The following is a 144179-nucleotide window of genomic DNA, read 5'->3' on the forward strand; positions in this document are numbered from 1 at the left end:
CTCTCCATACATGTCAAATGTGCAGGATTTGCAAGCTTGTCCTTTAGGGCAAACCTGGATGAAAAGCCTCCCCCCTCTCAGTGGCCTGGTAAACTCAGACCAGCGTCTGTTTTCTCTCAGGCTGTGCCAGCAGTAACCTGAAGGGACGGGGAAGCCCGTGATTGGGCAGGCACCCTGTGGCTCCGGGAACCTCCGGTCTCTCTATCACCCCCAGCAACCTGGAGGAAGAGTCTGGGGCAAGGCCGAGGTTGTGGAGGACGCTGATCTGGGCGGGCGGAGATTAGAGAGGCTGACTCGGAGCGTTCTCTTTCTCACCCCTCGTGTCCTTCGTCCTCAGCTCTCGCGGCGTCCCCTCTGAGACACGTCCACCACTCTCATTTCAAAGGGTTCCTTCTCGTCCCTCTCGACCTCTGCTTTTTCCTGTCTCTCCTTCATCTTGCGTCTTTCCATTGAAATTACTGGCGTGTTGTCTTAGACCGGCTGTGTGGCACTGCGCCGTTGTTCCAGAAGACACCTGCATGATAGGCAGATTAAGATACGTCCTACGCCATGTCTCCCGGTCCCGCTTTGATGCTTTTGTCCTCAAGTGAGGAGGAGAAACAAAGACCTCCGCTCTGCTGAGAATGCCTCTAATCCAGTCTGTTTTATCTCCTTCCTGTGTTTCACTCCAGATTGAAAGTTGACCCATGTCCCATTCACAATGTAGTGCACAGTAAAAAAAGACCCATGGGATTTACAATCCATGACGTCCCCCTAAGGGGCTAAGAGCACCCCCCCCCCCCACCAAAAAAAAAAAAAAAGTTGAAATGGATTCAGAGCTACTAGCTGGCCTAGTCAGCTCATAAAAGCATGGACTCTGCCCAGCCTGTTGGTGGTCCATTTCTCTCTCCCTCTCTCTCTCTCTCTCTCTCTCTCTCTCTCTCTCTCTCTCTCTCTCTCTCTCTCTCTCCCTCTCTTGACCTGACTCCCACTGCAGGGCTAAGGGCCTTTTTTTTGATTGCGTGTTTTTTTTCACCATCTCAGACATCAAAAGAGTGCACCAGGCAGGTACAGAGGTTTCCTTTTAACTTCATGCTGCCCTGTGACTACAGCAGCCATAAAACTGAAGCCGTTGAAACAAGAGAATGATTGGTGGTGTATCCAGTGTGACTGCTGGGAGATGTAGTTCCCTGTCACGCAACAAGTTATCTAATGGTAGAAATTCTTCATTGTATCTGTGCTGATGTTGTTGGGCTGAATTAAATTAGCATACAAGGACCTAATCAATATTTCATGGGATGTGTGCAGATGATTATAGTGGAGCACAAGTGAGTAATTCATCTCTATTTTGATCCAGTTCATGTTACTTTTATGTAAATGAGACTTAAACTATATGGTAAAGGAAATGAGACCAACAAGTGAATGGTAAAGTAGTCTCTATATTATGTTCAGCGGTTGATAGAAACAATGCAGGGTAGACATTTTGTGTGGTAACATGTGGGGACAAAGTCTGCCAGTGTAGCATTTTTAACACACCCCTACTGAAGCATTCTGAAGCATGTGCGTAGCATACAGATATTCTTGCATGTGTGTTGAGCAGCCCTGCAGTCAAATGTGTTGAGGTTAAGGTGAAGTGTGTAGGGACATTTCTGTGCAGGGCAAGGAAGCCTTAACTTAGCTGACTGCTGTGACAACCCAACTGTGGGCCAGTGTCCAATCAGGTTCCGTGTACAGGCCCAAACGATGCATTGATCCCAGTGCTCAGAGCAGGATCCAGTCAACTCTGATCTCTGCATGCATTGCCCTGGCACAGGGAGAGAAGAGAGAACAGAAATTTTGCTTTGGTCTTAGGAAAGGTCTTCTGGGAAAAAGAAAGAAAGAAAGAAAGAAAGAAAGAAAGAAAGAAAGAAAGAAAGAAAGAAAGAAAGAAAGAAAGAAAGAAAGAAAGAAAAGCAATAGATGACGTTGCTATAGTTCACTCTTTCTGAAAGCAGCCTAGATGAATGGATGAATGAATGACAATGAATGAATGGATGATGATGGATGACAGTGAATGAATGGAAAGATATCTAAAGGTACCACCCTCAGATGAAGTTGTAATTAACTTGTCTTTTGTTTTTATATTTCAAATTTTCTTACAATTTAAGTTGTTTTGGGTTTTATTCTGTTTCTTTGATGCTTGTTTTCTTTTTTTTAATTATTATTTTGGTTCCAACTATATTAACATTTTAACCCGAGAGGCCACTATTGACCACGTTTCGGGGGTTTCTATTGCCACCTAGCGGACCTCTACCCCTGCGCGTAAAGCTGAATTACAGCTGATAGTCACCTATACCCAAACATCACACCTCCAAAAGGAAGACATACGGAACACGCAGATATGGCACTATAACACACAAAATTAAAACTCAAACTATTTAACTACCTAACAGAGCTGACCAAATTGATTTACAAAACTACTATAAATTAATGTTTTACTTGGCACTTGCGGTACTGGCATAGTGTACAGAAGGCGTGAAACTCATCTTTGATAATTCTTGGAAAGAAAATGATTTAATGAAATACAAGGTATTTGCTTTAACATATATGTGATCCAGTGACAAGCTAGAATAATAAATGGACCAATGGAACGCAACAGTTCACCTCAGAATCCGAAATCCGGACGTACGGCAAACCAAGACCTCTTTCTGCAGGCTGTTTAGGCAAAAGGTTACAATTGCAGTGACAAAAGAACGTATACTTTAGACTCGTCTTTTTAGAGGATCTTGTATAATATAATTATTCTATCCAATCCATCATAATAAACCACTTGTAAGTTACTAGAACATTTACATTTTAACGAGTAAGATAATATCAACTTTGCGTCGGTGGATAGCGGTCATTTAAGCAGCGTAAACGTCATTATTCATCTGAAAATGGACAATAATTAGCGGGTCGCACAGACTCAATGAAATGGCTCCTTAATGAAGGAGCGATGCGCTGAGCCCTGGATATTATCAGAGAGAAAAATTAAGTGGAGTTAATGGTGTCGGCTGATTGGCTTCCGATGTACAGACTATATTATAAGCATTTATTGTTTTAGATTCCAAGTTACGGCGTGTGCGCTCTCATTCCTACTTTTGATTTAGGCCTTTTCTCTCATTTTTAGCGTTGCTTTAATCAAACGGAATGCAGACAACAATAAGTTCACCTGAATATTAAAACCTAATAGAAGTCTTCTTCTTCTTCTTATACGGCTGCTGCTGGTATTGGTGCTAATATAGCGCTGTTGTATGTGTAATGTAATTATCTGCTTTATACTTATTTTAAAGACTAATTAACGTAGAACGTAAAATAATCTAACATAAGTATCATAACCCTGCTGAAGTTTTCAGCTAAAAACGATAAGATTGTCAAGATTGCCAAATGTATTGCAACAAAACAATGTTTCTACCAGAAACCGCTATAGGTCATATTTGTTTTTGTTCACTGACACTACCTTCAATCCGCTGTTGTTATGTTACCAGGACTTGTGCAATGTAAAGTGAAAAAACGTTTGCAAGGTAAATTTGATTTGTGGGAAATTCTTAAGTTATAAAAAAATTACGTTAGCATCGTATTTTTTCCCACCAAATGTCATTTGATCTGAAATCAAATAGATTACAGCTAGACACTGGTCCGACTGTGTTCGTTTCTGCTAATGGAGTGCAGGCAGTTCTAATAGATCATGCACGTGGTTACAATGACATTGTCCCCACTGTGGCCATCAATAGGCTATTGAGCAGATATACTTTATAAAAGCTAGGATTCAAAAGAAACAGCATTGTTAACAGTCGGTTATCACTATTATATTCTGTACAGAGACCAGATTGGGTTAGCTGTGCTTTTCTTTGGTAAAGTTTTGTCCTGTATGCTAGACTGAAAACGGTTTGAGCTCAAAGGACACATAGTTACAGTATTTCTGACAGAAAAAATAACATTTTCCACCAGTGTGGTTGTTGACTGAGTAATCTATCATTGTCCTTGTTTGAAAAATAAATTGAACTAATATTAACGTAATATGGGCCTAGAGTGTAATATTCATGTCTCGTTCTGTGCGACTCGACCCCTTATTTCAAATGACCTCACAGTCCGTCATAGACAAAGGCGCAGAGCACCCCGTTACTGACCCCGTTTCATCCTGGATGAAACCAAAGAGGTAACGTTTGCAAAGCAGCACGTGAGACTACAGCAGAACCTGTTCTTTTTCATTGCGTTACACGTTTTGGCTATGGTATAAGGACTTTTATCTTATAACACTATAGTATAAGGACTTTTATCTTATAACACTATGGTATAAGGACTTTTATCTTGAGCCAACGACGACAAGAGTGATAGATAAACAGTCGGGGTCCTTCACTTCAGAAATGGGTTGAGCACAGACGCTTGAGGTTCATATTGGATGACCCTTGATGACTTTTAACTATATAAGCACCACACACACACACACATACACACACACATGTGTGTGTGGTACTTATATAGTTAAAAGTCATCAAGGGTCATATATGTATACACATATATATACATATATATATATGTATGTGTGTGTGTGTGTGTGTGTGTGTGTGTGTGTGTGTGTGTGTGTGTGTGTGTGTGTGTGTGCGCGTGTGTGTGTGTGTGTGTGTGTGTGTGTGTGTGTGTGTGCGTGTGTGTGGCTAAAGAAGAAGACCTGTAATGAAAATAATTTATAATTGAGAGTGGAAACGTAGCTTTCTAATTTTCGGGTGTCGAGTGCTTGTAGATGACGAATTTTCCATCGAAATAATTTACAGTACTTACAAAAGATAATATTTGGTTTGGATTTGTAGATTACAGCAATTACGATAAAAAATGAATGAACATTTTTGCAATGAAATGAAACAGAATTTGTTTCTTATATTCCTCTGAAAGCAATGTGTATTTTATTAAATTAAGCGCTCATTCCAGCGTTTTACTGACTTGCACTTTTTAACTATGTAATAATGTGTGAAAATAAGGAGGGTCTACGTCCATTATAAGAGAACAAATCACTGCTCGCCTTTCTCAGATAAGGGAAAATCACTTCGTAATGACATAATTAATCATGGTCCTTTTATGTATTTTAAGAGCAAGTCTCCTCTCTCTCACCTGCCCAAACAGCTACAAAATCATCCCCGACATTCTGTCTATAAATGCCATGACAAACATAATCTTGTATAACTGCAAAACCTAAAGGGTTTAGTTTTTTATGGCGCGACGACTTTTCCCTTTTGGTATAGCCTACTTACTGGAACAGTTTTTAAAGCTTTTAAATATGGTTAATAGTGTAACAGTCCTATAAACATATACGTTAAATAAATACGCAAAATATAAAAAAAATAATTTTTTATAGTCCTAAGGAAAAAATCTCTGAGTAAAAAAGGGATCTGCACAGACGTTTAAAAAATTACAACTGCACAGAAGAGTTCCAATGGCGAGGCGCGTGCCAGTCAGGCTAGAACTGGGCGAAAGAAGGAGAGGACGATCGTGTGTTTCTCACGCCGCGCTTCAGTCAGAGATCAAATAGTTTGACACTGACTCCGTGTGCGTTGCTTAAGAGCTAGACTCTGACTGAGTCGCTGGCAACAGACCGGGGGACTGTTATGACCTGGTAATTATGTCCCTTGGACAGATGCATTGTCCAGGCTCAGTGCTGGAGCCACTGGATATTATTGTAGCCAGAGGGCCGGAGAAATGGAGACCTTCCTCCGCATAGAGGGCAACCCCGGCTCCCGCGACAGAGAGCGCTTGTGCGGCAGGGTTTTCCGAGTTCATCCGCATTGTTGATAAACAGACTCGCCTTTCTAAGATGCGACGTCAACGTCTTCAAAGGCAGTAAAGACCTCCACGCCCCGGTTGTGCTTTGGACTCGCTCGATAGCTGTTGATAGCTTTGCGGGTATTTACCCATTAAAACACACAGGAGGATATTTCATTGTCCCCAAGCAAAGGAAAGGCTATGCGTTATAAGGCCAACAACAAAAACATTCATCATCCGAAATCTTGACCTTGATCGTCCTGGAACGTTTCATTACATGTATTAATAGTGAATCCATCATATGAGTTTCCTTTGGAAATCTTTTTCGGAGTTCCTTTGATTTCGGAACCGTTTCCTGCAAAAAAGACTTTCGTAGATCTTTATGCTTTCCAGCTCAGAAGGATTCAGACCCTCTGCACTTACATACGCTAGTCGTTTAAAGAAAAACGAGGAGGAGGAGCAGGAGAGAAGAAAATAAGAACATTTGAGAAAACTAGTTGCTTGATCTCAAATTAATACTCTAACCCGATGCAGTAGAAACCTAAAATAATAATTGGTAATATATACGTAATAATACTAAATGTACCACATGGAACCTTCATTGGGACTGATTAAACATATCAGCAGTGATTTAGGGCTATCGTGTTATTAATTGCAGACTGAGCACTGAATCGAAGACATTGTGTTTAGACAATAGCACGTATGAGCGTTGCCTGCAAATACTCATAACACCTATTAGTAACCTAGTAATGAGGTCAAAAGGGCGCCCTTTAATAGGGTTTAGGGAAGTCTTGTTAATAGACGTCCTGACACCCTAAAGAGTGTAGAGATAGCTGAAAATATTCCTAGCTGCTGGACCAGTTTTAAAGAAAAACGTTTAGATTACTTTTTCATTAGAAGATGGTGATGTTCGAGAAGACAATTTTGCAACAGTTCTTTCTAATAATTCATTACACATACACTAACTTGCAAGTGTCCGGTACCATCAGGTTCCCTGGCAAGCAAAGGGAATTATGAGCGGTCCAAAGAGATTCAGTATTGTGTACGCATTCAGCGTCTCTCTACCGTTCACTTCACAAACTGCCTTTTCGCCTGGCGCAGACAGCGCTGTAGGCTCGCCCGAGAAAACCAGCAAAGGGATGTAGGCCGCAGAGTTGTCTGCATGTATATTTTGGCTCACCAGCGCGCTCCCATATTACGCCTCTTCAACGCTTCTCGGTATACTGACATAAAAGACTGTGAATGGAATGTGATATACAAACTCACTGTTACGGCCGGCATGTAGACTGCACAGAGCGGTGGTCGCGGGAATATTGCTCTTTTGAAGAGTGACCTGAAATTAATGACTTTCCTCCACACATGCGCAGTACGGATATTTAAGCGTTAGATGCCCCTCATCTGGTCTTCCCCAGACAGGTTCCCACAGCTGGCACACACCTGGCTTGAGCTGTGAGATACACAGAGGACACGTATAAGAGCAGGTCGTTCATAACGCGGACATCTATCTGCTCGCGGGCTTTCAGTGGGCTAACCTGGCTGAGGAAGCACGCGCACGCTGTTGTTTAAGGAGTGACCCCATGATGTGTGCTCGTAAATAACTCAACCTTTGATTTTCATCTTCGTTTCCGCATCCTCTTCTTTGATTCGACATTTCCCCAGAGACATATTTCTACCGAATAAGACACGGTCAATTTGTACCTTAAAAACAGAAAAGTAGTGCGCCTGGCAACCTGAACAAAATGTTTCATTCTATCTTCAACAGAAGAAGTTAAAATATTCTCAACAGATGAAAAAAGAAAAAGAGTGACCTGGGTTGGCACAGAGCCATATGTGCCAATAGACTGTTGTGGCCTCCTTCATTTTATGCGCATCTAAAACTTATAATTTTAAAATTTGTTAATAACTAACGAATTACTGTCACTATTACGAGTGTAATAGTGACAGTAATTATGACATGCAATTCGAGGTAGAGTGTTAAGAATTAAGAAAGTCCTTATTATTAGGGTGTGTTGTGAAACGATTTTCTCATATTGATAGCTTTGTAGTCCTACTGGAAGCAGGTCTGATTTCGACCTGTGAAATACAGCTACAAGAAATTGTAAGGTGCACAAAAAACCCTGAAGGATCATATGGTTTACTTAATCCCGTGTTGAATTTGGATAAGATGACTAACCAATGTCTAAGTTTTCGAAATATAAATATATTTATTTCATGTTCTAAAAAAGTCCCAGACGAGACTGCAGGGAAATTAATTCACTGAACTTTTATAACGATGATGTATCACTAAGGAAGCGAGGGAACCAAAATAATCATTCACTCGTCGAATTCTTGATTTTTTTCTGGATGGATATTGCGCCCTTCAGGCGGTGGTTTTTGGGGGAGCACAGGAAATAATTACACAAACAGGGGCACTCCGGCGCTCTACCCGCAGAGTCTGCGTTATGCCCGGATTATGGAAAAGGACACCTGGGGAGAGAGGCAGCCTAAACAGCCCTGCAGCTAGGGCACCCTGTCGTCATACAACCACTTACCAACGCGGCTCGGCTTTAACCTGCATTTCAGTTCAGATTTCCGGGCAGCAGAGCCGCGGAATCATAACTTAAATATTAATATTTTCTGAATTTTCTTTTTCTAACTTAGTGTTCTGGGACAATGCGGCACAGATATTCTTTAGTCGCGCGCAAAGACCTGCGCTTATCCAATAAGCATTTGAAATCAAATTTAGTTATTCACAACATTTTGAGACGAAATCCAGTGTATCTTAAATTACGTCACAAAACCTGAACAAAGAACACACACACACACACACACACACACACACACACACACACACACACACACACACACACACACACACACACACACACACACACACACATGCTGCGGCTTTTGGTCTCCATGCAGTCTGCCTTGTCGTTGCCACATCTACGTCTATGGACATCAAAGGCAGGGCAATATTAAACTTAACCCATTTTCCACCATAAACGTTAATATTATTAATAAAGACTAAACCATATTCAGCAAATGATTTTATTATTAAAGGGATTACATCAGGGGCGCAGATGGAAATTCTGAAGTGAGGGGGACCAAGATGTACAATATATACGTTTATGCTTGTAGATCAGGGATAATCAACTAACCCCCGTCCCCAGTGCCATCTGCGCCCCTGGATTAAATACATAATTGTATGTAACGGATAGCAACTACGGTTTCTTTCTTTCTTTTCATTTCTGACATGCATGCGTCTTTCTTTAGAAATAAACTATTAGACCAAATTAATTCATGTTGATTTTATCGTTTATTTCATGGACTGTTGGTTCGATCCAAATGTAATCAAATCTGCATGGCAGGTAGTGTGTGTGGTCGTGGTATTGCAATGCTATGGTCATTGGTATTGCACTGGTATGGTAGTGGTATTGCACTGGTATGGTAGTGGTATTGCACTGGTATAGTAGTAGTATTGCACTGGTATAGTAGTGGTATTGCACTGGTATAGTAGTGGTATTGCACTGGTATAGTAGTAGTATTGCACTGGTATAGTAGTGGTATTGCACTGGTATAGTAGTAGTATTGCACTGGTATGGTAGTGGTATTGCACTGGTATAGTAGTAGTATTGCACTGGTATAGTAGTAGTATTGCACTGGTATGGTAGTGGTATTGCACTGGTATAGTAGTAGTATTGCACTGGTATAGTAGTGGTATTGCACTGGTATAGTAGTGGTATTGCACTGGTATAGTAGTAGTATTGCACTGGTATAGTAGTGGTATTGCACTGGTATAGTAGTAGTATTGCACTGGTATAGTAGTGGTATTGCACTGGTATAGTAGTGGTATTGCACTGGTATAGTAGTAGTATTGCACTGGTATGGTAGTGGCATGTGAAGTGTCATCGGGCTTCATTTAGATACTTACGTCATCTGTTCTGAGTGTTATCGTTGCCTGTTTGTGCTGTGTAAATATAAATAAGGAAAGGTAATTATGAAATGTCATGGTTGCGCTGTTTCACATTAACCTCAACATAAAAAAGTGATCAGTATAATGTTGTTATTGCGTTTGATATTGACGATGATGATCATGGTGATGATAATGAAGATGATAATGATCATATTGACGACGATGAAAAAAAGTTCATCATTTTGTACTCATTGGGAAGGCTGTCTGAATTGTTTTGCGGCGGTGTCATGGCAACTAGAGGCGATTTCAGGCGTCGGAGAGGCTCTGTCGGTCAAGCGGTTATTTTGACGAAATGCAGTGATACTGCGCATAAGGGCTTCATCAATCATGCCAAATTATGGCCAAAACTTTGCTTTTAATGCAATGTCACCTCATATAAACAACCTCTAAGCGACAAACCTTTGATAAATACTCACACGGAACAGATAAATAAGAGGTAGAATTACCCTTTAACCAATAAACTTTTAGAAATTAACATACATCGATAATATCTGTTATGAGTCTTTACTCTCTGGTCTTTTAATATGATGTATGCATTGAAACATAGCTTATAAGTATACGAAGTTATAATAATATAAAGGCTATCTTTAAAATTAATATTACATTTTTAATGGTGAATATGATGAACTGAACGGTTACTTAAAATAGAACTCAGAAGCCAATGATTTTTAATCAACAGACTGGGCATTTACCCTTGTAAGATAAAATGACATTTGATATTAAAGGAACAATTTTTCATTCAGGCTACAATAAAATAATCAGAGCCTGGGCAGAAGAAACGCGCGCCAGAAACGCAGGCACGGAGAAGCGGGGTTAATGTGCGCGTTCTGGCCCACGTTCTCTCGCTTCTCGAGGCTCTTTGCCCTTCGCGCGCGCTGTTCTGCGGTCCCACGTGCTCTCCGCTCTGTCTCGGTGTAGTGCAGTATGACGAAGGCCATTTCTCCTACTGACAGGTTTTTGGTGTCCGATGCTGTCAATGAAAATAATTAATAAAAACCTGGAATAGCCTACCTATTACTATAATAGGGATATTATTTTTCATAAAGTTAACATCACATCTGTAATACTCCACTGCAGATTATAAAACATCTTATGATTTATTTCCTTTGATTAAATTCTTAATCCCCCAGTGTCATGCTTTCGTATATAATTGCAAGGGCGAGGCCCTCGTAACAGAATCCTGGTGTGGAGTTTTACTAAAATGACATGGGCCTAAATATGACAACCGTCTTCTTTTTCCATAAAAATATAATATATGGTGAAACACGGGGTTATTTATTATTACAAAGGTTAGTTATTTTCCTGCTAAGTTTCACGAAGAGTTCTCATGAAGCGCTGACGTTTTGTAAAACAATAGCAATGACATATGGCAACGTCACCCAAAAAGACTTTACAATAAAGTATAAAGTAAATAACGTGTTGCGGGGCAACGGACAGCTCACGCTACCGCTGCTCCGTCACACCGTTAGTTTCTTTCAACATTAAGGCTACTAACTCCACTGATTAGTCTGCATAGTAGCCATGGCATACAGAAAAGCAAAGAAACACGGAAGAAATTCAGATTTTTCTTTTCTCCAATATTTAACCTTGTTTAATTTTCGTTGTTGCATACCACATAAATAATCTCACCTAAAGGGAAAAGGAAGCGAGCACGAAAACAACCATAGCACAAAATAGTGCTACATATATTCCCACTAAAATGTCATATATATATATATATATATATATATATATATATATATATATATATATATATATATATATATATATATATATATATATATATACACAGTTGCAATCAGAAATATTCAACCCCTGTTGACGAATTAAACCTTGACAATCATTGGACCTTCCAGCAAGACAATGATCCCAAGCACACCTCCAAGTCAAACAAAGCTTGGTTGAGAAAAAGATCCTGGGATGTCATGGAGTGGCCTTCTCAGTCCCCAGATCTAAATCCGATTGAAAATCTTTGGTGGGATTTAAAGAAGGCAGTTGCAGCACGGAAGCCATCAAATATCACTGAACTAGAGGCTTTTGCACGTGAAGAATGGGCCAAGATTCCAATTGAGAGGTGTAAGAAGCTTGTTAGTACTTACCAAAAACGTTTGTTGGAAGTTATAAACGCTAAAGGATGCTCCACAAAGTTGAAGCAGGGGGTTGAATAATAGTGTACAGTTACATTTTTCACTTCAAAGTTAAGTTCTGTTGTCAAAATAACTCAAATATGTATTAATAAATACTGTTTGTTGTCATTGTCTTTCATCCACATCTCTATTTAAATAATGTCTTTGGAGGTGAGGGAGTTGAAAATTATATATATATATATATATATATATATATATATATATATATATATATATATATATATATATATATATATATATATATATTCATTAATATTGTTTGGCAGAATAGAAAGATATTGTCAGTGATCTGTAATTCCCATGATCAATAAAATCCATTATCAATCACTGATCAGTAATGTCCATTATCAATGAATTATCAATTGCATCAGTGATCAGTAATGTCCATGATCAATAATATCAGTGATCAAAAGTCGCAGTGATCAGAATGATCATTTGGTCTAGGCATTAAGAACACTTGGAATGTGGTATATCATTATCTTTGTCTCTGCCCATACATCTTACACAGTATGATCATTTTATTCCTGTACTATTAATTAAGAATACTCCTTCTAATGTGAACATGTAAAGTAGTTTATTTGTTGGTTAAATGCAAGCACATATGATCGTTATTATCTGTCATAGTCTATGGACGTACCCTAAGGTGATAGCAACCAAACATGTCCTGTTTGGGTTTGGCTGCATCTTCAACCTGAGCAGTATGTGAAGAGGGTTTTGTCTTGTAAACACTCAGCAATTCCTGAAGGAGGTGCTGTGCTTTGATCTTTCGGGAACAGAATGGTCTTTAAAAAACACACACTCACCATCACTGATGGACAGCAAAAAGCTTAAACGCTTTTAAAGATTTTATTTTTTTTATACAATCTAGAAGTATTTGTCTCCAGTGTTGCCATTCAGAAACTTGTCTTAATTGTCTCGTGTTCCTGCAAATGTCATAATATTAAATACTTTGATTAAACCTTCTAGTTAAATGTTATAAATCTGGGGTAACATTGAAATAAACCCATTGATTCAAGAAACTCAACCACCAGTTTTGATGGACTACTAATGTTTTCTGTTATTCCTTCCAGAATCATAGGTCTGAAAGCAAATCAAGCCAATTGTAAATGCATAACAAGGTCAATATCAATCTTTGTCCTGAAGAGTTTCTGTTTGGAGATTTTCTCAGAACAGCAGCAGAGAATGGTACAGGGTAAGTGGTAAACATGAGAGAGAGAGAGAGAGAGAGAGAGAGAGAGAGAGAGAGAGAGAGAGAGAGCAAGAGAGAGAGCGAGAGAGCGAGAGAGAGAGCGATCTGTTTCACTCTATTACACTGTTACTGATATCTAATGGTACTGGTACTGCTATGAGAATAATATAAGGACACATGTCGACTAAATGAAAGTCCTGAGACTCAAAAACTTCAGTATTGCAGCACTCGTTTGCAAATGGCTGCATGCTTACACCATAGTGACCTGGCAAAAAGAGAACTCAGCCTATCAAACGAAGAGGACAAAACCCCCCAGCAAATCTTAGCTAAAATATTTAAAAATAAAATTATATGTATATAAATCTCTATACTTAAATATATACATAATGTGCAAATAAAACTATTTATATTAATTTGAACTATATGCAGAGTTTATGGATGTTATCCTTATGATTGAGTGTTTGTCAGTTGACTCACTTCAGCATCATTATTGGCACTATGGTGGAAATGCAGGCACCCTAAACCCCCAACTAGACTGAAATACACAGCAAGGGTAGAGAGGGGGAAAATACATCCTTCAGATATGCCTAAACCACAAACCAAGGTGTTAAAATTAACATATTGATAACAAAATAATATTATTAACAAAAACGGGAATAAAAAAAATCCTCAGATTAAAGTGCTATTTTGATTAACAAAAAAAATGATGACAAAAAAATCCAACAGTAAAATAAAAGTATTCTGATGTCGTCGTCATCATACTACAGGTAGACGCAGAGGAAGACGGTGGTCAAGGGTCACTGTCCACACACACACACATCTACATTTTAGTTATGCAGGCAGGTACACGGAGACAGGTGGGCACCCAGGTGTGTGAGGATGGGGATCAGTACACGATGAGTGGGTGGTGGTGTCAGACTACAGCCTAAACACTGACAAATTAAAGTAGGGCACAGCTGCTATGTACCAGCCAGTCTTAGAAATAAATGGGAAAATAACCTTTGGTTGATCATAGTTTCTGTTGGTTTCTGACACACTTAGGAGGTTTACACAGAAACATAAATGGTTCCAACAATATCCAAGATTTAACACACAACTCCAACCCTTAAATCTCTAAACATCGCTCTACACTACAGTTACTTTATAATAATCCCAATAAGCACAGTAATAATTTGGGCTATTTGTTTGACAATAAGCGGCTTACAGATTTAAGCTAAGACTGTTTCAAATAGTGTTAAATGAGTGTTTCTTCATTGTTATAAGAGCAAAGCTCACTTCTGCCAAAGCACCTTCATTTCCAGGCCTGCACACAGCAGTTTAATAGCTGTTCTGGAATCAGCCAACATTAGGAAGATGGAGGAACTAGCCATGAATATGCTCCCACAGACTACTGCTCCATATACACACAGCCAGAAGGTTAACATTCATGTAATAACATGTATTAATACGTTATAATACGTTTTATGCTTGGATTGGATACGTATTATTGAAGCCCAACTTGTAGTGCTACAACAGGTGTACCTGGTGACCTCACACCACAGCACACCTCCCAGTGCTCTTTAGCTACAAGGCTCTGCATGGGGACGCTGTCTGTTGTCCATTACGTGCGTCGCTACGTCTGTCAGTTTGCCTTAGGCTGCTTTGGGCAACCTGTGTTGTGTTGGTGGTGGTTGTTGTTTGTTGTTGTTTCCATGGCTGCTTCCAATAGTTGTGTGACACTCTCCTACTGAGAGATGCTGCAACGCAGGTCGAATTGGGCACCTCTGTGAGCGATGACGACCTTCCGTCTTCTGATACTTGTTTTAGCCATAGAGCAGAAGGTGTATCAGTGCTGTGACCGACTGCATCTTCTGTACATGGCCTGTGTGTGCGTGTGTGTTTGGGGGGGGTGAGGAGAAATAGACTAGGCAGCTACATGGCCAATCAAATAGATGTTGTCATAGAGGTGACCCACAAAGTCCTCGCTGATGTTCTGGGCAGCCCTGCGGGTGTTCCGGATGAACTCTCTCTTGGACATCTTGTTCTTCACATGCGGACTGCTGAGGTCGATAGACAGCAGGATGAGGGAGTAGCACAGAACGTACACTGCATCTGCAACACACACGTGGACACGCACACACACACACACACACACTCATTTGATTTTCACTATATGCATTTTGCAACAAAACATTGTTAACAAAACATTCCTGAATATATACTCTTTGGTACTTTATTACAAAAGAATAAACAAGAAAGCCAACAAGTCCCTCTTCGTGCCCCGAGATGAGGCAGCAGGGGGCGCCACTAGCTAGCAGCTCCCTCCACTCACCGGGAGTCAGGCCCACCTCCCGGACCAGCGCGGGGTTACAGGCACAGAAGCGGTGGGAGAACTTGGTGATGAGTGTCTCCAGGTACTCGCCCCGCTCCTCCGGGGCATGGATGTGTCTGAAGAAATCCCTTAGTGCATTGGGCAGGAACTGGTTACTGAAGTTGTGTAGTGTGACTAGCTCATCCAGCACATCACGCCTAACCAAAGAGCAGGAACAAAGATCAGCACTCTAGCCTTAAAGCTGTTGGAATTGATTTTTGAAGTTCTTGCTACTTTCAACCTGACACGAAAAGTTTTCCCTGGAGGAGTTTACAAAGCCAATGTCTCTCTGAGCTTCTTCTTCATTACACCACCATAGGTACACTCAAGTCTTCAAGCACTGGGCTACTTACCATGCGCAGGTTTAGACAGTCCAACACAGTGGGGCAGGTTGAACTCCCTACCCCAGACACCCTGGAGCTCCCTACCCCAGACACTCCGGAACTCCCTACCCCAGACACTCCGGAACTCCCTACCCCAGACACTCCGGAACTCCCTACCCCAGACACTCCGGAACTCCCTACCCCAGACACTCCGGAACTCCCTACCCCAGACACTCCGGAACTCCCTACCCCAGACACTCCGGAACTCCCTACCCCAGACACTCCGGAACTCCCTACCCCAGACTCTCCGGAACTCCCTACCCCAGACACCCTGGAACTCCCTACCCCAGACACCCTGGAACTCCCTACCCCAGACACCCTGGAACTCCTTACCCCAGACACCCCGGAACTCCTTACCCCAGACTCTCCGGAACTCCCTACCCCAGACACGCTGGAACTCCTTACCCCAGACACGCTGGAACTCCCTACCACAGACACCCTGGAACTCCTTACCCCAGACACGCTGGAACTCCCTACCACAGACACGCTGGAACTCCTTACCCCAGACACGCTGGAACTCCCTACCACAGACACGCTGGAACTCCCTACCACAGACACGCTGGAACTCCCTACCACAGACACGCTGGAACTCCTTACCCCAGACACGCTGGAACTCCCTACCACAGACACGCTGGAACTCCCTACCCCTACCCCAGGCACTTTATAATTGTTCTTCCAGCATTTCTAAGTGAAACTCAAAACCTTACTGTTCATTCAATACTTTCAGTGTTCCCTTTTCTGTTTAATAGGCTATTGTGTAATCTGTACTATAAAGCAACTCTGGGTTTAAGAAATATATAAACACAGTTATCAACATCATTATCAAGACCAACATGGTTGCACAACTGTCACAGTGACAATACACTCATGCTGCTATAAAATATTGTAAAACTGAAAGTGAGTTTAACAAACCGTTCATCAAGGTAAATCCGCAGCATTTTCCAGTTCAGTGTTCTGGTGTAAAATATGAACTTGGCAATTTCCTTCGGGTGGTCCATCAGAATGCCTTTGGATATGAGGTAAGTGATGCCCTGCAGAAAAAGCCCCATGACCAAGGGAAAGAGGGAGAGGAAGAAGGAACAATGAAAAGAAAGGGAGAGAAAGAGAAACACAGAGCAAGGCAGAGGCAGAGGGATATATATATATATATATATATATATATATATATATATATATATATATATATATATATATATATATATAGAGAGAGAGAGAGAGAGAGAGAGAGAGAGAGAGAGAGAGAGAGAGAGAGAGAGAGAGAGAGAGCGAGCAACAGACAAAAAGAAAAAAGACAGTGAGTGAAAACCAAATGAGTGTGTGACAGAATCTTTTCCCATGATCTGTCCTTGAAGTGGTATAGTAAAAGTATAATGTACTTAAAGACACTGTAAAATAAAATTCCTTTACGATTAACTGCTTGCTAGCTAGGCAGCAATGCTAATCAACATTTTAAAGCAGCACAGAAGAAGTACTGAAGCTAATGATTGAAAGACACTAGATTCTCTGTTTACCTCCTGAGGGTTAGCGTTGAATGTCAGACTTCCTTCATCTAGTTGCATGTAAAGCCTCCTGTAGGAGAAGCCAAGTGGAAGCCTTCTGTTGTATATGGAACAGTGACCCCAAGTGGACTTGCATAGCCTGAGGGCACAGAGCAACGTCACGGAGACACCAGGCAGTAGAGCAAGAAGAACTGCAGCACAGTGCTGAGAAGAAATACACTGCATTTATACTTTTGCCATCCGTTATTATTAGACACATTAGTTGGCTGAACTATTAATAACACGGGATCAGGCGCGTGAGCTCTCCACTAACCCCTGCCATAGACATTCATCGTTGCCCAGGTCTTGCCACACGCAGGAGGCTAGACACAGGTCGGTGGCGTTCAGGTAGGACAGGATGGTGATGCCCAGCTCAGGAGGCAGCATCTCCAGGTCGATGAAGCCCTGCTCCTCTTTGCCCTTGCGGACACGCAGCAGGTGACCCAGGTCGGTGCCGGGCACCTGGCACTGCGGCGTGCGGCGCAAATGCAGGTCGGCCGGCAGATGCCCCCCGGGTCTACGGCGACGTTCTCGCTGCAGGTAGCACTGCTCGCTGTAGTCGTGCTGCAGCTGTTGGTTCCTTGCTACCCTCCACAAGCTCTGACCCATCTGCACACCTGCACACCCACAGCATCCAGGATGGGTTAGGACCTCCCACAACAGCATTAGAGCGAACATAGGAGGGGCGACTGCTTCTGCAGTCATTATTAGACACAAGACTTATTTTGGTTAATCTATTGTTGATATTATTTGTTCGCACACACTTGCTACACGCAAGAGATCGCTCGGGACCACCGGCTCTACACTAAACTATGCAGACTGCCCGCCACCAGGAGCCATCTGGCCCAAACATGGTGCCAAGCTAAACACAGCTGTACTACAAACCGATGACCAGACACCAAAACTCAAGCTGTTGAATGTGTTAAGAAAACAGAGAGTAAGAGAGAGATTGGTGTGATCATTGGTTTCACAAAATCACAAACAAAAAAGTCTCTATTAACGAAGCTCTGTGCCAAATGAATCTCTCTTGACCATTTGAATGACCTGCATCGGCTACGAGAGGTCAAACAGTGGGGTGGGGGGTGGTGGGGGATTGTGTATGTGGACTGCATGACCCCATCATGAGCCACTACACGGCTGCAGCTACTGCTATTGAAGCAGCCTATGAAACAGAACACTCAGTGAAACACTCCTAATCTGCTCGTGGTTTTTACTGGCCTGAAGCAATTACTTCAGCATTTTACCAGAGCATATGAGCAAATGACTCTCCCTCTTTCCACACAGACAAGGTTAAATTGCCCTCCTATTCTGCCTTCTGCCACAGCACTCATAAAGTGAAATGAGGAATAATATAGCTGTATAACACAGCTGCATAAGTTAATGTTTCCATTACGACCCATCTAAAGCCTTCACTCTAGAGACAGTTCAGCATTACTGTGAAAGCACTGGATCCACCTATTCATGTCAGGGTGGAGCTGCTATATTGCCTTCTCATTCCAGGGGTGGGTAGGCCACATGACATATGAGCACAGTTTTATCTATCAGTGTAGTGACACTTACACCACCCCCCCTTCTCTAACATGAGCTATCTGAAGTCCTCTGAGGGTTTCCCTGTCTGAAACCCAAAGTCTGAGAGCCATTTCTTGACTAATGGCTTTCTGAATTGTCCCTTGCTGGCAGCAAATGTGCTGCTGTGTTGGATCCACCCCTGTGGTGGAATTTCTAAATTTTTATGTGTGTGTGTGTGTGTGTGTGTGTGTGTGTACTCATTCAGTCCTGATGCTGTGAAATGCTATTTAACAGGCTCAACAACATTCTCTCACCTACAAAACAAAAACAACAACAAAGAACCCCCCCCCTCCAAAAAATAAACAGGCTGGTAAATTCTAACTGCCTTTTATAAATCATTACAGAAAAAAATGTTCAGGAAGGCCAAAGAACACAGATGCTTAGAGGCAAGTGAACTCGTAAACTGGTCTTAACAGGTAATAAAATACAACAAAACGCTGTAGATTTCTTTAGTTGTAAAATAAGCTCACAATGCACAGTGGTGACATTTCTCAAATACCCAATAAAGAGCACTTGTACATTTTTGTTTATATTCATTAAATCCAATTACTATTTTTACAATTTGAATTATTGTAAAAAATGACTAAATATTAAAAGTTAATTAATATTTCACATATCATTGGTAGCCAGTCAGTATTTTTTTTATTCTATTGTTCATGCTGAACACAAAAATAAACAGACACTTCAGTTTATGCGTGTCAAAGCTGGTTTGTCAGTCACTGTATTCAGAGCTCGGCCACGTGAATTCCGCTCCAACCACTTGGCATTGTTTTAGAAAACTGTCCCTACGTCGTGCTGAACCCTCTAGTCGTGGCTTTAAAGCCAGCTTTAAAGGGTTTGAGACTACGCTGACTCTACTGCAGTTCGACACCATATTGTGTTTACTGTAAATACCGAGTAAGCATGATGGAGCTACTCTACCAGCGTAGTTTGTGTTGTAGTGGTACACCACAACAACGCACCCCGACGTTCCCTCATTTAAATACCAGCTCACTCATTGGCTGGCTGGCTGCATATTTTTAGCGGACTACTTTGTTTAAATTTGCATAGCAACCTATTAGCACAGCCGCTCTACAAAGACAGATAATCATTAGATTATGATTTTAACACTATAACAGCTATATCTAAGATCACGTTATTAGATGTGGTTAAAAAGACAACACCGAGTTTGAGGGTAAACACAGACAGAAACATTTTGTTCAGTTGACGGTCTCATAGCAATAGGCAGTAATCATGTTACTCATGTTAGATTGACGCACAGGTCCCGCCTTGCTCATGAACGGTTGGTTAACACCGCGTATCCAACACATGGGTAAGAACTACTATTGGCTTTTACAGCCGACGCTTGAAACCCCGTTGTGGTTGAACAGAGCGATAGTTGAAGGCAGTACCACCCACCTGTGTTTTTGTGGAATAATTCTACCGCCGCCGCGACGAGACAATTGTCTTGGTCTACGACAACTTCCTAGGCGAAATATCCCTCACACTTTGCAGTCAAACCAATGACCATTTCCACAGGAATGCCAACTGCACAGCTCCAAAGACAGCAGCTCGGGGCAGAGAGTGTGTATGATGGCCCTGCCCCAGCGTTAATGTGCCGTTTCACTCGTCCGCTCTCACACTGCCCTCCTTCTCCTGCTGGGCACGTTCTGTTGTCCTGTTTGACGTTTCTTGTTTGTGGTGGAAGTGACGCGGCTCATTCTGAGTAGATTCATCGTAGAAGTGCGAACAGCACGTTCGCTTTTTTATTTTGTGTCAATATTTTTACAATTAAAATATGTCGGCTAGAATGTAGAAAATGAAAATAACAAATGATTACTTACGTATGACACCAGATTTTTTAAATAATGCATTGTTGATCCTGCATCGTTGTATTTCATTTTATGTTCAGTGAATGTGTCGATGTGTTTGTACAGCAAATACTGCATAGAAACCAATCACAATAAACGGTCGTTTTACCGGTAAAAACAAAGAAAACATTACGTTTAATTAAGTTATCTAATTCCAAATAATTATCTTATTTGCCTTTAGTCCATGTCTAAAGATACGTTGCTATCGCACTCTCAATCACAAATATCAGGAAATGAAATTCTAACTGTTTAGTTATTTATGTAGCTGCGTTAGCTACCTCAGGTAAACCACCTCCATTGTGCTAGCTCGCCAGGCTAGGCAGCTAACTAGTTACATGTGTGGTGCTTCGTTTGTATGTAGCGGTAGCTACATGTATCGTTAGCTACATAGCATCGTTAGCTACATATCGTTAGCTACATAGCATCGTTAGCTACATAGCGTTAGCTACATAGCGCAATACAGCAGTATTTTAGCTTTGCGCACAGGTATCGGCGATGCCCAATACATGAGCTTGCGATGTTAGTTTCGCGGATGTAAAAAAAAAATGCAGCTTTCCAGTTATGTAATTAAATAGTTAATATAAATATTCAGATATCGGATAATCTGAATGAAAGTCAATTTGTGAGGATACTTTATTTTATTAACTGCTTTTATGACTGCCAGGGGATATAGATGGCAACAGGTGATTTGAAGGGCTGCCTCAGGAAGCTGCAGGCATCTCTTCGCTCTTTGAAGTACCCAAGCGAAGTTGACTATCAAAGGTAGGAATGGACGGAGTTGTGTTTCCCAAATACAAAAGTGTTGCATTTATTGAAAGGTTGTAAAGCACATCTCTGTGTTGTTAGGTAATATAAGCTAGCGAGACTCATCCGTTCATAGTAGTTGGTGCGTGGCGTGTCGTCGGGCGGCCTAGCGCACCATGACTTTACTTCAGCTGTGTTCAGTACTTAATATTAAACTCCTCCTTTATCTGCTTAAAATGCTCTTATTACACATTGTGCTCTGATAATATATTTACATGACGACCACAACATCTACATCAAAGCTACATTCTTGTATAAATACCGGATATTATTAAATTAGTATAGGAAGCAATTATTTTGTACATCTGTCTCATCAGAACATTTTGTAGTTATAGTAGGTAAACTGATAATAACATTTCGGGTTTTTGATGCAAACAAGGAAATCGAATTTCCTCTTTCAAATTGCCTTTCACCTCAAATTAGGAAGTGGGGCCCTACCAAGCGCTCGGAATCGATGTGCGCTATGTTACCGTCCTGGGACTGGTATGCAGGCACATGATTCCACCTGTTCCTAGAGGTTGCAATGGCCATTAAAAAACATAACAAACACATAAACTACTCTAAGGAAGTGAGAGATCATGTAAAACATAAGCTTCCTTCACTCTGTTTCTGTAAGATGAATACATTTCATGCTCTACAAATCCTGGGATAATTCAAAACTGTTATAGTACAAGTAGTGCTGAGGCTAGATGCATGCCCCCCCCCCCCCCCCCTCTAAAAAAAAAAAAAAAAGATAGATGAAAAGTTTAAGAAAGTTCTGTTATGTTTAATGATGGAACATCATTGCTCGCTCAAATAGAGCGAAGACAAATAACTGTTATATTTCTGTTAATTTCGTGGAACATTTATCATTTGGAACGTTTTTTTTTTTTTTTATTGCGCGAACATTTGCTCTCAGATGTTCACTGCCCGAGGCCCTTGGATCTTCTGGATGTATTCCAGTGTTCTGCACCCTGCTGTCAGTGACCATACTGTACGATGCACAGTTGTACAGAAGAAGTACATTCTGGTGTCTTTCCTTCCAATGAGAACCTTGCCAAATGATCCCATGCAAAGCACATGGCACAGCTGGGACTCTAGGCTCCATTCAGTCATCAATCCAAGCTGTTCTCAGCAGGGAACCACTCTTTGAGGCATAGTTCTTTAAAATACAACGAGAAGCATAAGCACCATGACAGTGAAGGAAAAGTTGTTACATATTAATGTAATTTGATTTATGAAGGACATGTTGAATATTCATGAACTTTGTATTTCAGATCAGAAGATGTGTTTTCAGTTGTTTGATTGAAGTGTCTGCTTGCGTGCCCCTTGCGTTTGTGTACAGTTAAGGGGCATGTAAGGCTGAGGTCTGGAGTTATATTATAAGGCTGTAATGGCATGTATTATAAGGCTGTAATGGTGCATATTTAAGGATGCAATACGCACTCCAAACAAGCAGGTGATGTCCGGGTATAACTTTGCCATTTATTCCTTCTGGAAGTCTCCTCAGTTACATGTGCTCTATGTGTTGCTGGATTATGAGGTCCTACACAGTGAGCACCTTGGATTTCTCTGCTGTTGGTGCTGGTGTGACAAAGGTGTGTTCAGTCTCAGGTACAGCCTCTGTGTTTCTTCTCATGACTTTGGAGACAATGACTGTTGATTGTCCGTTATTCTGCAGTGCTCTCGTGTCTTCCTGTGTTCTTCGGAGGGTATCCGGTGTAATGCAAGCTATTTCCTGCTGGTTTTGCTTTGCCTAGTTTCTCTGCCCTGCCAAAACCCCAATGTTGAATTAACACTTACACGCGTTACATGAGCTCTAATGGCGTCTTTTCATTTCGTGGTCAATCCTCACTTCACTGAGTTTTACTGAGTTTTAGCTTATACCTTTGACCTCAAAAACCAGACTCGACAAATTGACTGCAACCAAAATTTCACACGTTATTTTATGGGACCAAATGGTAAATTCAAGCAGTTGCCAACACCTGGCATCTGTTTGTCCTAATACTTTTGCGTTTCTTTAAGAGAAGAAACACAAGATACATTTTTTACAACTTGGTTATAAAGCATTCTGTACAGTCTATATGTCTAATCCAACTTTGATCTGGAATACAAATTTCATGAATATATAAGAAGAAATATAATAAGTTTTACTAAACTGCCCCTGTACACCTTACATAAAAAAAAATTCGTATATAGTCAGCCACTTTTTTGTTTTATTTTTATTTTTTGGCTTGATGCCTAAACATTTTGCGTAGCATAAACAGTCAGTTGGAGCCTATGTTTCATGTCCTCTGTTTTGGCTTAGCACTGTCGGGAGTGGAGGATTTGTCTGGTGCCCCCACAGTTTAAACACTAGATGTTACATTAAGCAGCACCGTGGCGGAGCAGCAAAGTCAAAGCTGTACATCAGAGGCTCGCAGATGCGTTTTGAAGTGCGATGCATCAAACGTCGTTTCCTCCTGGGAATACATTTGGCTCAAATCCGCAGAGGATGATCCAGAAAGATGACTTAATTTGTCTCCTGCGGGACGAGCGCAAGATGACTAACAGATAATTTATGGGTTTTCTCCCCTGTGACCCCATGCATATTATGTTTAACAAGCTTGATCAGGTTGGTGTTGTTTGTGTTTATTTTTTTTCACACAGGCTGTCTAAAGGGGACCCGGTGTGCTGCTTGCCCATTGTGAGCTATGCCTTCACCTGCTTCTCACCAGCTCTGGCTGAACTTCTGGTGCAGTCTGGCATTGAGCTCACAGGAAAGAATGACCTGAGCTTCACTGAGTCCGTTTATAAGGTGGGAACGTTTTTCAGCACGTCATCTGAGTGGAGCTCATAATGTTTGTTTTTGGTGTAACATCACAATAGTTCAGGTTTCTAATAGTGTAAGAGTGTATTTGTGGAAGTGCAGTTGACTGTGGGATGAGTGCCCTCCCAGAGGAGTCATCTGGCTAAATCAATTCAGGATGCATGTCCTTAGAGTCAGTCCACTGAATCTATCTGCTGGTAATTTTCCGTTTTATTGGAGATCAGCAACAGGTCTCCCTTTTATCAGCATACATGTTGTCTGTTCTTTTCTCTTATTGTCTGCTTGGATCCTTTATGCTCTTGTCTTTATTGGTTTTCATGCCATGAGGCCCCATGTGTAGCCTGATGATCTCTTGGGGAAGTGAATACCAGTGCTCGGTTCCCCACTGCAGGGAGTCTCTCATACCCATCACCATATGCTGAAGCATTCAGATGGGTAAAATGGTTCCAGTTGCTCTCGTAGGCTTGTGCAGAAGGGGGGAATTCTGCTTAATTTTTGGAGCTTTCTTAAGACTAGGCCAGGTCCAAGACCAGGCCTTATTCCCTGCCTCTGTCATTTGTGTGATTATGGTGTGGGTTTCACTGAATGTGGAACAGCTTTTAAGAATTGCCATCTGTATCTGCATGTGCTTTTCCTTCAGGACCATGAGATTCTTTCCCATTTCAATTACATAAATTTTTTTTCCCAGTAGTTTTTCAGAACATTTTACCCTTCACTTAATATAGCATCTGTTGCTGCTATGAGCTATACTCTCAGAAGCTGACTGGAAACTAGTCTGCTAAGTGGCTGTGTGATTTTAAATGTGCTGTCTGCTGACTTCATGGCCTTGTCTGTGCGTTAGGAAAATTTCACTGCTGTTTGGATATTAGGAGGCTGTCCCAGAGATCCGCCCGACACACTGTATCCGAGGTCCCCAGAGATCAGCATGATGCAGTGTATCCGTGACCCCCAGAGATCAGCATGCTTCACTGTATCAAGATCCCCAGAGATCAGCATGATGCAGTGTATCCGTGACCCCCAGAGATCAGCATGATTCAGTGTATCCGTGACCCCCAGAGATCAGCATGATTCAGTGTATCCGTGACCCCCAGAGATCAGCATGATTCAGTGTATCCGTGACCCCCAGAGATCAGCATGATTCAGTGTATCCGTGACCCCCAGAGATCAGCATGATTCAGTGTATCCGTGACCCCCAGAGATCAGCATGATTCAGTGTATCCGTGACCCCCAGAGATCAGCATGATTCAGTGTATCCGTGACCCCCAGAGATCAGCATGATTCAGTGTATCCGTGACCCCCAGAGATCAGCATGATTCAGTGTATCCGTGACCCCCAGAGATCAGCATGATTCAGTGTATCCGTGACCCCCAGAGATCAGCATGATTCAGTGTATCCGTGACCCCCAGAGATCAGCATGATTCAGTGTATCCGTGACCCCCAGAGATCAGCATGATTCAGTGTATCCGTGACCCCCAGAGATCAGCATGATTCAGTGTATCCGTGACCCCCAGAGATCAGCATGATTCAGTGTATCCGTGACCCCCAGAGATCAGCATGATTCAGTGTATCCGTGACCCCCAGAGATCAGCATGATTCAGTGTATCCGTGACCCCCAGAGATCAGCATGATTCAGTGTATCCGTGACCCCCAGAGATCAGCATGATGCAGTGTATCCGTGACCCCCAGAGATCAGCATGATTCAGTGTATCCGTGACCCCCAGAGATCAGCATGATTCAGTGTATCCCCAGCGTTCTGTTCTGCTTGCTGCTACTCTGTACCACGTCTACATGCCAAAGAGCTGTGTCTTCTGGCACTTTATCCTGCTTATTCTCCCTCCAGGTGACTTCCCTGTGACTGTAGTTTTCTAGCATATTGTAGTTTTCTAGCGATTGTAGTTGCCATGGACCACAGGAAATAGTGGCATGTCTGGAGAGCAGCCAAGGGAGAGATGGCACTTGCAGTGAATGACACTGTATAGAGGACATTCAGCAGCACTGTCACCCCGTCACCTCATCTCACACAGCTTCCATTTCTCCGTTGGCAGATTGTTTCTGTTAAAAGTCCTTTCCTGTGATTTTCCGATGTTCCCCACATTTTCTCTTTTCTTGGCAGGGTGGGCCTCTGGGCTGTATATTGACATCTCTCCAAATGAGTTTTTTGAAGAACATCTTGCAAACATATGTAGAAGGGTATTAGAAAAAAAATTATAATTTAAGTGCTGTTTTCAGATTCTTTCAAATGGGATCATCTTCTGTATCTTATTATGATTCTGTCAAGTGGGATATCATCTTCTGTTTGTTAATGCAAAGGAATACATTAACAACCAGGAACCGTATGGACGTGAATACTATGATGGGATTATATTGATATATACAGTGACTGCCACATACATTGCTTTATTTGAATACCCATCAACTAAACTTTCGTGTCATGTGATTAAAAGTTGATATGTATTATTTGGCCAAAAAGTTTTTACATAATTATTTATCAAGTGAAGGACGAGATTCATATGCTAGCCATGCAAAAACTTTTGTAATTTGTTAAAAGGATCTTTCCATGTTGCAGCCTTCTGGGATCTCAGTATTGTGAAGCAAGTTACAGTAGTGACTGAATAACAAGATTACAGATGTTGTGTGACTGTAATGGGAATGTGTGTGTACGTGATCAGGTCCTACGTGATATCTTCAGCTACAAACCTCTACTCAGCAAGCAGCAGTTCCTGCAATTTGGGTTTGCGGAGCGAAAGATCAGCCTCCTCTGTGACATCATCAACCTCGTCCTGGACAAGCACAACCAGCTCACCAAAGTCACCAAGGTGTGTGGCCTTGGTTTCAAATGTGTGTGTGTGTGTGTGTGTGTGTGTGTGTGTGTGTGTGAATCAATGCATTTACAATAATTTGTAATGAATACATTTTAACTTTGCAGCATGTGAGGCATACAAAAAGAATATTGGTGTCCCGCAGTGACTCTAAAACGTCAGAAAGCCCAACTTCATCCAACACACACAGGACTCCTGCACAGAGACTGGTGTCCCGCAGTGACTCTAAAACGTCAGAAAGCCCAACTTCATCCAACACACACAGAACTCCTGCACAGAGACTGGTGTCCCGCAGTGACTCTAAAACGTCAGAAAGCCCAACTTCACCCGACACACACAGGACTCATGTAAGTCTATTTGAAATCGTCATGATCTATTTTTCAGGACATCAACTATCACAGCAAAATCCCCAGTAGCAAGATTAATAACGTTAATAAACTTGTTAACAGTGACATATAATAGACATAACACACTGTAGAATTTGGTTTAGTTTGTTGTTTGTTGTTTGTGGTCTTCACTGGTTTGTGGTGCTTCGAGCAGGTTGTTCTGAACAGGCCCCTGGTGGAGAGGCACTTGGGCAGCAGTTCACCAGTGAGGACCAGCTTTTCTTCAAACGCGTTTCCCCAGGAGAAACTGGTCGAGGAAGATGTGGAGGAAGGTGGAGAGCCTTCATCAGCGGACAGCCCCCACCTTCCTGCTCACACTGTGAGAGGCTGCCAGACTTTTATGCGTTTACTCACACGTCTGTTCATTTAGGCAGGCATATGCAGAAATTCAATCAGCAATGATTCAGTCTCAGTGATTCAGTCAGTCACTCGGTGATTCAGTCAGTCAGTCACTTGGTGATTCAGTCACTTTGACTTGTTCGTTTGTTCATTCATTTGCTCACTTTCTGCGGGTTCGGCACTTGATCTCTGTGAACACCGTCAACACACTACATGCTTTCAGCCTGTGCTAAAGGAATAAAATATACAATCACACACACGCGCGTACCTGCTTTGACCTGTATGCGGGTCCTCACAGGGGTGTGTGTCGGAGTGCACCCTGCAGGCCGTGGAGAGCGCCCTGCGGGAGTGTGTGTCCAGGATGCTCCAGCTGGACGCCAGACTGCAGGCGGTGGAGAAGAGCATGGCTGGGAAGGTCGTCATAGAGCGCGCTCAGTGGGAGAACCTGGAGAGTCGCGTGCTGCTCCTGGAGACCAGTCTGGCGCTGGCCTCTCCACAGGTACTGTACAGCGTCTACACGCCGTGCCCAGACCGGGTGCTCACTCACAGCAGGGTCACACTGGCCTTTTCCTGGGAAACTAACCACATGCTGTTAATGATACGGCCCAGGCTATTAAAGACCTCAGATTACATTAGAGATGTGTGTATTGGATTCAGGATGTCTGCGAGGACGTCTGCATAGCTGCCTGATCGTAATGGGAGGTAAAAGGTCATTGGGTGTGGTCCTTTCACCAGAATTAAACAGTGACTCAAATAATGGTTCATGAGATGTGTGTTGTAGTCATTACATAAAGGAAAATAGTTTAGGGCAATTGAGCCCTCATTACAGAGTGCTGGTGGCTGGGTTGTACTTGTGGCTGTGATTCAGAGATGAGGGCTGGGTGGGTTTCTGACTTTTTTTGTCTATTTGCAGAGTCCTGTAAACGCTGGTGGAATCGTAAGCCTGCCAGCCTCTGGAGAGAAGAGCCACCTCACAGAGGAGACCGGCGATGTCTGCTCACAATGGCCACATGAACTCTGTGGGTACTGGGCATGTTTTCAAGTAGTTAACGGTCCCTCCTGTGAGCTGGGACGGTGGTGATTGTCCAGGCTTTGTGTCTTGTTTGAAGACGTGTTTGTAGTAGCACCTGACCGTGTGTGTTGACTTGTATATTGAAATGCTTCGGGCAATTAGAAAGACCATAGTCAGGTGAATCTGTGCTTTGCTGCTTCTCAGTAGTCCCGACATCGGTCAGAGGGAGCAGTCCCGTGTTGGGACGGTCGGTGTCGGGGACCGGCGGTGCCGACCACACCCCTACAGCCCTTCCCTCCGCATCTCCAGAGGTGCGTTTCCATCCATCCATTCATTGTTTTAATCATCCATCCATTATGTGTTTATGTTCTCAAGGTCTTCTTAATGTCGGTGGCCCGATGTTACCTCTCACAGCTTGCTGTGTGTGGTTTGAGTATTCTGACATTTTGAAGCATCACTGAAGGCTCCTGTACAAACATATGTTTTACTGCCCGTTGGAATTGACATTGATCATATCTCTCCTCCCTTTTTAGGAGACTATTAAAGAAAGACTGGAACGAATAGCCAATATGTAAGTAGAAGTCTGAATGTTACACCTCGGTTTCTTGCTTTATTTATTTTATACCTGAGTGAAGGAGCAAGCTGAAGGACCTTAAGTTTATATAATTGCATATTTGTGTGTGTGTGTGTGTGTGTGTGTGTGTGTGTGTGTGTGTGTGTGACTTCTAGGATGAAAGACACATCTCGCCTTTTGAAGACTAGCTGTTAGATTCAGGTGAATCTTAAGAGGGAGGTGACCTCCCTAAATGGTCAGAAGGTTCCGTTACTCCTCAAAACCTGTGCTTTTGTAACGGGTCTTTATGGATTTGACAAAAGGTCTGTTTTAGAAAATGTTCTTCAGTAACTAATATTTATATTATAGTTCCAGCCTCTTTATGAGCCTGCTGGTTTTGGTTTGACCTCATGGTGATGCTGACCCTGTCTGTCTTCATGCTTTTCTGTATTTTCGTTAAGATGTACTCTGCTTGAAATGTATGCATTGTCCAGTAGAGGTCACTGTAACCTTGATCAAAACCTAGATTATGCGTGCTTTTGCTGCCCTCTGTGGTCCTTGTTGTGTTACCACAAATTAAAATAGAGGCTAAATAATTTTGTACTCACTTTATATGTGTGATTTCCTGAAGTTGTAAATAAACTAAAACAATGTGAGCAATAACGGTGTGATGCCCTTTTCTGTTTTACATTCAGTTTCCAGATGTTTGTGGATGTATTAATTCAAAGCATTCAAACAAGGGAGGAACAGAGAGGATAGATTCTGATTGAGTGACAAGTCTGTTTTTATGAAGGTATGCAAGATTGGGTCTTTGTTAATAATTGGTGTGTGTGTGTGTGTGTGTGTGTGTGTGTGCGTGTGTGTGTGTGTGTGTGCTTGTGCATTCCACACCCCCTCCACCACCAGCTGAGCATTCAATTATGCCTCCTGGTGAATTATCCATCATTTTTTATTAAACCCTCTCAGAGCAGACTTGTCTGTTTTCTTCAGGCATATGTTGGAGGTAATCAGACGCTCCGCATGTGGGAGGTAATCAGACACTCAGCATGTCTGAGTAAGCAGCTCAGTGTTGCTCTCTCCCTGTAGACCCCCTTTGCTCAATGTGTGGAATACTAAACACGGCTCTTTAAATTACTGACAAATGATTTGGTAAGATTTGCACAAGGAAGTCAGGAACCAGACTTTCTCTCTTCTGGGAGCTGCATAGGTCTCGAGCTGCACAGGTCGTGTGTGTTTAGATGATTGGCCTGTAGATTAGTTGATCTGGCAAACAGATGTAGTTGGCCATAAGTATTTATTCACCATAACTAAAGATCAACAGGATTTTATTCAGACATTTAATGGTCTGCATTTTGGAAATAGAATGTGCATATTTGTAAATACGTACATGAACCAAGACATAATTGATTGCAATATGCTAACTGACCTCAACTTGAGATCTAATAGTGTATGAAAAGTCATTCTGTTTGGATAAATTTAGGAGGCCCCACTAGCCAAACATGATTAAGTACGAAATCCACAACCTTTCCAATACAGTGCTCAGCTCCCCTAATTTATCAGCTATGAGTGCATGTAAAAATGCACTGGAAGCCTCCTTCCATGTACTGTAGTTGAGATCAGTTTGTGATCTTCTAATTTCTTGGACTCTGTTGCACACCTGTTGTTTGGATAGCCTAGAATGGCGAATTTAGTGCTGGATAAACTTGATCCGGATAAAATCCCAGCTTATTCCAGCAGATGTTTCTATACAGAGCCCTGTGTAGTAAAAACGACTTCAGACTCGACACCCAACCTTGATGGGAGACTACATCCCCCAGCTGACATGAACCTGGCCCCGCCCTAACCCCTACATGCTGACCAATGAGCAGCCCTGGTCACAGTACAGCAGGCCAGTGCCTGAGATAATTAAAGCCTTTGTTGGCTCTAGCCCTTCCACTGGGTTTCCAGGGCTTCTGCCTATGTACAGATGTTGCTCTCTGCTGAAGTGTGCCAGCAAGTCCAGGAACAGAGAACAAGGGACACGCTGCAGGCGGATGTGCAGCAGAAGTGCCTGGTGTGTGTGTGTGTGTGTGTGTGTGTGTGTGTAGATGCAGGGTGTGTAAACTACAACTAAGATATGGGCTTTTACTGAAGAAAGCAAGGGTTCAAAGGAATGCAGCTATAGTTCCACTGGTGAAGAACATTAGCATCCTCCATTAACGTGATCAGTGTGCACGTCGCTCTGGAGAAGAGTGCCCGTGAAGTGCCTGACCCATCCTGGTCCCAGGATAGAGGCAGAGACCCTGCTGGATCATTTAAACTCATTCTACTGGCCAGTTCTCACTCTGGTTTTGCTGTTGGAGTATTTACATCTTGACCTTTCTTTCTGTGACACAGTCACAGAATATTTAAAAATGCAATACATAAGATAAATGTGTGTGTCCGTTCTACAGGGCTGTCTCACTCCCCGTGTCTACCTCTTTTCTCCCTCAGAGCAGGCTGTCTCACCCACACCACACTCCTATGTAGCATAACATATGATGTAATTTCACCAGGCCTCAGTGGTACCTCCCAGGGGGAACACAGGGTATTAAGTGCCCTATTAGACTACTCATAATGATTGCAATCATAATCATGTGCGTAAAAAATGGATGAGAAAACAGAGAGATCCTTCAGCTGGTGTGAACATGTCGTTGGCTGTTGCTGATTAGCCTGGCTCTGGTGCTCCTCAACATCGCTGTAATATGGGGCTCCATTCATCACGGCCCTTCAGAACGGAGAACCGTTCTCCTGGGGGGAGGGGGCTGGACTGAGCAGTAGCTTCACCATCGGACACTGATTTTGCTTCCTTAACTCCAGTTTATCGTACACTGATCTTAGGTCCAGGTGTTGGAATTGATATGAGATGAGAGCTGGCATTTCAAGCATGCATTTAGAGAGACTGTGTGTGTGTGTGCTCATGTGTGTGTATTTGCATGTGTGTGCTTGTGTGTGTGTGTGTGTGTGTGTGTGTGCTTACGTGTGTGTGCATGCATGTCTAGTCAAGCATGCCAGACCCACTTCTACATTAGGAGGTCATTTTCACCCCTAATTACCCATATCTCATGCAAGCCACTGAACTCCTTTCCTTCCTGATTGGTTGGTCTCTGCCATGCCTGAATGACACCACACTAATTGGACTCATCATTCAAGTTAATGAGGGCCTCTTGGAAGGGCCAGAGGAGTAGTAGAAACCAAAAGGAGCAGAATGAGCTTCAAAAGTGACTGATGCTTTTCACCAAAATCACAACACAAATGCTTATGCTTTGGTCAGTTATTTACATCGGTGCTTATAGACCAATGCGTGTGCATGTGGTCAACTTCAAATAGCCTCACGCTTTAAAGCATGTGAATGGTTGCACTGTCCTCTGCACAAACTTTGTTTAAAGTAACATGTAAGTTATGAGCACGTGATTTTGAATGATGCATGTGCATCTCTGTATTCTTGCGGCCTTCTGGCTACTTGTGCACTGCCTCAGAGCCCAAACCCTTCAAAATTAGCCAACTTCATCTTGCTGCATTGTTTTGTTCTGAAGTGAATTTCCTCTTGGTTTCTTGATTGGAACTGTGCACCCCTCCCTCCGCTTATTTTCTTTGCCAATCAAAGTCCGGCGTATTATTACTGGAGTTTGGCCAGGAGCTCAGTGCCTGCCAGTCAGAGTGTTCTGGACCTCACGGGAGTCCCTACAATAACATCTTATCACAGGGAAGGAGAGCACGGGGCTCGGGCCCACTGAGAACTGGACTTATAAAACAAACAGGCAGGATTACGTCGGGCATGGGGACGGGGGAGGGGCTTCACACACACACCCCCCGCCCACATCACAGCCCATCGACAAAGTGTGCTGTGTTCATCCTCCTTGGCGAGCCTCGGACAGAAAGTTCTGAATTAATAAGTGTGTGACCACTTTACTGATGTGAGCGCTTTAATAATGGAATAGTGTTGAAGGGAAGCAGAAGAGTAATGAAAATGTGTGTGTGAGTGTGTGAGAGCGAGAAACCAGCAGGATGACACAAGTGTGTGTGTGTGTGTTTATAAATTACCTTCCAACAATGTCTCTTTTCTTCTTTTTCTTTTCTTTATTTTGCAGCCAGTGGTGATGATCTTGAGTCATAAGATGTTTTCTGCGAAACTGCTGTTATGCACGAGACATTACTGAGTACATTATGTACAATGAAACGTGAGTCAATGTCTGACGTGTGAGTTGCGTTTGCTCCTCCAGTTTAAAGTTCATGTTCTAGAACGTGTACACACACATAATTGTGTACACACACACGTACTGTTGATCTGAATTTAATGAATGCATTTCCACCTTATTTGTTATAGGGATTTTTAAATGACCAACACGTATTTACACAAAGTCAAACCAATCAACCAAAAAAAAAGCAGTAATCAGGTCCTAGATTAGAGCTGTGGTTGGTTGAACCTCCATGCCATACTAGATGTAAAATGCCGTTCATAAACGATCACAATATCGTTGTTTGTTTTTTTAATGTTTGATTTGATGTTTGGAGCAGATTTTTTGGTCAGATTTTGTTCAGATCAGATTACTATGCATGTGTTGTAATTAAGAGGCTGTTTTTGGGTCAGTTCTCCATGCCTTCTCTATGTATTTATCATTGAACATGTCCATTAGTGTGGGGTTAGTTTTCGGTACTTTGCAAAGTGCTCATGTCAGATAAAGCATCTTCACATGAGAGAAATTACTCCTCATTTCCTCCTACATAACATAACATTACATACCTTTTCCTTCTCAAAACTTAAAGAAGTGCATTCCCAAAATGGACATGCATCCTAGTTAACTAGAAATGACCTTGTTTACCTCTTGGTTCTTGATTTGATGCACAAATCTTGTCTGATGAGAAGCTTGGTGTTATTGATTTAGACCTGGTGTCAAAGTAGTTTTCATTCAAAACAGAGGCGTAATCTTGAAGTCGTTTTGCCACTCCTCCTCCTGTAGGTGGAGGAATTTCCCCCAAATGTAAACTTTTGGCATGATTCACACTTACAATAGTGCAAAACTCATTCAGCTCACATGACAATAAGTGAACCATAGAGTGTGGCAGTTTCATGCAGCCAAGGGAAACCAATTATGACAGTGGTATGAGTAGATGATCATTCAGACACGTCATTAAAAACATCACGAGGTTCTACAGGATCACCATATAACAATTTCCCATCTTCCATGAATTCAATAATTAACTCCATTAAATACACACACGTCGATTTAATGTGTTATGTACACAATATATTGTGAATTGTAGTTTTAAATAATGTTAAAACCGGCTCCACCTATTCCCATAAATGCTCCTTGCTGTAACTGATTTCTTGAACGAAAGTACCATTAGTGAAAGTAAAACAAGGAAATGCTAATATTTTTGTTGTGTTTAACTGTTTAGGGGCAGGTTATGTAAGACCACCCCACGAGCCTTTCTCTTCACTTCCATGCTGAGTTCTTGGAACTCTTGGATAAGTTCAGAGCATAGAACAAGACAGGAAATCTTATGAAGGAAGTCTTTTACTAGAATTATTCCTTCCTGAAGGAATTCACATAACCACAGGAGAGCATCAGGAGGAAGGACACTGACTGTTTTCATTTCTATTTAACTCCTAGTCCACAGATCTCAATCTTGTCCGATGAGGCACCAGCACTCTTGCATGGTGGGCGTACGTGTGAGGAACTACACGGACTTCAGAAGATAGCAGCTCTAGTGAAAACACATCTTTAGAGCAAGGCATATAATAGTCATTCAGTCATTCATCAGAGTATACATGTTTTTATCATCTCTTAGTACCGTGCCCCCTCCCTGAATAGCCTCGGGGCCTCTTTCCCCTCCTCCACATACACACACAAACACACTCACATTCATTTTCTCTAAGTAGGTTATAGTCGAAGAATGCGTCAGTTTCCTCCGAGGCAGTGAACCAGAGACTTTTGGCAGAGCATTTGGGGCCCGACGTCATAGCGCGTTGCGTGTGGCACTTTTCACGAGTAAGCGATGACGACGTGACGTGAACACTGAGAGAGCACGTCACCTCGCTGTGCCTCAGGCCAGGCCGGAGACGGCTCTGAGCCTCCTTACATTTACATAATCACCGCCCTCCTGCTTTTATTAAGGCTTTCATCCCAAAACGTCCCACCCTGCCTGTTATGTTACCCTCGTATTACCCGCTTTCACACTGACAGAGGAATGCATTCCACAGCCCTGTGTTCTTCTGTCTGAAGTGTTACAGAGTGGAAACCTGTAGCGCAGGGCTGTCTTGCAGCTGCAGGGCTGTAGTCTTCAAACAAGCCCCGCCCCCCCACGTCCTGTCCTACCACATACCTGTCAGAACCGGGCCTGGCAAGGCCGCTTTTCCGGCAAATGAACACACAAAAAAATAATCAGCTTTTGTTGAAGTGCCTCCTTATATCTTTACAAAAGACCTTTAGCAACAGCTCTAAGTTGAAAATAATTTTCATAGATGTACAGTACAGATTACTGACCTGGTAAGACTTTTATTATTATTTTTTTTTACAAAGCAATTGTTTTCAAATGACATGCCAATGAACTAATGTACTGAATGAATTAGCTGACTGTGACTAAAAGTGTGTCATTCATACTGGGTGAATGTTTAAAAGTTGTGCAGATCTAGTGCTGCAGCATATTTACGACTGTACATCACATTCAGCCCAATTATAAGGTCTTTAACTCCAAATAAGCTACATGCGTGTTTAGTGTGGCTGAACATGTAAACAAAGGAGCAGACTAACAAAGTCATGGGATCCATGTGTAGGTGTTTATGGGTAGGCGTGTGTGGGAGCGTTTGTCTTTATTTTATTTTTTTGACAAAAGTTCACCAAGAACCTTAGCAACTGCTCTAAATGTCATAATTTTAAGATGCACAATGTAAATGAGTGCATGTGTTAGTTGATATTGTACATTTTAACCCATTTTAAGTCACTGAACGAATATTTGTATAAATTAGGCAAGTGGGACATGAGAGAGAGAGAGAGAGAGAGAGAGTGAGAGAGAGAGAGAGAGAAAATGAGAATGAACAAGATCCTGTTTGACCACAGCTCAGACACTCCCGCACCTTCAGCCTGAAATCTTCTACATTGAGTCGCGTTCTACGGTTCCATTAGCTGTAGGCGAGCTGCTGTAGGCTGCGTGTGCCACCTCCGCCCGCGTGTCCACCTGGGGCGCGTTCGTGTGCCCTGAAGCTTTGCCTCAGATCCGCCTCTCTGGGAACAGGGTTAGACCCATATATAGACATATTTCTGCCTGCCTGGTGGTGATATGGTAGCTTACAGGGCTGAGTGTCAGAGAAGATGATGTAGGAAAAGATGGTGTCACCACTGTGACTCCTAACACTCAAGCATTTCATTCTCCTACTTCCTACTTCTCTATCTATTTACATTTTCAATATTACTTATTCTGACAATATTACTTATTCTTAGTTTATTTCTATGACATAGTACTGACATTTAGCGTATTAATATGACATCGAATTTTTTTGTAGTTTTAAAAGAATCACCAGCTGTGCTGAACATTCTCATTTTGAAGTTATAAAAATATTTATTTGAGCAGTTCAGATGGTCCAAACATTTCTTTTTACTCATTACATAGTTTGATTGAGGTTAGATATGATTCCGGAGGCTTTAATGCCATGAGCTGAATGAGGCTATGTGCGTGTTTGGCACCAGTGAGATGTAAACCAGTGATTCTGAACTGTTCTTTGGCATTGTGAATAGCTGAGCTGATGAAATTACAATCCAAAGATTTACTACTGAGGTAAGAACATATAGCATTAATTAAAGTCAATAAATAAATGAGAACTAACAAAAAAAAGACAATCATGAAAACAGTTTCATACTTTTACATATTTTATACAAGTGATTATTAAATGGTATTACATAAAAACTAAATAAAACAAACAGTTCTACATTAAAAAGTTGCTAGAAGAAGACCAGTATATCTTTTTTTCTTTTGTGTTGTCTTAAAACCTGGAATGGTGAACATTTGAATCTTAGGCAGACCATCCACACATCCTTCCTGTATGAATGCATGAGCAGGAAACTTCTCACAGAGTAAGATTTTCAGTTACTTTAGGCATACAAACTTAACCACAAGCCCAGTGTGGAAATGGAAGAGGCCGTTTCTGTTTGGCCATCCTGATCTGCTCTGTGTGATGTCTGATCTCTCTCCTGAAGCCTTGGGAATGTCTGAGTCGTTATAGGACTGTTGGGTTTGTGACTCAAGACACTGTATAGAAGGGTTTAATCAGACCTTGAGTACACTGTGAGCGTCAGTGCTAGTGTTGGGTCGAGAGTTGCTGAGGTGGAACAGGATTGGAGGAGATTCAGGCAGAGAGAGGCTCGTACGTGTGGAAATGGATCCCTTTAGAGCAGGTGATCTTCATCACAGCTCCATTCAGGCTTTCGTCTGTTATAATGCGCATCATGCCCTCGGCGATCAGAGAAGGCCTAAACACACACACGCATGCACACATTCATTCATTCACTTAAGAGAATACACAGCACGTAGCACTATTCAATCTCAACTTTTCATCCGTCTTATCAGATTTCAAGAGCTGTCCAGAACTAATGTGGCCCTGTGTACACTTTACAATCAGGCAAAAGTCTGGCTTGGAGCTTATCTTTACTGGACTCTTGCTAAAACAATTGTTGAGGACACACAAACCTGAACTTAGCCAAGTACACTTGTTTAAGCAACACCAGTGTAACATACAGAATACAGTATGCAATATAGACATAAAGTATATTGTATGCAACATAGACTTAGAATGCATAGTATGCAATAAAGAAAAATGTATTAAATGCAAAAGTTTTGAAATTATTGTCCTACTTTACTGAATTGTTATTTTTGGTTTCAGACAGAGAACCACAGCAGACAGTCAGAAAAAAAGTGGAAGAAGTCAAACCGGTACTGCATCAGCCAGCGCTGCAATAGTGGTCAACCAAAGACTATCGGATCATATGTACTGGTGTGGGTGCACTCACGCTATGTAGGGTTACTGTTGGACAGTTCAGTCTGTTTCTACCGAAGCTGTTAGGCCAGCATCATACATCTATAACCATATCAATAACCATAACTCTGAGGGCTGAAGGGGACTTAGGGAGTCAGGCAGCATCGGCTGAACCAGTCCAGTACAGTTGAGTCCTGTTCAGTACAGTCCAGTGGTTCTCATGCCTGCAGTGTGTGCTTCTATAAGCCACACCCTAAACTGTCTTTACAACTTAAATGCTATCACTATTATCAGTGCTCTCATAAATAAATAAACTGTCCTTCTGACTTTCCTGCACTCTGTAATAAGCAATATGGTCCAGATGTATTAACCAATCAGGAAATGTTTCTACAAGGAGGTAGTCTTCTGGCCTGCCAAGTATTTTTCCCATGCATGTAGGGAATTGAAGGCTAGCCCCAGTGTTTGGAGTCTAGAGCTTTGTTCTGTGCGTAGGTGGGATTGTAAGAAGGTGGGACTGTTCTTTGGTGGCTGAGGAACAGTTGTAACATTCATTTCAACTGTAATAATAAGCCATGAGTTGAATCAGGTGTGGAACAAGCTGCTCTGGTGAAGAGGGGAAGTCCAGGGGTGCCATGTGAAAGAGGAGCTACTTTAGACAAGTGCGTATTGATTAATCTGCCAAGACTCTGATGGTATGGGTGTCTGCATAGAACTTCGAGCTACCTCTATCTCGCTCTGCGGTACCACATGTCCACATCAATTCTAAATTCCAGGGATGATTGTAAAAACAGAAGTGCAGATGACATTTGACCCAGAAGCCCTCCTTTGGTCCATCTGGCAATGGACACAGATTACCCATTTGGTCTAGGACACTGTAGGCTCCGTGTAATTATGGCAAGGCAAGATTACGTACATAGCACATATCATGCATGAGGCAATTCAAAGTGCTTTACAAATAAACATATAAAAGACAATTAATTATAATTGAAACAGAAACATTTCAAACATTTTAAAAGTTTGTTCCTTAGGATGCCTATAGAAGGTTACGAATAAAATCTGCAGAGCCCTGTTCTAGAAATGCCCTATAAAATAAGACTTTCAAAATAGGTCAACTGCATGCACAGAAAATAACCTTAATGTGGACACAACTGCCCTGGTACATTCATTTAGCCAGGTTACTGTTAAGAGCAAGAAATCAAGTCCTTGATCTGCAATAAAATCATGTTTATAAGAAATCTGTTACTGAGAAAAGATGAATAACCTGTGTGTGTGGTTTTATGATATGTGACTCTACATAATGTAGACTAGAGGAATTTACTGTTATTGGTGCACACGCTATGCTTTCTCTATTGTCGTCACAGGAATGATAAAGATTTTGGACACACAGGTTCCAGGCATGTTCTTGCAACAGATATGGGTGTGGTCATCACTATAGCAGTAACTATCTGCAGCAGTGTTATTAGGACTGGGAGAATATGTTGTGCCATCTTCTAGTTGAACAGTTGAGGATGGGTGGCATTTCTGCTGATTAGATTAAATTACTGATTTTGATGGAAACACTCCATTGTCATCATTGCTGATGAACACTGGACAGAGTCTTCAGCCGCACATTGTCCACTCATTTTGCAACAGTTATAGACCCTAGCAGCAAGGGCCCTACAGATTCATAGGCTCTTGCACCATTAGAAGCACTGCAGTTATTAGAACTGGGTGAGCATGATCGACTTTCTGCCCTTTGACCAGTGAGGATGGGTGGAGGTTCTCTTGATGGCATGTTGGGCAAGCAAAGGAGGGCCTGGCTCGTTCTAGGGCGAGGTCTGGTGGTAGGAGGTGGAGGTGAGGAAGTAGAATCAGGTAGAGCGTGATAGATGCTGACCTGGGGCCTGGTTCATATGGAGAGGGACAGTCTAACTTCTCCAGGTTCTCTGGATAGTTCAGGTGAAGGGACAAGGGAGTTGGAAAACAAAAACAGCATACAGCACTCATCTGAATCCTCCGTCTGCAGCAGCTGATGCTATCTGTCATGGATCCAATCTAGTGCCTGAGGCTCTATCAATGTTTGTGGGGGAGTGTTGTGGCTTTGGTGTGATGCTGATTTCTTTCATGATTGTAGGAGGTGATAACCCCCCCACCCCTGTGCAAGGGCACAAATGAATGAATTCCTGCATTTTTAGGAATGTAATGAAGTAATCAGGTTTGTTATGCAAGGAGTAGTGTCAGAAAATCTATATTTCAAAAAAAAAATTGTGGCGAGAGAAAGAAGCATGTGAAGAGTGAAGTAAGGTCTGACAGGAACGCTGTGGAGGCGTGTCCTACAGACGCAGGTGCAGAGACATTGTCTCTGAGGACAGACGAAAAGAACCAGGAAGCAGACAAGCGTGTGCAGGGCAGGGTGATGCACTCAATGCCCGGAGCTGCCTGACTCTCCAGAGAGCTTGTAAAAAGGGAACGATATGTGCGGAAGGACATGCATGCTAATATCTGCTGTCCTGGCTTGGAGTGAAATGTTGTGTGTCCTATACAAATGAAATAAAGTTGTAAAAGTCAAGTGTTCTGCATAGGAAAACAAATGGCTGTCAACGCTCTTGGGTTTCTGTGGCTGAAGGTACCAGGCAGCGACCTGCGTTTGAAGCAGCCTGTCCCACACACGAGTGGCTTCGCTGGGCTCCGCTGGCAGGCGTCCTCACAGACCTCCATGTTTACACCAACACTGGCTGCACACTCAGGTTCTTGCATGTCTGGGAACTGCTAATCAGCTGTTGCGTCTGCATCATTCATGGTCATGTCATGAACCTCAACGTTTAATTACGGTGGCAGTTGCAGGTGATGTAAAGCCTTTAGTATATGTTTCAGTGGCTTATGTGTTATTGCAAATGCCTTGTAATAAATCACCATTAGTAGATGTTGTAACTGAGGTTGTTCAGATGAGACAAAGTTCAGTTATGAGCTGACAGTACACAGGAAGGCAAGGAGCCTGTCTTTCAGGAAGAAACGAACCCCACGCAGAGCTCAACAGCCAGGTGCTTACGTAAGAACTTACTTCAGAACACCGAACTTGTCCATCCTCTGCTTGAACTCATCTTTGAACTTGACGAACTTGCCCATGTTCTCCTCGTGCTCGACGGTGCGGAGCAGCTGGGTGTCCACGAAAGCCGGGCACAAGGTGTTGATCCTCACGCCGTAGTGTCCTTGCTCGGACGCGTCCTGCCGAGAGAGAGAAACGAGTCTAAACAAGGTCGGAGCAAATAACATACACACCACAAAGAATGTGTCAACACGCAGACGCAGACGCATCACACAGGCGGGGTGAGGGTGATGTTATCGGTGAGCGGCTGCAGTCACAGATACACTGTCTCCCTCTCTCACCTTTAGCATGTGAACTCCATTTGAGGTGAATTCACAGATTTAGGTAAATTAAGCTGTTGCCTTCACTTAAAGCATGCTGGTAGTTTGAAACATCTGAACCCACTAGGAAGACCTTTTTTATTTAGCAAATCTAATACAACATTTTCCTGCATTGGTATTTATTATTCAAGAACACACTGGTTAAAACTGAATCATCAATGTCATTAATTGTCAGGGTTTTATGAGAGGCCAGTTAGACCTGATCAATTAGGTTTATCAAAAACCAGTTAGTTTGAGCCTTGACACATCGTCATGGCTACATGCATTAATTTAAAAAAGTGCCTCTGTTGAAAAATATTTTCCAGCTGTTTGTAGCTGTCAGAGAAGCTTTGCTTAAGGTTGAATTCTTCTCCTGAGTGTTGAACTGTCTCACTGCCAAAAATCTCTTAATGGGCTCAGCTTGCTACACGGTATGCTGTCTGGCATATAATGTCTGCAGTATAGTGTCTATATAACATCTGTTGTATAGTGTCTGCTGTGTAATACGTGCAGTATAGTGTCTGTATAACGTCTGATGTATGCCATCTGTATGTCTGGTGCCTTCTGTATGATGTCTGTATTCCTTGCTGTTCTGGTGTCTATTGTGTGCTGTCTGTGTGCCTGCTGTCTGGTGTCTTCTGTGTGGTGTCTGCTGTCTGGATGTTGCCTGTTTCAGAGCTACTGGCCAGAGCCGGTAGGTGAAGGTGAAATCGGGCACTCACAGCCAAGGCTCTGGAGAAGCCGATCACACCGTGCTTGGTGGCTGTGTACACAGGCTGGTGGGGAGAATGCAGGAATGCTGATGTAAAAAACAAAACAAACACAAAGATGAATTACTTCCAGGGCACACTAAAGGCCTTGGGCTACAGCGCGCAAATGCACAATACAGGATGCACGGCTTAAATATGACACAAGTTGCAGTTGCCTGTTAAAAGCTACTAAAGAATTTACTGTATGGTTTTATACAGAGTTTACTACAGTGGTTACTACAGTGTTTACTACATGGGTTACTACAGGTCCTCTTTGGCTTAAGAGAGCAGGGTTTTCAGCTTTGCAGGGGCTGCAGTGAAACACCAGCTCTGACTCCCAGCGCCTCCGTCATGGAAAATCCAAACCTGCCAAGTCTGAAGATTTCTGCTCTTCCCTTTAATTCAGCATGAAATCCCTGTTGGCTGCAGTGTTCAAACCAAGTGAACACAATGGGGCTATAGATCATTACTCAAAGCACTCCACTTTACAGCCCAGGACTTTTATGGATAAATATAAATGCATTGACCAGCATTGTTTAGATATTCTCCTGTTTCTACGCTAGACTGTAATGGCCTTACGTTTGATCAATGCATGGTGTTTCTCCTATCGTTGAACTGTAGTGCTCCAGTTACAAACCTTGAGGCTTTGACATGATAAACAACTTTACAACCTTTTCTAATCCTGAAATTACTACTGGAGACATGCAAGATCTGTGTTTACAGTTACAGAGCTCCCTGTGTGATGTGTGTGAGGGAGCCTAAATCAAATGTTTACGAGACTATGGGGACTAATCCTCATGCACACAATAGGATCCTGTGTCTTGCGTGTTTCTTTCCTTCTGAGGTGCTTCAGGCTCAGTAAGCTGCAGGTTATGGGTTAATGTCAGGGCTTGAGGTTGTTATAAAGAGTAAACCAAACAATGAGGAAATCCCTCGGGACGTGTGCGGGACATGTGTGGGACGTGTGAGGGACGTGTGCGGGATGGTGTGCGGCATCGAGAGCAGGGTAAATGTTGGATGGCTTGCAGGGACTGTATGTGGGGTAGTGCACTGTGTGTGAGATTGCATGTGGGCCGTGTATTGGGCACACAAAACTGCTCTTCAATACTTATGACTGCTTAACTCTCCAAATGTGTCAAATGTCAGAATGTGCAGAGAGCAATGTGTATGCGCGCATGTGTGTACACATAAAAGCCTTTATGAAAACCAAAACCGGATTTCCTCACAGCCTGTGCTAGGGACAACACTGTTTCTCTCTCAGACCATTTGAAGGACCTTTCTGCCCGCGCCTGTTTGAACTTGCCTGAAGCATGTTTAGAGGGAATGTTTCGCTTCGTCTCGTTTGAAAATCCAAAAGACGTGAAGCTGAGGTTAACACCCTGGTGTACTGAGTCGCGGGGCTGTGTTTACAGCCTCTGAAAGACTGTACACAAAAGTCCAAAATGCAGAAGCAGAGTACCGTGGGCCTCCAGGAAAAGCCACAAGCCCACATGACAGACAACACTTCTTCTTTTAGTTCAGAATGTAACTTATAGCACAGAACAACATGGCCAGTAGTTAGGTCACAACATGCCAAAGATAGTGAACAGATAAAAAAAACTGGAGACAACTGAGCTGGACCTGATTTAAGTAAACTGTAGCTACAAGTCTTCAACAATTGCTTCAGTGATGTTTATCTGTGGTTTGAGAGGCCAGCAGCTGTCCTATAAAATAAAAAAATGCTGAAAAATAGCTATGTCCGAATAACAGCTGTGTTTAAATGAAAGGATCCAAAGACCTAGAGAAGCATTTCTGTCAAGCTCAGTGTGTAAGAAGACAAACAGCAATATTTAAAAGCCATATTTCTCATTTACTGATGACAATTACAATTAAACTTACTATATCATCTATCACCACCACCACCACCACACACACTTCCCATTAACCATTAGTCTGTGCTGTATAGAGTATGTTTTTCTGTGGCCATTGGCACAAGAGCATCAGAGTGTAACCCCTCATGTTGCACAGGGACAACAGAAATCCCTGATTTACAACCTCTGCTTCATTTTGTCGCGACCTTCAGGGAACCCAACATTGGGAGGTGTGTCTATAGTTCATACACATTGAATTTGCGTTGTTATTTTCTGGAGGCACCAAATATCGAGCTACAATACCAGTGCTGCATGTGAGTGAACCTCACAATCGGGTGGCTAGATCCACAGAGCAACAGACGCCACTTCTGTTTGAGACTGAACAGACAGTTCCAGAACAGAAAATGCTGACACATACCGTTCAAACACTGAAAGTACAAATCACCTGCCTCCACCTGGAAAAGCCGAAATTGCCCATCGCATCCTTTGCGCTCTCCACCTTGCACAGGTATTTGCTTTGGGGACAAAACAGCAGAGAGCGCACCCCTCCTGAACATGAGGACCACAGCGCCCCCTGTGTGCAGGAGGATTAGAGCCTCTGTGTTACGTCTGTGCCACAGGCCACGTCTCCACTGGGACTGGGAACCATGCTTCACCTGCTGAGGTATCACCAAGCTAAGCCTGCATCTCAGAGATGGTAACGTTCGCTAATCTCCAGAACAACAGTCTGATTTAAAGGGTATCACTCTGCTGTCTTCAGCTCTCTTGAAGCAAATCAGCAGAGACAAATAACAGGCATAAAGAAAAATCTTGTTTCACCAGAAATCTTTGTATATTTACCCTGATGGCCTGCTGCTAATAGACTTTGGTCTGCTGTTAGCATGGTAGTGTCTGACTATGCTCTCGTGTCAAAACACATAATCTCCGGAGTGTTAAACATGTCTAGAACAGCCAATTGATTTCACAATCAGCACAGTAATAAGTGCACCCTGTTTAAAACTGAATAGTGTATATCAGGACAAAAAGTGTTTTCTCTATCAGTGATGGATTATTGACAAATACAGAAAGAATTTTTTTTTTTGGGGTGGGACAATCTTTTTCATTTTTCTTTCAGAACTGCAGTGGTCACAAATAAACACTGACAGCAAGCACACAGTCAAATTACTCAAATTACCCATATTATTAGGTGTCGTATGTGATTACAGTGATTACCTGCCATTGATGACACGTTGATGATAACACCTCCTTCCTTTCCATACTCTTTACTCATGTGGTCCAGTGCTAAATATGTGCCCTTTATAACAGACGTCTGTAATAGACACGTATAATTAAACACAGCATATATATATATATATATATATATATATATATATATATATATATATATATATATATATATATATATATATATATATATATATATAAGCATCACATCCCATTTGGTATCTTATTCAAAATGAACTGTAACATATCATGGATTGTAAAAATATGGCCTGTAGAGTCCTTGGTCACTGAGGCTCGTAACATATTTCTACACCTGTCATTCATCTTGTTCTCCAGCTCAGATGGCAACATCCAGGCTCGTGTGAACCACACAGGTGCTGCACACTTGCATCCACGCCTTCCTGCCATTGTGCCACATCTTTGCAGGCTTACTTGTACTGTCACGCAGTTCTGTGCTTGTGTGTCCATTTACAGTGTTGTGCAGTTCCCCAAATGCGCCGTAATGTTCCATCTTCAACCATAGAGCCCACTCTGGTAGAGCCCACTCTCGTAGAGCACTCTCTCATAGAGCACTCTCATAGAGCACTCTCATAGAGCTCTCTCGTAGAGCACTCTCTCGTTGTTTGCCCTGCTCTGCGGTGCACAGACAGCCCTGCCTAGCACTACAGCACTGTGGGGTTGGTGTATCTCAGCCATGAAACCTGAGCCAGACTAAGTGTGAGGAGGGTTTTGGTATGTGACAGTAACTGATTTATAATCTTAAATGCTAAGCAATGGCTTTTGCACCCTGCAGCAGTAAGTGATCCAGGCTTGGCTATGTAAACAGTGAATCAGGATGAATGCGGTCGGCACTCACAGGGGAGCCGGGCCCCTCCCAAACCTTCGTCCGCTGGAGCGGTGCACTTACAAGGTTCACTTCGATGGTCTTCTCCCAATTCTTCTCATTGTTAATTCCAGCATTGTTGATCACAATATCCAGTCTTCCAAACCTCTCAACTGTGCTTTGAAAGGCTTCTGAAACAATCAATAGAAATAAGACAGAATGTTAGAATCGGGTTTAGCTAGTCAGCACTTTGCCCCTCGGAAGCCCCCAAAGGGGCAGGGCAGTGTCTGAAGCCCCTGGTACCCCTCGAAGGGGCAGGGCAGTGTCTGTTACCCTGCTGCCTTTCCACAGCAGAGAACAGAAGGTGTTCCAGTGTCTGGCCGCACTTAGCTGACCCCTGGAGGTACCATGTGCACATGCATGCAGTCCTTCTTATTCTTACTCTTACTAACAACAGACAAATGAGCATGTGAGTGGAGAACAGACAGCGCGAGTTAGAGCTGCAGTTTGCTCGTGTGCTGAGACCAGATGGAAGGATCCGCTCTCAGAACGTTCGCGGAACATTCCGAAACCTCCGCCTGAGGCACAGAGGAACTCCAAAATACGAACCTGAACAATCACACCTTTTTATGATGATCCATTACACAGGTGCTCGGGGGATAAAAAAAGGATAAACAGACTACCTAAGAAATATGTTCAGGCTGTGCCAAACCAGAAAAGGATAAGACATGTTATGATTAGGGTTAGAAAAACACTATAGCGCGCAGCTGGCAAAACAACTAAAGACAGTCCTAGCCTGTACACGCAAGGCACGTTGGAACTCTGATCTAAGATCAGTTTTCCCACGTTCATTATAAACCTAAAACACAAAGCGACCCAGAAGCAGCGCTCTCACCCTAAGATTGTTCATGAATATGGCCAAGTGTGCTCTAAATACGGGCGTCTATTACCTTGCAGTCTTCCTTGGTCTGTCACGTCACACTGGATGAAGATACAGTTGTCTTCACCGTACTGTTGATCCAAATCTTTCTTGCACTTCTCCCCGACGGACTGATTTAGATCTACAAGCGAAACCTAAATAACAGATAAAGTTATCAATGTTGCCAAAGAAGTAAATAATTTTGTTCAAACATCTCAGACAGCGTAGACGCCTCTGCTACGCGGCGGGGAAGACGTAAAAAAATACACACAAAAAAAGTTTTTCTCACAGGTCTAGTGAATAGATACATGTGAGGTTAGACAGATACTCCTCTCAGCTACCAACCTTCGCTTGGTTTTCCAGAAGGGTTTCTGCAACGGCTCTTCCGATCCCCTGCGCTCCACCGGTGACCAGCGCCACTTTACCTCGCAGCGCCATGCCGGACGCCTCATCGGCGCAGCACTGCGCTTTATGTACCATGTCGTGGGGAAGTTTCGGCATCAGGAAGGGGCGTGCAGCTAGGTGCTGTGTAAACTCGGAAAAAAAGCACTATCGGTTTATCTCACCAAGACTGACGTCCTTAACGCTCGAGACTTGACTTCTGCGCACACCCCAACGAACTTGTTGCAAGGGCGACCGCGCCGGCGTAGAAACGCTTACGCGTACGAACAAGAACAGCTGGCGCAGCTCTTCAATGAAGAACGAATCATATGAAGGTGGTCTTCATTCGTAAAGATAGTTTTAACACTCGTTTTCAGCATGAACTTTATTAGACATATGGCAATTATTTACAGATGTACATGGAAGATTATATTTGCGTTTGGCTTTTTCTCACTGGAATACGTGGACTGCTAGTTCGAATTCATATTTACAAAATAAAAATAAAATACATCACTATTGATCACAATACATGCATAACATGAAATATTTTGTACAAAATAAATTATGAAACATCTATTGCATTATAAATATAAGTATCCTTTGCAGTGTGAAGGTATGTACTAATCTACCACTATCAAAGATGCCACCGTAAGAACATGTGGGAACACTGTATTTTCTTCCAAATTATAACAGATAATCCGATAAAATTCTTGTTTCAGAAACTGTAAAAAACAAAAAAAACTTGATTACCACGAAAGCCCATAACAGTTTGAACCCTTTCAAAGTAAATTAAATTAACGAAGGAAAAACATCTCAGTTTCTCTGGTTTATTATAGCCTAACAGAAACTTCGACGTCTTTCCGTCAGTTGGACTCTCCGCTGTTCTCTGAGGATTAAAGGCTGCAATGAATCATGTGTTATTAGTTTCACATCACCTCGCCCGCGAAAATGTGACGAGTGCCGATCTGTCTTTCATACCCACCTTAGTCCAGTCATACCAAGCGGTCTCCTTTCCCTTGGGAAACCCAACTAAGGCTTTCATTCACTTCTGTGGTAAACACTGATCTCAGTCACTTCTTAAAGAGAACCTAAAATTCAGATGTACTTTGTTTACTTAATGTCAGCAATGTATTCCTTCACTTAATACTGTCATATTCTTTCTAATGGAAAGCTTATTTGTATCTAAATTCACTCTATTTTCACTATTCTTTATTCTCCAGACATGCAACTGTTTATTAGAAAGTCAAACAAACTCACTGACTGGTCCCTACTGTAAACGCCCCAATAGTGTGAGACATAGAAAACGTTTTGAAGAGATATTGAGATATTATCTCTTTAAAAAATGCCAAAAGAGTGACACCGCTGCTTCATACGGAAGGCTCGGTTGGTTCTGCCACCAGGCTATTATTTCAGACCACATGCCAGTCTCTGGATCAGCACCGCCCAGTGTTGGCCAGCAGGCACACTAATTTGCCTCTCCAACACAGTTGGACTGTCATGGTTTATCGAACAGTTAAGCCTCCAGGTTTTGCCTGAAATGGACTTGTCAGGATTCCACTGCGTGGACATTACTGTAAAACCGCCATGATCACGCACAGGGAGCAGACAGAGGCAATATGACTCTGTTGATTTTTGGAACAGTGATATTCCCTGTTGGGGGAACAGTGTTGAATATGTGTCTACATGGTCAATATGGGGTAAACATTTAAGCCATGTTTGAGCCTAATCTAACACACTTCCACAGTTAACCTCCTGAAATGGAACACAACACTCCCTGAAACACCTTCTCACCTTCACTGATCCTCTTGACTCAAGTAAAATAAAACATACGTGCAATTATGACGAGCAAAGAAATGAGCTAGCTGTAGTGACGCTTTCATGTAGGTGGATTACATCGGCTGCTTAGGTCTAACTCTATAATGGGGCACAAGGTCGGGTTGTTTTCTGATCTCACGGTCGTAGAACAGCGTTTTATTAAAACAGTGCTGTATTAAAACCACTATAGAATCAACACTGAAAGTAAAGAGCAGAAGATAACCAGACAAAACCGGCCTGTGACATACATGCATGTGTTCCTTTCACATAGGAAGGTGTTGGCCGAGCCTTATGTTTTTTTGTTTGTTTATGTGTGTGTGTGTGTGTGTGTGTGTGTGTGTATTTTGGCCATTTGTGGGGAGGTATCAGAGCCTCAGTGAATTGTCCTTCAGTTGCATAGTGTGTGTGGTCTCACTGTGTGAGTGTGTGAAGGAATGCTGGAAGCATAGCCACCAGAACTAGCCATTCAGTTTAACAAGTCATTTGGCTGGCAGTGTTACATATTCATGTTTGGTGTGGGTATATCAAAGGTCCGTATCTCCATCAGTCAACTGCATGTAGCTGCCTGTCAGCCTGCAGCAGTGCTGGAGGCCCCACCCATCCCATCAGGCCCTGCCTTTAGGGCTTGTGGATGTCCTCATATCGTAAGATCTTGTACAGGACCCAGTAGAAGATGTTGAAAAACAGGAACGCCAGGGGAAAACCAGCACGCGATATGGTGTCAATCTTCTTAGCACGGTCAATGAAGATCTTCCTCATCTCCTCAGGGCTCCTGCTGGCGATGGGGGCGTGGCCAGGCAAACTGGAGACCTGCCCCTGCTGGGCGTTCAGCGCCGTGTGATTGGTTCCTTTGGACATGGTGTTGTCCTTCCCCGTGGCTGTGAAGCTGAGACGGCTCTCTCGCACGTCCTCCTAGGTGGGGCAAGAGAATCAGAAAGACACACGATCCCCAGCACCCACAGAGGGGCTCTGGGATCGCCTCGCAATGCCTGCAGACAGCCTGATCCTCTCAAACAGGAAGTGAGGTTCATTTCATTACAACTTCAGTTCTGCTCTTCCCCTAAATAGAAGTGCACAAAAATTTGTGGCTCACTTAAACAAGATAAATTGTTGTTTAAAAAAAACCAAAATGAAAGAGCAAATATAGATCAAAAACTTAGTCTTAGTTCACTTTACACTTTTTCCTCTTTACCGGGGCCCTGTCACACTCCTGACCTTTAAATCTGTCATTTTGAAATGTTTTCTTTCAGAATGGCTTTGAATTCTTCCCTTTGTCTTACAGTGAGCTGATCTTTTTAGTGGCAGTGCAAACACAGGGATTGAAGAGTTATTGAAGGGGAGGATGAACACATGCATGGCAATGATTTGCATGGACTATACCCCAAAACTTGAAAAGCCCGAGAGCACTAGCTTACTTTTTCCATAACTACACAGACACTATTAACCATTAAGCCGCAATCGTGTCACTTGGAGTTGGAGATGAGGGGGGGAGGGGAGGGGTTCCTCTTCTTCCATGAGTGCAGTCTTATCACAAATGTGTAGCAAAAGGGCATTGTTTTCAGGTCATAGCAAACTACCATTTAAGTGCAGTATAATCCGGCTGGATGGGTGTCACGGTCCGCACATGGGTTTGATGTGTAGAGCATGAAAGCCCCCTTCTACAGTATATGGCTCACATCAGAACACTATTACAACATAATTTCCATAAGTAATCACTTCCAGATTGGCTAATTATCTGAAACAATAAAATGTTTTAAATCAAGTAATACACATGGTTGCTTGAACGTGACTGTGAAAATTTTCAACATATTCAGAATTGCATAGAGCAAGCTGAATGAACATATGCATTGTGTACTGTAACTGCACATGCAGCCAAGGCAGCAGAGGAAATGGGTGTGTCCAGAAAGGGTGGAAGGGGCGTCGGCCTCAGGACTAATAGCTGACATGGGACCAGGTCCTGCAGCATGCGTGGCCCCACACAGCCAGGTTGATGGCTGTGATTGGGGGCGGAGTTTAAAGCATGCATGGTCCTACAGAGCCAGGTTGATGGCTGTGATTGAGGGCGGAGTTTACAGTATGCGTGGTCCTACAAAGCCAGGTTGGTTGAGTCGGGGGCAGCATGTCATAGGTGTACCGTAGGTGTGTCATTACAGCTCATGAACCCTGGATGGCAGTGTTGTGCCAAGTCACTCCTTGAGCTCTTTAAAAGAATGACAAAATACCAGGCCGTATCTGAGCATTTTAGGTGTGTTCGTTTTCACGTCAATCAATTCAAATAGGAGACCCATAAAGGCTTAAATAAATTCTGGATTTTGATTTTGGCTTAGTTTTGTGGGTCTCATTAAATTTTAAGTCATAATTTGTATATAGACATATGATCTTAAATGTAATTGAATTGAAATGAATTTGATTGAATTAACTGGCTGCTTTTTTACACTGCTGCCCAGTCTGTATTTTGGTCTGTCTTCAACACAGCAGCTGTTGTACTTGATTTGAGATTTCATCTCGAGTTCAGATGTGGAAAGAAATACCATTAATATCCTGACCAGAGGCACCAATAAGTTTCAGCCTCAGTTAAGTTCAGCTAGTGAGATGCCCAGAACCTGCATGTGCAAAGCCTTGCAACTGATTTCAGGCCCCCGTGCTATGCCCAGAGCATCTTTGTAGATAGCCCCTCTCAGCCGCTCCCAGAGCGTCTCTGTAGATGCTCTCAGTCTCTCACAGAGCGTCTCTATAGACACTATCAGCCTCTCAGTCTCTATAGTCTCAGTGTGCCACTATATGCAAATATCCTGATTCATCATATTTTACTCATATTTCTTGATGCCATGGGGTGTTAACACATGGTTGTTCTTATCTCTTGAGGACACTAGGAATCCACTGCCACGCCCAGCTGGGTCACACTATGCACCTCAGGCTGGTCAGGGTGTTAAAACGGTATTGTTCTGTTAGGTCAACATTCCTCTTGTTTTATGACATGTTCATGCAGAAGGCTTTGAGCAGGAGGACAGATCTTGTTGTTAATTGTGTCATTGCCAAATCTGATCGCTCACTGGTAACTCAGTCTTACAACAATCCTGTTTTAAACTGCTTAAAGGATACAAAGGTCAGTCATGAGACCTATTATATATTATATAATTGAACTGATAATTAATAATTAACTTTGGTCTATTCTCTGCTGTACACATTAACTAATGTAAATCCTTAAATGACCCAAGCAAGTGGTAACTCCCACAAAGCAGGTTATTGTAGATAAAAGGAAGCGGACTGAGAGCTGAAGCCCCCGACACTCTGCGTAGACCTTTGGCTCTCAGTGGATCTACCTTGTTAGACTTCCTCCTCCTCCGCTGGAACCTCAGAAGCTCCTTGTGTTGCCTGGAGACGAAGTTAACGGCAGCATATTCCAACAGGGCTGAGAAAACGAACAGCAGACATACAGCCATCCAGATGTCTATGGCCTTAACATAGGAGACCTGCGACAAACACACACACACACACACACACACACACACACACACACACACACACACACACACACACACACACACACACACACACATGCATACACACACGCACACACACACGCACGCACACACACGCACACGCAAAACCATACATACACATATGAGCACGCACACACACACACACACACACACGCACGCACGCACGCACGCACACGCAAAACCATACATACACATATGAGCATGCACACACACACACACACACACACACACACACACACACACACACACACACACGCACACACACACGCATGCACACACGCATGCACACACACACACGCACACGCAAAACCATACATACACATATGAGCACGCACACACACACACACACACACACACACACACACACACGCACGCACGCACGCACGCACGCACGCACGCATGCACACGCAAAATCATACATACACATATGAGCACGCACGCACACACACACACACACACGCACGCACGCACGCGCAAAACCATACATACACATATGAGCATGCACACACACACACACACACACACACACACATATGAGCACGCACACACACTCACAGAAACACATGCACACACAGATTCCTCTATTAGAATCGTCCTCCTCTGTTCTAGCTAATGCAACTCTGTCAGCAAAGAGCTGTGTCTGACTGTACAACAGCCTGCTGAGGTGTGTCTGCTCATTAACAGATAACCCGTGGCTTCACATAATGTTTCATTATGCTATGGAACAACTAAATATGTATTCATGGTCTGTAATATGTGCTATACGGTGTCCACGTAAAAGCTCCCATGCTTCTGAATAAATGCATATTATGTATTTATTTATCATACATATCCCATTGTGCATATCTCATATAAAGTATGTGCTCATATAGCACAACTAAACATTGTCATAACCATTTGCATTGTAATCTGCTTACAGTAATCACTTACTAAAAGATAACTACACAATTCTCCATCCTGACCAATTTACTGTAATGACAAATTCAACATTGTTTTATTTGCAAAGATTTGTTTACAATTACTGATTGTATCCCATTGTAAAATTAAAATTTGGATTTTGATTTCAAATAGCCTGACCAAGAAACCTTTGTGCATTAGTGTAAACAAAAATGGCAGCCTCAGTGTGTAAGAACACACAAGTGTTTATGAGCAGCATTGATATTTCTCGGTACTACAGGCACATTTGAGAACTCCAGCCTTTTATTTCTTTTTTTCTCCCAGTTCTATATATACAGTATATACAGTGAATATACAGTATGTATGGTTCTGATTTAGCCCTGACTGATAAATGGAAGCTGGGAAATACTTTGACCCACCTTAGGTAATGACGTTCTGGAGCCGGAACTCTGCGTTGTCATGGTGAGCACGGTGGTGATGCCCAGGGCAACACGGGCGGGGGCGGCGTCCATGTTGATCCAGAAGGAAACCCAAGACAGAATGACGATGAGAAGACTGGGGATGTACATCTGGATAAGGTAGTAGCCCATCTGCCTCTCCAGGTGAAAACGCACCTCGATGCACGTGAACTTGCCTGCAGGGGACAGACAAATGAGGTAAACTGAGCATGTCCAAGCAGGGTTCTGTCACAGAGCTCCACACAGACCCCCCCAGCACCACAGACCCCACCAGCACCACAGACCCCACCAGCACCACAGACCCCACCAGCACCGCAGACCCCCCAGCACCACAGACCCCACCAGCACCACAGACCCCACCAGCACCGCAGACCCCCCCCCCCCAGCACCACAGACCCCACCAGCACCAGACCCCAGCAGCACCGCAGACCCCCCCCAGCACCACAGACCCCACCAGCACTACAGACTCCACCAGCACCAGACCCCAGCAGCACCACGGACCCCAGCACCACAGACCCAACCAGCACTACAGACCCCCCCCAGCACCACAGACCCCACCAGCACCAGACCCCAGCAGCACCGCAGACCCCCCCCAGCACCACAGACCCCACCAGCACTACAGACTCCACCAGCACCAGACCCCAGCAGCACCACGGACCCCAGCACCACAGACCCAACCAGCACTACAGACCCCCCCCAGCACCACAGACCCCACCAGCACTACAGACCCCACCAGCACCACAGACCCCACCAGCACCGCAGACCCCCCCCAGCACCACAGACCCCACCAGCACTACAGACTCCACCAGCACCACAGACCCCACCAGCACTACAGACCCCACCAGCACCAGACCCCAGCAGCACCACGGACCCCAGCACCATAGACCCAACCAGCACTACAGACCCCACCAGCTCTACAGACCCCACTAGCACCACAGACCGCACTAGGGATGCACCGATCCGATATTGGTATCGGATATCGGGTCCGATCCAGAAAAATTTTCTGGATAGGAAAACGTGAAAAGAAGCCGATCCAAATGACCGATCTTTTGCTCCATTTATTCCTGCCATTGTATGCATTTACTGAGTGCCACTGACGCAGAGCGTCATGACGTCTCGTGCGTAATGCTTCACGGCTCCCGCATGGTTAAACACGAGTAGCAACAATGGAGCGATCCAAAGAATCAGCCGTGTGGAGGTTTTTCACACTCGCCTCACCAACAAGTCCAACAGCTTTGTGTAACATATGCAAAAGACAAGTGTTGAGGGGCGGTGATAACGTTACGAGGTACAATACTACTAACCTTATCAGGCACCTACAAAAGCACCACGCTAAAGAGCACGCAGAGTTTGTCCAACTAACCAACTCGAAAGGAAAAAGTACAACTAAACAGGCAACTTTGGCGGACACTCTTCTAAGACAGGAAAAACTCCTAACAAACAGCATAAGAGCCCAGAAAATTACTGCGAGGGTGATGGAGTTTATTGTTTTAGGACTACAACCACTGAATATAGTGGAAAATGTAGGATTTCGTCGTCTAATGGACTACTTGGAACCAAGATACATTGTGCCGTCAAGAAAATATGTTTCGGAAACAGCGTTGCCCGAGCTCTACAGTAAAGTCCGCAAGCAAATATCAGGTGAGCTAAAATGTGCAAAAGTTCTCAGCTTTACAACAGATATTTGGACATCTGATGTGAGCCCCATGTCTCTGCTAAGCCTCACAGTGCACTGGCTCAACCCCACCTGTGAGCACCGCAGTGCAATGCTCGGAGCAAAAAACTTCCGCGGCTCACACACAAGTGACGCTATTGCGACAGCGCTGACAACCATGATCGATGAGTGGGAAATCCCGTTCGATAAAGTGCATGTAATGTTGAGCGACAACGCTGCAAACATGAAGAAGGCGATGGGCAGTATGAAAGTGTGCAACTTGGGCTGCTTTGCGCACACATTACAGCTAATTGTCAACGAGGGTTTGCTGTCTCAAAGGAGCCTAAATGATGCGCTGACAAAGTGCAGGCAGATTATTGGGCATTTCAAACATTCTCAGTTGTCATATTCACGGCTACACGACATCCAGATTGAAATGCAAATGCAGCCAAAACGTCTTCAGCAAGATATAAAAACCAGATGGAACAGCACTTACTATATGATGCAAAGCCTTCTGGAGCAAAAGAGAGCTCCGAGTGCCTATGTTGCAGATCATGACCTGCCTGCAACATTGACTTCCCTTCAGTGGGCCTTGCTGGAGAGAGCAATGATTGTCCTGGCTCCATTTGAAGAACTGACAAGGAAAGTGAGTTCATCCACAGCTTCTGCTGCTGATGTAATTCCAGCTGTCACTGTTCTCAAGCGTATTTTGGGTAAAGAAAGTGATTGTGACTCTGGGATCAAAACTATGAAAACAACCCTGCTACAAGCTGTGAACAACCGCTTCAGTGCTGTGGAAGATGAGCCCCTCTATGCCCTTGCCACCTTGCTGGACCCACGATACAAAGACAGGTATGATAACTGTTCATGTGATGTAAATTAAAAATTAAATTAGTATTAATATAAGGAATGCACAGATAAAGGTACATTCTTACTCTAAACTACCAGAGTAAACAAAATGATAGTTGTTTTAATTATTTTTGCCACAATGCATAAAAATGCATTGCATTGCAAATGCATAATAACCTATTAAGTTTTTTGTTTCAGATATTTTACAGGGGCTGATTTTGCAAAGAAAGCTAAAGATGCATTAATCAAAGAGTTGGAGGAAGAAGAACTGAGAAGCACCACATCTGATGCAACAGATGAGGCAGAGCCACCTGAAAAAGTGCCTCATGTGGAGGCAGCAGCAACAACACTGGCACCACCACCAGCAGCAGCAGCACCTTCAAGTAAAAGCAGCTTTATGCAAGAGTTTGAGCAAATTCTTGTGGAGTGTGAGGAACCTGGTGCAGCAAGCACTTCTAGCATCGCTGTCCAAGTGCAGACCTATTACTCAGAGAAAACCGTTCCTGCATCAGATGACCCATACCAATACTGGGGAGTCAACAGACAGAGGTTCCCTGCCCTTGCTGCTGTTGCCACAAAATACTTGTGTGCCCCATGCACCAGTGTTGAAAGCGAGAGACTATTTAGCACAGTCTCAAACATCATGGATGAGAAGAGAAATAGATTAACTGCAGACAGAGTAGAGATGCTTGCTTTCTTGAGCAAGAACCTGCTCCAAGGGCTTGAGTGAGGGGCTAGAACTATTTGGTATATGTTACTGCGTTAAATAGTTTACGGTATTTGAAAGTATGTTTGCTATGAATATTTAAGTTTCCAATAGATCCTCACTCCATGTTACTTTATTTTTTGGATCTGCTTCTTCTTATATTGCACTACTACCTGAAGATTTGATTGTGTTTTTAGGAATATTTAAGTTACCTCATCTAATGCTGCTCTGTGTTATATTGCACTATTACCTGTTTACAGTATTTGGAGGTTTGGTGTGTATTTATAGGAATATTTAAGTTATCAATATATCCTCAACCAAATGCTGCTCTGTGTTATATTACAGTGCAATATCTGTTTACAGTACTTTATCTGTGGATTATTAGTTTATCAATAGTTTATCTGCACTTGGTGCAGCTGGTATATTTTTGTATTTTCTGACAAAATTTTGACTAATTAAGATTTTTATATTTGAACAGAATGTTTATGCTGTTGCATGGCTTTAATAATAAATAATATATCATATTCATATTAGTTTGATGTGTTCATATTCATTTAAGAAAGTAATGTAAAATTTGGTATCGGTTGATATCGGGTATTGACCGATACTTAAAGCCATTATATCGGTATCGGTATCGGGACTAAAAAAGCTGGATCGGTGCATCTCTAGACCGCACCAGCACCACAGACCCCACCAGCACTACAGACCCCACCAGCACCAGACCCCAGCAGCACCACGGACCCCAGCACCACAGACCCAACCAGCACTACAGACCCCACCAGCTCTACAGACCCCACCAGCACCACAGACCGCACCAGCACCACAGACCCCATCAGCACCACAGACCACACCAGCACCATAGACCCCATCAGCACCATAGACAACACCAGCACCACAGACCCCATCAGCACCATAGACCCCACCAGCACTGCAGAACCCAGCAGCACCACAGACCCCACCAGCTACTTGAGTAACAGCTTTGGAAATCAACTGGGGAGAGAATTAAAACTGGCAGTGTTAAAAACGAATGAGCTTGCAGTAGACAAAATAATATTTAGAAAACTGCATCTGTATGAACTGATCTGTATGATGTGTGGATGCACAGTTCATGGACTGAACTCTTGAACTCGTTCTTAAATGTGCCACACTTACATGCGTCAGTTTGCTTTTAAAGGAAACACTTTCTCTTACTACATTTCTCTCACACTTTCTCTTACTACACACTCATATTCTTTGGTCTCAGATGCACAAACATGCACACCCACACACGCCTACACCACACTCAACACACGATCCCACAAGAAAAGAGTGCAAGAGAAATGTTCTTCTCCTCCCCGTTTCTCAAAACACTAGGCTCACGAAGCTGTCAGTTCTGGAGAGATCAGCACGATGGAGATGAGACACAGGAAGAAGAACGGGACAGGCACGGCATCCGTGACGGCCCCTGACAGCACCTCACACTCGCTGGGTGTAATTATGATAAGCTATCACGAAACTCAGGCACCAAAGGACATTCTGGAATATTCCTGGAGATTCACTTCAATCCATCCAGGGAGGAAGGAATTCTCTGCAGTCTTTGCCAGTTGTTTCTGACTTTCATCCCAGCACTGCTTTATCATAGAGGAGCTGGAAAATGACCCGTTAAAATTGCAGAGGCTGTTAACTCAAGAAACCTGACCAGGCATTGGTGATATGACAGGGTTCTGTCCTCCATTTAATGTCTTACACAATCTCTGAAGAAAAGCTGAACAAAGTGACTAGGAGTAGAAATAATATTTCTTCAACTAAAGGTTTAATTATAAAAACAGCTTTATTTTTTCCTAACACTCATATTCTCCCTGGGACAAATGAACTCATCGACATCACTGATGTGTACCTCCTTATGCTGTCATCACCCTTAATAATCAGTAAAAGGACATCTATTATTTGAGAAGAGTAACAGGTTAAATGAAAAGGCTGGGTTAATAATCATATCATAACATAACTAACCTACCTGTGCGTTTACGCTCCATACAGTCTTTTAAGTCTATATGCCAACTGTCTATTAGTGTAATGACATGACGGGTATTACTGAGGTCAGCTGGTCCAAAAACGTGATATCATGTCTGGTGCCGAGGTCAGCCACTCCACAGCACTGACAGAAGACCCATGAGCATGACGCACACGAGAAACGCCGCGCTTCAAACATCGATTCATTGATTCAAACATCGGTTTATTGACTCAAATCTCGGTTTATTGATTCCCCTCTGAGACAGATGCAGCAGAGAGGCCTGGATGTTAAACAGATTCCACTCAAGCGGGAGTGCTGTGGTGTGAGATGATCCATACGGAAAGACAGTATGGCTGACACCAATGCGCCAGAGCAGACAACGCGTTTCAGTGCTGGTACTTGCACTGTTTCAAGGCAACGGGGCGTTCGATCACTTGATTTGCAGGAGGACACTCAGCATATGACCCCGTGACCTTGCCATGAGATCCTGACATGGTAACCCCGCCCTCTGTGATCCTGGCCTGCAGCCCTGTCACGTGACCTTGCTCCATGACCTGGCCAAACAGACTGGACAGCACAGCAGTTGAAGAACACAGCCGCTTTATGAAGTGCCCATGGCACGTGGCACAGCATTCAAAGCCGATCTCTCCACCTTGTCTCTAAAGATGATTAGGCATCCTCAAGCAACCGTGAGGCTAAATCTGAGTGCGGTTTGACGAAATAACAGTGAGGTTCTCGGTCAAGAAACTTCTCTGAGCTCATTAAAGAGCAGGGCACTGTCAGACATCCTAAAAAAAACTTGTTCACTTGCCAAAAGCTCACACACAGATGACTTCAGCACAGGATGAGTCTGAATTTCATCCCCCGTGAGAGAAATTGTATTTTTTTGGCAGCTCAAATTAGACTGATGCATCTTCACCCAGCTGGCCCAGATAATGCAGCATTAAAAAAACAGACAAACTCTCTCTTCCTCCTCTTTTCCATCTAAAGACTCTGCAATCTCACGTCTGCTGTAATGAAAGCTTCATGTGCTGTAATGAAAGCTTCATCTGATGTACTGACACTATGATTCCCAGCTGAAAGAAGATGGACACTGGCATGACCAAACATGCAAAGACACTTCTCATGATTTTTTCAATCTCTATTCCTCACACAAATTCACATACACTTTCCCTCTCTCCCTCACACACAAAAACACAAACTCACCTAGACAGCTACAGGTTCCCCACTCTATTAATTGCTCCAGTGAGCTTCTGCAGGGCCTGATTAAGACCGTAGGAGATGTTGATTGCTTCAGTACTCAGCAAGGAGTACAGTGCCACCCTGCCTATCATACACAGATGCCGCCACTAACAGTTAAAACGAGGCATAAACACCTACGGCTGTGTCACCTGCCACATCGTGAGAGACGGTTTCGGTGTTACGTCTGTGTTCACACGTAACACTCCTCACTGCTGGTTTTACACCCGAAAACCTCTTCTGTGTTCTTCAGCAGAACACGCTCAACGTTTAGAAAGGTTCAGAAAAGATCTGCATGACTTTAGCCACTTCTAATAAATCTATTTTTTTGTGCAATCTAAACAGCCATAACAAGAAGAAAGAGCTGCTCACAGGAATCACGGATCCCGTGGTCTACTGGCTGATACACTCCTTTAGTGAGTGACTATAAACATCTGTACCACAATATGAAAGCAGCCTCCCCTTGGCTGTGGTTTCATGCTGAGAAAATAGTCTGATATCTATATGCTCATCTCTTTAGCTTGCTAGCCACTATGATCAGACACAGTACAGAATAGATTTGGTAGCAAGCCCCTTTTTTATTTCAGTAAAACAGCTTTAACTGATAATCAGACAGGGTGTACATATGTGTGATTTGGCTAATATTTGAATTTCTTCAGTAAAAAAATCTGAATGTATATTAAAGGGTCATGTCTGGCCTTCAGACCTCAGACTCTCAGACCTCAGATTTCAGATTTGCAGTAGAGTAGCATGTAAATATTCTGAATGTCAGGTAAAGATTTTGAGTGATGGATAATGATTCTGAATGATGGCTAATGATTCTGAGTGACAGGTAGAAAATCTCCTTCTCACAGACCACAATTGGAGGAAAGAATGAATTTCATGCCCCAGGGCCAGTAGCCAGATTACACAGTATGCAAATTATTCTCTGATTGGGGTGACTGGGTAATATAGAGAGGATATGAGCAGGTAGATATGTGTGGTCTGTTCTCTGTGGCTGGGTGTGCTCCTTTAACCTCGCTTTAAATGTTAATGTCCAGCAGAAGGTAGTGATCACTATGCAGTCTGCTGTGGGTGGCTAGTGGCGGGCAATTGTGCGACCTTACGCACTGCCCTCCACCTAGCAGAGATGATAAACCACCGGCCTAATGAACGAGAACACGATGCTCTGGGTCCGGGTTATTTACGTTCATGACCACAGAAGTCAATTAGTTGCTCACCTTATGAATTTCCATCCACTTATTTGAAGCACTGTCTCCATATTGTGGCGATCAATATCAGTATGGTTTTAGTAAGCTGCCATCGATTCAATTACATGGGGAGTGTTTTAAGAGTCTAGGGGGGGAGATCTGAGTGACAGCCAGATCCCTTTAGGGGCAGGCAGAGACCCTCAGATGGCTACCATGAGACTTCTAGCCTGTCAGAACTATCGGAATCAATCTCTCTCTCTCTCTCTCTCTCTCTCACTCTCTCTCTCCTTCTCTTTCTCACTCACTCTGTGTACAATGGGAAATTGACACTGCACATGACACTGAATCTGATTCAGAATCTCCATGAGATGTAGAATCGGCATATGATCCTGAATCGGCATAATCTAACAAGGAATCTGCATGTGAACAGCAAATCTGCATCATCTCAGTCACGCATGCACATCCTCACACAGTCATGTGCTCCTCGTGACTGAAACACAGCCCACAATAACCTGAACATAAACATAAAATATGTGATTGAGCATGTAGCTGAGCATGTGATTGAGCATGTGTCTAAGCGTGTGATTAACCGTGTGCTTAAGTGCATGATTGTGCACTGCCATGCTACGATGACCACGTCAGCTCATGAAATGTGCACGTGTGCAGGCTCTAATGCACCACACAGTCACAGTCTGGCTAAGCCAACAGGCCACATCAGATCCAGATGCACTTTGACATTAAGCGTTCCCCTGCCTTTTATGGAGAAGTACACCATTATTTATGGTCTTAGAAAATTACATTTAATATTTATGAGCTCTTTAAAATCAAACTGGAATTGTGCGTCTTTGGCACGACTGTTCTGGGCGTCAGCTCTACTCCAGTGAATACTCTGTATGATCAATTCATTTTAGTCTTCTTCTCAACTTACAACATCACAGTTCAGATGAACAGAAAGAAGCATGCGTATTGGCAAAACCTTCCTGGATTTCTGGGCGGTGTACTCTCAAGCTACGTGTCTTAAAAAAGTACTAAACCAAGCTGTTGTCCAGCCAATAAATACCCCTCGCATCAGACATACATTCTAAGTGGGCCCAAGGAAGAAATCTTTTTGCATCTATCCTAGATTTGTCTGACATGTATAGTAAACCCAGTTTGTATGACAGAAAATGTTCGTAAGTTCACAGAAGTGTCATGAGTACTTTGGCAAACAGGTCTGTTCTTATAAAGTGTGCGATATGGATTCTGTGCATATTTGATGCATCATTAATGCCTCATTAGGGTCGGCATTCTGTCTTATTAATGTCATTTATATATTTAAAAAAAGCTATAAATGAGAAAGAGCAACTTTGCTCTGTTCAGAGATAAATGAAAGTAATATTTCTATTAAAAACAATTGTAAGGAAAGGGAAACAAATATATTTATGTGGCTAGTACCCTCAGCTAAATAAATAAGATATGGTTTGATATTAAATAAGATTAAAAAACAAGTCCCACAAAAGCATGGCACAACATGGCTAAAACAGGAGGTCCAGGGGGGTATGACTGGAGAGACTGGTGTTAGGAGAGGTCAGACTGTCAGGAACTACAACACAAAGTTTCTCTGGAGAGGGAATGTATTAACATTCTAACCTGTTAAACGATGCAGATGAATTTTAATTAAAGGCTAATTGGTTATTGTACTTTGTACAAGTCAGTGTGCTGCCTGACAGTGTGTTAGCAGATAGACAGACAACTGCTGATTCTACTTAGACTGTAATAAGGAACATCAGAGTGAAGTACTAGTTTCAAACAGGATCAGGTCCATCTACACATGCTAAATTTTTTAGCTGATTTAAATTGTATATAACTCACGCTTCTTTAAGCTCATGAAACAGATCAATACATAGACATCAGTCCATGTGGTGTTTTTAATTGGGAGACAACAGGGCATGACAACAGGTCTGGACCTCTCATACATTTTTATTTGTGGCTAAGAGCAAATGCTGTTAATCTTGTTAAATGGCCCAAAATGAATGTATACCTATAAGTGGCTCTTGCGTGTGGCCTAATCACTTGTGTCCCATATCCACCTATTTTTACCCCCAAACTCCAAATCCAGAAGGATTCTTTCAGACATACCTTATAATAACCTTTACATCTACAGGATGCTCCTCCTCAGGATTCTCTGATGTGCACCCAGACTAGATGTGTACATGTGCTACAGCAATGACCTGTGCTTGGCGTGATGTCTGTGATCAGAATGACGTGCTTCAGAAGCTCATCTGGTATTCCAAGGTGAACGCAATCCAGGGCAGGGGCTCAATCTTCAGAGAGCACATATGATGCCACAATGATAAATACATGCATGTTGTCCTGGATAAGGCTGTCTGTAAGAGCATGTAATTCATACCTGTGTTATAATGTTTGGTGCAGTATCTGAGGTCCGATTCTTCTTTCAGGATGAACTGGGGAAGGGTCAGTCCCTCAGCAACCTGCACAGGGCCATTTTCTTGCCATTCAAAGATGAGATCATTCATTGTGTAGCCAACTGCAGAGACAGCAGATAGATAGGACACAGATACAGGAGAGAGAGAGGAGAGAGACATGAGAGAGGTAGAAAAGAGACAGGAGAGAGAGGAGAGAGACATGAGAGAGGTAGAAAAGAGACAGTAGAGAGAGGAGAGAGACAGAAGAGAGGAAAGGTAGAAGAGACAGGAGAGAGATGAGAGAGATAGGAGAGATTAGAGAGACAAGAAAGAGGAGAGAGACCAAAGAGAGGTAGAAGAGAGACAGGAGAGAAGTAAGAGACAGGAGAGAGGTAGAAGAGAGACAGGCGAGAGATGAGAGACAGGAGAGAGAGGTGAGAGACAGGAAAGAGGTAGAAGAGAGACAGGAGAGAGGTGAGAGACAGGAGAGAGAGGTGAGAGACAGGAGAGAATACCATAGCATTACAGAAGACACTTATGTTTATTAATAATTTTGCTATTTAATTGTTCTAAAACATGTTATAAGAGAATAGTTTCCCACTGTAATAATCAATGGGAATGATATATGTGTTGTAGGCACAGTAAATCTGATGCAAGAGTTCTTCCACTAACATTCACTGCTGAAAATGTTAATTTCACTCCTAAAGAAAACAGAAGAGGACAGCACAGAATTGTACTTCACATCCTTCCATAGTTAAAATATGGACTTAAAAAACATAAAGCTACTGTAACCCAAAATGCAGTGGCAGTGCAGACTTATGAACATCACTGCTGCAGTTCAGCCTCAGTAGAACACTGTGATTCAGTAGATCACTGTGATCCAGTACAGCACCATGATTCAGTAGATCACTGTGATCCAGTACAGCACCATGATTCAGTAGAGCAACATCAGTGCCAATAAAAGTTTGGCCCTGTGTACTGCCATCAATCCAATCACAGCACTGATGGAATCTTTACGCACACAATTAAACAGACATATTCTGAACTTAGAATGGCAGATTAGCATAGCCATTACCCTTCCTCCTTACATCTTCAGAGGACTCCATATTCTTCCCAGAATGCATCCTGGCATCGTCTGTACTTATAACGGGAGCATCAAGAGCTTTTGGCAAGTGCATGACATAATAAACCCGAGCGAGGTCCACAAATGAAGACGAGTTATCTCTCCAAGCATTAAACGGTGCCAGTGAAAATACCCTAGGGGTGACTGGGCTGCAATGGAGATGGTGTGCAAAAATGTTTAAATAAATGATGGCAGCTGTAATTAGAAGAGATCTCTGCTTTCTTTTTTTAGCTTGGGCAACCATTTAGACCTCCTGTCATGCATGTGTGAAGGTGATGGGAGAGGGGTCTTCTGGCCAGAGAGTTGGAAATCACTTTGGATAATCACTTTAACCTCTTCTTCAAACTGCACTTTATAATTGACCCATCTGCTCAATAAGCCATTAAGCCATGAAGTTGTCAAATATATAAATTATATATATATATATATATATATATATATATATATATATATATATATATATATATATATAATATTTATATTTATATTGTATTATAGACAGTCAAACACGCACACACCCATACGATTGTAAAGTTGCCTTGTGACAATATGTGTTGTAATATATAAATAAATATATAAATAAATTTGCCTTTGACAACAGGCAGCTGTACTTTTCAATTATACCTTTATCAAGGAAATAAATGCCAACTTAAAATGCATGTGATTCATTTAGTTATTACAATGTCAAGGTGTTTGCCTGTGTTTTTGCCTGCAGACCAGTCATCCATTTATCATATAATGTGATGACTGTTTTGCCATATTGTTCTTGCGCTTCAGAAAGGGTCATCATCTGTGTCCTAAGACCTGCCTCCTAGCTTCTAAGACCTGCCTCCTGCCCTCTATGACCTGCCTACCAACCCTATGAACCTGTGAGTCATAGATCTGTGAAGGTCTGGGAACTCCTGTGTGAGAATGAATCGGGAACAGGTCCTATGGAACTCTTCAGACAGGGATCACTAATCCCAACAGAGAGCACAGAGCACGCCTGCCACAGAGAGAAGTTAAAGAACTCAGGAACACCTTCCACCTATAACTCCACTTATACAGGACGGTGGAGTTAAGGAACCCCTCTCTGTTCCTACAGCTGTGCAGGGTTGGAACAGTCTACAGTACCATTCAGATGAATTCATGTGGTTCAATGTAAGGGTTTCTACTGATGCTCTGGTGCTTTGAGTAGTTAAACTATCCAATAGGATTGACATGAATCCTGAGTAATGGGGTTGAGTTCCAGCACACAGATGTAGCTTATACACACACCACATAGAATTTCTTCCAGAAGGGAATGTCAGTGTCATGTTCAGACATTGGATATGACCCCACTAAGGTCAGAGCAAGGCAAATGTGCAGGCAACAGAACATGGAGATTCCGGGGGTGAGGTCTCATGTTGAAAGATGCATCAGGGACCAGACACCTAAACTTAAACTTAAATCTGCCACAAAAAGCTTAGTTGTCACTATTGATTCTGATCTTTCATTTGACACACACATATGCAATGACACTAAGGCTGCTTTTTTTCATTTACGTAATATCGCCAAGCTGAGACACTTACTTTCGTTAGCTGATCCATGCTTTTGTTTAGTCAAGATTGGACTACTACAAAATTCGATCATATCAGTCCCACTCTCGTGGCATTACACAGGCTTCCGATTAAATATCGAATGGAATTTAAAATTCTTCTGTTGACCTATAAGGCGTTAAATGGTCTTGCCCCACAATATCTGAGTGAACTTATTGCTTACTACAACCCATCTCACCCTTTGCGCTCCCTAAAAGCTGGATTTCTCTTAGTTCCAAAAATTTGTAAGACTACAGCCGGAGGCAGAGCTTTTTCCTTTATGGATTATGGACTAGCCTTCCAGCTCCAATCTGAGATTCTGACACAGTTCTAATTTTTAAATCTAGACTAAAGACTCACCTATTTAATCAAGCCTTCAGTTAATATTCCCCTTGTAAGGTGTGGGGCTCGGGGGCCTCCAGACATTGAGACTTCTGGTTATCTGAGATGTTTATGCTGTCATCCAGCTGTGTCATGACATCACTCTAGTTGTGACAATGACTTGGCTGGAAAGCAATGTCTCAGTGAGCCCTCATGACTTGTCACCTCTGAACCCCTCCCTTTAGTTATGCTGCTATAGATTAGCCTTCCGGAGCCACATGCTAATCACTGGCACATGAGCTATGTATGTTTAAATCAATGGTTGATTAAATTTATGTCCTCACACTGAACCTGTATTGTCTATCTTTGTGCATGCTTCTACCTAAGATTATTGCATGCAAGCACCTACAAGCACCTAGGAGATGGTCTGGCTTGCCAGTGGATGTACTGATGCTGGGGTTGGATGTGCCATTGTCGCAAGATGATGTGCTGATGCTAGCTCCTACCTGAGGCTCACCATCTGATGGGACTGTGACTACTTGGCCGGGGAATTAGAACTATAACTATAAAACCACCTTTTGACCACAAATACGGACTTCTGCTAGAGGATGGGTTCCCTTTTGAGTCTTGGTCCTCCAGAGGTTTCTTCCTAATCCCCACCATCATAGGGAGTTTTTCCTTGCCACTGTCGCCTTTGGCTTGCTCATTAGGGATCCGGACCCATATGATTGTAAAGCTGCTTTGTGACAACGTATGTTGTAAAAAGCGCTATATAAATAAATTTGACTTTGAATTTGACTTTGACTTTGACCAGACAACTGTGGGAAACCATCATTTAATTCAACCCCGTCCAGGATGGTGAGCATCCGTGACTTCAAAGTCTCTACCAAAATTTTATGTGACCTCATCACAACTAAGGGCTGCAGAAAAGAAATGACACACAAGGGGAAAAAAGCCAAAAAGTGTGTTACACAGTGTTGTGTAACAAGCCCTGAGGGGAGAGAGAGAAAGAGAGAGAGAAACTCCATTACTCACAGCTCTCCAGCTGCATTATACATGTCTGTACATCCATAGGAAAGTTCTTCAGATCCATGGGACATGAGAGTGTCAGGGTTAACCTGGAAAAGAATACACATATAAACCAAAGCAATATAGCCCACTAATCAAATCCAGTGTAGATCTGGTGAAGTAGTCACAGTGTGCAGAAAAGCCCAATTTAAAGCCCCGCCCACCAATAGCTCCTCCCATTTGTAAAGCCACAATGTCACAGCTAGCGATCCACCACTCTAGATGGTATTGGCAGAGGTGTATAATCCAGGTTCAGAAAGTAAAAGTCCTCACCAGGATTTTGCTCAAGCTTGCTAGATTTTCTAATTAGTGCAATCCAGGTAAAATTTGTGGAATCAACACAATCCAGGAAGCCTGAGCAAAATCCTGGTGAGGACTTTTACTTTCTGAACCTGGATTATACACCTCTGGGTATTGGTCACTGTTATAGCGTAGTGGGTAACAATTCTCCTGTGGAGGACTGGGGTCCAAACCCCATCTTGGCAAGTGCTGCAACACTACGACTCCTAACACTTTGTTTACTACTTCATCAAGACTCTAAGAGAGGAGGATAAGAGAGGAGGATAAGAGAGGAGGATAAGAGAGGAGAGATAAGAGAGGAGGATAAGAGAGGAGGATAGGAGAGGAGAGATAAGAGAGGAGAGATAAGAGAGGAAGATAAGAGAGGAGAGATAAGAGAGGAGGATAAGAGAGGAGAGATAAGAGAGGAGAGATAAGAGAGGAGGATAAGAGAGGAGAGATAAGAGAGGAGGATAAGAGAGGAGGATAAGAGAGGAGAGATAAGAGAGGAGGATAAGAGAGGAGGATAAGAGAGGAGAGATAAGAGAGGAGGATAAGAGAGGAGAGATAAGAGAGGAGGATAAGAGAGGAGAGATAAGAGAGGAGAGATAAGAGAGGAGGATAAGAGAGGAGATAAGAGAGGAGAGATAAGAGAGGAAGATAAGAGAGGAGAGATAAGAGAGGAGGATAAGAGAGGAGAGATAAGAGAGGAGAGATAAGAGAGGAGGATAAGAGAGGAGAGATAAGAGAGGAGAGATAAGAGAGGAGGATAAGAGAGGAGGATAAGAGAGGAGAGATAAGAGAGGAGGATAAGAGAGGAGAGATAAGAGAGGAGAGATAAGAGAGGAGGATAAGAGAGGAGAGATAAGAGAGGAGGATAAGAGAGGAGAGATAAGAGAGGAGGATAAGAGAGGAGGATAAGAGAGGAGAGATAAGAGAGGAGGATAAGAGAGGAGAGATAAGAGAGGAGAGATAAGAGAGGAGGATAAGAGAGGAGAGATAAGAGAGGAGAGATAAGAGAGGAGGATAAGAGAGGAGAGATAAGAGAGGAGGATAAGAGAGGAGAGATAAGAGAGGAGGATAAGAGAGGAGAGATAAGAGAGGAGGATAAGAGAGGAGGATAAGAGAGGAGAGATAAGAGATGAGAGATAAGAGAGGAGGATAAGAGAGGAGAGATAAGAGAGGAGGATAAGAGAGGAGGATAAGAGAGAAGAGATAAGAGAGGAGAGATAAGAGAGGAGGATAAGAGAGGAGAGATAAGAGAGGAGAGATAAGAGGGGAGGATAAGAGAGGAGGATAAGAGAGGAGAGATAAGAGAGGAGAGATAAGAGAGGAGGATAAGAGAGGAGAGATAAGAGATGAGGATAAGAGAGGAGAGATAAGAGAGGAGGATAAGAGAGGAAAGATAAGAGAGGAGAGATAAGAGAGGAGGATAAGAGAGGAGGATAAGAGAGGAGAGATAAGAGAGGAGAGATAAGAGAGGAGGATAAGAGAGGAGAGATAAGAGAGGAGAGATAAGAGAGGAGGATAAGAGAGGAGAGATAAGAGAGGAGGATAAGATAGGAGGGTAAGAGAGGAGAGATAAGAGAGGAGGATAAGAGAGGAGGATAAGAGAGGAGAGATAAGAGAGGAGGATAAGAGAGGAGAGATAAGAGAGGAGGATAAGAGAGGAGAGATAAGAGAGGAGAGATAAGAGAGGAGGATAAGAGAGGAGAGATAAGAGAGGAGGATAAGAGAGGAGAGATAAGAGAGGAGAGATAAGAGAGGAGGATAAGAGAGGAGGATAAGAGAGGAGAGATAAGAGAGGAGGATAAGAGAGGAGAGATAAGAGAGGAGAGATAAGAGAGGAGGATAAGAGAGGAGAGATGAGAGAGGAGGATAAGAGAGGAGGATAAGAGAGGAGGATAAGAGAGGAGAGATAAGAGAGGAGGATAAGAGAGGAGAGATAAGAGAGGAGAGATAAGAGAGGAGGATAAGAGAGGAGAGATAAGAGAGGAGAGATAAGAGAGGAGGATAAGAGAGGAGAGATAAGAGAGGAGGATAAGAGAGGAGGATAAGAGAGGAGAGATAAGAGAGGGGGATAAGAGAGGAGAGATAAGAGAGGAGAGATAAGAGAGGAGGATAAGAGAGGAGAGATAAGAGAGGAGAGATAAGAGAGGAGGATAAGAGAGGAGGATAAGAGAGGAGAGATAAGAGAGGAGGATAAGAGAGGAGATAAGAGAGGAGAGATAAGAGAGGAGGATAAGAGAGGAGAGATAAGAGAGGAGGATAAGAGAGGAGAGATAAGAGAGGAGAGATAAGAGAGGAGGATAAGAGAGGAGAGATAAGAGAGGAGGATAAGAGAGGAGAGATAAGAGAGGAGAGATAAGAGAGGAGGATAAGAGAGGAGAGATAAGAGAGGAGAGATAAGAGAGGAGGATAAGAGAGGAGAGATAAGAGAGGAGGAGAAGAGAGGAGAGATAAGAGAGGAGGATAAGAGAGGAGAGATAAGAGAGGAGAGATAAGAGAGGAGAGATAAGAGAGGAGGATAAGAGAGGAGAGATAAGAGAGGAGAGATAAGAGAGGAGGATAAGAGAGGAGAGATAAGAGAGGAGAGATAAGAGAGGAGGATAAGAGAGGAGAGATAAGAGAGGAGGATAAGAGAGGAGAGATAAGAGAGGAGAGATAAGAGAGGAGAGATAAGAGAGGAGGATAAGAGGAGAGATAAGAGAGGAGAGATAAGAGAGGAGGATAAGAGAGGAGGATAAGAGAGGAGGATAAGAGAGGAGAGATAAGAGAGGAGGATAAGAGGAGAGATAAGAGAGGAGAGATAAGAGAGGAGGATAAGAGGAGAGATAAGAGAGGAGGATAAGAGGAGAGATAAGAGAGGAGGATAAGAGAGGAGAGATAAGAGAGGAGGATAAGAGAGGAGAGATAAGAGAGGAGAGATAAGAGAGGAGGATAAGAGGAGAGATAAGAGAGGAGAGATAAGAAAGGAGAGATAAGAGAGGAGAGATGAGAGAGGAGAGATAAGAGAGGAGAGATAAGAGAGGAGGATAAGAGAGGAGAGATAAGAGAGGAGAGATAAGAGAGGAGAGATGAGAGAGGAGAGATGAGAGAGGAGAGATAAGAGAGGAGAGATAAGAGAGGAGGATAAGAGAGGAGAGATAAGAGAGGAGAGATAAGAGAGGAGAGATGAGAGAGGAGAGATGAGAGAGGAGAGATAAGAGAGGAGAGATAAGAGAGGAGGATAAGAGAGGAGAGATAAGAGAGGAGGATAAGAGAGGAGGATAAGAGAGGAGAGATAAGAGAGGAGAGATAAGAGAGGAGGATAAGAGAGGAGAGATAAGAGAGGAGAGATAAGAGAGGAGAGATAAGAGAGGAGGATAAGAGAGGAGAGATAAGAGAGGAGAGATAAGAGAGGAGAGATAAGAGAGGAGGATAAGAGAGGAGAGATAAGAGAGGAGAGATAAGAGAGGAGAGATAAGAGAGGAGAGATCCGTCCCGGCAGCTGCACTTCTGCTCGGCTTTAATCACTTTCTCTCATCTCATTTCTTCTGCTTTAATGTCACTGTACAATTTCCCAAAGCAGTTCAATAAGTGATGTGAGAAATAAAAAATTAAGTCCTATGTAGATTTACATAGAACTGTGTAAGTATTTATATAATTTTACAATATTTAACAAAAAACATAAAACGTGACATAAATATGAAAAACAACTGGACAAACTAACGACTCAGTGCGACTGTGGGAAAATGCATGATGGAACGGGAGGAGCTTCTTAAATGCCCTTCCCAAAGTGAGCCATGATAGAACGAGGCTCAGGTTCCTCTCAGAGCAGAGCAGCACTTTTATCAGTGTCTCAAAGCAAACTGTAGGCAATGATAATTTTTCAAACATTTAAAAGAATGCATCAGAGGAAAAATGTATTTAAAATAAGTGTATATATATCTCTTTCTCTCTCACTCCACCCTTTTTCACCTCCACCATCTTTTATCATTTCTTTGTTTCAGCCTCCCCCCAGGCTGTCACTTCGACTCCCATTGGGCTGAATTCTCCATCATCTCTCTTCTGCGGAGCTCTCGTGTATTAACGACTCCCCTGTGTTCCTGCTCCACGCCCATCCCATCACCACGTCGGCCGCGTGACACGCTCCTCTGCTGTTACGTGCACGCTGGAGACATGCGATCATCTGGTGAGTGACGGGGCTTAGGGGGACATGACAGTCTCATGCTTAGCACTCAGGACTTCAGTAAGCTGCTGGTGGCATGAGACAGATAATACCCAGCAAGCTTGCTTAGATGAGCACTGATTACATTTACGTTGGCTCACTGGTACTGCTCCTGTCTTAAGAGCCCAGAGGGTGTGAGAGTGGGGAAGTGACAGAATGAGGAGAACCTTACAGTACAGGACATGGGAGGAGAATCTTACAGTACAGGACATGGGAGGAGAACCCTACAGTACAGGACATGGGAGGAGAACCCTACAGTACAGGACATGGGAGGAGAATCTTACAGTACAGGACATGGGAGGAGAATCTTACAGTACAGGACATGGGAGGAGAACCCTACAGTACAGGACATGGGAGGAGAACCCTACAGATTGCAGGAAAAATGAATTAAACCTTATAGAGTACAGAACGTTGCCATTTTTGAATATTCTCAAGAGCTTGTTGTCTGTGGTGACTTCGTGAAAATTGGCCCCTTTTTCATTGGCGAAAAACAAGTCAGGCTTCCAGATGGAGTCCAGCATGGATGGGTCCAGGTCCAGGGAGTCATCCGGGTACTCGCTGTATGCCAACCGGGGGTCATTCCATTTCTGCCGCAGGAAGATGTTCACCCTGTAATCCTGCGAGGGAAACCACAGCTTAATTAACATCAGTCAAAGTTTATAAAGCCGAAGACCGGAGAACAGAGGCAAGAGCAGGCTGCTAAATCACATGTAATGGGACTTCTATGGTGCTAACCTGCCTGCCCCAGACCGGGCAGGCTTCAGAGACACTTCAGTTTGTCACCATCTGGAAATTTGAGATTTACCAGAACATGATCTCTGTCTTACGTTTACAAGAACTTGGTTCTCTTTTCTGGACAAACATTTCCAGACCCTCAACCACAGTCCCTCTGGTTTAATTATAAATGAAAGTTCTGTAAAGCCAACAGGTTGTGCAATGTATTTCAGTCATGAATGTACAGCAGATCACAAATGTCTCCCCTGCTACTTGTATTATGTGATGTGTGGAAATATGTTTTATAAAAACAGTATGGAATGTTTCCAGTCTGATCTTTGAGAGATTATGTAGTCAAATCTGTAAATGAAAAACCAGGCAAGAGCCCAACGCTAAAACACCAGAGGCAACCCCCAAGGCCAAAGTCAAAGTCCAGAGTCAATGTACGAGAAGAGCAAGGGCACACCAGTAATACCTCTCATGGAGCGACATGATTGGAGGAATATATACAGGGAGATGTAATGTAATAAGGGAATGATAGGGTACAGGTGTGGTTGATGAGTGTGGCTAAGGAGACATCTAGCACTGTAGGGACGAGGACCTCTGGAACCTACAAGTAGGGTCACTATTGTCACTGTGATTTTAAAGTTATTTTAAAGCTTTTTAGTTATTTGCTGGATGAACAAATTCTGGGTTAAGTGAATAATACGTCTCCTTTATGAAAATAATTGGTGAACTCTGTCAGATTAGAGAGAAGAAGAAAAATGTCACTCAAGTGTAGAGAGTGTGACTGGAGAGTTAGTGATCTGGGGAGAAAACCTGATGGACTTGTGGAAGAACTCTGTCCATGTCCAACCATCTCTGTCCATTTCCAAAGCACCGACAGAACTGTGTTTGACAACTGAGTGCATATAGGAGAACGTAGCAGTTCATTGTGGGAGAAAGAGAGACCTCTCTTCCCTTTGCAGCCCAGAGTTCTTTTTTTTAACAGGCCATTCTCGGACAGCCCTGTGGAGTCCTGCTAAAATGCGGGTAGCTGCTTGATAGAGCTTGCCTGTCTGATTTCGGTCTCATCAACAACGGTGCTCACGTACCTACCACTCTAGAGTGAAGTGTGCGATGATGAAGGCCACTGAGACTATGTCAACGTCGCTTCTTGTCTTGTTTTTGCACATGCAACGTCCTGTTGATGGAGTTGCGGCAGACACATGCAGAAGGCAACAAACAAGCATTCTCCTGGGGGACATCTTCATTACGTTCTGGGTATCACGCAGACCGGACGCGTTCCTCTCCTGACGTTCTCTTCAAACGCTTGTTTGAGTGTTCAAATGTGCTTTGGGCTGCATTTAGCACACCCCTCCCTCAGATCAATGTGGGAGTCCATTCTGGACCCCAGGAGTCTCCACACACCACACATTCGCAGGCTCATGCTTGGTGTGCTCTCTCTTATGGAGAAACTAGTGCATCCATCTCAGAGAAAGATTACATCTCCAAGAGGCCACTGAGCTTGATTACAGACAGATGGAGCTTAGAGACTCTATAATAAGACATCGACCACCACCTTAAGGCAGGGATCATCACTATGTTTTATGAGGGCTACAGAACGTCTACAAATCTGTTCTGGGGACTTTTACATCATGTCTGGCAACCCTGCTTTAAACCAGGCAAGTAGATATTAGGGTCCGTTTTAAAATTAAAATACAGTGTGGGCAGCCTTGGGCTAGCACTCGATCACTCAGTCAGGTAACACTCGTTTTTAGATAAAAAATTCAATAATAGATGACTCCATGTTCCATGAAAGTACCTTTGAGCATACACCCAGAACTTTTAGAAACAAGCAGCTACACTGGTATTCACAGCTAGAAGGTCAGTTCAATTCAAATAGCAGCGTTCAACAACAACTCTGAGGATTAAGGTTCACACTATGGAAATTCAGAAACTTAAAAAAATGTAAACAATGCAGACTTAAAGTGTGAGGCCCCATCATTAACACACTTTGTCCATCAGATCTGACCTGTAGATCTCAGACTGCCAGTTTGTTATCAGACACAGTGATCCATGCCCAATCCATGACTGATCCATAATGTTATGCTCTCTGCAGCTTTTTGAAGAACAGATTTTTAAAAGGTCAACTCAATCTTTGATAAATGTTCAACTCACAATATAAGTGCACAGTGCACAGTGACCTGAAGGAACTGAAAGAATCAAGCACAGTATAAATAAATGAAACGAATCGAAACTATAGTTTGAAGCAGTCTTAAAATATATAATCAATCCAAATAAAAAATGACCAAATTCAACAACTGACAGTGAAACCAAAGCTTTTGAAATTCTGTGTCTGCTAGCTGGGCGAGGTAATGCTTCCATACACTCACTACACCAATATTCACTCTCCTTTCCACTGGACAAGTAGCCAATAACAACGTTAGTTCATCTAAATGCACTACTTTGGGTTTACTTTTTCCAAACAGTAGCCAGCAGATTTAATCTGGTTCAGTAAATCCGAGAGCACCACTCTGTTACAGCTACAACAAACTTTACCTTTTTACTTAATTTCTTTTAGAGAAATACTACAGGGAAGGCAACTACACAAAGAAAACTTGTGTATACCTTTCAGAACACAGTCCTATGATTAACTAATCTCAAATGCTCAAATGCACAAACTAATGTTTCATTATAGTATTTTTGCCCAAACACACACACACAGTCTGTGTGTCTGTCTGTGTGTGAGAGAGAAACTGAATGTGGTGTGCCAGGGTGGGTTGTAGATTTAGCAGAGCGACTGTTTCATTCAGTGGCACATGCTTAACTGTGTGTACAGGTGTGTATGTGTGTGTGTATGCAAAAGAGAAAGAGCTTGTTAATAAATACTCCTAAAACCCTATCCAAGCCTCTGTTTCTTGTTGATTTATTTTCACATACTGTTATTCAGCATGCACAGTGGTTGTTTGAAACATTACTCATGTGACCCGAGAGCGTCCTCAGCAGGACTATGCAGGACTGTGTGAGTTCTAGTAACTCTCTTCTGAGCAGACGTCAGCTAAGCTCACCCATTAAGCTATCTAACTAAGATTGATACCTTAAGAGCTTATATATACTGTATATAGATAGATTTGCCCTCCCTGAGGTTTATCAGCTGGCCAGAGTTGACAAAAGACATACCAGATACCAGAGCATCCAGTATAGATCCCATATACCAGAGTGTCCAGTGTAGATCCTGTATACCAGAGTGTACAGTATAGATCCTGTATACTGGAGTGTACAGATCCCATATACCGAACCGTACAGATAGATCCTGTATACCAGAACCTGGCCATTAGGGATTCAGATGTCAGAAGCCAATCTTGGTAATGAAGGCATTTGAACTTAACAGGGCCATTACAGAGTAAGGCCAGAGTAATTGGCACTGACTCTCTTTCCCTGGTAAGCGCTCAGTAATATGGTACTGTGAAGACTATATTACGGACAAATAACTATAGCAAAAAAGCAGCAAAAACAATGACAAAAAAAATCCTCTCACATCTGTGATGTGTGTGGTGAGAGTAACATGGTAGTGTGTGGTGAGGGTAACATGGTAGTGTGTGGTGAGAGTAACATGGTAGTGTGTGGTGAGGGTAACATGGTAGTGTGTGGTGAGAGTAACATGGTAGTGTGTGGTGAGGGTAACATGGTAGTGTGTGGTGAGGGTAACATGGTAGTGTGTGGTGAGGGTAACATGGTAGTGTGTGGTGAGGGTAACATGGTAGTGTGTGGTGAGGGTAACATGGTAGTGTGTAGTGAGGGTAACATGGTAGTGTGTGGTGAGGGTAACATGGTAGTGTGTGGTGAGGGTAACATGGTAGTGTGTGGTGAGGGTAACATGGTAGTGTGTGGTGAGGGTAACATGGTAGTGTGTGGTGAGGGTAACATGGTAGTGTGTGGTGAGGGTAACATGGTAGTGTGTGGTGAGGGTAACATGGTAGTGTGTAGTGAGGGTAACATGGTAGTGTGTGGTGAGGGTAACATGGTAGTGTGTGGTGAGGGTAACATGGTAGTGTGTGGTGAGGGTAACATGGTAGTGTGTGGTGAGGGTAACATGGTAGTGTGTGGTGAGGGTAACATGGTAGTGTGTGGTGAGGGTACAGTTGTTCATGGGGAAAGAAGCAGCTCTCAGGATGTTCAGAGCACTGCATGCTACATACATGGGGCCAGTATGGAAGAGAGCCCACTAGAGGGAGCCCAGCTGGGTGGGCTGTGTGCCATCTCCCCACACTCCTGGCTTCTCTACCAGCCCACTAGAAGGAGCCCTACCTGGGCGGACTGTGTTCCATCTCCGCACATTGCTGGCCTCTCTACCAGCCCACTAGGGGGAGCCCTAGCTGGGCAGGCTGTGTGCCATCTCCCCACACCTCTGGCCTCTCTACCAGCTGCTCAGGCTCTTATTCACCCCTCTGTTCGTGTGCCACACAGAGCTAATGTCAGTGCTGCCATTTACAGTCATACAGTACCGTGGGGACACATTACACAGGGGTTTCCAAGGAAACGTGCATTACACCACTGTATATATGGTACAAGAGAAGTGTAGGAATACGCACCATGGTTGTCTCAGCAATGGAGCCAAAACTGTTGATGAAAATGTTGCATGTCACATTCACAGGAGGACCTGCAGTCAGAGATGAGTGTAATTAGGCCATAAGGCAATTAGAATTAGTAATTATAAATGAACCCCTTTAGCTCCCACTACACACCCAGGACTTCATTACATCAGTAAGACCTTATATGAGCTGGAACTATACAGCTGGGTTTCATACTCACTATTTGCTAGTCTGCATGACAAACATACAATAGCATGATGAAGAACACGTTAGAATAGATTTTCTACCTGTTATCATTACTGTGCAAAAGTCCCCATGAATCAGCACCCCCTGCATATTTATCTATGTATGTCCCCAGTATGCAGGCCCCAGTATGAAGTATGTATGTCCCCAGTATGATTGCTGTCTGGTCCTCTCAGGCACAGCTGTGATGACCAACGCGGAGGAGTGTTGTACTAATGTGAGGTGATTCGACTGAACGCACCAGCAGTTCTCCGTCTCCCCTGTCCCACAGCATGACTGTGAACATGGGACAGTGATGTAGCACTCACTCATCTCTGGAGCCTGATCTGATCCCAGGGCCCGTGTGGCAGCTAGGAGCAGGCCTGCATTAACCTGGACGCCCAACCGTAATGAGCCCTGAGAATCCAGCTAGAACAGTCCAGAACGGCTACGTTCTGCAAGCCCATCTTTGGTGCAGTGTTTCAAAAGGACTACAGATGTAAAGCATCTTAACTATTAGTGAGAATATTTTAAAGACTGGTTTTCCCTCTGCTATCTCATAAATATGCATGTGCTGCGGTGTGGTACCGGTCCCTGATTGGCTCCATAACCACATGAAGTGAATTTGAGCTGATAGGCCCCTGGTTTATTTAAAACAACTATGCTTGCTTCTGTTTGAACACAAAAGAAAAACTGCATTATAGATTCTCAAACAGAGGACGTGGTTCAGTGGAGACCTAATATGTAAGACTACTGCTTAGTTTGGCCAGACCTTTAAAGTTGGGTCGAATTCTGGCATCATAGCCTGAGGTTCTTCCCATGAGCTTGTCCAGGAAGTCTGATGGAGACATGGGCATTGCTCTCCCCCGAGGGCTTTCAGGGTCCTTCGTGACCGCCGGACTGAGAGAGAGAGAGAGAGAGAGAGAGAGAGAGAGAGAGAGAGAGAGAGAGAGAGAGAGAGAGAGAGAGAGAGAGAGAAGGAGAGACAGAAAGATAAAGCATGTACAAAGAGAGAGACAAAAAGAAGGATGGGGATAAAGGAAGATGGGAAGATAGAGGAGATAGAGAGAGGGAGAGAAGAAGACAAAAGGAGAGAGAAACAGGGGAAAAGATAGAGAGTGAGTGAGAAGGAGAGAGAGGGGAGTGAATGAGAGAGGGAGAGAGAGGGGAGAGGATGAGAGGTGCATCAGTTGACAAGTCTACAAATATGGAAAGTTCCATTAATGTTATCTGACATCACAATCCATGTTCAGATTTACTTTTCTGTGCCTCGCTGAAGGCAGTGCACTTTTAACCCATGGGAGATGGAGTAGGTCACGTGACCTGCGTGTATCAGGTGCATGCAACAAGCAGGTCAGAGTCTCACACATATCCAGTCCCAGCTGACTTCAGTCAGGACTGTGCGGGAGACCTGTGTGTCCTGTGCGTGGTCAGGAGCAGAGACCCCAACCTCGGACACCCAAAGCTCTGCTGTACCTTCTCCAGAAATGTGTGCAACAGGCCAACGAACCAAACATGTGTACTCTTGATTAGATTTCTTCATTTTCACCCCATATACATGTTATATTATCAAATTATCATTTGAAAAACATTGTTTTCTTTGAGAAATGTGTTTGTACTTTCTCCATATTTGATAAATGACTGTGTCCCAATCATTTGTTGTAATTCTCTCTGCATGGCATTTTGGCTGCTAATAACATGCCAGGACAAGTAAAGGAAAGTCTTTCAACAGCATGAGAGAGACTGCAAGACAGCAAGGCTGTGGGCTGACTACTTCAGAGGGTCTGTGTATGAAAGTCAATCTCAGACTGTAATCATGGTTTACATCCCTCTGATTGCCTCTCTGTTGTTTGTGTGTGTGTGTGTGTGTGTATGTGTGTGGCTAACACTCCCAATTTTATTTCTAAGGGTTCTGTCTGTGACATATCCTTTGACAGATAGCTTGTATTAGGCATGTTGCTACAGCTCCATTCCACACACAAAAAAAACACCCCACTTCAAGTCTTCTACAGCCATGAGGTCTCACTGATCCCCTAGTGGACAAACACAGAACTGAAGCAGATGATGCTCAAGTAGATTTAAGCACAGTAGTGTACGAACAGCCTGGTGGAAATTACTCAGAGCCAAGTGTAAGTGTGGATTAATCCTAATTCATTCAGCCATCAATCTTCCTCAGATTCCAAGCAAGTCTGTGGACGTTTCCAATTAAACCTGCAGCTGGTAGAGGCAGTAACACTCCTCTATCCTGATAAGGACTGATCTGGGTAGAACGGTGAAATGTACATGACTCTACAAGAGAGGTGTCAGGTACAGACTCCTTACTAGTACTGTCATTCAAAAGCACAATTCTACCTTATAAAACAACCCGTGTAACCTGTGGATTCTATTCAAAAGGTAAAATACACACAACAGCACAACAGTCATATTGTGTGCTGAATAGGAGAAACATACACATAATTGGGCAAAATCAGAAAGAAACATGTAAACAAATATAAATGTATAAACCATGTCGATTGTCTGTAATAATGTATGTTCATGTGTGTGATATTACTGTTTCACTGTTTTCATGTCTGTAATAATGTTACACTGTTTTATTGTTTTCATGTGTGTAATGTTACACTATTTAGCATCTTCACATTAATGTTACATGTGCTTGAATGTGTACAGCACTTCTACAACTGTGTTTGTGTACATGTTCGATGCGTTGTGTGTGTGTGTAGTAATGTCACACTGTGTTTGCGTCTGTGTGATGATAGTTAATCAGGCGGGAATAAACCTTCCCCTTACACGGCCATTTAAATGTGAGAGTTCACTTAACCTTTGTGATGCAGGCGTGTGTTCTGTCACACTGTGCCACACCGCTGTGTAAATGCTAATGTATGACACTCCACTCCTGACTGAACAGCATCGGAACACAAAGATGGAGGAAATGGAACATGAGTTAGCCAATTGCTAGCTCTTTGCCTCATGCAGACCTTTAACACACAGTACACATGGTCTGTCTACACACACATGGTCTGTCATACGCATGTTCAAGACTGTCAAAAGCTATAAGCTGATGTATAAATCCTAAATTTTCAGTGGCAGGACAATACTGCAGAGGGATCTCGCAGATATCATTGAAGAAGCTACTGTTTATTTGTTGTTGCCTGATAGGACTATGGATAAATACAGATTTTGCGGCTTATGCAGCATACGCTGTTGCCAAATACGCTGGACTGGCCTTATGTAAGGGGTATCTCTACCCTAAACATGCCTCATGTAAGGGGTATCTCTACCCTAGACATGCCTCATGTAAGGAGTATCTCTACCCTAAACATGCCTCATGTAAGGGGTATCTCTACCCTGGAGTGGCCTTATGTAAGGGGTATCTCTACCCTGGACATGCCTCATGTAAAAGGTATCTCTACCCTAGACATGCCTTATGTAAGGAGTATCTCTACCCTAGACATGCCTCATGTAAGGTGTATCTCTACCCTAGACATGCCTCATGTAAGGTGTATCTCTACCCTAGACATGCCTTATGTAAGGGGTATCTCTACCCTCTCACGTCTCCTGTAGATTGATCCTGTCACCGTATCTTGTAGACTGACCCCTCGCCTGTCTCATGTAGACTGATCCCTCCCCGGTCTCCTGTAGACTGATCTCACTCCTGTCTCCTGTAGACTGACCCCTCCCCTGTCTCCTGTAGACTGATCTCACTCCTGTCTCCTGTAAACTGACCCCTCCCCTGTCTCCTGTAGACTGACCTCTCCCCTGTCTCCTGTAGACTGATCCCTCCTCTGTCTCCTGAGGGGCTATATCAGTCTACAGAAGACAGGTAAGGGATCAGTCTACAGGAGACAGGCGGAATCAGTCTACAGGAGACAGTGTCAGGATCAGTCTACAGGAGACAGGCGGAATCAGTCTACAGGAGACAGGGCGGGATCAATCTACAGGAGACAGGGCGGGATCAATCTACAGGAGACAGGGCGGGATCAATCTACAGGAGACAGGGGTGCGATAAATCTACAGGAGCAGAGCCGGCCCTGACCAATGTGGTGCCCTAGGCGAGATTTTGGTTGGCGCCCCCTGTATCTTCAATCATCGGGTTGATTGTGTCACTATTAAAGAAACAAATAAAAAGCAAATGACTTAAATATTACCATATAACAAGCAATAAATATAAAGGTGTTGCACAGAAAATATTTTAAAACTATTTTACATAACGTAGTGCAGAGAACAACTTTTAAATATTAATAATAAATAAAAAAAATTTGCACTACCACCAGTGCAAATCAGGGCAATTTGCCTACTGCAACATTATTATTTCAAAAGTGCATCCGCAATATTAGTATATATTTATTTTAAGCTAAGCTAATCATAACACCTACTAGGATTGGGCAGTATGATGACAGTGGCGGTTTTCACTAAGATCATACAGAGGGGAAAAAGCCACAATGACGATTGAGTGTTAGTTGTGAGTCAAGCGAGCTGGTTTCAAAGAAAAACACAACAGCTACAGATTGGCAACATTTTGGATTTGTTTCAAATAAAAATGAGAGACCATTGGAGCACGCCCCCACGATTCTAATTCGATAATATGACTGGTTGATAAAACTGCCAATCTATAATAAAAGCTCTCAATGTAAAAGGGCCTTTCTCTCTTTTACCTAGAAACAACGGTGTGAAATATTCTGATTGGTTGATTTTTTATTTCACCGCTGAGGTTTTTTTCAAGCACAAGTACGAAAAGTGGATTTGAAAGCCGATTTATAGGAAAAATACAAATTATTGGTGAAGCGTTATTAACATATATTACATATAATAGATAAAGCATCCTTTTTAAGATCAATTAACCTTCAGAGAAGGCGTTGAAGTCCCTGACGGTTCGCCAATGGTTTAGTGTTAATTCACCACATATTACCATTATATTACCAGTTTTTTGCCGCCTTTCTTCCTCCACTTTTCTCATTTTTCTACCCTGGGCACCAGAGGACTTCTGCCTTTTTGACGTCTTTACAGGGAGATGTCACTCACTCTGTGGTGTACAGAGAAACAGTAACGAGGTGCGCAGAGCGCGCGGGGGAGGGCGGGTTGGCGCGCGGGTGATAGGTGTCGTTTGTTGTTATAATAAGAATTATTAATTTGTCTAATATTATTAAACAATGAAATTATGAGTATGTGGACTTTGCTTGTTTTCAAATTTATTAGTTGTTCATTTGTTAAAAAAAAAAAAACCGCATGCACGCGAGCGCCCCCCTGGACAGCCGGCGCCCCTAGCATTTGCCTATATCGCCTAATGGAAGGGCCGGCCCTGTACAGGAGACAGGGGTGGGATTGGTCTACAGAAGATCAGTCAGAGTGGAAGAGGACAGTAAACTAGTAGCTGTCTCATTACCTGCAAGGTGCCTCAGGACAATGAGAACCTCAGCACCAAGTAACAAGCTCTTGCTCTCTCCCACTCTCTCTCTCTCACTCTCACTATTTCTTTCACTCTCTCTCTATCTCTCTCCATCCTCTCCTTTTCTCTGTCTCTCCATCCTCTCTCTCTCTCTCTCTCTCTCTCTCTCTCTCTCTCTCTCTCTGAGGCTATGTTACTTCCTTGCTGTCCTTGTGTGTGTCATATTCTCCCTGAGTGCCATCACCATGGTCAACCCTGATCTTACATTCACTGACCACATCCCAACAGAGGCCAAGCACCACACCGCTTTCCTGCAGTCCTGCCTGCAGAGCCCGACACACACACACACACACACACACACACACACACACACACACACACACACACACACACACAGGCCAAAATGAGGCCAGTCACTATGGCAACCAACAGCCAGCAGAGTGTCAGTGGTGTGGTCAGTGGAGTGAGGCCACCATGGTGGATGCTGATTGAGGGGAGAAAGACAGAGCACAGGGACAGGGGAGTGTGTGTGTGTGTGTGTGTGTGTGTGTGTGTGTGTGTGTGTGTGTGTGTGTGTGTGTGTGTGTGTGTGAGAGAGAGAGAGATACATTCACTGTCGGAGGAATGTGTTCTGTCAGAGGGTGAGTTCAAACCTGGCAGCTTCGGTTTGATTAAAGCAAAGAATGGTGAGATGGTCGAGTTAGTGCAGTTTGTTGCCTTTGGAGCCTTGGTTTTGTTTAACAGGTCAGTCACGCTCTACTTCCAAAGGAATGCTAGTACAATATGGACCACAGGCACAAAATGACCCAAACACAGGATATGATTTCTCAAGATATGGAGGAAATCCTTTATATATTTTATTTTTGTGAGTTTTCAGCTGCCAGAAATCCCAGCAGATATACACAAACCCCACACCTCTGATAATCCCAATTTATGGAATTTTGAAAGTGAGTTTGTCATTATTGCAGTTATTATCATAAAATATACTTCTTAAAAGCTTTCCAATCAGGATATAACAATGATGGTAGAATGCCAGTGTGTGTCTGTGCTGTATGGTGATTATTTTAGCCATCTAAATTAAAACCAAACAACAAAACAATATGTCATTGGTGTGTTGGGGCTGAGGTCATGATGGACTCGTGGAACATGCTTTCAAAATAAGAGGTGTGACACAGAACCACCTAGAGAAAGGAAAGTGCATATCCAGGGGTAGGAGAGGAAGGGTAACAGAGAGACTGAAGCATGTTGCTCAGTCATTAGAGAAATAATAATTGTTTCACCTTTATAAGTCTAACTCTCTCTCTCTCTCTCTCTCTCTCTCACACACACACACACACACACACACACACACACACACACACACACACACAAGCTTCCTTGCTTCAGAATCTCCTCTACCCCACGTGGGCTAGCCTGAGATTGGCAAAGCACTTTTTGAGGAAAACATGGATGCCTTCTAGAAAAAAAGTGCTTTTATTACATTGAGGTGCACTGCTGGTTATATTTCCTGGCTGTGTTTGTGGTTTGAGATGGTAGCGTAAAGCACAGGTTGTTTGTGGTTTGACATGGTAGTGTAAAGCTCTATTTTTGTGTTTGTTCATGTGAGAGACAGCAAATGATAGAGAAATATAAAAAAGGAGAAGAAAAAAGTGAAGGAAAATTATGAAGATGGTGTGTCCAAACATTTTGCCACCATGTATCGGTTCCGATTAGCAGTATTTGCCTGGGGTTGGTACAGTTAAACAACCTACACTCTCCTTCTTCCGTTGACATGTTCATTCATGACTGAGCTCCAAAGTCTTAAAAGCACTAGATTAAATCCAGCCTGAGCTTTTCAGTTCTAATTCACACAGTAGATATACAACAGCGCCATAATTTCACATACATTTCTATGCAGGTAATGTCTGTTAAAGCCAGTCTGCTGCAAGAACAATATCCAGCATGTCACACAAAGGCCTCATCCCACCACCTGCCATCTTGGTTTAGTCGAGACATCAATCAGGGTTTTTAGTCCTAAATATCACTTGGAGCCACTTTGATTCATGTGGAAATGAACAGGCAGCAAAAATGGTTACGGGTTCCAATGCACTGCACATCATGCCAGTGATGCAACTGCTTCTTGAACCGCTTCAGGTCTGTGTGTGTGGGGAAAGATTGTTTGCGCACCAACTGAGTTTGGGCTCACTTCTATTAGCCATCATTGTGACAGGAACCCCCCTCCCCCAACCCACCTACACACCTCGCACCAGGAAGTCATGCAACAAACAGTAATTCAAACAGTTAAGTTACCACAACACAAGAGTGTTGGTAATTAATTAAACAATTAACTGTCTTAGAGTAATTAATAATTAGAGATGAAGATATTTATTAATTGATATGATCAATTAACAATCTGTTGGAAAAACCAAACATGAGTGCAGGAACATAAAAACTTTCAGGCTGTTCAATTTTCATGTTAAGAGATGTAATTCAGGTACAACAGTTCCACTCGCTGATCCAGGTACAGGTCTGGGAGTAGTGATGGGTCTAGAAAGAAGAGACTCACTGTTCTCCTGTCAGTCCCTGCAGCTCCACATGTAACAAGTCTTTCATAATTCCATAAAAGCAGATGGCGCTTGCAGGCCTTGACACACACACACATTCACACACACACACATACACACACTGTTTCGATTCAAACTTCTTACTGCCCGCTGAAGTTATTATTTTTGCTTGATCAGAATTCAGACCCACTCATTATGAGTGTGTGTGTACGTGTGCATGATGTAGTCATATATGTGCAGGAGCAGGGTGTGTGTGACCGTAGAATTATTATATAGAGCAGAATTTTATATAATAATCTTTATTTGTATAGCACCTTCCATACATATATGCAACTCAAAGTGCAATATGATTCAATATGATAATTACTCTATCAAATCTCAACACCGACCTGACAGTGAAATGGTAGTGGGTTTTGTGTAGTAAGATTGTAGTAGAGTTGCTGTTATATCTAACAGCATTGGTTCAGGTGATTTTATAAGTGTGAGTGTCCGAATCCAACAGCAGCTGTCTAACAGAAGACCTCTGGTCAGCCATCCTGTAGTCACAGACACATCTCTGAAGAAGACGTGGATGATGTCACAAAGTGCAACAGAGTTCCTCAGAAGGAAACATTTCTAATGGTTAATATACAGGGGTAAAATAGAATATTGAATTTATTGAAGCAAAAAACATGTTTTACTGTCAAATAAGGGGCTCTTTCATTAGTTTCTAATTTCTTACCTTAGACACACACAGCCAGAACACACACACACACACACACACACACACACACACACACACACACACACACACACACACACACACACACACACACACACACACACAGCTAGACACTCAATTCCACACCATCAATACTATACACCCACACATACCCATACAATTGTAAAGCTGCTTTGTGTGTTGTGAAAATATAATAAATAAATTATACATTTGACTTGACTCGACTTGGCATACCCCCACATCATGCACACACACCCTCTTCTGAAAACACCCTGATCAATACATTATTCCAGTGATTACCATTCACCCCCACACTTCCGCTTGGTATCAGCAGGTAGCCATGTTAGTCCCCTGCCTCATTCCTGCTGGCCAGCCAATCTGTGTCTTACAGGTGACTCATTTGTAAACATGCTTGTAATTCCTCTTTACTTATTCTCTATGTCCAGGTTGTTCCCTGGAGTAGAAACATGCACTGAACACTAAAGCCACAGAACACGAGAAAGAATGGACCATGGGCTGTGGCTCGATCATTAATTGATAGACCATTCACACAACACTTGAGCATTACTTCTAATATAGAATGTTAAGGTTGGCCTTAAAGAGCATAATAGAGTAAATACAGGGTTGCCAACTCTCACGCATTGAGCGTGAGACACACGCATTTGACCGTCTTCACACGCTCTCACGCCACACTTCCGATATCTCACGCCAAAAAATTTATTTACCTCTGATTCATATCTATGATTCAATGACTTACTAGTTCGCTCTGGTGCCAACCACTGGCGATCGATCGATCGTGATATAATACTTAATTTGTGTCCATTTTACACCCCGCCCGGTAACAACTTACGTTCGCCACCCCGTCAACATTTTATACTCGCCACCCCCTCCAGGTCCAAATCTCACTCCAAGCGAACTTGAAAAGTTGGCAACCCTGTAAATAATGTGTTCACACACACACACACACACACACACACACACACACACACACACACACACACACATACACACACACACACACACACACACACACACAGGAACCCCTCCTGCCACTTTGTCACCACTAATTATTGTTAGCACAATCACTTTCAAATCGCCATCATCCCATTGATCACAGTTAAACCAATTTGCTAGCCCAAACACGACTAACACAATCATTGTTAGCTCAATCACTGCTAGCCCAATCAGTGCTAGCGCAATCAGCACTAGCCCAAACCGTGCTAGCCAAATCAACACTAGCCCAATCACGGCTAGCCCAATCAAAGCCAGGCAATCATCGTTAGCACAATCATGGCTTTCCGATCACCATCAGCCCACCAATCACACTTAACCCAATCAGTTATCCTAAACACAAATAAACCAATCATTGTTAGATCAATTACTGCTAGCCCAATTATCATTAGCACAATCACCACTAGCCAAAACACTCTGCATCTCTCTCTCTCTACAAACACATAGCATTACTTGGCTAGCTCTGTGCTGTCATTACAACATTTCCAGTTGCCACCAGTGTATGTGTGTGTGTGTGTGTGTGTGTTTTTTTTTTTTTTTTGAAGAAGGAGAAGGTCACCCTGAAGAAACCAAAGATTCCTAAGGCAGGTTTAACATAGATGCCTCATGTCCATCATCTGTCCATATAACTGCATCCTTCCATGGTGACATGGAGGAATACCCATGGGGCATGTCCTTGAGAGCTTCTCCTCCTCCTCATTCACAATCCACTCACATCTGTGAGTTCAGGCTCTCACATCATGCCTGAGATTCAGCAGTGCACTTCACAACAACTTTTGCTAGTTACTGCATCATGGAGGAATACACTGTATGGCACATCACTCTCCTCTCCACAATCTCTCACTCCCCTCCTCTCTCACTCTCCTCTCCACTCTCACTCCCCTCCTCTCTCTCTCTCTCTCTCTCTCACTCTCCACTCACTTCCCTTTCTTTCACTTCCCTCTACACTCTCACTCCCCTCCTCTCTCTCTCTCTCACTCTCCACTCACTTCCCTTTCTTTCACTTCCCTCTACACTCTCACTCTCCTCCTCTCACTCTCAACACTCACTTCCCTTTCTCTCACTCCCTTCCTCTCTCACTCTCCTCTACACTCTCACTTCCCTCTCTATCACTATCTTCCTCTCTCCCTCCTCTCCATACTTTTTTCTCTCCTCTTTCACTCCCCCATGTCTCTCACTCCCTTACTCTCTAACTCTGCTTCCCTCCCCTTCCCACTACACCATTCTACTTAAATTTGCCACATTCACAGGGACCCTCTATTTCCATTTACAAATGTCAGGTTGTTAGCTATTACAACACCTGCATACTGTAATCCACTCTGTATGTAGGAAATAATTGCCATGTGTTTACTAAAAGCTTGCCATATGGCAGTGGGACTCCACTGCTTTCTGCAGAGAGACCTCTGCACCTGCTCCTGAGAGCCCTCAGAAGAGCTGTCCTTCTAGAGGGGCTGACTTTATAGAAGAGCTGACATCATAGAGGGGCTGTCCTCCTAGAGGAACTGACCTTACAGCATGCTACGGTTAGCTCAGCTGTCAATCATGTATGTTTTGTTTTGTTAACCATGTGCGTGTTCTAGTCCCTCCTAAGTTTGGTCTTGTCTGTTGCTGGTCATTGCTTTGCATACAGCCTATTTTGTGATCGTGGTTTTGTGTATTGTTCTGTGTCTTGGTTTCTTGGTTTCTGTGTCTTGGCTATGTTTCATGTTCAGATTCCATCTATGATTAACTCCTGATTATGGACTTCTCTTTAATAAATCTCACTCTTCTCAGCGTTTGTGTCCATCCTATTGCTCCTTGACCCTGCAGGCCTTACACAGTGAGCAGCCTACCGAGGCCACAGCGAGAGCGAGAGCGAGACTCTAGTAAGTTCAATCGCTGGAACGAGACTCTAGCTGCTTCTGTGCAGTTAACGTCTCCAGTGTTTCAGCGAGAACGAACCAGAGACAGGAGTTCCCCTGGAATTGTGGGAACAAGGGAGTCTCGGAAAAAGCACAGTTACTTTCGGTTTCGACTGGCTTTTGCGACAAGATCCCAGGTTAGCGCTGTGAGTCTACCCATCTTGGCCAACACTACAGGGAGTAGTACAAGACATGGTTAGATGGAATGAACGTGCAGTTAATCCCTGGTTAGGGTCTCTGTGTGCTCTCAAACGCAACCGTGAGGTCCCGGTGCCTCAAATGAGGCTGAGCAAGCGTGATGAGAGGGTGTGGAGAGGACTACTCTCTCCATTCCAATGCTTCTAGTGGACGCCCCTGTGATGGGCAAGGCACCTGGATTTTAAATTTTTTGGGGGGGGAGGTTATGGGTGTCTTTCGCAGGTCATGGCCCTGTTATGCAATCTTCACAGCAACAACACAGTTCCCCTGGAACAGACCCCCGGTAACCACGGGCCTGCCGCAGCTGAACGTCACCACGGAGCCTCCAGTGGATCTGGACCTGCTGGCGCTAGACCTCCCTGCAGCGCCCCCTACGGACCCGGTCCCACCTACACCTCAGTCCTGCCTGCCCCGCCCTGCTCTGTGTCTCCTGTTGCTGTGTGTTTGGTTGAGCTTCTGGTTCTGCTCTGTCTGGTTTTTGTGTTTTTCGGTTTTTCTGGTTTGTTTCATTTTGTTTGCGCATCTCAGTGTGTGTACTGTCACAGTTAGCCCCTCCCCCAGCTGTCAATCATGTATGTTTTTTTTGTTAACCATGTGCATGTTCTAGTCCCTCCTCATGGGTTGTAACCCGGCCCCCTCGTGATTGGATTCATGTGTTGCTTGTCTGGTCTATTTATATCCTAAGTTTGGTCTTAACTGTTGCTGGTCATTGTTTTACATACAGCCTGTTTTGTGATCGTGCTTTGGTGTATTGTTCTGTGTCTTGGTTTCTAGTTGTTCTTTGTGTTCATTAGGTCTCTGTGTCTTGGCTATGTTTCATGTTCGGACTCCCTCTATTTGACCCCTGATTATGAACTTCTCTTTAATAAATCTCACTCTTCTTAGCGCTTGTGTTCACCCAATTGCTCCTTGACGCCGCAGCCGTTATACAGAAGAGCTGACATCATAGAGGGTATAGGAGCCAAAATGCATCCTGGGGGGCTTTGGGGATGAACATCGTGTTTGTTTGATTTATGGACATGGGTTTGGAATACATATGTTTAAATAATATATTAATCTAATTATTTTGCATTTGATCCATTGGAATTGCATTACGCAGGGTTTTTGAGTGTGGTACCGTGCAAGATGGTAGATGTAGTTTTTCCTTTTCTGGGAGTGGATTTCATTTCTTTCAGAGAGATAAGAAGATAGCTAGGGACCTGCACTGTTTTCTGACTGTCTATGTGTCCTGTCAACTTGTCACTCTAAATGATAGATTATGTTTGATACATGAAATATATGGAAGTGGCATATAAATGCTGTAATATGTATTTTGTTATATGTCATTGAAGCAAAATTAAAAATGGTCAAGAACTGCATAAATGACTTAATTTCTCTAGTAGATAGGCTACCAGTGCGCATCAGTTATGTGGCTCAGCCTGTAAGATTAATTGGAATACCGAATAGAGGGGCTGACTTCATAGAAGTGCTGACCTCACAGAAGAGCTGACCTTATAGAACAGCTGACCTCATAGACGGGCTGACCTCATAGAAGAGCTGACCTCAGAGAAGAGCTGATTATGAAATCTCATGGCTAATCTCATGTAAGAGCTAGAAAAGGAAGTTATGAATTCACAGTACCTGCACAGGTACTCAAGTAATCAATCCAAGATTGAAACACACTATTATGGAACTCAGAAACAAAGGATGGGACTCACCCACCCTGTTTCATCCATTTTCCTAATAGTCTGCCTTTGAATCTAACAATGGATCGATTGTGCAGGGTATACAGACATCAATAGCCTGACCGAGATCAATGCACACAGGCAGGATGGATTTCACAGACATCAATACACTCCATCATATGTCCTGAAATGTAATATCCTTTATATTTAGTATCTCTCTCTCTCTCTCTCACACACACACACACACACACACACACACACACACACACACACACACACACACACACACACACACACACACACATCTGATCTTAGCAAAGCATAACAGACACATGCAAGAAATGTGATAAATTCCTGCATTCTCAGCACCACAAATATGTGTGTCTGCTGATGTTTACAGAATTCTCACAGTTCGATGCCTCCTCTTACTGGTCTTCATAGGACCTGTCATTCATATTACTGTAAACATGTCTGGCGACTGAAAATATTTTTCTTGATAAATGCTGTCTCCTTGCTTTGAAAAAAAGAAAAAAGAAAAAGGAAAATAAATCAGTAGTTGATCGGACTAGTTCAGCGCTATCGTGATGGTAATCACATTTCGTTTTTGTCAGTTGTAGCTGATAAAAAGAACAGGCAAAATGTAAGGTAGGAACTTGCTGCTTCTGTTCAGGATTATCTGCTGGTGAGATTATAGTGAACATCAACAGTTCAGTGCCCTGTTGTTTATTTCTTGAACGCTGTGATATAAAGGTGTGCTTTGGTGAGTGTAATTCCCGAACAGTCTAATATAAAAGTGTGCTCTACTGGGTCTAATTCCTGAAAAATCTGATATAAAGGTGTGCTTTGATGGGTGTAATTCCCAAAGAGTCTGATATAAAGGTGTGCTTTGGAGACTCTAATTCCTCAAGAGTCTGATATAAAGGTGTGTTCTGGTAAGTCCATCTCCTGCAGGGTTGAACATTTTTTCACGACAGCTTTGCAACACAAGGTCAGTTTTTGTCGTGCACTGGATAAATGGTTCCGGACTATTGATTTTTTTCCCCTGTAATGTCATTTGTGAAGCAATAAAATTCTACAGCGAACACCACAGACCAAAGCACAGCATTGTACACACACACACACACACACACACACACACACACACACTGTAGGAGGAAATTAAACAGCTACAAGCTAGAAGGTTGGTTTCAAAGGGAGGACCGGGAGAGGCGGGCAGGCATGGAGAAGCGGATCAGCTCACACTCCTGCGCAGTCTCTGAGTGCAGATGTGTCTCTGTGTGTCTGTGCGTGAGGAGACATCACACCTAAATCCCTGGTATGAATGTGGGTCACAGAACAGCATGGTGCCTTACACTAGCTGCAAAATACACAAAATGACAAAAATAAAATGACATGGCTTGTAATTAGTCAACCACACATGTTTAGGTTACGTTTGCTGTGCTGCCGCATCACAGGAAGTATTACGGTGGTCATGAACCCTGCACAGTGTGGGGAGAAACCGTACCGTGTCTCCGTGGAACAGGCTGTACGTCTATCTTCAAGCAAACAGTTGTTATAGAAACCGCATCAGGGCAATCATAAGAAACACCTAATTCAAGACCAGGGACGCTTCAAGCCGACACCGGAACTAACGCCAACCACGAGCGACTGATGATTGCCTTGCATAAGCTCAGTGTGCGTTTACAGTCCAACACACCAAACTACAGCTGATGAATGACATGCATGTAGGTTCTGTGACTGAAAACAAAGGAAGTCAGAAGGAATTGGCTGATGGGTGAAGGAGTTTTGAGTGATTCCCACTGTGACGCCAGAGGCGTCTGGGAACAGAGCTTAAATAACACAGACTAACAAGGAAACTACCCAGACACAAGTGGGAATGATAATCATGGGGCAGGGTTACAAATAACATGGGAGTGGCAGGAGAAACACATGGGAAACCGAAACAAAGATGTGAGTGACGTGTGGAAGCTGGGCTAGACATGAACACCCACCTCTTCATATGGCAATGTCACACAAGTTACGTTACATGTAGCAAAATATAATGTTTGCCTAGTACACTGTCTTGGTAGATCAAGACACAATCTGTATAAAAACTCATGTAGTTCAAACTTAGACTGAACTGCCAATCAGACATCTGAACAGCTCTCTCACAGCCAACTGACCACACAGATTCAGTGTGCACAATCAAAACAGTCACAATCAGTCAGAACAGTGCTAACCAGGCCTAATAGAGCCAACGGTGCAAATCACACCACACAAAATACAGGCGGCAGTCGGTCACCAACATCGCAACATCTGCCCGCCAATAGTGTGGTCAGTGTGCCACTAGCCTAACCCAGACTTATCACCGACCCAACACAGATCTAACCCAGACTTATCACAAACCCAACACAGATCTAACCCAGACTTATCACAAACCCAACACAGATCTAACCCAGACTTATCACAAACCCAACACAGATCTAACCCAGACTTATCACCGACCCAACACAGATCTAACCCAGACTTATCACAAACCCAACACAGATCTAACCCAGACTTATCCCAAACCCAACACAGATCTAACCCAGACTTATCAACAACCCAACACAGATCTAACCCAGACTTATCACGGACCCAACACAGATCTAACCCAGACTTATCACAAACCCAACACAGATCTAACCCAGACTTATCAACAACCCAACACAGATCTAACCCAGACTTATCACCAACCCAACACAGATCTTACCCAGACTTATCACCAACCCAACACAGATCTTACCCAGACTTATTACAGACCCAACACAGATCTAACCCAGACTTATCACAGACCCAACACAGATCTAACCCAGACTTATCACAGACCCAACACAGATCTAACCCAGACTGATCACAGGCCTGATGAAGGCTTATGGAAACACACCTTGCTGCTGAAGTGTTGGACATTTTTCCTAAATTCACTTTTCCACAAGTTCACACAGTTCCCTGGGGCCTTAATGAAATGTCTGCCCCATATTTTGGTCAAAATACTACAAGGATAAAAAACCACAGGTGACCTTTTCACTGCGTGTAAACAGACGAATCGAGCACCTGTTACTTTAAATGATGAGCTGCATACCCTGGCCCCTCTTCCACGGGGTGTGCCAACACACAGATACCACGCACTACCATGGCAACTGTTGAACATGAACCCTGGTCAAAATGTAGTGGTGCAACCACACATGATTTAACCAGAGTCAGACCATGAGCAAGAATAGGGCCCCTGAACAAGTTCAAGAGTCAAGGCTACAACAGGACATTTCTGACTGGCTAGTCATTAACTTTCTGCCACATCAGCATTTCATTTGGATTTCCATTGGCTGAGGTCACATGTCCTTGCTGGCTGTGGTGGTTGTATTGCAGATAAAGTCTTGCTAGAGACTTGTGCCTATAGTGTGTTTATGCACTGCTTATGAAAAGCTTTTCCATTACAAAAGTAAAACTCAAGCTTACACATTGTAGGTAACAGTGAGCACTGCTTTCTCAACAACAGTATCTGTCAGTGACCCAAGCAGAAAATGTAGGGTTGTATGCCAACACTTGATAGCTTTAAATACTATATCATTCACCAGTTTTTACAACACTTGAATATTTTGTACTTATTAACATCAACAACATCATTAAACCTTTCCAAGTCATTGACTGTAGCTGGGCTGTTTCCATAAAAACTAAACTTCATCTCCTCCTAAATCCTCTGAGGCTGGGGTGATCACAATCAGTTTGCACATTCAGAAAGGTAGTTCTCAAGCTGGGGCTGGAGAAACTCAGATGGGGGAGGAGGTTTTGTAGATTGGTAAGCACTCCAGATACCCAAAGGTATGCGCAGAAGCACTGAATGTATGTATGCATGTTCCAGGCCCTGTGAGTAGATGGAATAATAAAACAGCAGAAACCATGAGTACACACCTGCTGTTTTCGCACAGTCCTCAAGAACAGCTGTCAGATGTTTGTGAGATAAATCCAGTAAACATATCAGTCACTGAACTGCACTGTACTAACAGTTAAAGGTGCTTAGGTAATCTGCAGGAATATGAGTACAGTATCAGTGGAGACTAACAAATACATACACTGTAAAACCCAACAAGTTCACTAAACTCAAAAGTTTTGTTGTAACCGATTACCTAAGAAATTTTAAGTTCATGTAATATAATTTTAAGTACAGTTTACTTAAAAAAAATTAAACTTTAAATAAAATATATAAGTTTAGGAAAATCTTAATTTTTAAGTACTATATACTACAATACTTTTGGTAATAATTATATAATTTCCCCCAACATAACCATTTTTATGGCATTTGGCTCTTATCCAGAGCGACTTACATTTTATCTCTTTTTTTTTATACAAGTGAGCAATTGAGGGTTAAGGGTCTTGCTCAGGGGCACCTTAGTCATGGCCTTAGGTCTGGGAATCGAACCCACGACCCTCCGGTCACAAGACCAGTTCCCTAACCACAAGGCCAGGATGCACCACCATTGTGACCACTGTAAAAAGTAAATCCGGGACACCGGGCATGTTGGTGACGTCTACACACAAAACTGCAAAACTGCAAAACTGCAAAACAGTTCAAACAGCTTAAAAAAAAATAAAAAATAGAGTTCTAGATACTGTACCTGTCCTCTACACATGTGAGCTCTAACACACCTGTCCTCTACACACCTGAGCTCTAACACACCTATCCTCTAAACACCTGAGCTCTAGCACACCTGTCCTCTACACATCTGAGCTCTAACACACCTGTCATCTACACATCTGACCTCCAATACACCTGTCCTTTACATCTTTGAGCTCTACCACACCTGTCCTCTACACACCTGAGCTCTAACACACCTGTCTTATACACATCTGAGCTATAACACCCTTGAACATGGCACACTCTCACAAACATTATCAGTATAGAGTTTGTGTCCAGGAATGTCATTTAAAATTTGGCAGATTCCACCTAGTGCTTCACAGTTCACCAGTGTGAGGTGCCCAGAGTACTGTACCTCTTGTGGGTTTCGGAGGAGATTGCCATTCCAATTGTGCCAATGCTTCTTGGGCCAAGATAAACTGCAGAGGGTTCAAAGAGCATAGAGCTGTGCTCCACATGGCCCAGAGGAGATGACTGAGGCTTATGAAGAGAAGAGATTCATCTGATGACAGATGGGGTCAATTTAAATCTGCATGTGAGGACCCCAGTCATGATCCTTGTCTGTCTGTCTGTCTGTCTGTCTATCTATCTATCTATCTATCTATCTATCTATCTATCTATCTATCTATCTATCTATCTATCTATCTATCTATCTATCTATCTATTTCTACATACAGACACTGGGAGTCTTACTGTAAGTACAATGCAAACTAAGCACACTAAACACTAAACTGCCCAGCTGAGGTCAGGGAGCAGGTACTGGGAGCCTTGGGAGTGTCAGCTCAGCGTTCAGGCCGAGTAGATCACTGTGCTCAATCTGTGAAGGTTTACAGTGAGTTCACCGCACCTCTAGATGCTTCTCACACTCCCTTTAGAAAATCCTGATTTTACAAGATTACAATGGCAACTCTTACAACTCTATTTAGTGTATGTCACTGATTTCATTACTCTCTCTCTCTCTCTCTCTCTCTCTCTCTAGAGCTCTAACCAGACATCCCCTCCATGGTTGCGGCTGCTATCAAACATCCTGCATGATGTGTGACATTTTCACGCTCTCTGCGTTGACTGCCAGAGTCCTGGCGGGATGGCGGATTGTTCTGGGCCATGACCAGGAGCTACAGTGTCAGGTCAGTGCTCTCTACTTGCCATCAGTAACCGGTCAACTACCAAGGCCTCTGCAACATGGCACTGTATCTGCAAAACTCAGACAGCATGTGACTCTCCACCTCCCCACTTATCCGTTTGAGCCATGACTCTCCACCCCAGTAGGCTAGGAAGAAACGCAGATACGCATCAGATATGTGTGTATATTTTTATAGCTCCTCCTGTGTCTGGCACGGGTTTAGAGCCGAGAGCATTCTCAGCCTGGATCTGAGCTGTGCTAGCATACAGATGCGCTTTACGAAGCGGTTGTCACTCTGGACAAGACATAAATACTGTACATGGAAATGTCACAAACTGAACACACGTTGGACACATGCTGAACACACGTTGAACACACACTGAACACACGCTAAACACACGCTGAACACACGCTGAACACATGCTGAACACACGCTGAACACACACTGAACACATGGTTGGGATTGTGGCCACTGTGGTCTCTTCTGGATATACTTTTCATACTGTGTTATTTCTTCTACTTACTAAGACTTTATCTAAAATAGCAAAAATATATAAAATTTTATTACTGTTTGATCACAGATTCATAACATTTTCCTAGAGATTTTGGTGGAATAGAGAATTTTTCTTTTAGAAAAGTGTTTTTTTACAGTAAAAGGAAGAATTAACTCTGTTACCGGAACCACTCTGCATGACAATATCTGCTTGAGATACAGAAAGTTCCTAAGATCAATTTAAGCTGCTTACCAATGGCTCCCCCCCTCTCTCTCACTCTCCCTGTTTGTCCCTTTCTCTCTCTCTCTCTCTATCTTTTTTTTCTCTCTTTCCACCCCCACCCCTTGTGCTTGGTAAGTCTAGGTATTCAAGAGAAGCAGCCCTGGCAGAATAACTCAAATTACAATTAACAGTTTTCTCACAATCTTATTAATAATGCATTAGGGGCTTACTAATCCACCTCAAACAACAAAACAGCATTTCAAGTACAGCACTCCCCACTCTGACACTTCCAATACCTCACAGCCCAACACAATGCTATTACTGAGGGGAGAAGTCAAAACAGGCTTATGGGAGAGGGAGAGAGAGAGAGAGAGAGAGAGAGAGAGAGAGAGAGAGAGAGAGAGAGAGAGAAAACCAACTGTCATATGCTCTAGTCTCCTGCAGTGTGCTGTGGTGGAGCAGGTTCTTGTTTAGCCTTGTTATATTATTGATGGAAATCATATTATTTGGTGCTGTTTCATTTCAGTTCATTTAAACCGCATATTTTTAAACCCAGGTCCAGGGAGTGGTGGACAAAACCCCCTGAGAGGACGTGAGGATGAACCTCAGAGAGAAACTGACGCCATCCTCCTGTGTGCTGCACAGGCCCTGTCATATCAAAAGGAGGAACACACACCTGCCTCCAGGCAGCTCTACGTAGAACACGGAGACATTCAGAAGAGATTCCCTGCACTAATCTAGTGTGGACGCTGAAAGTCAGTCGAATCGTTGTCTGGGTTCATTACAGACGTCATTTAAAACACATTCTGTCAGCATTGAAGGGAGGTCTATACCCAGGGCATGTATTTCTGCTCAGTGGGTGTTTTCCCCCTCTGCTAAAGAGACGAGGTTGACGTGTTACCGTTTTTGGCTCCTCACAGTGCTGCCACTGTCAGGGTGCAGGGGCTGCCATTAGGCCCAGTGCTATTTGTATAAAACGAGGTGGCAAAGCTTTGTGGCCTCAGACAGTCTTTCTCCCTCTCCCTCTCCCTCTCTCTTTCTCCCTCTCCCTCTCTTTCCTCCCCCTCTCTATTTCTCCACCATCTCTCTACCTTATGCGACTTCACAATGGGATCATATGAATCGCATGAAGAAATACAGTTTATGGGGTGTGTAGCTGCAGTACAATTTGTGGTGTGTGTAGCTGCAGTACAGTGTGTGGTGTGTGTAGCTGCAGTAAAGTGTGTGGTGTGTAGCTGCAGTACAGTGTGTGGTGTGTGTAGCTGCAGTACAGTGTGTGGTGTGTGTAGCTGCAGTACAATTTGTGATGTGTGTAGCTGCAGTACAATTTGTGGTGTGTGTAGCTGCAGTACAGTGTGTGGTGTGTGTAGCTGCAGTAAAGTGTGTGGTGTGTAGCTGCAGTACAGTGTGTGGTGTGTGTAGCTGCAGTACAGTGTGTGGTGTGTAGCTGCAGTACAGTGTGTGGTGTGTAGCTGCAGTACAGTTTGTGGTGTGTGTAGCTGCAGTACAGTGTGTGGTGTGTGTAGCTGCAATAAAGTGTGTGGTGTGTAGCTGCAGTACAGTGTGTGGTGTGTGTAGCTGCAGTACAGTGTGTGGTGTGTGTAGCTGCAGTACAATTTGTGATGTGTGTAGCTGCAGTACAGTGTGTGGTGTGTGTAGCTGCAGTAAAGTGTGTGGTGTGTGTAGCTGTAGTACAGTTTGTGGTGTGTGTAGCTGCAGTACAGTGTGTGGTGTGTGTAGCTGCAGTACAGTGTGTGGTATGTGTAGCTGCAGTACAGTGTGTGGTGTGTGTAGCTGCAGTACAGTGTGTGGTGTGTGTTGCTGCAGTAAAGTGTGTGGTGTGTGTAGCTGCAGTACAGTGTGTGGTGTGTGTAGCTGCAGTACAGTGTGTGGTGTGTGTAGCTGCAGTAAAGTGTGTGGTGTGTGTAGTTGCAGTACAGTGTGTGGTGTGTGTAGCTGCAGTAAAGTGTGTGGTGTGTGTAGCTGCAGTACAGTGTGTGGTGTGTAGCTGCAGTACAGTGTGTGGTGTGTGTAGCTGCAGTACAGTTTGTGGTGTGTGTAGCTCTAGTACAGTTTGTGGTGTGTAGCTGCAGTACAGTGTGTGGTGTGTGTAGCTGCAGTACAGTGTGTGGTATGTGTAGCTGCAGTAAAGTGTGTGGTGTGTGTAGCTGCAGTACAGTGTGTGGTGTGTGTTGCTGCAGTAAAGTGTGTGGTGTGTGTAGCTGCAGTACAGTGTGTGGTGTGTGTAGCTGCAGTACAGTGTGTGGTGTGTGTAGCTGCAGTAAAGTGTGTGGTGTGTGTAGCTGCAGTACAGTGTGTGGTGTGTGTAGCTGCAGTAAAGTGTGTGGTGTGTGTAGCTGCAGTACAGTGTGTGGTGTATGTAGCTGCAGTAAAGTGTGTGGTGTGTAGCTGCAATACAGTGTGTGGTGTGTGTAGCTGCAGTACAGTGTGTGGTGTGTGTAGCTGCAGTACAGTGTGTGGTGTGTAGCTACAGTACAGTGTGTGGTGTGTGTAGCTGCAGTACAGTGTGTGGTGTGTAGCTACAGTACAGTGTGTGGTGTGTGTAGCTGCAGTACAGTGTGTGGTGTGTAGCTACAGTACAGTGTGTGGTGTGTGTAGCTGCAATACAGTGTGTGGTGTGTGTAGCTGCAGTACAGTGTGTGTTGTGTGTAGCTGCAATACAGTGTGTGGTATGTGTAGCTGCAGTAAAGTGTGTGGTGTGTAGCTACAGTACAGTGTGTGGTGTGTGTAGCTGCAGTACAGTGTGTGGTGTGTGTAGCTGCAGTACAGTGTGTGGTGTGTGTAGCTGCAGTAAAGTGTGTGGTGTGTGTAGCTGCAATAGAGTGTGTGGTGTGTGTAGCTGCAGTACAGTGTGTGGTGTGTGTAGCTGCAATAGAGTGTGTGGTGTGTGTAGCTGCAGTACAGTGTGTGGTGTGTGTAGCTGCAGTACAGTGTGTGGTGTGTGTAGCTGCAGTACAGTGTGTGGTATGTGTAGCTGCAGTACAGTGTGTGGTGTGTGTAGCTGCAGTACAGTGTGTGGTGTGTGTAGCTGCAGTACAGTGTGTGGTGTGTGTAGCTGCAATACAGTGTGTGATGTGTGTAGCTGCAGTACAGTGTGTGGTGTGTGTAGCTGCAGTACAGTGTGTGGTGTGTGTAGCTGCAATAGAGTGTGTGGTGTGTGTAGCTGCAGTACAGTGTGTGGTGTGTGTAGCTGCAGTACAGTGTGTGGTGTGTGTAGCTGCAGTACAGTGTGTGGTGTGTGTAGCTGCAATACAGTGTGTGGTGTGTGTAGCTGCAGTACAGTGTGTGGTGTGTGTAGCTGTAGTACAGTGTGTGGTGTGTGTAGCTGCAGTACAGTGTGTGGTGTGTGTAGCTGCAGTACAGTGTGTGGTGTGTGTAGCTGCAGTACAGTGTGTGGTGTGTAGCTGCAGTACAGTGTGTGGTGTGTGTAGCTGCAGTACAGTGTGTGGTGTGTGTAGCTGCAGTACAGTGTGTGGTGTGTGTAGCTGCAGTACAGTGTGTGGTGTGTGTAGCTGCAGTACAGTGTGTGGTGTGTGTAGCTGCAGTACAGTGTGTGGTGTGTGTAGCTGCAGTACAGTGTGTGGTGTGTAGCTGCAGTACAGTGTGTGGTGTGTGTAGCTGCAGTACAGTGTGTGGTGTGTGTAGCTGCAGTACAGTGTGTGGTATGTGTAGCTGCAGTACAGTGTGTGGTGTGTGTAGCTGCAGTACAGTGTGTGGTATGTGTAGCTGCAGTACAGTGTGTGGTGTGTGTAGCTGCAGTACAGTGTGTGGTGTGTGTAGCTGCAGTACAGTGTGTGGTGTGTGTAGCTGCAGTACAGTGTGTGGTATGTGTAGCTGCAGTACAGTGTGTGGTGTGTGTAGCTGCAGTACAGTGTGTGGTATGTGTAGCTGCAGTACAGTGTGTGGTGTGTGTAGCTGCAGTACAGTGTGTGGTGTGTGTAGCTGCAGTACAGTGTGTGGTATGTGTAGCTGCAGTACAGTGTGTGGTATGCTGCCCTTCTCATTCACACAGACTGAGGTGAACAGCTCAGGTTCAGGAAGTAAAACATCCTACCCAGCATTTCATTCTCATTTCCTGCCACTGCTATTTATCTGAAGACGGCTGATGAAATTAATTACTGAAATTAACTGGATGTTACAGACTCCAAGTCAGATTTTAGCTTTTTTAATTTGAGCTTTCACACCTTTGCTGCATCCAATTAGCAAAAGACTGTTCTGTTGATATGATCCCTTTAGAACATGAACATGAATCATGTTATTTTTGTGAAAGATTTTCATCATATCCTTCCTGACAAGGGAAAAATGTCCTACTTAGAAAATGGCCACATCTATAGCGTAATGCAAACAAATGACCTATTTAAACTACACTCCAGGACCTTCAGACCTACAGCCAGTGAGGCTGTGACTCATGTTGACTGTGATTCATCCAAAAACAACACATCCGAGTCTAGCTTAGCACAAACTCCCATAATGCCGTGTGTGTGTGTGTGTGTGTGTGTGTGTGTGTGTGTGTGTGTGTGTGTGTCAGAAAGACAAGAGCAGTGATGACACCATGCCTGTGTTCACATGGTCTGAGTGTATGTGTGTGTGTGTGTGTGTGTGTGTGTGTGTGTGTGTGTGTGTGTGTGTGTGTGTGTGTGTGTGTGTGTGTGTGTGTGTGTGTGTGACTCAGAATGACAAAAGCACTGAGGTCACCACGTCTATATTCACATGGCCTGAGTGACACCTGTCATGTGCGCATGCATTTGTTTGTATGTGTGTGTGTGTGTGTGCACGACAGACTTTATGTGAACTGGGTTATGTTTAGCTGTCGTACAGGTGTGAACAGCTGTGCACAAGTGTTTGTTGTGTTTTACTTCATGTGTGTGTAAATTGTTACATTGTGCTGTGAAGATATCTGAAACATTCCCTGCTGTGCTTCACATAAAGTTGTCCAGGCTCAGCGTGATCTAATGATCTAGCAGACACACAAACACATGCAGCATTCATGACTACGCCTTAAGCAACAGGTTCATTCTGCCTTTATGTGGACTAACTTCAACCCAGTGGAAGCGGGATGAGGGTCTTGTGGGAGTGCTGAGCAGGTGCTGACCTGAACCAATGGGGCAGAGGGGCTGGGAAGGTTCTCACCACACATTGGGCGAGCTGAAGGGGTGTGGCCATTACTGGGGTGTGTGTAAACAGCACAGCTGGGTCATGGCAACACAGACCGCAGAGGTACACTAATGGACAAGTGTCCTTGTCCTCATGGCCTCGCCAGTCACCCAGAGCTCATCAGTTTGAGGTTTTTTCCCTCCCAGTTCAGAACAAACACCTGATGAGATCAACTGTAATCTGGTAGATAATGTTGAATGACTACTGAACTATGTGTTTTAAAACACCCCCCCCCCCCACACACACACACAATACAAGTTGTTGATGGGTACTGCCTGGCTCTGCTCTGAATGTGAGCCCGAGAGAACAGGAGAACAGCGCCAGAACAAAGCCACAGCCACGCTCATCATTAATGTACCGCCCTTCTCAGCCGTGCATGGCATGATGGTGGTCTAGCGCCACCTGTGGGTGGTTCTGCCCTTGGCACCAGTGACACGTTACATCTGGGTAATGTGGGGAAACCGCTGTAAGTCCAGGGTGGTTGAGCTGGAGGAGGAGACTTGAAGAACAACAGAACAGCACGAGAACAATTACCACACACTCATACAATGTGCGCACATGGCGGTTTGCACGCTTCCGTGACCCTTGCTCGTGATAATCGAATTAGTTTGGTGAAGTTCAGCTCACGCAATAAGGTCAAGTGTAAATAAACATTGCTGACAAGCCGCTGCTTGTCCCCTTATAAAACATTAACGAACTGCACGCAGCAGAAGTAACTTCGTCACGAGCAATTCCGTGTAAAGTAGTAGTTTACAGCGACATAATCATAAATCTCGAGTAAATAAAACCATAAAGTTGAACATTTTGGAAATTCTATTTTAGCAATGTCGATACAGACATGTATACAACGAGAGAAGAGGACACGGTCATTAATTCTCTATTTCTCGTTATGCTTTTAATATTTTAATTCAAACAATACAGTTTAGGCGTATATTATATAACAGAGAGAAAATTATATCTCTGAGATATACGGAGAGTGTAGTGCCTTCAACTTCTGCTATACTGGACAATTAGAATTATAGAAAATCCATGATATTTTGGATTTAATGCTATTCATATTCTTTAAAATCTCGTATTGGCAGTGTGCATAACGACTTCTTACATACAATGTATAATGATAACCTGTTACTCCAAAGCGAGTAAAAAACTTCTGTGGTTATTACAAAACTCGACGAAAAAAATGTAACAGCTCATAGCTGAATGCACTACGAAAGTGACAGCATGACGCGAGCCCATGACTGTCAGATGGCACTGTGTATTGGACAGCGTCCAAAACAACCCCAGAATCCCAGTCCTTGGGCATAGCCCGAACTGTTCAAACAGGAAACCGTAACGGACACGCTGGGAAAATTTCGCGACCTGATATCCTTCTTTCATATCGCCTCCATAATCATCGAATATATTAGAATAATCTTTGAATATTTTTTTACCAGCCAAATAAAATTCGAGTAAGTTGTAAAATTAATCATTCATGTAAGATAGCCACACACATGATATTTCTTCTGTTTCTGATTCGTTATAACAATCCAAACATCAGGTTTGATAAATAAGCAGCAGTGTAAAATTGGTTTCGTCTATTTTAAGCCATTGTAACAGTTCTTACCTGAATAAAACTGCAATTTCCCACGCAATGAATCCCCAAACAGCTACAGAATGCAGCTTTGTCTGAATCATCTCAAGACTTCGGCGGCGAAGACATGCACTTCTGCAAAGCCCGCGCGCTCTCTTCAACGCTCCTGGACTTCAGCACCACGGACAGCTCTCCAGACGCGTTCTCCACGACCTAACACGCAGGACAGTCGTGGAGCAGGGCGAAGGCAAAAGCATATCAGTTCTTACACTTCTCATAGCCCTATGAGACCGAGGCTGTACACAACAAAATATTTCCGCTACCGAACGTTATCGTGTTTGAGAAAGTGCTACAAAAATATAGGTCTCGTAGAGGGAAAAAAACGCAAAAGTGCCCAGACCGAAATTGCGCGTGGAAACCGGAGTGCTTCTTGACAGTTTTAGACATATCTCAACAGTCGCCGGCAGCAGGGGCCGCGTGAGCCCGCCCCAGAGCGCGAGCCTGACTGACAGCGTCTTTCTCCAGTCGTTCAGTAAATATTCCTGAACCACGTTCGCTTAAATAAGAAAACTGCCTGCGGGTGAATACCTATCAACAGTTCCTGATTATCGATGCCACGTACAACGATTTGAGTATCAATGTAGCAGATAAACTCACACAACTACGTCGCGTTTGATGTAACAGTGCTTCGTGGTTCATGATTTAACAAATGTTTCTGGGCGCATCCTATTAGAGCGCACCTTTCAGCGAGTTCTAAGTATTGTTGTTTAAACACGTCCAAAACCAACCTGTCAACCCCGTCCACAACGTTAGCTCGGAGGAGGAGACAGTGTGTTTCTGCTTGTCTAACGTGAACCTAAAAAGAAAATGGCCAGATGGATTCGCTGTGTTTCATGTAGCATGACAGAGATGTGTGTGTGTGTGTGTGTGTGTGTGTGTGTGTGTGTGTGTGTGTGTGTGTGTGTGTGTGTGTGTGTGTGTGTGTGTGTGCATTTGAATGTGTATTCATTGACGCGTTGACCCTGTTTCCAGCCATGCCCGGTTCCGTGCCGCCACTCTGGAACGGAATGATAAGCGGCGCTAGGCGCGAGCTCAAACACTCCGCTGGCACATTCGGGCGAGTGACATTTGTTTTTCGATCTTAGTCTCGATAATAATAATTTTTAAAATCCTGGGATTTTCGCTATAGTTTGTGCTGTGTGCTCTTCTACAGCTAAGCAGCGAGACAGCAAAGGGCTTATAGATGTGTTTGCTGAAAATCTTTAATTAACGAAATAATAATATTACCTTTATGGGCATGGACGTAATTTTGATTTCAAAAGTGGGGGGGACATAGATTCGTCGCTATTTAAATATTTGGTTTTAACCGTAAAAACTGGGGGGGACCAAAGCCGGCTTTTCCCCCCTGTCCCCCCCCCCCCAAAATTACGTCCGTGTTTATGGGAATCCTTTGTTTGTTTCTTTTTTATACAAGTAAACTCAGTTAAAGAGTATTCTAACTGGGTCGTATTCCCTCAGAATACGCCAATTTAAATAGGCGTATGAAATAGTCCCTTAGTTCATTACATCTAGAAACAAATGCAAAGGATTACATTGCTAAAGATAAATGATTTATTTTCTATTTTACTTACGATTACCCCCTTGGAAGTTCAGCACACATTTTTCTGCTACTTGTTAGAGGTAGTAGGCAGAGAGTGTGTGCGCATGGGTGAGCGCGAGATGGATGAGAAGCTCTCTGATAATGGGCTGGTGTGGACTGTGTCAATTACAGAGGCCATCGCGTGTGCCCTCGGAATAATTTCACCCGCTCTTATTCGGGGGGTTGCGATACCCTGTCGTAGGACTCGAGTTTAATTCTCCTTTATAGGCCAATCAGTGTCTGTAAGAAAACAGATAGGTGCCAAGAAGTTCTCTAGCACTTATGGGAAATGAAAAAAATTGCCATTTTAGTTGGAAATTATGAAACTCAATTTACAAGTCAAGAAACTAATCACAGATGCAGTTGTGGGTTTTTTTTTTCAGGGTGTCCAAAGGTTTGGTTACGCCTTTTCATCTGAAAGGATTATTTCTGGCATAAAACAACTAAGTCATTATGACTACAGACATTCGACTCACATGACATGTAACTGATCTCACTCACCCCAAGTGTAATTTTCCAATTTGTAATTTGCATAAGTATCTAGGTAACAACTATGACTCTGAGGAACATCTATCCAGGAAGCTGTGAGATGCCTGCACCCTCGCAGTTCCTTCTGCACCACATGCACATTTATTTCCCAGCCAAAAGGACACAGGTGGCATTTACCGAACACCTGCCATATGCAAAGATTATTATATATTGGTTGGTGGAGAGGTGAACGATGCAATTATGGGTTTCGGACCACACCAGCATAAATCTCCACTGTCGGGGAGGCATATTGAATAGGACCATATTTAGAACTGATAAGGGTGAAGGGGGAACTCAACCCAGCAGGAGCAGGATAAGCTGGAGATAAAGTGCCAGGTACCTCCATTAAACCCTCCCCAGCTGGGATGCGTGAGACACGTGAGACGCGTGAGATGCGTGAGACATGTGGAATGATACTTGCATAGGTGTTCATATTCGCACGGACATTTACATTTAAGAGGGCTTAAAGGTTGCTTTTTCCAGGGCTGTGTTGCACAATATCAAAACGTAATGGAATATCCAATGTGCTACGATGATTTAAAGCCATGCCTCCTTGATGTTTTATGGTTTCCCCATGAAAGACTGTTATTTATTCCTGACATTCCAATATATGAACCTACATCTAAACCCAGGGGCAATACACCTCAGCAGTAGAGCTGCACAGTACTTACATCTGTTAACACTCAACTTAAGAGGCGAGTCTGAAGCCACATGCCATGTCTCCCTCCTTCACTTCAGCTCAGATGCAGTCTGCTGCCTGTTTCAGCACTCGGCAAGATTGGGGATATTCACAGTTTTCTTGACACAGGTAATGGGTGGTTTCTTCACATGGGGAATGGGTGATTTTGTCACACTGGTAATGAATGGTTTCTTCACACAGTTTTCCTGACACAGGTAATGGGTGGTTTCTTCACATGGGGAATGGGTGATTTTGTCACACTGGTAATGAATGGTTTCTTCACACAGTTTTCCTGACACAGGTAAATGGGTGGTTTCTTCACACAGGTAACCGGCGGGTTCTTCAGACAGGTAACAGGTGGTTTAGTCACACAGGAAATTAGTGGTTTCTTCACACAGGTAATGGATGGTTTCCTCACACAGGTAACAGAGGGGTTCTTCAGACAGGTGACAGGTGGTTTAGTCACACAGGTAATGAGTGGTTTCTTCACACAGGTAACAGGTTGTTTAGTCACACTGGCTGTACACAATGAATGGGTCACGGCAAAACCAAATAGGTCACGGTCCCCATGTCAGTGAGAGGCTTAAAACTTTCCCCAGCTTTTCCTCTGTCTTCAACAAGAGTCCCATCCAAGACCTCCTCCCCAATATCTGAAAGTTAATCGATGAATTTGTTACTTTATTGTATTTAATTTCAAGGAAAAATTATCACAGTGTAGCCAGACATAGATATGAACTGTTACGTAGATGACACAGGTCTGAGTAAAGAGCTGCTGAACACCATGACATTAAGCCCAAGTTAGTAATATATACTCAATAGTGTATATGGAACATTACAGTAATTACATTACAGGAATATCAGACCTTTGTGAAAATCACTCATTCATCCCGCTGCTCAGGAATGCCAGTCTACATTTGTGCTGTCCTGCCTGTAGCAGGTCTTCAGTGCTGATGCCTGCTAGACCAGGTGTGTTAGGGGCTGAGATGGGGAAAAGCTGCAGTCTGCAATGGAATTGTGGAGAACCAGCTATAAAATAGTAGTGTAAACCATAAGGATTGATTTTTGCTGATTTCACAGGTCACTGAGGGGACTCAGAGATGTAAAAAGATGTCCGTATACAATATTTGCTATCATGGCTGTGGGGGTGTGAACTCAGGGTCATATTTATTTCACACTGCCATACACATTATGCAACTAGGAAGCAATTATCCTCTTCCTCATATATTCTCCCCTCAGACATCTCATTGGCTGAGTCAGGCTGTAATGTCCGAGTGATGAACTTACATCTCTTGTCATTTAGCCCATCAGTCACCACCAGGGTCACAGCACCAACACAATTAGCAAAGTCCAAAGTTATCCATTCCAGAAGGGATGTGAAGGTAAGCAGTCCAGCCTGCACATGCAAAGACACGTCTTCAGTGGACTGCTGGTGATGGCTGATTGCATGATCCAACTTGTCAGGGGGTTTCAACAATGCTGGCACCAGTGCTACTCCAGAACATGCAAAGGGCTTTATCTGGGTTTCCACACTTGGTCACAGGATGGTCACAGCCTGTCACAGTCTAATGGCCCCCGCTTGTTGTTACTATCACACTATCATGCCAGCAGACAATCCTCAGCTATCTTCACCAGCCTCTCCCCCCTCAGGATGCTTCACCAGCCCACGTCCCCACCCAGGACTCCTCACAAGCCACACCCCCAAGGACTCCTCACAAGCCACACCCCCTAGCTCATCTAAATCTTAATAGTGTACATCTGTTCACCATGTCCTCATTTGTACATATATCCCCCCTTTGCCCTTTCCCACTGATCCATTGCTGAGTGTTACAGATCAGTTCTATTTCTGTTGCTGCCAGTGTTCTGACCTGTGTTGCCTTCCTCTTCATGTTTGCCCTCGGTGTATTTAGCCCCACCTTCTCCAGTGTATTGATTTACACCTTAATGACTTTCAGGTGGCCTAGGTTGCCTCTTTGTACTTCTGCCAGTAACTTCATTAAAACTTTGATGATTCTGTTTGTGGTTTTGTTCACTGCTCTGTTCTGTGACACAGGCAACTTCTTTTTCATTTCGTACCTGATATTTGGTAGATGACTTGATCTGTTCTAGACTATGAGACAGGCATTTGGAGGAGGAGTGGGATTAGATTTTCTGTATGGTTTCAGAATTTAATCCAATTTTTCCACAATTCTCTTGAGATCAGCCAGCAGTATTTGACAGAAATAGTCTGCTGGATAGAGAGAGGTTAATCCATCAGTGATATAATTTAGCTGGGGTTGTTCCCTTTAATGTGATTTGGGACACTATGGAATTTTGCTGTGTGTGATCCTAAATGATTCCCAAGGTGAAGAGGAGACTGAGGCATACCCTGTAGGTCCGATCGGATGGTCCAACGGTCAGATCTATACACTATAGCTGAGACACGTGAATCAGATGGTCCAACAGTCAGATCTAAACACTAAAGCTGAGACAGGTGGGATTTGCCTCCCAGAATTCCTGCTGCATGCTCTTCAGCTTCCAAGGAAGCTTAGGCTGATGCTAGAGTTGTTGCATGGTATGAGATCAAAGGCAATTTTTCAGTGAGCATTTTTTTCAGTGACCACAGAAAACATATTTTTTTCCAACATACAATGCATCACGCACACTTACGTGTTCATGTTTAGTACTATGAAATTTTAAAAATACATCACGTACAATCCTGGCCCTCAACACAAACATCATCACAATTCATCACAGAACTATTTAACTTCTCACTGTTTTCCTCCATAATGTAATTGCTAAGACACATTTTGAAAGCACGGTCACTGAATAGAAGCGGTTCTCAGGTAACTATGACAACAGACTGTACTTATGTGAGATGTTCACAATTATACACCTTTTTACACATTCAGTTATTCGTAGCTATAAAAATGCACCATGAAAAATACTGTGTGAGGGGATTCATGAGAAACTGAAGGAACTGACCTGTCAGAAGATCGCTGCCCATCGGTGAACGTTGATCCTGTTCCTACCAGCCCAGTCACTGTTCCTCAGTCCTGAAGAGGAGCTCGGAGAGGCAGAGTTAACATCTTCAACTGTTTGAATACTGTTCAGTATATAAAAACAAAATCTTGATTAAAGCAGGGTTTTTTTTACTTCCCCTTTTTAAGCGGGGCATATTTGTTTGCATTTGTATTTTCATCACTAATACATACAGTCTGTCAAAGCAGAAACAGTTCACATGTACTATATTGGTGTTCAAACTATGGTACTGGGGTGATAATTATTCAGTGACAAAGTGAGAGGGGCTGATGTTTTGACAGATGTGATTGAAGTTTTCAGGATCTTGCGGTCTATTGTGCCCATCAGTTTAGTGCTATGAGAAATGCACGGGCAAGTTTGGGAACGGAATTTACAAAATAGTGACAATGCCATTTGTGTTTCTGGAAATGTACCTAAATGACTGAGAAACTGTGCTCCAGCAAAGTGGGGGTTATTTTAACCTGGTTCAGAAACATTAACAGCCTATCTAAAGTGTTAATTCATATGTGGGTTCATGTCTAGAAAGACATATAGATATATATAGTATATAAAAAAATGAAAAGAGTTCAAGAATGAGCAGAAGGCCATAGTCTAGGGGCCTCAATGGACCATTTGCAATAATGCAACTGTCAGATGCTTTTATCCACAGTGACTGTCAGGGAGGCACATGTAGTGCTGGGAGTCCTGCTCAAGGACTCTTTCTAGTTTAGCAATAAGAGACTTCTCGTCCAGACTACAAGAATCATGTGATAAACCTGTCATGTGTTTTTTGTCATTATTTTAAGCCCTGATACTCATACTGCAGAGTTACAGATATTCACCCTTAATCACTTTGTTCATGAAGGAAATTAAGATAGAGCCCAGTTCTAGATTCAAAGCTAGAATGAGCCTTCCTTACATTCACACTTAAAACTAGACTGTGTTTAAGTGTACATTCACACTTAAAACTAGAGCCCAGTTTTAGATTCACTAGAATGAGCCGTCCTTACATTCGCACTTAAAACTAGAACATAGTCTTAGATTCACAGTAACTAAAAAGTTAGCTATTTAGAAAGCATTTTAAAAAGTACACATCTAGGACAACTGTATTGTTGAATTATGCATAATTCAGTCACTGCTTTTCAGAACCTACTGGTTGGCAGTTTGCTTATAATGAGATGCTGACTATTAACTGGAAAGAATTAAACTTATTAAAACCACTTATTCAAACTCTCCAGAAGGACAGCAGCTAATATGTTTTGTGTGTTCTCTGTCTCTGATATGCTTTACTGTCATTGGCAACTAGAACACAGTTTTAGATTCACACTTAAACTAGAATGCACCATCTTACATTCACACTTAAAACTAGAACACAGTTTTGGATTCACACTTTACCTAGAACACGGTCTTAGATTCACACTTACATAAAGTAGAACACAAACACAACAGCGTGTTTAAGATTTAGACTGAAACAGAGCACACTGTCATAGATTCTGTTAAACAAGAACACACTGTGAATGAGTTTATGAGTTTATGAGTGAGTGAGTGAGTGAGTGAGTGAGTGAGTAATGTTTATAGGGGGTTTGCAACTCAATAAGAGTTTTGGAGAGAGAGAGGTGAAGACAGCTGAGGTAGTTTTCTGTAATCCTCAAAGATTTGTTACTTTCTCAGCAAAATGTAACACCTTTAATGTAATTTATTATCTTCAATTATCTGTTTAGTGTATCTGAGCTGGAAGAATACTGGTGATGCAAATGAGGAAAAACATACAAACAAACAAACAAACAAACAAACAAACAAACAAACAAACGTATAATGAGGGAAAGGTTCTTCTGTCTAATGAGGCATCTTCAACTTCTTTCCTGCTGCAAGGATGTTGTTTTTCTTGAGAATGCTGAGAGAAACCAAGTAGCTTTGTCTTCTGCGAACTGTTGAGTGTGTCAGTGTATCTTCTGAAGAATGTTCTGATATCTCCCCAGATGCTGTTCACAACGTGCAGAACAAACCCAACTCCTTATTACTGCCACATTCATATATCGCCTGCTGTATATCAACATGTTCAAAGGAGTCTCAAGTAACTCTCAATATTGAGTACACTGATATGCATCTTATATAATACTTTTATACAGCCAGCCTGTTCTCTGGTTTTTAAGAATCATTTAAAGATCTCATTATCCATCATTTATGTTGTTCCAAGAAAGCCTCAATTTACTAATGAACTGTTTATGAACAAGAGATGGTTTAGTGCAATTCAGTGCAGCGACCCCTACAGGTGCTTCTCAAGAATTGCAGCAGCAAACGAGGTAAAAAATCGGTGCTATGTTGAAACAGTCAAAAAGGGGAATCAAACAAGCAGTGTTGTTCTTTGACAAGACTGAAGAGTCTGTCTGGAAAGGAGAGAATCACATATAAACGAGGCACATGTTCTAAGACTCCAAGATAAGGGCTAGCAAAGGAATTGCTTTTTTAAAGAGAATTGAACCAACCAACAAAGAAGACACAGAACTGAAGAACCTATGTGAGAATTGAGTTGATACCTGAGGAAGCTCTACTGAACTTCCAGTTCAGCAGTGCACCCAATCACTTGTCAGTCTCGTTTACCAATGCAATGATGACTGCACAGTGAACTAGAGATGATATATATTCATGGTTTACAATTAACTCCTGAAAAGGCAGTGGAAATTCTAATTTGTTTGAAATGAATAATAGATTAGATGAGCTTTGATCATCTCTTTATTGCAATTTCACCAGTGAAATTTTGCCAATTGCATTTCAAGTAAATGAATAATTTATGCTTCAATGAGATCCTGTTGAATTAGATAATTATGTTCTGTAAATACTCAAGAGAAAACAGAGGAAGCAGGAATCAAACAGATAGCTAAAGGTAACAAAACAAATTCATGCAGCAGGAGTCTAACAGTCTCTGCATGTACAATAAACCTCTTTGCATTATACTAACATGTGCATGGTTGAATGAATACTTTGAAAAATCAGTGATAATCCGCATTAGTTACAAATTATATTGAGCAGCTGGGCAGGGCAGGACACAAATGTGTAGGTGAGTCCAGTTTATTGAGTACAATTCCAGAATCAAGATCAATACAATCAGCTGACAGAACACCAGAAGACAGTGTCTTGGTGAAACGGACTGCAGAGTCAGGGAGTGTTGGGGAGAATGAAGCTGAAATGTGAAACAAACGTGATCAGACAAGGAACTTGGATATTATGAAACTTACAGCACCCTGAAATATGCCTGGGAAAAATAAAAACAACTGGGAAACACAAGACATAAATGTACTGGCTAACAAAGAACAAAACAAAACACAAGGCGGGGTGGGAGACACCAGGGAGGGTGGGAGACACAAGGCGGGGTGGGAGACACCAGGGAGGGTAGGAGACACAAGGCGGGGTGGGAGACACAAGGCGGGATGGGAGACACAAGGCGGGGTGGGAGACACAAGGCGGGGTGGGAGACACAAGGCGGGGTGGGAGACACCAGGGAGGGTAGGAGACACAAGGCAGGATGGGAGACACAAGGCAGGGTGGGAGACACAAGGCAGGATGGGAGACACAAGGCGGGGTGGGAGACACAAATCAGGGTGGGAGACACAAGGCGGGGTGGGAGACACAAGGCGGGATGGGAGACACAAGGCGGGGTGGGAGACACAAGTCAGGGTGGGAGACACAAGTCGGGGTGGGAGACACAAGGCGGGGTGGGAGACACAAGTCAGGGTGGGAGACACAAGTCAGGGTGGGAGACACAAGGCGGGGTGGGAAATCAGAAAGAAGCAGAAACCAAGCAAATCCACATGGCACAAGTGCCGTTGATAATGGAACACCAGAGCAGGAAACCGTGACATAAACACACTGATCTAACATTTATTCAGTAACTATAAATCAGTAACTAAAAAGTTAGCTACACTCAGAGCCGGAGTGGCTAATCGGGAGATTCGGGAGGATTCCCGATGGGCCGGCTCATGTCAGTCTCTAGTTTGGGCCGATTGGGAGGGAAAAATAATTTTGGGCCGTATTTGGGCATGAAACTCCCGGGCTGAAAAAGTGTCCCAATCCAGCCATGGCTACAATAGCTACCTCTAGGACAGCTGTGTTGTTCTTTAATATTAGGCATAATTCAGTCACTGCTTTTCAGAACCTACTGGTTGGAAGTTTGCTTATAATGAGATGCTGGCTATTAACTGGAGAGAATTAAACTTATTAAAACCACTTATTCAAACCTATTATTTAACTATGTTTACAGAAAAAATTCTGTGTAGTTTACATTGAGCTAACTATGCCAAATACTCTTTTACTCTTTTACAAATAATGTGACAAGACGTGAAGAAAATGTTTCTATTCCCAACAGTCTATTTATTTTGCTTTTATATTTTTTATTGATTGGTATTTGAAATATTCATTCTGTCTAGTCTCAGTCATTAGCAAGCTATCCTAACCAGCAGTGATTGTTTTGACATCCATGTTACCCAGTTGCTTAGCAACCATGTGCCAAACTACATTATTCCACTGGTACAAATGTACTAGCTAGGGTTAGTTAAACTAGGCGTAGGGGTAGTTATATGTTAGCCAGGGTTAGTTGTAATACTTTGGTACAATTTGGATGAGTGTGTGTATGTATCACATTAAATATTATTGATTTTTAATTTAATATGACAAAATATGGCTTATGGTGCAAGTGCAATTAGGACATTATTAGGGCGCTGACTGATGTAATTCATTTTTTTTATTACTCAAACACTATACAAGCAACCCCAGTTTGAGAGGCTGTGTGCAGAAGATATGGTACATATGGATGTATTAAAAGTGTAACGACGGTGGGTAGGGACAAACACACCGCGTTAGAGAGAGCAAGGGAGAGGTGGAACCAAGTGCCACAAAACGACAGAACTAAAAGGAGCACCTAAATAGACGCGGACTTCTCAACGCGCAAAAGAAAACAAAGTAAACCAAGGACGCCAGGGGAAGTAGCTGGCTGATAGCAATAAAAGCTGCTCAAACAAAAAACCCTTCCCACACAAAACAGCAACGGGATAGGAAGGGAAACAGGCAGGGGCGCAGATGGCACTGGGGACGGGGGGACAAACAAATGTCCCCCCCAGATTTATATTGACCCCATCCGAAATCAAGCATCTAGATTTCGTGTCCCCCCCAGATTAATATTGGTCCCCCTCACTTCAGAATTTCCATCTGCGCCCATGGAAACAGGTTGAGGAAAACTTGAGGGAGGTCAGTAAGCTAGTGATGGGACATCTGAAGCTAGGCTTCGAAGCGTGTACCGAGTAAAAAGGGGCGTGTCCGATGAAGCCCCGCTTCGGAGCTTATGTCATATTGAGCAAAATCACGTGACCAGCAACAAACGAGGCCTCGCATTACATCGGCAACGTCATTGCTTCATTTTGCGTATCGTTTTTCTAAATAAAAGCGCTATGAACCCTGTTGCTTCGTGTTGTAGTAGGTGGTTAAATTTAAAATCTGGAACGTTCTAAATTCTTTTTTTTGATCAGGATGTACATCAGATTCACACATCAAAAACAGACTAAAACCATTGGAAGAGGCAAACCTTATTTGTAATGTTAAAAACATTTTACATTTGGCAGACGCCCTTATCCAGAGCGACTTACATTTTATCTCATCTTTATATAAGTGAACAATTGAGGGTTAAGGGGCACCTCAGTCATGGCCTCAGGCCTGGGGATCGAACCCACGACCCTCCGATTACAAGCTCAGTTCCCTAACCACTTCCCTTCCCTAACCACCAAGTCATGACTGCCAAACCAGATCTAGAAGCTCCAAGAAGCAATTATTTTAAACACATTCTGTTTTTTAAAAAAATCAGTTTCTAACTCCAAATATTCAGTCACTCAACAATCACTCAATTCCCAACATAGTAAAGTACAACATATCTTCATTGTCAAATACGTTCATGACATACAAGAAAACCCAACACAACCACTAATGGTCAAGGATTAGATTGGCTACAAATCATTTTAATAATTAAAACATGACAATTAAGTATGATTTAAATGATTCTCCTGTTACTAAACAAGAGTTTGATGGAAACTTTGTGACAATATTGCATTTACACATTTTTGAAAGTATGATCCAACTGAATGATGAGGCTGTTACAGTTTCACCAGCAGATGTCACTAGTGAGTGATGAATGAAGCCTCGAGTAATGAACCTTTTTGCAAAGCAAAGGGTTGGAAAGCTTCATTGCTTCAAGAGGCTTCATTTGCCCATCACTACAGTAAGCGACGCAGGAGATAGAAACTCGAAAAAGGACAGGGAAAACAGACAGGAGAGATAGGTGACGGGACACCTACAGACGCAAACGTATCAACAGAGAAAACAGGGAGAGGCTGAGAACGCAACGGCATAACCAAAACGAATCAGCAATGATCCGTCTCCACGAGCTTCCTTAAGAAGCCATGGCCACAGGTGAGACAGATCATTGCTGATTGTGTTGCTGGAGCCTAGAGCTGGAGCCTAGAGCCTCTTGTGGAGGTAGATGGAACGGCATCCGAGCCAGCCCTGACTCGGGTGCCCCTTGTGGAGGTAGATGGTACGGCATCCGAGCCAGCCCTGACTCGGGTGCCCCTTGTGGAGGTAGATGGTACGGCATCCGAGCCAGCCCTGACTCGGGTGCCCCTTGTGGAGGTAGATGGTACGGCATCCGAGCCAGCCCTGACTCGGGTGCCCCTTGTGGAGGTAGATGGTACGGCATCCGAGCCAGCCCTGACTCGGGTGCCCCTTGTGGAGGTAGATGGTACGGCATCCGAGCCAGCCCTGACAGAAAGTTTCAATTTGAAACTCAACAGATGACCACTGAAACAACTAGTGGCTCAGTGTTCTAACATCCACAAGAAGCAACAGCAAAGAGGAGATATCATCAACAGAGAGGAGATATCATCATCCCCACACCTACAGGTCAGAGAGGAGATAAAATCATCCCCACACCTACAGGTCAGAGAGGAGATAACATCATTACCCCACACCTACAGGTCAGAGAGGAGATATCATCATTAACACACATGTACAGGTCAGAGAGGAGATATCATCATCCCCACACCTACAGGTCAGAGAGGAGATATCATCATTAACACACATGTACAGGTCAGAGAGGAGATATCATCATCCCCACACCTACAGGTCAGAGAGGAGATATCATCATTACCCCACATCCCAACATTGCAAACCAAGGCCCAGATAACACCTGCACCTTGCTGAACCACCAGTGACCAGTGGTAGCAGATGACCAAGACCAAGTGAAGATCTCCTGAACGCAGCAGTACAGGCGAATGTGGCTGTGATATCTCAGGATCTTCTCCCACGAGTCATACGACGTGCCGATGGGAAGATTACAGCATCAGAACAGGACCACCAAGGCTGCAATATTTTACTGCTGCATTTATATTTCTGCTAAAACTGTTCTCCATTGACCAGGCATGCTCACCAGTCATGTGACACCTCAGCAGTGGGGAACCGTCAGGGCCCTCTACGCCCTCTCAGAGGGCCTAAAATATTCTTAAAGCATTATATATATAATTATCCAATTTTATTTTATCTACTTACAGTTTGACATTCGACATCTAAACAATTACAAAAATATAAGCAAATAAAATATTCACCCGTGTCTATTCAATCTGTGTTGGAAGGTGAGGGGTTGAGTGGAAGCCTGTGAGCCTGTGTCTCCCCCTATCAGGACTGTGATGCCCGCTGTTCGTTTACAGAGGGCCTGGCAGTTATAATTCAGCGCAATACCAGTTTCAAATGACAGCAAAATTGACCAATCATATCTTCTCTCTTAGTGGGCGGGCTTAACTGTATGATAATTTCCGCCCGCTGTGGCGACGCTAGCTGTCGTTAGCACCATCGCTAGCTAGTTTCGATTCATCCCTTTGACGTCCTCGTGCGCGTTGTTTACATATTCCGCTTCCGAGAACCACGGAGCTGTGAACCTTATTTTGTTTGGATACTTATTTTGCTTAAGATGTTATCTAGTACAGATATTATTGTTTATTGCGTTTTTAAAGCTGTACTGTCGTCTCAGTTTTTCTTTATTTAGTTTATTAAGAAAGGAAAAAAAAAAATTTCGGGGGGGAGGGGGGGGGGGGGTAGCGGGCCCAGGTTTAAAGGTCACGGTTCGCTACTGCACCTCAGTGGCATTGCCAGGTTTGACTGTATGAAACACATAATGTTTGTTATGCCTCCTCTCCAAAAGCAGCCCACTGTCCTATCTAAATGAATCCCACCAGCAATCGTAGAGGTGTGTGTCCTCGGTGGAGGGAAGACACTGGTATTCAAGCTTATCTCAAGCAAAGGAAGCACATACCAGATGACATGGTGCCCGAAGGCAAAAACAAAAAAAAGCTAATAATGGAAAGAGAAAGCTGGGTGAAGGTGCAGGAAAGGGCCACTGCCACAAGTGCTCTGAGGTGCTATGAGAAGTATGTTAGTGAGAGAGGAGGTGTGATGTGTAGTACGTTAGTAAGAGAGGAGGTGCTATGTATAGTATGTTAGTGAGAGAGGAGGTGATGTCTGGTATGTTAGTGAGAGAGGAGGTGCTATGTCTAGTATGTTAGTGAGAGAGGAGGTGTGATGTGTAGTATGTTAGTGAGAGAGGAGGTGCTATGTGTAGTATGTTAGTGAGAGAGGAGGTGCTATGTGTAGTATGTTAGTGAGAGAGGAGGTGATGTCTGGTATGTTAGTGAGAGAGGAGGTGATGTCTGGTATGTTAGTGAGAGAGGAGGTGATGCCTGGTATGTTAGTGAGAGAGGAGGTGCTATGTCTAGTATGTTAGTGAGAGAGGAGGTGATGTGTAGTATGTTAGTGAGAGAGGAGGTGATGTCTGGTATGTTAGTGAGAGAGGAGGTGCTATGTCTAGTATGTTAGTGAGAGAGGAGGAGGTGATGTGTAGTATGTTAGTGAGAGAGGAGCTGCTATGTGTAGTATGTTAGTGAGAGAGGAGGTGCTATGTGTAGTATGTTAGTGAGAGAGGAGGTGTGATGTGTAGTATGTTAGTGAGAGAGGAGGTGCTATGTGTAGTATGTTAGTGAGAGAGGAGGTGTGATGTGTAGTATGTTAGTGAGAGAGGAGGTGCTATGTGTAGTATGTTAGTGAGAGAGGAGGTGATGTCCAATATGTTAGTGAGAAAGGAGGTGATGTCTAGTATGTTAGTGAGAGAGGAGGTGTGATGTCTAGTATGTTAGTGAGAGAGGAGGTGATGTGTAGTATGTTAGTGAGAGAGGAGGTGATGTCTGGTATGTTAGTGAGAGAGAAGGTGCTATGTCTAGTATGTTAGTGAGAGAGGAGGAGGTGATGTGTAGTATTTTAGTGAGAGAGGAGCTGCTATGTGTAGTATGTTAGTGAGAGAGGAGGTGCTATGTGTAGTATGTTAGTGAGAGAGGAGGTGTGATGTGTAGTATGTTAGTGAGAGAGGAGGTGCTATGTGTAGTATGTTAGTGAGAGAGGAGGTGCTATGTGTAGTATGTTAGTGAGAGAGGAGATGTCTAGTATGTTAGTGAGAAAGGAGGTGATGTCTAGTATGTTAGTGAGAGAGGAGGTGTGATGTCTAGTATCTTAGTGAGAGAAGAGGTGTGATGTCTAGTATGTTAGTGAGAGAGGAGGTGCTATGTGTAGAATGTTTATAAGAGAGGAGGAGCTATGTGTTGGGTGTGTGAAAGGAGGTGCTATGTGTCGGGTGTGTCTGAGAGGATGTGCTAGTGTGTGAGGGAGGAGGTGCTGTGTGTTGGGTGTGTGAGAAGGAGGGCTATGTGTTGAGCGTGTGTTTGAGAAAGGAGTTGCTGGTGCTATGTGTTGAGTGTGTGTGATATAGGAGATGCTATGTGTTGAGTGTGTGTGTGTGAGATAGGAGGTGCTACTTGTTGAGTGTGTGTGTGTGTGTGTGTGTGTGTGTGCGTGCGTGTGTGTGTGTGTGTGTGTGTGTGCGTGTGTGTGTGTGTGTGTGTGTGTGTGAGAGGAGTTGCTGTGTGCTCAGTGTGTAGGTTCACATTTGGACAGTAACACCCAGATAAAACTCATTCAGAGTTCAGAGTTACTGTGGGACTCTGGGACTCCTGTTCTGAGCTATTTCTATCCAGCATTGCCACTCGTGGTTGGTGACTCAAGCTAGCAGATTGCTTGAGACCAAAGACAGGAAAGATAAAATACTTAAAAAACAAATAAAGAATAGTGCAACCCAGTGACATTGGTTATTCATGAAAAAAGCTTACCTATCTGACCTTCCATGAACTCTGTGTGGGCAACAATGGACAATGGCCCTCTGCACTTACAACTAGAAATAACTAACCCACTGCCATCACTGCCATTAAAGTGTGTCCGTGTCACCAAAGAGCATGGCAGTGAATGGAGGTGATATGGGTGTGTGTGTGTGTGTGTGTGTGTGTTCTTCATGTTCATTATTTCATTATGGGTCCATACAGCATTACTATAAAAAAAAATGTGTGTGTATGTGTGTTGTCTATGTCAGGGTATATTTATGCAGTAGATTCAAACTAGAGCAGTATGTGTGTGTGTTCTTTGTCTTATGGTTCCATGTGGTGAATGTACACCATCAGTGGTGTGTGTGTGTGCGTGCGTGTGTGTGTGTGCGTGTGTGTGTGTGCGTGTGTGTGTGTGTGGTGTATTTACTGGGCATTGTAGCTTTATACTGGGAGCTGTGTGATGCTTCTCTGTCTTAGTGCTGGGCTGCACCTACAACCCCCCTTCCCCCTTCCCATTGACCTTCTCCTTCTCCTACGGCTGCCCTCACATCCTCCCCCACCCTGTCCCCCACCCTGCCCCCCACCCTGTCCCCCACCCTGCCCCCCACCCTGCCCCCCAGCCCTGTCCCCCACCCTGCCCCCCAGCCCTGCCCCCCACCCCGTCCCCCACCCTGTCCCCCACCCTGCCCCCCACCCTGCCCCCCAGACCTGCCCCCACACCCCTCCCCTTCTCCATGCTGCTCTGCCCTCCTTCTTCTCCCTCTCCACATTCTTCACAGAAATGGATCCAATTTTCTCCGGCTTTCCACTTCTCTGTCAGTTGGAGTCTCCCAACCCTGAAGTGCAGCACAGAGACCCATTTGCGTGAGGGGGGGTCAGTTGGGGTCAGAGGTTCTTCCATGAGAGAGCACGCCTGCTGCTCAACTAAATCCGCAGATTTCAATGGCTTTCTATTTCACCAGTGCCATTGAAAGGAATGAAGGCAAAGCACAATTGATGCATTGATGTGTGCATATTAAGATAAAACCTAACGTGACTGAGTTCATTAAGTGTCCGTACAGTTTAAATATAAAAAATTATACCACAAACTCTGCTATTGAATCACAATCAGTTAGGATTTTAAAATATTTAACTCAAATTTGTTGATCATGACAAACAGGGAAGTAGCAATGGCAGTTGCCATTATATGGACACAAACAAGCGGCTCTAACCCATGGTCATGCCCCTTAGCATTGTGGGGTGAAGTATGCCTTTAATCATAACTCACTGTGAACTACTGGGCCTCTATTGACAATAAACACTAGAGAGCTCCGTTTGGGTAGCAAACAGTCTCCATTATTGGAGCCAGTGGGGGTTTCTAAGGCAGACTGACCCAAGCTGCCTGATTACACACACAGAACCGGTCCTCAGCAGAACACATCGAACATCTTTAGGGAGAGCCAGCAAGAACTGTTTTCAAACTCTGCCCTCCTTTAGTTGGGAGAAAGACCACCCTCAACTCCAGAAGGACCCCGCAAAAACAGGAGCTCTAATACAGCACAAGTCCTCTCTAAAACTGCTCTCTGCATGTGTCCAAGAGGTGGTAAAGAAGACAAGAGGATGGTAGGGTAACAATAGGATGGAAATTTCTCTCAATTTATCTGTGATATGTAATTTTATGCTTTGATTGACACTTTTCTGTGTTGAGTATAATGGTGGTCCCACACCTGTGCCCTCTAGTGGTGGATATCCATGTTAAAGTTGCTCAAACGCAAACTGCTGTACAATGAAATAAATGTTGCTACATCTGAATATTTTCTTACAATAGAGAAAATGATTAGTCTAATAATATAATAATATACTAGGAAAGGGTTATATCTGTGCCACCATTAAAATAGCATGGATAAACAAATTAAATAAATATAAATAAAATGTGTGTGTGTTATGGGGTCAATCACATTTTGTAAATATAAATATATATGTATATCAGTACAACACCCCAAATCCCCAAAACCCAACTGCTGTAAAAAAAATAGAATAAACAAAAGCCCACTTGACCTGGAGACGCGATGCATTGCAGATACACACCTGTCCTCCACCACCTTCAGAAACACACTTGTCTTCTCTGCCAACTGAGAGAAGAAGACTTGGAGAACTGAGGCATGTGAAGAGAATCCGTCTGCTTTAACCTTTCACTACGTGACTGGAGACTGTCAAGCCAACACTCATGTATGTGGCGTTACTTTGGGGTCACTGTAGTGGACACTTGTATGTGACCTTGCTGTAGTGTAGGAACACTTATATACGGCCTTGCTCTACTGTAGGGACACTTGTAAGTGACCTTGCTTTGCTGTAGGGACACTCGTATGTGACCTTGCTGTATTGTAGGGGACACTGGATTGTATCCACTGAATTGGACAGGCAGACGGGCTGCTGTTTGCTGATGAGAAATGCTCTTCATCTCCTCTCATGGAGACGCTTGACATTTTGCTACAGGACCACAAGAACGCACTCCCTCCACACAACGTCCCGCTCTCATCTGAAAGCTGTGTGACAACAACAATTAAACCCCTGAGAATGGCCATGCTTCTTCTGACAGTCGTGCTCCTTTCATGACAGCTAAGGGGGTGAGTAAGGGTATCCAAATACAGCAAGACTCAAATATCCCCCCTCCACTTCCTCTTCCTCACCACGCTGACATCTCTCTTGCTGCGACGAAGAGGAGGAGGAGGAGGGATCCCTCCACTCTCCTGGTTTCTGCTTGACATTTGACATTTCCAGGGACCCAAGCAGCCGGTGCCGTTGGGGTCGTTTCACTGATGTGATGCCAATTAGTTCATGGTATGGACAGGAGGAGAACTGCCCTCGCATGGGAGTGAGCTCATGATCCTGACGACAGCCCCGCCAGAGTCACCATGGAGGCTGGGAGGCTATGCCACTGGACACATACAGCCACTGGACACATACAGACAGGCTGCATGCATTAGGAAATGCAGGGGGATGACCTTATGACCTCAGCTGAACTTGAGATGACCGTATGACCTCACCTGAGCGTTAGATGACCTTATGGTCCTATGGTCAAGGACTCACCGTTGATCATTGTTTGTATGTGAAAACTATACATTAAGAGATTCAGTAGCTGATGCAATACAGTCTGTGTGGCATAGTGAATGATGCTACAGTAGACAGAAACGCACACACACACACTCTCCCTCTGTTCAGCAAAGGCTCATTCAACTAAGCCCATGGACACTACACATCAAACAGCATGTTCTTCTATTAAAGCATGTGATAAGAAGCACAAAACCATAAACAATCCACAAGGTAAATTGTGTTGGTCTTATCAGAAATAACTATAATGTACAGCATAAACCTGGTGGCTGAAGAAAATGTAGAACTGGAGAAGACAAGACGGAACCCAAAAGAGCTTCGAATGCTGGCAGTGATCCAGAACAGGGTGTGGTGTAGTTGTCCAGACTGGGCTGTAGTGTAGTTGTCCAAAGTGGGTTGTAGTGTAGTTGTGTAGTTGTCCAGACTGGGCTGTAGTGTATTTGTGTAGTTGTCCAGCGTGGGCTGTAGTGTATTTGTGTAGTTGTCCAGCGTGGGCTGTAGTGTAGTTGTCCAGAGTGGGCTGTAGTGTAGTTGTGTAGTGGTCCAGAGTGGGATGTAGTGTAGTTGTGTAGTTGTCCAGACTGGGCTGTAGTGTATTTGTGTAGTTGTCCAGACTGGGCTGTAGTGTAGTTGTCCAGAGTGGGCTGTAGTGTAGTTGTGTAGTTGTCCAGCGTGGGCTGTAGTGTAGTTGTGTAGTTGTCCAGCGTGGGCTGTAGTGTATTTGTGTAGTTGTCCAGACTGGGCTGTAGTGTAGTTGCCCAGAGTGGGCTGTAGTGTAGTTGTGTAGTGGTCCATACTGGGCTGTAATGTAGTTGTCCAGCGTGGGCTGTAGTGTAGTTGTGTAGTTGTCCAGACGGGGCTGTAGTGTAGTTGTCCAGCGTGGGATGTAGTGTAGTTGTGTAGTGGTCCAGAGTGGGATGTAGTGTAGTTGTGTAGTTGTCCAGACTGGGCTGTAGTGTAGTTGTGTAGTTGTCCAGCGTGGGCTGTAGTGTAGTTGTCCAGCGTGGGCTGTAGTGTAGTTGTGTAGTTGTCCAAACTGGGCTGTAGTGTTGTCGTCCAGCATGAGCTGTAATGTGAAAATGTTCCTGCTACATCACAACAGGGTTCTAGCTGGGGGTCACTGAACCAATCCAGACCTGTCAGGGCAAATTTACAGTCTGCCCTGATCACACCTGGCTATCTCATCACAGTGCCCACCAGCTGCACAATCGATCCCGAGCTCTTGTGAGAGCCCCTCTGCTGGGGTGAAGGTATGGGGGGAGTGGGTTATAGGGACCGGGGCAGGGCAACAGAACACCAGGCCAAAACACCACTAGCCTTGAGCCATTCAGCATTGTTGTTCTGGAAACCAGTTTGTAATCTGCTTTGCCAGTGTAGGCACGTATGGGCACGTGTGCGCACGTGTGGGCACGTGTGGAGCACATCATTGACACGTCCTGAAATGGCTCATCATACACTCTGCACTGCAGCTAACTCTCCTTGACTGCATGCACTATGTGTACTTGACAGCAGTGTCAGACCCATCTGTTAAACCTCTTACCTTCCTGGTCGTGATGCTCAGTTCACTGGGAGTTAAACCTACACAATGTCTGCAGTCTGAGACCTGTTAGACACCATCAAGTGCCACTGTGTCGTTGAACGCTTCACAAAGCAAACTTCAGGGGCTTCTCTGACTCCTGTGCCATGAATTCTGGGTTAAAACAGGACAAACTCTGAGTTTGTGTCTGTCTGTGTGTGTGTGTGTGTGTGTGTGTGTGTGTGTGTGTGTGTGTGTGTGTGTGTGTGTGTGTGTGTGTGTGTGTGTGTGTGTGGGTGTGTGTATGTGTGTGTGTGTGTGTGGTTTTGCAGCTGAGCAAAGCACCACGTCACACACTCTCAGGCCACAGTGGAGCAGGCAGTCATGAGAGACATTCACACACCATCTCACTGAGCTGCTGAGCCAGAACTGGAGGGGTGATCTTATCAGCGATCTGCAGCTCCTCTGAGAGCCATAATCCCATGCTCAGTTTATTAATCCGTCACACGCTGGGATTGTTAATCTCCCACTGCCATTAGCTTTGCACAGAATAAATCACAGCATTACTGCACACACCAGCATGCACACCAAATCTGCTGGCCCAACAATCTGTTCCCTCTTCGGTCGCTTCCCAGATCCCAGGCTCTGCTCCACATTAACGGGGTGTACCCACAAGTTAATGGCCTGACGAAGAGACACTAACCGCTCGAGAGCTGTTTAGGTAATGCGAGACACACATTAGATCTCTTCCATGATATATTAATGAAGAACTAATGGAATATTTAATTAGTGTCTCTGTTACACTTAAACCTGTAGAATCAATCTCAGAACAATGTGACACCAGCAACACCACAGCAGCCACAACTAAGCAGAATCACGTCTTTTTGCACGTGATTGTGTGTTGCTTTTTCACCAGCCAGTGAAGCATCGATCGCTGCTTCCATTTGGAGAGGCTGAAGCGCATCAGACCTGCGGCACCACGCCTGACTGCAGGAGAAGCCCAGGATGTGCGTCTGCTCCCGGGCAAATCACCGCGGGCACCGCGCTAACAGGCATGCGCACACTGGCACTGCGTGCATCATGCCGGCAGGCAAAGAAGAACTTTACAGCCAAACTAATGTTGGTCAAACCCATATATTTCAACCAGCTGTCACATACAGTACATGCATGTCTAGGTTTTTTTGGTTATTTCTTTACCAGCAAGACATCGACCTGCTTTTTATCATATGAGAGCTTTGAAAATGGTAATGTGTGCGTTAAATACAAATGCATATCAAAATGGGATAAATACTAGAGGATTGAGAATCATTACTGATGTAAAATCACAGAGGTTATTTGAATATGACCAAACGTTTGAGCTGGAGTTTTGTTCCAGATGTAGTCATGTTGCCGGGGGCGTTCAGCAGCCTAAGTGGTGTTTATAATAAATGACAGCACATACTGTATTTATAGCACTCCCTAGTTTATTCTGAAGCACTTGCTGTGTAAACGCTGAGCCATGATCTGAAATATTCACATCATCACCACGTATCTCAGCTCATCTACATAATCATGCAATGTTTCCAAATATTCCCATTAAGGCACTCAGGAGGCCTGCGTGGTCGCCGACACGAGAAATGAGCATGTCCTCACACATGACCCTCACACGTGACCCTCACCCCTATGCTTTACACATGTCTCTCACATGTGCCCCTCACGTGCCTCGTTCTCACCACCCAAACAAACCACACAGGATGAGTCCTCCCCCACCTCCTCCATGCATGCCTCCATCCACACCTCCATCTATGCCTGCGCTTAGTGCTTCAGCCTTCTATGTGCTGAGTGCACGTACAGCATAATTAACAAGCAGGGTGACTCTAGAGAGGCTTCCTGTGTAAGTACCCTCGGGGGGAGGTACGCACAAGCTCTCTGGAGCTGGGAAGCAGGGCCGGAGTGGGCCCCTTTTTCAGCTCGGGAGTTTCATGCCCAAATCCGGCCCAAAATTATTTTTTCCCTCCCAATCGGCCCAAACTAGAGATTGACATGAGCCGGCCCATAGGGAATCCTCCCGAATCTCCCGATTAGCCACTTCGGCTCTGCTGGGAAGTAATCTCCTGAGGGAACATTCAGGTGAGGCTTATTTTAGAAAGGACGTGATCTTCCCTGTAATTTTACACTTCTCCATATTTGTGTGACAAACACTTATTAATCTGGGCTGGAATGATTTCAGTTTGGTTGGACATTTTCAGCTGAGGACTTGCTACATATAATGCTCAGTGAACTTTATTACAAACACCAGCCTTGCATATACACCCGATAGATGTCAAATATGAAATGGTCAGTGACTGTGTATATAATCACATAGCCAATGTCTGTGTTTGTAATGACATGGTCAGTGATTGACGGTGTTTGTAATGACGTGGCCAGTGACTGTAAACAGTGGCACATTGTTATCCATTTCGATACCTTACCAACAGGGATTTTATTCCTGCTTCTAGACATCAGTGTCTGGTTCTCCTCGTCCCAGAGTCAAAGCTCCAGACATTAGTAAAGCCCACAGCCATTAGAGTGCCAGTTAGAGAGAGAGCCATGCAAGATAACCACCTGTTGCCCCATTAGGCCATAGTGTGGAGCAGTACCGAACCGTGACCATTAAACCTGGGCCTGCTCCCATCACCCCCCCCCCCCCCCCCCCCGAAAAAAATTGTTTCCTCTCCTAATAAACTGCAATAAAGAAAAAAATTTGAGACGACAGTACAGCTTTAGAAACGCAATAAACAATATCATCTGTACTAGATAACTTCTTAAGCAAAATAAGGTTCCAACAAAATAAGGTTCAAAGCTCCGTGTTCCTCGGGGGCGGAATATGTAAACAACGCGCACGAGGGCATCAAAGGAACGAATCGGAACTAGCTAGCGGTGGTACGTTAACGACAGCTAGCGTCGCCACAGCGGGTGGAAATTATCATACAGTTAAGCCCGCCCACTAAGAGGGAAGATATGATTGGTCAATTTTACTGTAATTTGAAACTGGTATTGCGCTGAATTATAACTGCCAGGCCCTCTGTAAACGAACAGCGGGCATCACAGTCCTGATAGGGGGAGACTCAGGCTCACAGGCTTCCACTTAACCCCTCACCTTCCAACACAGATTGAATAGACATGGGTGAATAATTTATTTGCTTATATTTTTGTAATTGCTTAGATGCCGATTGTCAAACTGTAAGTAGATAAAATAAAATTTGATAAATTATATTATATACATTTATGTTTTAAGAGCCCTCTGAGAGGGCCCTGACGGTTCCCCACTGGTGTGGAGTAACCCTCCCACACATGAGACAGCACCCTTACACCGTTACATCCTTACACCTCTACACCTTTACACCCTTACATCCTTACATCCTTACATCCTTACACGCTTACACCCTTACACGCATACACGCATACACACTTACACCCTTACACCCTTACAATCTTACACCCTTACACGCTTACAAAATTTCACACTTACATGCTTACACGCTTACACGTTTACACCCTTACACCTTTACACCCTTATACCTTTACACCCTTGTGTCCTTGCACCCTCCTGGTGTGGACAGCAGAGCTGACCTGCTGGTGTCCTCTTCTCTGATCACCCTCCAGCCTGCAGACAGCTGTGGAGCCTGAAAAGGAGAATGTTGGAATTAGAAAATGATTATAGAGCCCTGTGCGCCCCTTCCTGGGCTTGAGCGTGACATCTCGCAGACAGACAGACACACATACACACACACAAAACATGTTTCTAGCTGCCTTTGTGCATGTGCGTGTGATTTTGTAGGCTACAAATGCTGACATTGCAAGACGGTCTATGTCATTCTTTTGTGTGTGTATTTGTGTGTGTGTGTGTGTGTGTGTCAATGCTGACATAATGTCTGAGGTCCAATATGGCTTTAGAATATTTGGTTTATTATCGGTTATTTATTAGTGTGCTGGGGGCACCCATGCAAGAGGCCAGAGGAGTGGTCCGTGGGTCCTCTGATGAAACTTGTCATTCAACAAATGTTGATCCAACAAAAGTCATTGAGTTGGAAAATCAATTTAAGTAATAACTCCAGGCCAGTCATTTTTAAAGGTTCAGCAGTGTGATATTAAAGGTGTGAAGAATACTGCAGCCACAATGGGCAGATTGATTATGGTTAATATAATTAAAGAAGAACTGCAGTTACAATGGGGAAGGTAATTACTCTGTACAGTCTGTGCAGATAAGTTTGCCACTTTCTGTCAGTGGGGCTTGTTTAAGTAGGAGAGAAGACAATGAGGAGACTTCCTTGTGTGGAACTAAGTGTGGCTTCACCTGAATCTCCCTCTTCATTCACTTGTGTCTTTGTTGTGGTTTCATCACACGTCTGCACTGCCTATAGAGACAGACAGCAGAGAGACAGACATGTGATGGGCATCGCTCATAGAACAGCTGTGGAAACTCAGCTGATCATATTGATCAGGAGCAAACACCTTTTAATTGTGTTCTTGTTAACTGAAATCTGTACAGCTGGCTCTTTTCATCTCAATCAATACACGTGTGTTTCCGAATAATGTCAACAAACTTAATCATTTTTATATTCACCTGGGTGACACTGTGTGTGCTCTCTGGGAAAGAAGCACATGACGCTGGCAAACCTCACTCTACCTGCTCTACTACAGGATAATCCAGCGATTACATATTGTGAGTAATTTCTTTAGAGACAAGCAAACACGCACAAAGCCAGTGACAGAACTACAGTGTTGGCTCATGCTTATCGAATTCTCTGCTTTTGTGTCACGGTTGCCCCTCCTCTAGACTCATGGTTCCCACGCCGACGCCTCGCCATGTGTTCTTTTGTTTTGGTTTCTTGTCTAGCCATATGCTTTGTGTTTGTTTTGGTTCTGTGCCCCGCCTTAGCCACGCCTCCCACCTGTGTCAGCTTTTTGCATGTAATCTGCCCCAGATGTCTCCAATTAGTTTCTTTTCCAATTAGTTTTTTAAGCTTTGTGTTCCCTTTTATGTTTTTATTGGTCAATGTTGCAGTGGTGGACAGTAACAAAGTAAATGTAATTCGTTTCTGTACTTAAGTAATTTTTTTTGTGTTTACTTTTTTTTTATTTACTCCAGTATTTCCCTTATTTGTAACTTTTACTTTTACTCCACTACATTTGCATAAAGTTCTGCGTACAGTTCAGTGTACAGTTCAATGGCGATGCAAGCAAACCAATCAGCGTACAGTTCAATGGAACTGCAAGCGCACCAGTCAGCGTACAGTTCAATGGTAATGCAACAGCATACAAGTCTGAAAGAAAATATACCTACTTAAAATGTATAAATCTACTGATTGTAATGCACCACACAATCCATGGCCTTTTTTGAAGTAGTCGAGGAAAAAAGACTCATTCGTTTTCAAGTGCCTTCTCCGCCTGTATCATATGATTTCTTCCTCCAAAAATTCCCCATCCAATTTAAGGAAGCATGTAGAGGTAAGATAATTTCATAGGCCTACTGGTCATTTATCTTAATGAGAAATCTAAAAATATCTTGCAGCAAACCGGTTCTTTGTGTATGTTAAAATAAATCCCACATTATCATTGTATCCATGGTTAGTTAGCTAGATTTTGCTAGTACTCAACCAAAAACTGCCTTAGCAACGCACTTGGCATGTAGCTAGCTAAGTTAGTGTAATTTGTTTTACCATAGTTCATAGTATTTGGAGCTTCCAGCTAAAAATATTGATATTGTAAATAATAATAATAAATATTTGAACATAGAACTTTATGTTAGAAAACAAATTATATTTAGTAGGTTTTACATGCAGAGCATGGTGCTAAAACAGTTAGCAGGTAGCTGCTAGTTGATATTTTGTATTAAAGTTTGTGCTTTTGCATATGCTAAAACTATCTAAAGTATTCTGCAATAACTACATTTTCTGTATCCTATATGGATGGTGCAGTAAAATACAGGAAATTTTTATTTTATTCATCAAATAGAAAGAGATTGATATCTGGATTTGCAATTGCAAATAAATCTTTAACCAAAATATTGCTTGTTCGCAAAAAGTTACTTCATAGCTGTGATGCGGGGTCCAGAGAGAAGGACAAGGCACAGAATCCAACTTTCACCACTCTTGTCACATTTATTAACACAAAGTGCAGAGAGCGCACGTATAACATTTACATTTATGGCATTTGGCAGACGCCCTTATCCAGAGCGACTTACATTTTTTTTATCTCTTTTTTTTTTATAAAAGTGAGCAATTGAGGGTTAAGTACCTTGCTCAGGGGCACCTCAGTCATGGCCTCAGGTCTGGGATTCGAACCCACAACCCTCCAGTCACACGACCAGTTCCCTAACCACCAGGCCATATATAACATGTATACTCACTGACCTAAATAACAAAGACGAGCACAGGACACTGCGTGAACGCACATTAAATAGACAAACCACATACGCCCCAAGTGTTCACGAGACGAGCCACAGGTGAGACCGATGAACACACTCAGACACAACCACACCCATGGAGATCCACAGACACAGACGACTAGACGTAGACAACATAAACACATGCCCAAAGGGAAGGGGTCAGAGGCTGTAACGTGACAATAGCCACTTGGTCCTACCAAATAGAAATGACATTCTGTGTTTTCTGCTTATGCTAATTTTAACAAAACAAAAAAACTAACACTATAATCACAGAATTAATAATATTAAAATATTTGTGTACAAAGAGTCGAGCCTGTACACATAAATTAGTTGATTATGCAAGAGTCATGGTATAGAGATAACAGGATATTAAAGCCTTATTGATAGAGCCTAACTGATGGAACGTTACTTTCATTTGAAGGCCAATACTTTTGTACTTTTACTCAAGTAGAAGTCTAAAGGGAGGACTTCTACTTGTACTGGAGTAATGTTTTACCTTGGGTATCTGTACTTTTACTCAAGTACGTGGTTTGTGTACTTCATCCACCACTGCAATGTTGGATGTTTTATGTAAAATGTCTGATGTACTGAGTTCTGAGTATGTCACAGTGTTTGTTATGGGGTTTTCTGCTTTGATGTTCTATGCCTTGCCTGTTTTCATGCTTTGTGTTTTTGGTCTATTTTTGTGTTTTAGATTCAGTGTTTTGTTTTGGTATTCAGGTCTTGTTTCCATGACTTGATTTCTCTAGCTTTTCAGCCCTAGGCTGTCCATATGATTCTGGATGTGCCCTTAACAAACATTGCTCCTGTCAGCATCACAGTTTGCTCCTCAGCAATCTATTACTGCATGCTATTACATGCACTCGAATACCATGTGTGTCAAGAGTTTAGATCTGTTTTTCCCATTTCACCTACTTTCTCATTCACAGAATCAAACTCCCATGATCCTCCAAACAGGTTCATCAGATCTGATTCCCTCTCATACTGATCACACCTGTTTTCAATTAAGTCAGCATTCCGTATATATTTGAATACTGCTTTACTGTATATTGTGATGTCTGGCTGTGTATCTTCATGCCTGCTTTTAGCCTCTGGTTGCTTACAGTTTCTTCTGTTTGGATTACAGTTTGTTGCCAAGAACCTGCTTGGATTAATTTACACTGTTCATTCACCTGCCTGGATTACAACTGTGGTTTTGGATATTGGACTGTTTGCCAGTATTGCTGCTGAGGCACCACATGTCCCACATACTATGTCATGACATAGTGATGTTATGACATGGTTATGTCATGACATAGTGATGTTTATGACATGGTTATGTCATGACATAGTGATGTTATGACATGGTTATGTCATGACATAGTGATGTTTATGACTTGGTTATGTCATGACATAGTGATGTTATGACATGGTTATGATAGCGCTGCACGTTTTTAACAAGCTCTGATATAGGGCCTCTCCTCTCAAGGACAAGCATTCTCTTGTACACATACATTTCCATTTTTGCATTTGGCAGACACTCTTATCCAGAGTGACTTTCAATCTTCATGCTACACATGTAGGACAGTGTAGTGTTAGGAGTCTTGCCCAAGGACTGGGTTGGTATGGCATAGAGCAGTTGCCAGATTGGGACTGAACCCCCACAGAAGAAGCATCATTTTTACCCACTACACTATACCAAGCACAAACTTCAGCTTCCTACACTGTGCATCCAGTCTCCCTCCAGGAAGGATACAGATCTGTATCATCAAAGACCTTCAGAAGCTACACATGGCAACCCTGGCGTGTCTACACTCCAGTAGGCTCCACATATTCCTTCAGGGGCTGCTCACTCTCTCCACCGCAAAACTCCTGCTGTCACACTGCAGTTCTTCTGAATCAAACTCAGACTAATGAAGGTTTTCTCTCCTGACTACTGTCTGCCATTATTTTGAGATAAAAAAAAGGACATATTCCCCATAGCGCACCAAGTGGGGATATGGAGGAGAACAGGGTCAGAACCATGCCCACGTTCCCAGCATTCATCACCCCTCACAAACCCAATTAACATCAAGACTGAAAACAAAAAAATAAATCAATGTTGACTAAGAGGTTTCGATTCAGGGCCATTGACTTAAAAATAAACACATTTTAAAATATAATGAACTACAAAGGGGCCTGAGGTAAGACAATATATAATGGCAGATAAATGTCTGTCTACGGTTCATTAAAATTCAGACACCCTCTGTCATTCAACACTGTCACCATGTCGACATCATACACACTTCATTTGATGTATACCACCCAACTTAATTACCTCCCCCGTGCAACTATGGATGATCCATCACTGTTCATGATGAAGTTAACCGCTCATCTTGTGACCCCTTGCATGGGTTTACCGCATTAGTCATTTAACATGCTGACTTGGTTCCGCGGCTCCTGGATTTGGGTCACCAGGGGGCGGGTTCTCTGAACACAAGACTGGGGAGCTTGTACACCCAAAGCAATTTTGATTTAGAGGCAGAGAACAAGGCTGAGACGAAAAGTCACAGTTCCGGAGAGAGAACGCTTACTTCAGGGATGAGAATGTGAAGCTAACCTCACAACCAAGTGACCTGAGAAATACAGCAGACCAAATCTGTCATGTTTTTAGACTCTAAGCCAGGAGCAAAAGGATAGCACTGGAACTATAAAATAGAACTGTAACTAAAGTGAAGTCCAAACAGATTACGGGTGAGAGAAAAGCACAGGCAGGTTTCACAGGTAGGGATTAGGATTTCTGCAGCAGTGCGGTCACACAGTATTCTGAGCACACACCATGTCAAAATGATTCCAATCTCTAGTTTTAAAGCACAAATCCAGAAGCACTGTACCCATGAGCTTTGGCAGTGTGGTGCTTAAGGCTTTTCGATAACCACCAAAGTACGAAGCATGGAATACATGCATTCATTAAGGAATATGTTAGTGATCTTAGCACGGATTAGGGTTGAGGCTTTGGCACTGTTTCACTACATTTTGACTGGACTTCTACATTCACATACAGTGTGTGATTTGTCAACAATCCCAGAAGTCTAGATGTCGAGACCGCATCACAGATATGGAGCTCTGATTAATGAGTTTGACCCTGGACAACCTACAAGGCTGGACTGACTGATGGCTTCCTCAAATCAACTACCTGGACACTAAGCAGTGATGGACAGAATAGATCTGCTTCAGTGCAGCTTACTGTAATTGCCATTAGGCCTTCAATACAACCTGCATGTGGTAACAGTCAGTGACACGTCTGAATGATGATATAATTTTGTGCACGTGTGTGATTTTTGTGAGTGTGTGCGAGAAAGAGGAGTTGTGCTAGTGACGCGGACTCCCCAGGGCCCAGTGATGGGGGTGGGCTCTATTAGCAGTGCCAGTCCATGTTTGTCATGGTTACGGTGATGTTCACCGAGGGCACTGCCTCACCAGTACAAGTGCTAGAGCGGCTTAGGTTCAAGGACAATGACCTAACACCCTCAGACAGCTCTCAGAGTGTCTGACACATCTTACCACCAAATCACGTAAACCCCCTTTGTGAGAAGAGCACTTGAAAATAAAATGCTGCTTAAAAACACACAAACACCTTTCTTATCCACATTGTTGCTCTTCAGAGAAAGACATCCTGGTTAAGATTTTTGTTATTATGGTGAGATCCTGGTAGACAATATGCACCCTGTACTCCAGGGAGAAATATTTAAATTTTTGTAAATATGTGCAAACAACAGAAATGTAAACACATGGCAGTTTTTCAGCGTGACCGTCCATGTTCACCACATGCCCTCTCTGTCTTCTCTGTGTCAGCTCCTACACAGGCTGCAGTAGTCCAGCCCCAAAAGCCCAAATGTTCAGCACGCTAGAAAATGCAGAGCGGCTGTCCAGCGCCCGGAGCTCCATGGAAAGCATTATTTCACACGCTAATTACACAGTTACTTCAACGTGATCCAATCAGCTGCAGTCTTACCCCAAGCACTTACTGACATTTAACCTGGACCTCATAACAAAGCCCCAGGAACTTATTCTAGGTAAGTAACATTTACTATAGCAAAATATGTCAAAACTCTATTTAAGTACACAAGGTATACTGTGAGAGTGTGAGTGTGTGTGTGTGTGTGTGTGTGTGTGTGTATAACATTTCCCCTCCAATGATCCTGCATTTGTACATCAGATGTGTAATCTGACAACAGGACAGATGTCAGATGAATTGCTAGAAATCTAAGCATTCAGGCATTTCAGACATCTCACATAAGGCACTGAAATATACCTGTGCATGGCTGAAGGGGTGATCACTGTTCTGATGGTTTACTGAACAACCAAAAATAGAAACAGATATTGAACTGAACTATTATTTAATAGCCTGCAGATGGCTTCACCTACTCTAATCTGTCAGGACAGCTTGCAAAGTCCTGCTGCAAAACAACAGGACCTGGGTCCTGTTAGCTCTTTTTGAACATCTGCATTATGTGTAGCCTTGTAAGAGCATCAGTGCATCAGTTTAATTTGGTGTAATATGTGAAATTGAAGGATGTCTGCAATATTCAGATAAGGGAACATGTTTATTTAGTGTGGAGGCCATGAAAACATTATCATCTTCGTTACCCTGTTAACACATTTAATATGCAAATGTTATGAATAATTAACATTTAAATTGCACTTAGATTGATTACTTGTAATACAGAAAACCTAATGAGTAAAAGGAAGCAATAAATTGAAATTGGTTTCTCAGTGCTCTACTTCTGCACAAAATGATAGATTCCAAATGCATGCAAATAATAATAAGATATTTTCTTTATTTGTGGCTGGTCTGTGGACCTTCGATAGATGCTTCACTCTGTGGCGTGTAAGTGCAGATTAGCATACATCTACCCGTGACTGATTTCAGTCTGTAGCAGGCTCATAATTGTGTTGGAAATGACGTCTGGAGTAATCTCACCCTGTAGATGTTGGTGAAGCGAGGAGCTTGTGGGGAGCACATAGAGCAGTTATCGCCCACAATCAAAGATCTCACTCCACTGCCTCCTGTATTTAACTGAAGAAACAGCAGAAGAAAGATTGAGCTGTGATTAGGAGGCAGGATTGCGATATTCCATGCAGATGCCATGGCAATGGGGACAGGTTGTTTAAGAAGCGGGGTGCAGTGCATTGGAGAGGCCAGAGAGGGCATGAAAGTGCCCGTCACACGAGCAGGAAGCAGGACGCAGGAGGGCCTGCATCTTCTCCCTCACCACAAGGGGGTTTCAGAGAGGGGAAATGCTGAGTAAAGGCTACCCATCTCCATTTCCATCTTCATCTCCATCTTCTTCTCCATCCCCATCACCATCCCCATTCCCATCTCCATCTCAATCCCCATCTCCATTACCATCTTCATCTCCATCCCCATCCCCATCTTCATCCCCATCTCCACACAACACCATCCTCTTAAGTGCCCATGCCGACCCACCCCCACCGTTCTCCAGTCTGACTTTATTAGCCATATTGGGGGGGAGGGGGACAGAGAAAGGCATCCATTTTCAAATGAGAGACTTCCATTTCCGTTGGTCACTCCCCCTCCACCCTTGCAGTGGGTGGAGCAGCCCGTGGAGGGCTGGTGGAGTTCTCACCTCCTCGCTGCTCAGCCAGATAGGGCCTCGCACATTTCATCCTGCAGTCACATTGTGGATAGAAAAGGGCGGGTGGGTGGAACATGTCACAAATCAATGTGTGCAGGGGGATGACAGAAAGATGCAATATGTAGCATATATGCAGGCGGGGGAGGGGCGCAATTCTACTGCAAACGTGTATTGGCCAAAGCAGTCAGGTTATTAAAGTCATCAGCCCATGTGATCCAAGAAAGAGCTGTCCTGTTCCAGGTTTGGAGATCTTACAGAGTTTAGTTCCATCCGTATACATCGCTCATCTGTTAAGAGATTTTAAGATCTGTTCGGTACTGATGCAGCCAGTCTTAACCTCACCAGCAGCTACAGCAGGACGAGGTGCTGCCTGCCCATCACTATCTACATAAGCAGGGTTCCTGAAACCATAACCTGCTAAAAGACATATAGTTGTGTACAACTTGTGTTCACGCAACAAACCAGCAACAGCAAGAGAGTTAGAAACAGGTGCAAGCTGCTTGATAAGAGGGCAGTGTTCACCAGAGCTGAACATATCTAATGGTAAGTCAAGCTGTGATTATATTCTGCAAATGACTTTGCCACTGCACATTCAGCACTGCACATTCACAGGGGTTAGAGGCAAAGGTGGAAAAACCACTAATATCTCTGGACCCCAAAACTCTTAATACTGTTGTCTATATTTAGCATAAAGGGCGCAGCCTCCCCAATGTAATATCACAATGAAACCTTCAAAACATGTAACTTTTTATTAAAATGTGTGTATATAGTTATGGTAGAAAATGATAGAAATATGTTAATTCATCTGTTTTATGTATTTATGACTTGCTAAACTTTTCTACTCTATGTGCATCATCTGTAATTTTCTACAGCAGGGCACAAAACAAAAACATTCCATTTATTAACGACCATATTGCAAAAAATGAAATGTGGAAGGTAAAACTCGTGAAAGTTGAGGTTTGACTGTAGATCCACAGATCTACCTAGTAGAATAACAATCTTATCATGTTTATATCTGAAAAGACTCATGACATTACAGTAAATGGTGCAACTAACATCTCATTTTACCGCACTATTACAACTACTGAAATATCAGAACAACCGTTACAAAATAACCATTTAAAAAAGCACAGCATGTAATAAAAGATCTTTGTAATTAAGAATCTTGCTTAGAATCTTGAAAATGTTATTACTATTACAATCACTGTTCTTTCAAAAATAAAAAATACAAAGGAAAAATTTTGAATAAGGCATTATTTCATCATTTCTGACCCCTGACCCCTGAGTCCTGAGTCCGAAGCCCTGCTAACTGCTGACCTAAGAAGTGCCCAGCCATTCAATGCCAAATAAAGCATGCTGATTTGACTTTGAAATCATTCACTTTCCCTGGGGTGGAGTTGATTTAACACCTCAATGAAGATTTTCCAGGTCACAGTCTGACCCTCCTGACTCCCCACTGAAGTTACACTGAGCTAAACATCTGTGTACCCATGGGTAGGTGTAACAGCTCACCGAGCTGAAATAATCAAACGCAATGGTTTTATTAAAGTAAAAGGAACTCTTGAGCTCATCTCCCCACTGCAACTACATCCTGATTTTGATTTTCTTCTTTGTTCTACTTCTAAGTCTAAAATCTACGAGGATCGGCAATCTCCCCCTGGTTCTTCCCCCCAAAAATCAATGGTTCACACAGTTCTGCACTCAGAACCTCTGGGCAGGTCTGCTCCAACATGACGTTCCTCCATCTGCTGTGCTCACTGACCAGTTATGAGCAAAGAGATTAGAGCATTTAAGACAAAGGCCCCGGCTTACGGTCCATACCTCACAACCAGGAACGTCTGACACATCTACTAATTCTCTGCTCTTATCTGTCTGTGTTCCGGGTCCTTCCGGAAGATATCATCTCCACATAAGCCCGTTCTCATTCAGGGGAGTGACTTCCTGGCAAGACCAGTCTAGGACAGCCTGTGAGAGTGAGGGAGAGAGTGAGAGACAGAAGGGAGAGGAAAATGGTGAGGGGAGAGAGACAGTGGGCCAGAGAGGGACAGAGGTCAATCCAAACACAAGCGTTCTGCATGCTTGCCACTGCAACAAATACTTCCATTCATTTTGAAACTGCAGTGCCACTCAGTTGTGCCCCCATTTCACATAAAACCATCAAAATAAAAGGAAGAACAGCACATGTCCACAGGATTAGGGCTGGGCATACAGTATATACATTATATCAATAATACCATTTATTCAACCTCTGTTCAAGTGAGGACAGACCTCACTTGCAATGAAAACAAGCGTTAAATGAACGTGGAATTTAATTAGCTTTAAAAAATACCATCAGAGCTAAATGAACAAATTATAAACTGCCCAGATAAACAGGAAATTAAGAAAAGATCAATCATACAGATTAAGATTTAATTAAAAAGAGAAACAATCATATACAAACCAAAGTAAGTAAACAGTAACAGTAATAAAGGCAAAATTAAATTAAAAATAATATTTCAATCAACAATCAGCTGATTGGTTAAAAAAGCAAAGAATAAAAGAAATATATCAGACAGATAGACCGTCACGGCACGGAGCCCCCCTGCCATCTGCCCCCATCAGCAGTGGCAGTTACGACTTTGTGTTTGTCCCTTAGGTGGTTCTTGCCCATGAGGGAATCAGACACCTGAGCATCATTTATCTGTCTATGTCTATATGGATGTGATGGAAAGGGTTTTTAAATCATATCATAATCAGATCATATATAGAAGATCAAAGGTTTCAAACAACCACCATGCTTTTATGACAGGCTGCCCAGTAAGTTCAGCCTGAGTGCAGACCACAAGATGGTAAAAGAAGTTTCAAAAAAATCAAATAAAAAAGAAAAAGATCTCCAGGTAGCTGTTGTCACTGCTGATGTCAAAGTGTATGAGTACTAGAAAGACACTATACACGTTGGATGTATGTGGATGTGTGGAAACCCCTTCTGTCGAGAAAAAAACATCGGGGCAAGATGAGTTTGTCAGTGAACACTTGTGCTTTGGACAGACACATTAAGCTTTGGCTACAACATGAGAAGAAGTGTTTGGCAAAACAGTACTTGACCAGAAGTACCTGATGCCAACTGTAAAGGGTGAAGGAAGTGGTTTGGGGCTGCTTTGGTACTTCAGGGACTGGGCAGCTTATCATAGAAACCAAAATGAATTCTTCACTGTAGCACAGGGAGCTTGAGGCTGATGTGAGCCCATCTCTCAGAAAACTGAAAGGCAACTGAAAGTGGCCCTTGCAGCATGATAATAGCCTTAAACATTCGACTACATCCACCAAACAATGGCTGAAGAGAAAGAAATGGAGGGTTCTGGATTAATGCCGGGATCTAAATCCCACTGAGATGCCGTGGGGGGGGATTTGAATAGCAAGAAACCCCTCAAACGTCTTACAGTTAAAGGAATTCTGCATAGGAGTGAGCAATAATGTCTCACAGTTGGTATCAGAGATAGGTAGACAGTTATCAGAGATTTTGCTACTGCCAAACGGAACAATTGCAGCTATTAGCTTTACTTCTTCACAAGGGTGCACTTGCCTTTTCTACAGAAGGAAATGCATTTCTATTCAATAAATGGCTGAAAGGCATTTTTCATAGTTTGTTTTCAATTGCATCACTTTCCTCTATAAATACAGGTTAAATGAAGATCAAATATCAATACGTTTACAAACGTTACTGTCACGGTGAGGCGGCCCCCTACCGGCCGCCTCTGTCCACAGCGGCTGTTGTTGTTGTTGTTTGGTGACGTCATGTGCGTCCCTCAGGTGGGTGGAGCCCGTGATCCGTCTCACCTGAGGGTCGTTTGTTTGCCTATATATGTCTTGTCTTTGTACCAGTTGACCGCTGGTCATTATATCCTTAATTTGGAGATATTGCACGGGTTTTTGGTTTGCACACTTTCTATTAAACCATCCTTTTTCCCTGAGACTTGGCGTGATCGCTTCCTTTTAGTTGCTCACCCCTGCCCGTCACAGAATGACCAGCCACCCTTCAGAAGCCGCCGAGTCTCTTTTTCTTTCTCCTTCGTTTGTGGTCATGTCTCGTGGTAAGTGTTTGTCTGCGTGGTGTTTTGTTTGAAGAGCTCCGCCGTGCTTTTTTGTTTTGTGTGTGTGTGTGTGTATGTGTGTAGCACGGCGAGGACCAGGGCAGTCTGTCCTGAGAAGGCTCTTCGTGTTCGGTGTTTGTTGCGAGAGTTCCACCGTGCGTTTGTTTGTGTGTGGCACGGCGAAGACCAGGGTGTCTGCCTGGGAAAACTCTCTTGTGGTGTCTTGAGTGTGTACGGGTGAACGAGCGGAGGATCTGTCTGCGTGCTCGCCTGTTCCGTGTGTGTGACGCGATCACCGCTCGTCACTGTCGCATTCGCTCCCCGTGTGTCGTGTTTAATGTGGGGAGCGACTGCGACTCTGAGCGGCGCGTCACTATTATGTGTATGTCGAGCGCGCACGTGTTTGTCCTGTTCGTTTACTGTCTGAGCACTGTTTTGTTTGTCTAGTCTTTGCATGTTCGTTGTGTCCTAGCGTGCTTGTGAAATGTTATTGTTGCTTGTAATTCCACGCATGCTCCTCCCCTTAAATGTGTGTTGGGGGGGGACGGCTGTGGTCCCGTGCCACGGGGTATGGCACGGAGGGCGTCTGAGGCGCGTGAGTGTTTTGTGTATGTGGGTGTGCGTGTGTGTCATGTGTGCAGGTTGCTCCTGGCGGTGGATAGCGGCCCTCCTGGACCTTGTGGGATCTCCTAAGTAGGCAGGAGCCCCCTTATGTGATGGGGTGACGGGAGCCCGGTCTTAAAGAGCCCCCCCTGGAGGGTGAGGGCTCCCCGGATGTATGGGGACCTGAGGGCTCCTGTCTGAAGAGCTCCTGCTGAAGACAGAGGTCTCCCCTCATGCTCGGTGTGACCAAGAAGTCTTGGGGTGTAGCCGGCCCACATAGGGAAGGAGTGTTTCCCCCCTGGAAACTCCGGTGGGGTGGAGGAGTCCACCCTGCTATGTACTTCCCTGTGAGGGGCGGTCTCCCTGGCCGGTTAGGGTTGCCCAGGGTCGAGGTGCGCCGAGATGAGAGGTAGGTCCAGGAGGTGGATAGGACCGTGCCCCAGGGAAGTAGCCTGCACGCACGCACACTTTTGTGGGGCTCTCTGGCTAACGCCGGTTAGGGCGTGAGGGCCCTGTGACCGACTGGGGCGTGGTTTTGTGTTGTTAACGGCCCGGTCGGTCCAGGGTCCCGCCCGGGGAGGCGAGCTGAGTAATGTGTGTTTTTGTGTTCCAGCTCCCGGACTCAGGAGGTGTGTCCATGCCTGTCCCTGCCTTACTGCCCCTTCGTGTTTTGTGTGCAGCCGCTGTGTGCCACACACCCAGTGGAGGGGAGTGCGGCTTGGTGGGGGGGTCTGTCACGGTGAGGCGGCCCCCTACCGGCCGCCTCTGTCCACAGCGGCTGTTGTTGTTGTTGTTGTTTGGTGACGTCATGTGTGTCCCTCAGGTGGGCGGAGCCCGTGATCCGTCTCACCTGAGGGTCGTTTGTTTGCCTATATATGTCTTGTCTTTGTACCAGTTGACCGCTGGTCATTATATCCTTAATTTGGAGATATTGCACGGGTTTTTGGTTTGCACACTTTCTATTAAACCATCCTTTTTCCCTGAGACTTGGCGTGATCGCTTCCTTTTAGTTGCTCACCCCTGGCCGTCACAGTTACAAAAATAATAATAATGAAGACACATCATGGGGTTTATATATCGTAGGCACTGTGTTGGCGGCTAGTGTCGGCTAGTGTGCAAACTCCCGCTCTGCTCCCAGACCTGCGATGGCCCTCGCCAGCACTCTGGCATTCTGTGGCACGAACACAGGACAAGCCGAGCCGTAGGGATGCTGGTTTGTTCAGCAGCCATCATTCTTCGGATGAAAGTGCCTAACAGGCTGACAAAGAATCACTAGAGTTACACAAATACTCATTCATCAATTGACTGTTCTTTCTCCTCAGAATGGGTATGATGTATAATCCAGGTGCACTGTCAATAGTTTTCCATTGGACTATTTAGTTGCCATCTGTTCAGTCTGACAAACACTCAGAAAGGCTGTAGCTATGTTAGACTTACATTTGAAGGGCAGTTAACATGGAGCTCAACGAGTGTTATAAGCAAATAAGTGACCTCGCTTGAGTATATTGGTTTCTGTGCATAATGCTTGTTTCAAAACAAGTGCCTGAATTAGCTAGTTGTCAGGAGTTAGAATTGCAGACCACTGACTACAGTACAGCAGAATGCAGA

At 43.6% G+C, this 144179-nt stretch overlaps 4 protein-coding genes across 11 annotated transcripts; 1 reads left to right on the forward strand and 3 right to left on the reverse strand.

Annotated features, from left to right (window-relative positions):
• Window positions 1-12463: 12463 nt before the first annotated feature.
• Window positions 12464-20563, reverse strand: fbxo8 (F-box protein 8). 2 transcript variants are annotated; one of them, XM_076989484.1, is made up of 6 exons: window positions 20284-20563; window positions 17591-17933; window positions 17290-17416; window positions 16691-16809; window positions 15357-15553; window positions 12465-15136 (listed from the first exon to the last, which is right to left on the reverse strand). In XM_076989484.1, the coding sequence occupies exons 2-6, from the start codon at window positions 17923-17925 to the stop codon at window positions 14949-14951; spliced, it is 966 nt and encodes a 321-aa protein (XP_076845599.1). In that variant the 5' UTR covers window positions 17926-17933; window positions 20284-20563; the 3' UTR covers window positions 12465-14948. The 2 variants fall into 2 exon arrangements, with proteins under 2 accessions (XP_076845600.1, XP_076845599.1); XM_076989485.1 differs by lacking the exon at window positions 20284-20563 and having other exon boundaries at window positions 12464-15136; window positions 17591-17930.
• cep44 (centrosomal protein 44) lies at window positions 20012-30091 on the forward strand. 5 transcript variants are annotated; one of them, XM_076989481.1, is made up of 11 exons: window positions 20012-20197; window positions 21400-21497; window positions 24168-24315; window positions 26997-27143; window positions 27254-27493; window positions 27687-27851; window positions 28170-28370; window positions 28785-28890; window positions 29088-29194; window positions 29417-29454; window positions 29613-30091. In XM_076989481.1, the coding sequence occupies exons 2-11, from the start codon at window positions 21409-21411 to the stop codon at window positions 29650-29652; spliced, it is 1281 nt and encodes a 426-aa protein (XP_076845596.1). In that variant the 5' UTR covers window positions 20012-20197; window positions 21400-21408; the 3' UTR covers window positions 29653-30091. The 5 variants fall into 5 exon arrangements, with proteins under 5 accessions (XP_076845596.1, XP_076845595.1, XP_076845594.1 ...); XM_076989480.1 differs by lacking the exon at window positions 20012-20197 and adding an exon at window positions 20808-20846; XM_076989479.1 differs by lacking the exon at window positions 20012-20197 and adding an exon at window positions 20853-21018.
• Window positions 30092-36994: 6903 nt separating this feature from the next.
• hpgd (15-hydroxyprostaglandin dehydrogenase) lies at window positions 36995-48005 on the reverse strand. The gene is made up of 7 exons (XM_076989471.1): window positions 47720-48005; window positions 47406-47529; window positions 46540-46646; window positions 45621-45717; window positions 42532-42608; window positions 41466-41629; window positions 36995-37922 (listed from the first exon to the last, which is right to left on the reverse strand). Exons 1-7 carry the CDS (start codon window positions 47873-47875, stop codon window positions 37799-37801), a joined length of 849 nt encoding a protein of 282 aa, XP_076845586.1. The 5' UTR covers window positions 47876-48005; the 3' UTR covers window positions 36995-37798.
• Window positions 48006-48125: 120 nt separating this feature from the next.
• Window positions 48126-106067, reverse strand: glra3 (glycine receptor, alpha 3). 3 transcript variants are annotated; one of them, XM_076989469.1, is made up of 10 exons: window positions 105973-106067; window positions 105218-105397; window positions 79301-79428; window positions 78307-78374; window positions 73412-73635; window positions 68497-68579; window positions 64446-64583; window positions 54390-54604; window positions 52894-53043; window positions 48126-50482 (listed from the first exon to the last, which is right to left on the reverse strand). In XM_076989469.1, exons 2-10 carry the CDS (start codon window positions 105286-105288, stop codon window positions 50189-50191), a joined length of 1371 nt encoding a protein of 456 aa, XP_076845584.1. In that variant the 5' UTR covers window positions 105289-105397; window positions 105973-106067; the 3' UTR covers window positions 48126-50188. The 3 variants fall into 3 exon arrangements, with proteins under 3 accessions (XP_076845584.1, XP_076845583.1, XP_076845585.1); XM_076989468.1 differs by lacking the exon at window positions 105973-106067 and having other exon boundaries at window positions 105218-105605; XM_076989470.1 differs by lacking the exons at window positions 105218-105397; window positions 105973-106067 and adding an exon at window positions 83446-83547.
• Window positions 106068-144179: the final 38112 nt, after the last annotated feature.

This window comes from Brachyhypopomus gauderio, unplaced genomic scaffold (genome assembly GCF_052324685.1).
Source record: "Brachyhypopomus gauderio isolate BG-103 unplaced genomic scaffold, BGAUD_0.2 sc68, whole genome shotgun sequence".
Classification (NCBI taxonomy): domain Eukaryota; kingdom Metazoa; phylum Chordata; class Actinopteri; order Gymnotiformes; family Hypopomidae; genus Brachyhypopomus; species Brachyhypopomus gauderio.

Coding starts and splice junctions, on each gene's coding strand:
- fbxo8 (XM_076989485.1), bottom strand. CDS start 17,925: ATGGGTCAGAGCTTGTGGAGGGTAGCAAGGAACCAACAGCTGCAGCAC. Junction 17,417..17,590: donor GATGAATGTCTATGGCAGGG/GTTAGTGGAGAG, acceptor CTGTGCCCTCAG/GCTATGCAAGTCCACTTGGG. Junction 15,554..16,690: donor CGGATTTACCTTGATGAACG/GTTTGTTAAACT, acceptor CTCTTTGGTTAG/GCGTGATGTGCTGGATGAGC.
- cep44 (XM_076989481.1), top strand. CDS start 21,409: ATGGCAACAGGTGATTTGAAGGGCTGCCTCAGGAAGCTGCAGGCATCT. Junction 27,494..27,686: donor CCGACACACACAGGACTCAT/GTAAGTCTATTT, acceptor TGCTTCGAGCAG/GTTGTTCTGAACAGGCCCCT. Junction 28,891..29,087: donor ACAATGGCCACATGAACTCT/GTGGGTACTGGG, acceptor GCTGCTTCTCAG/TAGTCCCGACATCGGTCAGA.
- hpgd (XM_076989471.1), bottom strand. CDS start 47,875: ATGCCGAAACTTCCCCACGACATGGTACATAAAGCGCAGTGCTGCGCC. Junction 45,718..46,539: donor AGACCATCGAAGTGAACCTT/GTAAGTGCACCG, acceptor TGTCTATTACAG/ACGTCTGTTATAAAGGGCAC. Junction 42,609..45,620: donor CAACGTGTCATCAATGGCAG/GTAATCACTGTA, acceptor TTTTTACATCAG/CATTCCTGCATTCTCCCCAC.
- glra3 (XM_076989469.1), bottom strand. CDS start 105,288: ATGATTCAGACAAAGCTGCATTCTGTAGCTGTTTGGGGATTCATTGCG. Junction 64,584..68,496: donor TATAATGCAGCTGGAGAGCT/GTGAGTAATGGA, acceptor CTGTCTCTGCAG/TTGGCTACACAATGAATGAT. Junction 50,483..52,893: donor GGAGGAGGAAGTCTAACAAG/GTAGATCCACTG, acceptor TGCCCCACCTAG/GAGGACGTGCGAGAGAGCCG.